This window comes from Elaeis guineensis, chromosome 13 (assembly GCF_000442705.2).
Source record: "Elaeis guineensis isolate ETL-2024a chromosome 13, EG11, whole genome shotgun sequence".
NCBI classification, from domain to species: domain Eukaryota; kingdom Viridiplantae; phylum Streptophyta; class Magnoliopsida; order Arecales; family Arecaceae; genus Elaeis; species Elaeis guineensis.
Window position 1 is genome coordinate 77,836,453 of NC_026005.2, and position 144,179 is coordinate 77,980,631.

Sequence of the window (144,179 nt, forward strand, 5' to 3'; positions counted from 1 at the left end):
CTGATCATCATGATGCAGTCACACAGTATGTCTGACCTCTGTGGATCATCCACACGAAGCTCCCGATCTGATCGACTCCTCACGAGTGCTAGCTTGTTGTAGAGCCCTTTCGAAGGCCGATGCCGATCGAACTCCTTTGATCGATGTCTATCGATTCTTTGGATACTCCAGATCGTCAGCAGACGTGCTTAAGAGGATGTTGAAGATCTTTCTAAAATTTGGTGGGCTCACGACACTCGTAGCTCACCTTCTCACTTCCCGAACTCCAGACTGAAACCCTAAAGAACTCACTGAAACCTTACGCACACTTTTTCTTTCTTTTCTTTCTTTTTCTCTCGAAAGGATATAGACCTTCACCTTGCACACAAGGATTTCTCACACCTAGATTTTCTCTCCAAAATTTTTCTTACACACGCCCCACTCTTCTCCTCCTTTTAAAACAATGTCAAACGTCTTATCCACATGAGAGGATAAAGATGAGTAATTGCACATTTGAATTCAAATCAAATTTTGAATTCAAATAGAAATCAATTTATCCCTATCCACTAAGGGTGTGAGAAGAGGAGGGCATGGCTTAATTTGTGGGTGAGTGATTTCATGAGAAATATTTTTTCGTGTAATAAATGGGGTGCTAAAAGAGGATAAGGTCAAGGCGCTAAGATTGGTTGCTCATTCAAATTCAAACTTTATTTTGAATTTGAATGGCCAACCAATCATTCTTATCCACTCATTTGGTACATTAAAGTAGGGTGTGAGGAGGGCTTTGCGTGAGAAAAAAATTATGAGAACTTCCTTCTTGTGAATTCAAATGGGCGCAGTGGAAGTGAGGTGGCGCAGGGAGAATGGGTCAAGATGGTTTCATTATTTAAACCTACCTAATTGAACCAAATAAGTTAGGCCCAATTAGACTAATTTAAATCCAACTTAATTAGGTTTAATTAGGCTCAATAAAATTTTAATCAAATCAGAAATTGATTAAGCCCAACCTCTGATCAAATCAGAGACCAAACTATCTCGACGATTAGGTCAACTCTTAACCTAATAGGGTCAAACCCAACTGAATCCAATTCAATTGGACTTGATCCAAAAATAATTACTCAATCAAATTAAATTAATTAGTGATCAAATCACTAATTAAACCTCTCATAAATATTGAGTCCAAATTCGATGGGTAATCGGACATCAGAATTCATCGATATGTAACCCTGATCGAAGAGTCCCAAATCAGTGGGACTCTTGACCCCGGTACCCAAAATGTATGAGACTCATGATCAGAGAATCTTGATTCTCGATCACAGAGTTTCAGACACGTAGGACTCATAGTCTACGAGCATTAGGACTCTTCATCAGCCATCAGATCAGATAGGAACCTCTAATGTGTGTGATCCCGCAGGTTCGAACCTAAGCCGGTAGCATAGGAACCAATTCCTGTACTAATCGAAGTGACCATCTAGCAATGGTACCCGACGATCGGATAGGTCGAATAGTCGTAATCGCAACACTCAGAACCTACGTGAATATGGTTACTGTATAATTCATCCTTTTGACCTCTGTGTTTAGGACGACTCAGGGTTAAACTGTCAACCCTGATTAGATCATTCGAATCGTGCTCAACTCAAACAGTCCTGTGACTCCTCACAAAGACTACCCTGGCTAAAGTTTTGCTAAATTGAAATACGACTGTACACAGCTCCTGAACTGGAGTGATCAATCCTATCTTGACACACGCACCGACAAGTCAAGTACTTGACTACACCCAGCAGCCTTCCGTCACTGAATTAGAAATTCAGGTAGTCCAGTACCTAAGTGCAGTGAGTTGCTTGCAAGTCACCGTGGCGGTCTCAGGTCGGAGGGACATTTATACCTATATTCTATCGGAGCAAATCTTGACAGCAGAAATAGCTCCGGAGTCGGTCACGTTCAGTGCAGATGTACCCTTACATCTCACCTGTATGCCATACCAGTGTCTCCACACTCATTGGTTAAGAGGACAACCAACCTATATGGCACACAATGACCTATGCTTGATAAACGTTGTCGTCCTTGGTAACAACGTATCATTTGATCGCGAACAGATTTAAGGACTAAACGACAAATCCTCCTTTGTCGAGTCTAAATAGTCCTAAGGACTTCACCATAACATAGGAGTTCATTAGAAGATGAAATATTTTATGATGAAAAATATCAAAATAATTTTTATTAATTTATAATTCATGTACATATACAAAAATGAGCACAACCATCAACAGACTGACGATTGACTTTGGGATACTATTCCCAACACCTAGTCGGTTCAAGATGCCTCATGTGGAGCCTTACGACGGCTCCACCGACCCAGTTGACCATCTGGAGAGCTACAAGGCTCTCATAACAATTCAAGAGGCAATCGATGCCCTCCTCTGCATCGGCTTCCCTGCCATGCTCCGTAAAGCTGCTAGGGCCTGGTACTCCAGCCTTCACTCGGGGAGTATCCACTCCTTCGGATAGCTCGAGCATTCTTTCGTGGCCCACTTCAGCACCAGTTGGAAACTGCCACAAACCTCAGACAGTCTTTTCTCCATCAAATAGGGAGAAAACGAGATGCTCCGATACTTTGTGGCCCGATTCAACGCGGTCACACTTGAGGTCCGGGACCTCAATGAAGACATGGCTATCTCAGCTATGAAGAGGGAGCTAAGGGGGTCCCGATTCACATATTTCTTGGACAAGACCCTCCCCCGGACGTATGCCGAATTGCTGGAGCACGCGTACAAATACATGCGTGCGGACGAAGGAGCTTCCGATCGGTGCCTGACTGAAGGCACGGGCTAGAAGGAGAAGTGGAAGAAAAATCAGACTGCTGCTGAACCCAGCAGGCCCCCGACCGATAGACGAGTCTCGCCCCGATGACGGAGCCCGAGATCATCTCGATGTCGGAGTCCGAGACCGACGCATTGCAGGTATGACTCCTACACCCCTCTCTCTGCTCCTCGTGTGCAGATTCTGATGGAGATCGAAGGAGCGGAATACCTGCGACGACCCCCGTCTCTGAAGGCAAAGGGCCTCGATCGGAGGAAATACTGTCGATTCCATCGAGGCCACGGTCACAACACCGAGCAATGCATCCAACTCAAGGATGAGATAGAGGCCCTCATACGATGAGGGTATCTCAAAAAGTATCGAAGGGACCCACCGGCTCGGCTCCTTCCCGACCGTCAACCCCAACCAACTGAAGAGGCAGCGAATAATCAGTCTACCGCTGGAGTCATCAACATGATCTCCAGACGACTGGTTCGAAGAACGACTGCCGAAGGGGAGTCGGCAAAGAGGCTGCGCCAGGACGATGTAATCGTCTTTACAGATGAGGATGCTCGGGAAATCCAAACTCTCCATGATGATGCTGTTGTTGTCTCACCGATAATAGCGAACTATGATGTAAAAAAGATTCTTGTTGATAATGAAAGCTCGACTAATATTTTATTTTACTCGGCCTTTTTTCGAATGCGACTGTCGACCGACCGACTCAGGAGAGTCTCTACGCCCCTAGTGGGTTTCGCCGGGGAGGCTGTCGCAGTGGAAGGAGAAATTACTCTTTCCGTGACAGCTGGGGCCGAACCGTGACAAAGCACCGTCCACATGACCTTCGCGGTTGTCCAAGTATCTTCGGCCTACAACGTCATACTTGGAAGATCCGGGCTAAACGCCTTCAGAGCGATAGTCTCGACATACCACTTGCTTGTCCGGTTCTCGACTAAAAACGGAGCTGAAAAAATGCACGGAGATCAACAACTCGCTCGGCAATGCTTCCAAATCTCTACTCAAAGCAATGAATCGAAGGACTCCCTGTCGGTCGATAAGCTGGACCCACAGGAAGAGGAGGAGCGGGGTGAACTGGCTGAGCAGCTGATTTCCATCCCGATGACAAAGAATCCTGAACAGGTCGCCTGGGTCGGATCGCAGTTGTCTGACCCGGAGCGACGGCAGCTGATAGAGCTGTTGAAAGCTAATGCCGATATATTCACTTGGTCGGCAGTGGATATATCTGGCATACCTCCAAAAATAATGACTCACCGACTCAACATCGCCCCTGGCGTGAAGCCAGTGAGACAGAAAAAATGGTCTTTCACCCCTAAAAGATAGAAGGCCATCGACGAGGAAGTGGACAAGCTACTTGAGGTGGGCTTCATCAGAGAAACCATATATCCCGACTGGCTCGCAAATATCGTCATGGTGAAGAAAGCCAATGAAAAGTGGAGGATCTATATCGACTACACCGACTTGAATTGGACCTGTCCAAAGGACAGCTTTCCACTGTCGAAGATCGACCAACTGGTGGATGCGACGTCCAGCCATCGACTGCTCAGCTTCATGGATGCCTTCGTCGGATATAATCAGATCTGGATGGCGCCCGAGGATGAAGAGCATACGGCCTTCGTGACTGTCAAGGGTCTTTACTGCTACAAAGTGATGCCCTTCGGTCTGAAGAATACCGGAGCCACCTACCAATGCCTCATCAATAAGGTCTTCAAAGCTCAAATCGGACGTAATATGGAGGTGTACGTGGATGATATGCTGGTGAAGAGCGCACGGTTTCAGATCATGTCCAAGATTTGGAAGAAACCTTTCGCACTCTTCGGCGACACCGGATGAAGCTAAATCTGACTAAGTGCACCTTCGGGGTAGCTTCGGGAAAGTTCCTCGAGTTCCTCATCTCTCAACGCGGAATCGAGGCCAACCCCGAGAAGATAAAGACGATCATCGACATGCGGCACCCGAACACCAAAAAAGAGGTGCAGCAGTTCAATGGAAAGATCATCGCGCTCAACCGATTCATCTCTCGGTCGGCTGAGAGGTGCCTCTCATTTTTTAAAACCCTAAGACAGACGAAAGACTTCTCTTGGCCGAATGAGTGCCGGCAAGCCTTCGAAGATTTGAAGAAATATCTGACTTCTCCACCCCTGCTTGTAAAGCCAGAGGTCGGAGAAATATTGTACCTTTATTTGGCTACCGCCCTAGAGGCGGTTAGTTCGGTACTCGTCCGGGAGAATGAGAACCGAACCCACCAGCCCATATACTATACCAGCAAAGTGCTCCACGAGGTCGAAACTCGATATTCAAGGGTGGAGAAGATGATATTTGCCTTGGTCATATCAGCGCAACGACTTCGTTCGTATTTCCAAGCACACGCCATCGTGGTCCTCATCGACCAGCCCCTGAGGGCAATCCTCCATCGTCCCGATACATTAGGACGACTGGCGAAATGGACGGTGAAGCTGAGCGAATTCGACATCCAGTATCAACCGTGATCTACTTTGAAAGCCCAAGTCTTGACCGACTTTATTGCGGAATGCCCGACAGCCGACCAAATGCCCAAGGGAGCGGGGCCGGGTTCCTGCTCACCAACTCAGAGGGAGTGGTTACCAAGTATGCCCTCCGATTCAACTTCAAAGATTCTAATAATCAAGCCGAGTATGAAGCGCTTCTCGCTGGCTTGAGAGTGGTGAAGGAGCTCGGGATCGATAGCCTCAGAGTCTTCTCCGACTCCCAACTGTTTGTGGGGCAAGTCAAAGGCGAATTCAAAATGCGGGACCCGACCATGGCGAAATATTTTCAAAAGGTGAGAGATCTCGTTGCACACCTCAAGTATTTCGAGATCTCCCACATTCTCAGGTCGGAGAATACTCGGGCCGACGCACTCTCCAGGCTTGCAACATCTGTCTATGGCACTTTGAGTCGGACACTCGTGGAGAGTCTCGAGCAACCGAGCATCGACAGGGCTGAGGAGGTGCTACAACTGACGACCGAGCCAAGCTGGATGGACCAGATCGTTCAGTATCTGACTGACGGTACCAGTCCCAAAAATCTCACGGAAGCCAAGCGACTTCGGTGGACGGCCTCCCAATATGTAATGATGGACGGGCGACTCTACAAAAGGTCATTCTCCCTTCCCTTGCTACGGTGCCTGGGACCGACGGATGCGGACTACGCGCTCAGGGAGGTGCATGAAGGGATCTGCAGGAGTCACCTGGGGGGCAAATCCTTGGCCTACAAGGTCTTACGGCAAGGTTACTACTGGCCCACCATGAAAAAAGATGCAGCTGACTTGGTTCGGAGGTGTGAGCCATGTCAGAAGTATGCCAACTTACAACATCGGCCCGTCAACCAACTGACTTCCATTGTCGCCCCATGGCCCTTCGCCCAATGGGGGATCGACATACTCGGCCCTTTCCCTCCGACGTCTGACCAAAGAAAGTTTATAGTTGTCGCTATCGGCTACTTCACCAAGTGGGTGGAGGCCGAACCTCTGACGCAAATCACCGAGCGTAAGATGAAGGACTTTATCTAGAAGTCTATCATCTATAGGTTCGGACTGCCGCACACCATCATCACCAACAATGGATGATAGTTCGATAACAATGATTTCAGGGAGTTCTGTGCGAGGTTTCATATCACGCATAAGCTGATCTCGGTCGGGCATCCACAGTCCAACGAAAAAGTCGAAGTGACCAATCGGACCATTCTACATGGGTTGAAGACTCGACTGAATGAAGCCAGAGGCCTCTAGGTCGAAGAGTTGCACTCGGTCCTGTGGGCATACCGAACGACACCTCGGGTCTCGATCGGGGAATCTTCTTTCAATTTGGCTTATGGGACGGAGGCAATGATCCTACTAGAGATCAGACTACCATCGACTAGAGTTGAGCAATACTGTGAATCGGGCTACTCTGAATGTTGGAGAGCTGACTTGGACCTCCTGTCCGAGCTCTGACGCGAGGCTCAACTCCGCATGGCTTCCTACCGACAAAGAGTGGCCCGATACTACAACACTAAAGTTAGACCAAAGTCTTTCAGACCCGGAGACCTGATTTTAAGGAAGGCGGAAGTCTCGAAGCCTCAGGATCAAGAAAAACTATCCTCAAACTGGGAAGGACCCTACAAGATAGCAGACACCTGCAGGCCGGGCGCCTACCGACTTGAAACCCTAGAAGGGGCGGCCATTCTTCGGATTTAGAATGCTGACAACCTGAAATTATATTATCAATGAATTCTGTATGCCCTTGCTCAGAATACAATTCAATTTCGAAACTCCAGAGTCTACAAAGTTCGGCTCTCCGTCGAGGGTCGGTCCTTGCAGGAGTACGACCCTCAACGTCCTGACTTGGGCCCAACATCTCGTTGGAAATCGACGACTCGATCGCCGAGTCTACGACTCGATCGTCGAATCTATGAATCTACATCGAATCTACGAATCTACATCGAATCTACGAATCTACGTCGAGTCTACGACTCGATCGTCAAATCTACAAATCTACGCTGAATCTACGAATCTATGCCGAGTCTACGACTCGATCGCCGAATCTACGAATCTACGCCGAATCGATGACTCGATCGTCGAATCTACGACTTGATTACCGAATCTACTTCTCGATCGTCGAATCTACGGCTCGATCGTCGACGACACATGACTCTTACGAGAATCGTTCTGTCTACACTAACGGAAGGCCAGTGTTGGTGATGAAACCTCTCTAAGTTGAAGCTGCGCTCCTTCCACGGTCGACTCTCGAGCAATGCGGTTGGCTAACTTACCGACTTAGCTTCGATTAAGAAAGGCAAAATGCCAAAGCGATCGCAGTCGTACTTGCGACATACCGACTTGATCACGACCGATCGAAGGATATTCGGCTTGCCACCGTTTATCATACACCACGATGTACCTGCCCGACCAAGGTCTGGGCAACGGATATTCAACTTGCGACATACCGACTTGGTCACGATCGGTTGAAGAATATTCGGCTTGCCACCATTTATCATATATCTCGACGTACACGCCCGACCAAGGGCCGGACAATGGATATTCGACTTACCATCGTTATCCTATCCGAATACGTTGGACACCACTCGACTATCAGACTCTATGGAATGATCGTGCCGACGAGCTATGTTCGGTGATTGGCTGACACTCGACCTAACGTACACGCCCGACCAAGGTCAGGGCGGCGGACACTCGACCTACAATCGATGCTGCTCTCGACCATAGGATCCTACGCTATCTGTATGATGGTCGGAATGTCGGCATGCGATCGGGGCTTGCACTGCCTTTGGCGGGGCACACGCTACTGACTACTTTGATCGGCTATGCTAGATCCTACCGAACATCCTAACGAGGTGTGTCAGAGCTACGACCTATACACTCGAGGATGGCTCGACAAATCAAACACTTTGGACCGCACATGGAAAAAAGTCTGAAAGATCTTTGATTTTGTTGAGTTGAAGTGACTTACAAAATTGGGCCGAAGTCCGGTTACAAAATTGGGATGAAGCCCGATTACAAATATCAAAGATAAAATAGAAACAAAAAAAATACAAAGATAATAGAGCAGGTACTCCGACTATTCATCGGAGTCGACTTCTTGCACTGGGGAGAGTTCGGGAGCAACTGGCATGCCCGCTCGGGTCGGAGAGGGATCGGGAGTTGGAGCTGCCTCACCTTCGGTAACTCATCCCGTCGGCAGTGGGTCGGCCTCCTCCTCTGCGGCTTGGTCTTCCGACCCTGGAGGGATAATGCTGCTCAGGTCGAGCTCCGGGTTCAGACTCTGAATCGCATCTCGGGCATCCTCGTACCCCACCCGATAGGAGGCGAAGCCACTCTCGAGGAGCTCCTCCCGGTACTCGTCCAAGCCACGGAAGTCCTCCATCGCCCGACTCAGTGCCTCCTTGGCCGACTCCGCCTCTGCCTTCACTATGTCGGCATCGGCTTGAGTGAAGGACAAGTTCTCCTCGACCTTAGCCAGGTTCTCCAGACTAAACCGAAGTTGCTCACGCTCGGCCTCAAGCTCCCTGACGCAGCCATCCCGCTCAGCCGCAGTCGGTGAACGGAGCGGGTCTTGCACCGAACCTGCTCATGGGCCGACTGAAGTTCGGCCTCCGAGGCGGCTAGGCCGTTGGTGAGTTGGGAGATCTCCTCCTCGATCCTAGCCACGCAGTCGACCGACAGCTTCAGCTGGTCGACCAATGTCGCCTTCTCAGCTTCGACGGTCTTGGCCCTATTCTTCTAGGCCGCCCGGATGTCGCCGGACCTCCGGTACCCGACCTCCAGCTCGGACATATTGTAGATCAGCTGCAAGTAGAAGGTTGGTCATCAACAAAATGAAATGATAAAAAATAGTAATGAAGAGGAAAGAAGAAGAAGAAGAGGAGCTCACCTGGATCATAGTCGGGTAAAAGAAAGAAAGCATGTTGGTCATCGGCCGACTCTTCAAGATCTCCCGGTCGGCCAGAAGAATGGTTGCCTGACACAATCTCCTGGCCAAATTGTGGTTGGCCAGGGCCGACGCTCCTTCGGAAAGCTGAACATCGGATGATGCGGTGCGGCCCGTCGACCTTATGTCATCGGCCGGCGCCATCGGAGCCTTCCCTCGATCGGTCGCCCAGGCTCGAAAATTGAAGAGAGATGGGAAGCTCGAGCTCGACTGAGTCCCTCCCGAGGGCACGACAGGAGCCACCGCAGGTCGTTCGGGCTCACGCGCTTCGGTCCGGACCTCTTCCATAGTCGGGGGAGCCGACACTCCTTCAGCTACCCCCTCTGCCGCCCCTTCCTCGGACGGTGCCTCGGGTGGCACCACCGGCGCCGACAGGGTGATGACTGGCTCAAAGCCTGACACACGTTCGGTGTCGGGCTGCGTTGCCGCCATCGCAATGTCGGTCGGGGATGATATCTGGGGCCTCTTGGGGGGCCGCGAAGGTCCGACCCCGGGCGCCGGTCTCTTCCTCACCGCATGCTACCGAATGTTAGTGTCTGTCAATCTCACTCTCGGCGGCATGCCTGCAATTACAACAAAGGATTAGCGCAAGTCCGAAGATGGATAAAAAAGATAAAAGATCGACCGACAGACTGAACTGTACCTAAACGGAGAACCGAACTCAGGCCGACATCGTACAGAGCTTGCTCGGTGACGAGCTCCCTTTGCTTTGGCATCGACACATCCTTCAGTCGGTGAAAGTCCTCTCGGTCTCCAGCCTCCACCCGACTATTTTCGTTCGACTGAGTCCGAGGGTCGCCCCAATGGGAAGGGAACCCCCAAGATAGAGAAGAAGAAGCAAAGAAAAATTGGTTCTTCCACCCGTGGATCGACGATGGAAGATCGGTGATGAACGAAAGACCCTTCCGGAGATTGAAGAACCACCACCCTCGGGCTTTCGGGTAGGGTTGGAGGATGAAGAACGTCCGAAAGAGAGAAATGTGAGGAAAGATCGGCAAAAGCTGACACAACAAAGCAAAACTGATTATCAACCGGACTGAGTTCGACGCCAGTTGCGCTGGGCAAAGTCCGTAGTAATCCAAGACGTTCCGGACGAACTCCGAAATTGAAAAACGAAGATCTGCCCGAAGGTCCTCGACATAAAAGGCCACTTGGCCCGGAGGTGGGTTGTTAACCCGACCCTCAGCCCTAGGGGCGAAGAGTTCAAACTACTCCGGGATACTGTATTGCTCCCTGAGCCATTCAACGTTTGCCCCCAAAAGTGAAGAAACCTTCGCCTCCGGGGTCGATCGAAAATCGTCGATCGGATTCCCCGACTGACTTCCTTGAGGAGAGGTTCTAGCCATGACGCTAGCCCCAAAAAGGAGAACAAAGAGAAAAATGGCAAAGGAGAAAGGACGCAAGGAGGCAAGAACGAAAAAAAACTTCGAGAAGGGCTCTCAAAGGAAGAGGACGGAGACAACTACCTAGAACTGGGGGATAACTCGATAGGGCCTCAGTGCTAGGAATAGATTTGCAGCAAAAAATGAAGTTTTGGATATAAGTGGCCGCATATATATAAGACCCTTCAACGGTCGAGATGTAAATACGTCGAACAAGGGTCTCCTGGATGTCGACACGTGGCAGCACCTGGGTCCTTCCTCGGTCCGATGGTTTGACGCACCTGCCCCCAGATCGAGCCACGTCGCCTCCATCCGCATGAACGGTTCCAGTCCAATAGCCCCCCGACACATGGCGGAAAGACCGCATCTCGAAATTCGCTAACCGACGGTGGTTCGTGTTCCCAAGGAGACGGCGGGTCACATTCCCAAGAAGACGGCGATTCGTGTTCCCAAAGAGACGGCGGTTCGTGTTCCCAAGGAGACGGTGGTTTGCATTCCCAATGGAATGTCTGACACTGGACTGTTCGTTGGTACGGTCGTCAGAGTCGGAGTGTGATGCGATGGAAAGCCACTCCTTTCGCTCGAAGCCGTCGCCTACGTGGAAACGCTGGCCAACACGACATCGACTCAGGAGTGGGGGGCAATTATTGGGATATACTGACTGACCCCTGTACGCCGACTCACCATCGGATCGGTCCGACCGACACCCGACTCTACCGATCGAACCGACGGACGACACCGACAGACGACTCCGACGATGGCTGCTGACAATATCCGACCGAGGTATACCGCCGAACAGATCTATACTGTTCCCGACCGACCGGGTGGTCGAACTCGTATCACCGACTCACTGTCGAGGTGGCAGCTGACGTCCGACTTTCACAAGGCACCAGATCAGCCGACGGTGTTCTCGGATCATCACCCGACGTCCCGACAGCCGAATACCGACATATAGTCGGCTAGTCCGCCCAAACGTCGTACAACCGCTATGGGTAGTTGTCCTGTCAAGGACATGTGGTATGGCCGCCCTGGGGCATTGTCCTGTCAAAGACGTGGATTAATCCCAGTGACTTGACAACCCATGACGATTTGACAGCCTCCGATGATTTGATAACTCCCCAGTTATCTGCACCATTAATGACGGGACCACACCGCATTCTACTATAAAACGGGGTAAGGCAACAGCTTTGGTAAGTTTTGAGCAAGCTTTCTCAACCTCTCTGAAGCGCTCTAAGCTCTTGAGCTCTCTCTCTCTCTCCCACTGAGCCCTTGATTTTCCACTGTTGTCTAGTCTCCTCTCTGACTTGACCGTCGGAGAGTCCCCACCGGAGGCATCTCCGATCAGTGAGGACTCTTCTTGCAGGTGCGCTACGCCGACGGTCGGATGACGGGGGGATTGGCCGCAACAATCTGCATCCTTATTTGGTCTATTGATTTCTCTTTTGAACTTTTTATAGAGTGGATGTGATATAGATCGAAATCTTGACCATTGAGATTTGCAGACATTGGAACATCCAGAAAGTCGGCATGCGGAGATCCTTAGTGTGTAGGAATGCCAAAAAAGCCGATCCACGGTCTTGATTTCATATTGTTGCAGATTCGGGCAAGATCCGTATATCCTTAATCTTTTTTTTTTTTGGTCCGTTGATTTCTCTTTTAACTTTTCATTGAGTCTGGTTGTGACAGATCGAAATCTAGACCATTGAGATTTGTAGAGCATTGGAACGTCAAGAAAGCCAGCCCGCGGCCTTGATTTTACCTTAAATTAAGTGGTTTACCAGTTGAAATTTAGTGGCGCATCAGGTGTTACATCTTGGGTGTGAAAAATGAAAGCGTCATGCTGATTGATTAGTCAAAAATCGCCATTGCTTGTTGTTGCCATGAATGGTGCAAGTTGGAATCCAGATTACCAGTACTCAAACCCCATTAAAGGTAAGATTGCAATTCCTCTAATTGTACCGATCAACTGCATCACGCGCACACAAACGAACAAGCAAGCTTTTGCAAGGCGACAATTTACAATCATGCTATATGGTTATGCAGACAGAGGGCAATCAAAATAATTACGATAGGAACTTTTCACCCAATTTTACTGATCACGTATCATCGGGTTTTCATTTGAAACCCTTGATGGCATTATTGTCAAACAGTGCTGCCGGAATTAGGATTCACATGGCATGATTAATGTTGTGGCAGCCCACTTTTAAATTACGTAGGAATATCAGAACTAGGGAGCAAAAATATTTTTTAACCGAGTATTCCCTCAACTGTTTGCTGAAGCAATTAAATTTTCTTTGCCTATATCTTTCCGATCACCGAGCAGAGCCTGGGTCAATCGATCCAGGCATTTGCATCCTCCATCAGCTCGCCGGGCCAATAATATTTGCGAATTCTTGATAGCCGATGGTGGCATATTTTTTCGGTCCATTGGTCTCTGGCAACTGCAAGCAGCTTGGCTTTTCTTTATTATCAGCCTCGATGACCTTACAGGACTCTTATAACAAGCACCATGGTTTGTATTCAGATCTGAAACCAGCAAAAAGAAAGCTGACTTAACTGACAGATTTCAATTCAATAAGGTTTTAAATAAGACCTTTTCTAACATTCCAGCATCCAATGAATCCAGAGTCGGTTAGTAGTAAAGAGCAAAATTTCTGTAATTATGGCAGTTACCTTGTCTGAGAGATGATTGATTGATAGTAATGGAAGCACTATTCACTCGTACTTTCTATACATGCAATTGAATGTCAGTGGCAATGCCTGTTGTTGGCAATGCTTTGTAACAGGTGATGTTGAGAATGAAAGTCTGCTGCAGTTTGTAATGCTCCTTGGCAGCTGGTGTCATTGTCAACAAATTACAAAATGGATAAGCAATGATTTAAGAAAAGCATTAGACCAACTTAAGGCTAGCAAGATAAAAATCAAGATCAACTTCACTAATCATGATCACTAATATCTATGCTAAATTTGAGGTGGGAAGCACAGAAAGTAGAGACAAAATATTTAGCATGTAATAAAGTAATAAATTCAAAAGATTATTTCACGCACATGCACACACAAGCATGCACACATGGAATGTTGGTTCAAGCATTATCGAACAATGTCTAGGTGTCATAGGGATGATGATACACAACACTGATCATTTATATTTCTTGACACACAAAGAGAAATGGTATTGATTATTCATGACAACTGGTTCACGTTCTGTTAGAATGCAAATTGTTATACAGAGTATGTGAGCTATGAACAGAGTTCAAATTGTTTCACAATTAAATATGGTTTTTGATGCTTCTGCAATGACCAACCATACCACACACATTATCATGGCTCAAGTTTGTCATGTAGATGTTGATGAAACTCGAGTCTGATTCCACTTTAGGCCTTCCCTCATTTCAGCATCTTCATTTCTGGATCAAGGAAAACTCAAGTGGAAAAGATTGAATGCAACTCTAGACAATATATCATATATGGGTTCCATTTTAAGAGCAGTTACAACTTATAATAAAGGGTTTACCTACACTAATTATAGGGTCCGTTTGGTTGTGAGTAATCTAGCATGGAAAATGAATCCTATACCAGATTACCATGTTTGGCATAAAAAAAAAAAAGAGAAAAATGGTAAAAAAGTTAGTGGTTTCCATGTTTATTTTTTGGAGAGAGAAGGTAAAAAAAATACCATAGAAGGGTTAGTATTTGGTAATTTTTTGAGTGATGGTATCCATACTTGACAAAAATATTTCCAATAAAGCTGCATATGTAATCATTGAATTTGTTCTGATATCTTTCTAAATTCATTCAATAAAGTATTTTTGCAAAAAAATTACAATAAGGATGGCATTATGCAAAGGGCTATGTGAATATAGTCATTATAAAAAAATATTTTACATTGAAGAGTATATTTGTAAATTTTGTCATATTCCTATATAGGATTACGTCTAACCAAACGTAGTAATCTTTTCAGAGTAAATTTTCTACCAACCAAATGTAGTAAAAATTATTTTCCTTCACAATCATTTTTCCAGACAAATGATTCCCATGAATCGTTAGATTACCTCGTAATTTGACACACCCCAACCAAATGGACCCAATTAGAGAAATCTAAAAATTCCTTACTCAAATTAGACTTTTCACAACTAAATAAGGTTTTTGATGCTTCTGCCATCACCAACCATACCATGCACCTTATCACAGCTCACATTTGTCATGTAGATCATGATGAAACTCAAATCTGAATCCACTTTAGGCCTTTCCTTCATTTTAACACCATCATTTCTGAGATCAAGGGAAACTCAGGTGAAAAAGATTGAATGCAACTCTAGACAGTATCATATGTGGATTCCATTCTAAGAGATAACTGAAAATTCCTTATTCAAATCAGACATTTTAGGTGATTAACTACTGCAAATGGGGTATATTGACGTGCATGATCACAATTCAAATCCATCCCAACCACGAACTGAAACTCGGCTTGTACTCATAATCTCTAATGTGAATAAAGAAAAAGAGAGATAAGTTCAGAACAAACATGGTTCTTTTATAGGAGACAGTCTTTTATGCTCCAGTTTTAACTATCAAGCTTTAAAATGACTGTTACAAAGCCTATGAATTTGAAATCATAACGTAACTCAATTGTACAATAATGACTCGCATCAATGCAATTGAGAGGAAAGATAAGAGAAATCAAGATTAAAAATGAAGATGCCTAGAATCCAACATGGTACAACTAGTTACCTGTATCAATCGCCAAACATTAAAACAATGAAGAATCTTTAATACAAACCACAGATTCATCTCAATGACATATACAAGAACCAGTGCCTCTATTAATTGACTCATTCATTTAGTTCATTCTTGAATTATACTCTAAGTTTTAGCGAGTCAACTGTTGAATGTCTGAATTTGACTGGAAGTTCTTAACTAGATCAAGAATATCGAACACAATGTCTGAGTCTCAGGACTTGCCATTTAAAAGCTTGCTGCTTCTTTGTTTTACATCAACTGATTTTGAGCTCCTTAACTGATGGACCTCAGGGTTCATCCTACATAATGGATGTAACCCCTTTGAGGTAATATGAGACAACAGACACCTTAAGAACTGGTTTTGTAAATGTTATAAACATCTGAATTGCCACGTCTAAAATGAGTGAAAATACATTTAACTGTATGCAAGAATAAGATTTTTCATACCAAGACTTGCAGACCATGTTCATGAGGTTTTATGCAAGTTCACTACAAATTTGACAAATTTTGAGCCTGATATCCTAGGATTCACTATGAGTTATTGAACAATTATATTGTTTCTTTACTGGGGAGGGAAAAAACATTCCTAAAGCTTGGCTTGTCTTCTAAGACATCCATTAGTGATTGAACTAAAGAATCTACACAAAACCTAAAAGACAATTAGAATGTATCTAATACAGAGAGAAGATAAGGCATTGTCATATGAGCTACCTTCCATATCCATGTTACTCCTTCATCTTCATAGATCAAAGATTTCAAATAACATTTTAACATTAACAGTTATCAAGTAACTATGTGAAAAGAAATATACTGAATGTAAATAGTGCATACTTCAACTGGGGATTGCACTGACACAGAATCATATAGCCATAACCAGCAAATTTTATCCCATTTGCAGGATTTTGAGGATTTCTTCACCATTCTTCCAGCATTGGGAAACATGATGGCTCATATGAACAAAACAATTAGAATCTAGGGATTTGGAGAAGCACCACAAGCCGCTACTCATGTTCCAGCTCCGTCCATAAATGAGTTGAACTGGAAACAATAAACAATTATGGCTGCAGTTCTGCAACAGATTTTGCATTACAGAGGCATATGAGAATTTTCCAGTAAAAGCTCCAAGTAAACTCGCACATGTCACACATAAACAATCTATTAACTCGAAAAAGTACTTCGCAATTTGCTAGAAATAGAACCTCAGATAGAATAAGTCAGCTACACATCCACGTAAACAAAATTCGATCCGGCATTTCCTGCACCAGAAAACAAAGCATAAGAGAAAATTAACTATATGCATAATAGAAGCTTAAATTGATGATTCAGTACCTGACTCCACTAAATATTATGGCAAGTAATCAATCTTTCAAGTACTTGAATACTTATACATATATGGAATGTCTATATACTTCCAATTGCATTTACTTCTTAAACAGAAACGGAATGACTTTAGCAGCCCAATTCCATGCAATGGGCAAGACTGGAGCAGATAAACTCTGTTCATACTCCATAGTTTGAATCTCATTCATGATGTACCCAACTTCTTAATATGCATGAATATGTTCAAACAATTTAACAGTGTCATGTTTGGTTCCTTTCACAGCAATGGGTTCTGCAGGACCCATGTTTCCTTTGAAGGCAACAGCTGGAAAAAGGCCTCGGATATGCATCTCTTCATATAGCTTTGAAATCTGATGCATGTCCATACATCTGATATAACGCCAGACCAACGTAGAATATGTCACATAATTAGGGTCCACACCACTCTCAACCATTTGATCAAGAATTTTAATGGCTGCTTCCGTATCCCCCTGACTGCAGAGACCATTGATCAATGTAGTATAGGTCACAACATTAGGACTGATGCCTTCCTCAACCATTTGTTGCTTAAGTTTGAATGCTTCAGTAATTTTACCAGCCTTGCAGTAACCATCGATCAATGTATTGAATGTAACAACATTAGGAGCTACACCTTTTGAGTGCAGCTTATAAAAAAGATTGACTGCTCTATCTAAATTCCCAGATTTACAGAGACCATTGATGAGAGAATTGTATGTAACAATATTTGGAATAAGACCCCTTTTCAGCATCTCATCCCTTAATACAAAAGCTTCATCTACATTACCTGAAGCTGAGAAGCCATGAATAAGAGTGCAATAAGTAAAATTATCAGGTACAAATCTCCTTTGAAGCAAATTTGAGAACAGTATCTTTGCATCCAAAATCCTTCCAGACTTGCAAAGCCCACATATGACAACATTGTACATGATGTTGTTAGGCTGAATATTTACTTTTGTAGTTTCATCAAGGAGATTTGCAATTATATGCATACTGGGATTGTTTGCACTGCGATCAGAAGACTTATTAAAAACTCCATAATCGGGAAGCATGCTGATATCTACCATTTCCTGCAACAACAAATTTGCCTCATCAATGTTACCCTGATGATAGAGACCACTGACAAGAGCAGTGCATATGAATATATTTGGAGTTAAGCCCTTCCCTGTCATTTCAAAATAAGCCATGAAAGCTTTATCCATGACTCCTTCTTTACACCAGCCAGCTATCAACGCTCCATAAGTCACAATATTTGGAGCCAGTCCCTTTTCTTGCATGCTAAGAAGAAGATCATCGACCAAGCCAGATGTCTTAGACTTGAAGAGTCCAGTAATGAGAGAATTAAACATCTCAATGGAAGGAGAGAATCCTAACTTTTCCATCTCATCCCTAACATTCAAAGCCTTCTGCATGTCACCAACTTTACAGTAACCATCAATCAGCGTCCTATAAGTCAAGCTATCAGGGAAGCAACCCCAATCTACCATCTTCCTAAGAATCTCCACTGCTTCTACCATTTTCCCCACCTTGCACAACCCATTGATCACTGTATTGTATGTGATTTGACTCTTTGCACACCCCCTAGGTAGGATATCTTTCCAAAGATTCAGGGCTCGTTCAATATCACCTGCTTTGAAAAAACCATCCAGCATGGTGCTGCAACTAATTTCATTAGGTGCCACACCCCTTTTCAGCATTAAGAACCACAACTTCAAGGCATCATCCATGGCACCGGCCTGAGAGAAACCCTTGAAAAGGGTATTATAGGTTAGAACCGTCACTTCAATACCTTTCTGAAGCATCATGTCACAAATTTCAAATGCCTTGCTCATAACACCCTCCTTGCAAAAGCCATCTAAGAGAGTATTGTAACTGTAAGCATCTGGTTTCAGATACCAATTCTCCATCTCATCCACTATTTTCTCTGCTTCACCAATTCTTCCCAGCTTGCAATATCCATTGATCAAGGCATTACAGATGACTAGGTTTGCTTTTATTCCCATACCAGACATCTCATCTCGAATCCTAATCGCATCATCCATTTTTCCCATTTGGCAGTAAGCATTTACCAGCACACCATAAGCAACTTCATCAGCAGCTAAACCGGCTACCTCTTGCATGTTGCTAAGAACTCTTTCCGCTTCCTGAACCTTGCCTTCCTTGCAGTATCCCTTGATCAACAGTGTGTAGGTGACAACATTCGGTGAAATACCTCTTTCAGACATCGACCTGAAAACTTCCAATGCCGCTTCCGTCTGTCCTAAACTGCAGTAGCCATTGATCAGCGAATGGTAAGTCACGAGATTCACCTCAAAGCCCTTCCTTTCCATTTCGACCACAAAATCCGAAGCTTTCTGGGTCTTCCCATCCTTGCAATAAGCATTAACCATGATAGACAGAGTGAAAACATCCGGCAGAATCCCTGCCCTGACCATCTGTTCGAATACATGAGCCGCTGTGCGATTCTCTCCGCATTTAACCAGACTACTCAGAAGACTGTTGCAAGACCTAGAACTAGGCTTGCATCCATGCTTGCCCATGTTATCAAAAACGAAAAGAGCCTCCTTTACGAACCCACCCTCCGCGTAGACCTTCAGGAGCATGTCGAAGACCGTCGTCGAGAAAGAGAACTCCTTATAAACCCTCACAAGCTCATCAAAAACAAAGGAAACGGATGATCTATCGCTGGAAACAGTCACCAGATCCTTCAAGTACCCTCTGGTCTCATCGAACATGCGCCCCCGGGACAAGATGTGAACAATCTTGCAATAAGATCGGGCATCGGGCCTGAAGAACTGCTCCTTCGACGCGATTCTGAAGAAACCCAGGCAGGCACTAGGATCCAGACGGAGCCTGACGAGGACGGCGTCGAGGATGTCGTCGGAGAACTCGAAGGAGAGCTTGGAGACTGCGTGGAAACGCTCTAGGGTCAGGATCCGGCAGAGCCGGTCGAGGAGCTCCGACCTGGAGATATCGGTGCGACTCCATTGGAGAAGGGCTCCGGAGGCGTGGATCGATCGGTGGCGGGGAAGGGATCGAAGGAGAGATGAAGGGGAGAAGGAGTACCTGCGCATCAGAGGATCATCAAGGGTTTCGAGGAGATTTGGTTCGAGGGTTCTTTGCTCGGTTTCGTCGGCGTGGATGGATGGATTTTTTTTTTTTTTTTTTCCCCGAGGGAACGGAGCCCGAACGCTACGCGCTCCAGAGACCGGCGAGGCAGAGGGAAGGAGTTATCGGGCTAATCCAGTGGCGCGGCCCAAGTTCATGGAATTTGGAGATGGGCTACGGAGTTGGGCGGAGCAAGCAATCCCAGATTTAATAGATGAAGTCCCTCTATCGTTTGAGGTTGCATGCGAAAGTCCTTTGGGAATGAGATTTTTGATGGATTTTAGCCAGGAAAAGGGTGGAAATAGGCTACTGGGAAGTCGTATATGGAGATTGAGCGTTCCATATTACCCAATAAAGCAGGTAGCTGATAATATACCATAATCCATAGGCACTCTAGTCTCTTGGAAAGAGGAGGATTTAAGGATTTCTGGTAGCTAACATATGCAATGTTCTCAATTAAGTTGCTCACAAGTTGTGCAATCCAGATTATCATCTATGTATGAATCGGAGATGTGCTAATCTGCTTGATTAGATCAACCAACTCTTAGGAGATGTTTGGTTAGGGGGATTTGGGTTCTGAAATCGGAATGGGAATATCTGACTTCCATTCCAACCGTTTGGTTGGGAGGAGTCCCATTTCGATTTTGATTCTAAGGTAGCATGGAAATGATCCAATGTATCTAAAACTCAATCTCTACTCTCCTTTAAGGATTAAAATTTTCATTTCGATTTCGATGATGAATCAAACATTTTAGAAGATTTGGTTATTTCGATTCCGATTTTGGTTGCAAACCAAATACCCCCTTGATTGAGTTACAATAGCATTGGCTCCCTGAAGAGCTAGAATGAAGTTCAAATCTCATGAGGTCACTTCAAAGATCTCAACCTTTGTGATGGAGAAGATTAGGCACATCACGCAAGAGTATTTTTTTATTCATCGCCTTTCAATCAAGAAAAATGTACCATCCAACCATATTGGGTTACATAGCATGATTAATAATGGAGCAAACATTTAATGCCGCTTATTTTTTTTCTCAATTTTTTTTGATAAAAGTGCCTTTTCTCTCTATAGAACAAAAAAAAAACAGTATTATTATTTCCTGATGCTTTATATGACTTCCTATGAATATATATATGATATCGTGAATAATATATATGAGTTTCTGTATCTTCATATGATATTCTGTTGGTTATTATAATTTTTTAATATCTTATATAACTTTCTATGAATATATATGACATCCTGAATAATATATATGACTTTCTGATATATTATATTCACAAGAAGTCATATAAGATATCAAGATATTATATATATTATTCATGATGTCATATGTATTCACAGAAAGTTATATATATTGTTTAAAATATCATATATATTCATAAGAAGTCATATATATTCACATGAAGTTATAATAACTAATAGGATATTATATAAAGATACATGAAGTTGTATATACTATTCAGGATATTATATATACTCAAAAAAAATATATAAGACATCAGAAAGTAATAATACTATTTTTTCTTTATTCTATGGAGAAAATAATTTTTCATTAGAAAAAATTTGATAAAAAAACTGAGCAATATTAAATATCTATCCCATTATTAATTGCATTATGTGGCCTAATATGATTGGGTGGTGTGCTTTTTCTCCACCAGGAGTGGTGGACAAAGAATTTCTCTATCACGCAATTTTTTGCATATTAGAATGGGGTGATTGAATGGCGCCCTCCATCTCCATCCCCTCCTTTGTGGTTGCTTTTACTCAAAGCCAGAGTTCAAAATATCAATTGGATTTGACCTTTGTTGATGTCAACCAACCAAGCGATGGTAGCTTGCCCACCGCATGGCCTTCTTCTCCCAACAAACGATGGTTGCAACTCAGCTTTTGAATGCACATTTCATGCATTTAAGCCCAGCAATGTGCATAACGCACGAGCGATTACCAGATGGTTAAGGTATATGTTATGAGGGTACTTTCGATGCCTCAGATTCATATACAAAATATAGATTTGTGAGTGTTCGAGTTATATTCATACTGAGATGAGGTATCCTTAGCTATATTCATGCTGAGATGAGGTATACTTGGCCATATTCATACCTAGCTGAGGTATTTCTATACTTAGCCACCTTCATGCCAAGCTGAGACTCCATTTGAGTTCTACCCATTACGTGATCTACTCTGACACTTCAATGACCTCTTGACTCATATGCCAACCACCCACACTATGCTGAAAAGGCCAAAAATAATAAATACCTCCATATGGGGAGCTTATGAAAGCTAAAATCCTACACTCAATATATCGCTAATAATGGCCTCCTCACTCCACGAGAGCAAATGAGGGCTATAATACCATAACGGCATATTCAATAGCCCAACAATCTTGAAACTGCATGTTCTCACGATTGTTCAATCATACTTTATAAATAACTAAAGCCTTGAGGATCCAAGTGAGTAATCCATCTCAGTAAATCACATGCTGCTTTTGCTGTTCACTGATTTTTGACTTAAGCATAGGAGGATCCTCATCGAAGCGAAAATCTCCAACTCATACTTTGTTTTGCAGGTCACTTTAGCATCTCTGTGTAAGGTCCAGTCGCCCACCTTTTGACCTCAATCAGAACCAACAGCAATAGATAGAGGAAGGGCTAATTTTTGCATCATGCCACCAAAGAAAATTACCTCCGGGAAATCAGAACGATCTCCCGCCTCTCGAACTGCCGCTGGTGCTGGAGAAGACCCAAAAAAAAGGGAGAAGAAGAAGAAGAAAAGAGAAAAGAAAGAAAAAAAGAAAAGAGAAGGTGGTCGGCCTGACGCGCGGGCAGCCTTTCCCGACTCCAAGGCGGGCACCGATAGCCCTGTGGCTCTCCTCCCATAACACTAGCCCCCCACGCCGTTACGTATGTATTCCGCAAGATCAGAGGACACTGGAGCCCTCCGAGTGCGTGTTCGTGGCACGCAAACTTCTATCGATGTCGGGGCCAGGATCAGAGACTCTGAAGCCTCCCACGTGCATCTCCGATGCTAGGCCTTTTGATCGGAGGCTCTAAAGTCACTACGCCTGCATCTCATCTCTGACATCATCGAGCTCGTCTAAGTCTGTGCTTCCAAACTCGCCACATCCCTGGCCCTCAAGACTCTCGATCCATCGAGGATGAGATTGGGGAGCACAGACCTTGCTGCATCCCTTCCAGAGGGTTTGGCAGCCATTGCGACTCACCCTCCCCTTCTCTCTCAGTGGCAAGGTCTCATTAACCGACCCTCTGGTCATCAGGGACACAACCAAGCCCTTAAGCCTGGATCGCAGAGGATTTCCTCCACATGGATCTAGACGTCTGGACTTGTCCCTGCCACCTAAATGGGATGTTCCCGGACTTCAGCTTGGAGTGCAAAAGGATGGGAGAGCTGACCAAGATTGGCAATGCTCGAGATGGAGACTCGAGTCAGAGGGTTGGCAACTTAGCTGGGGTTTAATAATGGGAAGCGAGAGGATCCCTTGAAGATTGAAGCCGATCCAAACTCAAGGACCACTTCAACCGAGCCCATACCAAGTCCATTCCAGTTTCATAACCAGCATCATCTAAGGTATGGCCTGGTGGAAATCGATGTCACGCATCGGGATAGCTGACCTCTTCATTCAAATCATTAAAGATCAGGCCCTCCATGCATTAGCACTTTCGTGTGAAAGCCCGGATCGGGTCATGTGCAATATGTCCCAAACTGATGCGGAATGGGTCCAAAAATCCTAAGTGGAGCCCAACCTTCCTTCCAAGCCAAGTCGATCCGAAGCCAAATCAAGGCCTAGCCGAGGTCATGCAGATCCGAGGTGAGATCATGTGAGGTCATGCAGATCCGAGGTGAGATCATACAGATTCGAGATGAAATCATACAGATCCGAGGTGAAATCATGCAGATCCAAGATGAGATCATACAGATCCAAGGTGAGATTATGCAGATCCAAAGAGAAGTCATATCTGAGCAGAAGAGAAAATCAAGGCCAACCAAAGCTCGGATCCAGACTGAACCAACCTCAGATTCAAACTGATCAGAGTTTAGAATAAGATCGATCAGAGCCCAAAATCAAGCTAATCCGAAGCAACAAATAAGCCTAAACTGAGACAAAGCTCTACTTCAAACTAAGACAGATAACAAAAGTTAAGCAAAACTCAAAAACTCCCAAACAGAGCTCACAACTCTTATGGTAAAATACTTTCAGACCCTATCTATTATTCTATATCGTTCTTTTTGAACAATAGGTCTTCAAGCACTTAAATTGAAGTGGAGATCAGATCAAGGTCACAAAGATGAGGTGAGACCTATGAGATGACTTCTAAAAAACTAGCCTCAAGGGTCAAAATCACCAGAAGACCAATTTGAGCAAACCAAGGTTGGGCCATCAAGTGAAAGGCCAATGATTGAGAGGAAGGATCGAAGTCGAAATAAAGCCCAATGAAGCCTAAAACAGGATTCATAACTTATGACCTCGGCGACTAAGGAGTGGGGGCTAACCAATGAGGACCCTCGGAGTCCGTTGATCTCTTCATCCGGGCCAAACCTCGGACCAAGTGGGGGCTAACCTACAGGACCCCTAGAACCTGTCAATCTTCATCTGGATCAAACCTCGGAATGAATGAAAAATAACCTAAAAGGACCTTTGGAGGGCTAATCAAAAAGATCCTCAGCCCACAATACGACGGCCTTTGATCCACCTATCATTGAAGACGAGCAGAGCAAAGATGCCACTCGCATGAAGACGAATAAAGTGAAAGATGTCGCTCAGAGTAAAGATTCCCCTGATACATCTTCGATAATGTTGAAGTACTCCATCCACCCAACCTAATGCTGACTCAGACTCGAGAGTACGGGGGCTAGTGTTGGAGGTTATTTCATATTAGCCGAAGACTTATGCATACATGCACATTAAGGTATCTTAGGCTTGGTCTGAGATCTGGTACAAGCTTGATCGCTGACCTCCTCTCAAAAATTCGATCTATATCAGCTGCCGACCCACTCGCAACCGATCAATCCTTAGGTAGTAATCCCAGCATTGGCCTCCACTACCAGCTTTGGCCATTAGCTCCCATAAGGCCTCTTTATAGCCCGTCACATCATCCACTCATGCTTTTGAGTACTGCTGCTCACCAGCTCCCTGTGTCAAAGACTACAGCTAAATCGAATGTGCATCCTCTTACCAGTGACCCCATCGTACAGACTCGAGCTTTACTAAGGAGGGCAAATAATTGTCTCAATCAGCACTCTCGAAGAATTAATTGCCTCAGATCGGCACTCTTAAATAATTGCCTTAAATCGGCACTCTTGAATAATTGCCTTCGATTAGCTTTAATTCGACGGCCTTCGATCAGCCTTGGCTCAAAACGGCCTTTGATCGGCTTAAGCCTTAATGGACTTTGATCGGCCTAAGCCTCAATGGCTTATGATCGGCTTAAACTCAAAAAGGCCTTAGATCGGCCCAAAATTCAAGCTTTTCTTCAGCTACTTTTATCGTCCGCATTAAGTGAGAAACAGATGCTTTAATGAGATGTATGGATAGATGTCCCTAGGTCTGAGGCATCATATCAACAGTACTCCCTTCGTCTGATCCACTTCTAGCTTAGACTCGGGAGTAGGGAGCTAGTGTTACAGAGATACTTTCGATGCTTCGAATTCATATCTGGAACGTAGATTTGAGAGTGGCTAAGTCATATTCATGTTGAGATGAAGTATCCTTAGCTATATTCATGCTGAGATGAGGTATACTTGACCATATTCATATCCAGCTGAGGTATTTCTATATTTAGCCATCTTCATGCTGAGATGAGGTATACTTGAGTTCTACCTATTATGTGATCCACTCTGATGCTTCAATGACCTCCTGACTCATATGCCAACCACTCGCACCATACAGAAAAGGCTAAAAACAATAAATACTCCCACGAGGAGAGCATATAAAAGCTAAAATTCTGTACTCAATAAATTGTCAGTAACGACCTCCTCACTCCATGGGAGCAAATGAGGACTATAACACCACAACGGCACGTCCAATAGTCCAACAATTTTAGAACTACACGTTCCTACGGTTGTTCAATCATTCTCTATAAATAATCAAAGCTCCGAAGATCTAGGTGGGTAATCTATCTCAGTGAATCACATGCTGCTTTTGCTGTTCACTGATTCCTGACTTGAGCATCGGAGAATCTAGATTTTATTTTGCAGGTTACTCCAGCATCTCTGTGCAAGGCCCTGTCGCCCACCTTCTGACCTTAATCAGAACCAGCAGCAGCAGTATACATCTGCTTTTTTTATTAAATAATGGGTGTTGACCCTCATCCTATATAAACAGCATCCAGGGGACCTCCAGGTATGTCCATACACTCATAGTGCTATTTTTGCTTTCTCAAATCGTTGTTGTTTTCCAAAATTTTTGCCTAACTTAGACATCGAAGGTTTTCTTGCCATACAAATTTCATCAACCTTCAATGTTGTTCCACTCTTGTTTATTATTTTCAACTTTTAGTATACCGCTTCATCAAAGCACGGACATAGCTAACCTTGCCATCTGCCGGTCCGTCCGACCTTTGGCTAGGATTTTGGCGGCAACAAGTTCCTCACCCTTGTCTTGAGGAACTTATAAATTATAGCTTGAAGAAGTTTCTTATTAGGAAGTGGTAGGTAATATCGTTCGTTTTACTCTTTATTTCTATTTTACGGCGAGGTGTACTGGTAGTGTAGTTGAACAATCGCAAGATTTGCAACATTCCCAAGGAAAAAAGACTTAGATATCCATAATGTGCAGAAATCTGAGTAATATGGGCTACATCCACAATAAAATTCAGATAGAACATAAACAACTATACGAGATTGGCATTTCATCAAACAAACATGCACATCGACTTCTGGACTCCACCTTAGTTTTCAGGCAAGGGACTCTTGATCTCCGTGTAACCCCCACATCCTTCTTCTTCGCGGCTTTCCCTTCTATGCATGTACTTGTAGTAGGTGAACTGTGTGACGATCTATGAAAGTATGTTAAGATCATATATAGAACCATGAAGTTTCCAGGAAATAAGATGAAGAAAGTAACAAAGGATACAAATAAGTCGAGAAGCACACAGACTATTGCATCTAACAACCAAGGGGCATTAGCCCTGATCCTTTCCCATTCGACACTCCTCACAAGTATGCTGCATCCAAATATTCTTGTTAATTATTTGGTGAGTACTCCGCCTCCCAGTTTATCCGATAGAAAGAGAGAGAGAGAGAGAGAACCTTCCGACATAAGTTGCATTAGCAATGAGTGCAAACATGAACATAAGTGGGTTTAAACCCTACAACACAACAAGGTTAGTATACAAAATGCAAAACAGTTTCCGGTTGTCTCACTCCATTTTAAACAACAGGCTGAAAACTGTAGTTACAGATCTTACCTCCACACTCCCTCGTTTAATCTGGAAGACAAAGAAGTATCCATCAAAAATGAGTTGTGAGATGATGATGGCGATGACAAGTGTACAAAATCTAAATCACAAATATGTACTTTCCTTTTTTGTAATAAATATTTACTATCCATTTTTCAGATGCAAGACTGTCCCATGAACGCATATTAAGCTATTAGATTCTGTTATATTCTAGTTAGAAATCACAAAACGGTTCAGATCATTTGTTTCAGAACCTTTTTTTTTTTTTTTTTCTTTTTTTGGTGAATCCTATCATCCATCCATATATTAAGGATATGCATTTTTCTCCCCTTTTTTTGTTTTTTACAATTACATTTTTTCCCTTCGTGACAAATAAAAGCATCTCAGTTTTTTCATAGAAGACACTTACATTTAGGTATATTTGTGGTAAGCGGCCTCCCATATATATGGCAGCCATAATCCATCCCAACAAAAGGCCATAAGAACTACCATCGAATGTCTTCATCCTCTCTTCCTATATTAAAGAGAAAAAGTGCAATATTGATCACTTCAACTTATTAACTATGATTCACAAGGTCATCGATTAATTTTTTTTAACGGTGGAAAATACCTGCAAAATTCTTCTTCCAGCTAAACTGAAGTGTTTTTCCATCATAGCCCTGCTTTGGAAAGGCAAACCAGTTGAACCAAGGATAACTGTTGCATACCCAACCTGTAAAATATTGCGGCCAAAATGTATATTAAATAAATTAAGTTAGTGTTCTACCAAAAAAAAAAAAGGTTAGTTACTAGTGATGCGTTGAAAGGCCAAGACTAAAGCCCTTGGTTGCACTGAACCGTTGCATTGATAATGACTTGTAGAATCAACTAGCTATATGGGACAAGACTTGTACAAAATAGTCATGATTACTACAGAAAACTAAGGTCTAATCTTGAACTGAAGTGATAAGATAAAATAGTATAGTTTTTTTCCCATACGTCGTCTCTTTAACACTCTCTTCATGGCACCCACATACTTTTGTGGGGGTAAATATGCAATTTGATATTATTTGCCCTGTCTCTCTCCTATCAGTGGGGACAAAAGTTAATTACACAACAAATATTTTCTTTCATTTTGTGAAGCAAAACGAAAGATTACTATTTTCTCATTGCTCTGGAGAGAACTAATTGTTAAAATGCTTAAAATAGGTGCATTTGTAACATAATATATTGTTTTTCAAAGTTGGACCATGACATATTAGTTTAGTTCGATTGATTTTATGACTTATGTCCTGGTGGTTAGATTCTTTTAGTTGCACTTGTGGTCAGTTCAGCAAATTTTATAATGTATATATTGTTCTTTTTGGTTGTTGTCCTGGAGAGAGAGAGAATATGGTAGGGGTTATTTTTTATTAAAAAGTGTGGGCGCCATACCTTGACGATGGGACACATGGAGTGTTAAACGAGGAAAAGAGAGAGCAGTGGAGACAAAGAAGTGATGGGGAAGGCGATAATTTTGACATTAACTCCTCTATATTTTCTCTCAAAATTTTCATTGTCTTTTTTTTTAATATAAAAAAAAAAATCATCCAAATTTAATATTAAGAGGAGAGAAAGATAGTACGGAGGGGAAAAACTCTCAGTAGAGAGAAAAAAAAAACCCCATCAAGCTAAGGACATCAAAATTTAAATTTAAAATTTATTTATTAAAAAAATATAATATCAAAATTTAAATTTAAAATTTAAATTTCAAAAAAATAGAAATTCATCTCGTTATTTACAGAAAAAAAAGATAATACTGACCGTCGAAGGAGATCATCGAAACAACATATTTCTGAATAGGAAGAAGACCGACGGCTTCTCAACTAATCAACGACGCTTCAAATATCGTTGTCTGTTCTGCTTTCGTCCTCGATGCCAGCAACTCAGAGAGGAAAATAATATGACAGTTGGAGAGGAAGCGAGCAGCAGGAAGGTCCGGATAGCTGGAGGGTCTGATGCTGGTGGCAAGAAGAAAGAGAGGAAGAGAGAGGAGAAAGAAAAGAATTTTCAGAAGAAGGTCCAACGAGCACCCCGAACTCGACGCTCCAAGAGAAGTGACAACACAGCCACCCAGCAACAACCAGAGAGAGAGGAAGATATTTCCTAGCCAAAGAGAGAGAGGGGAGAAGGGGGGCCTGCATCAGAAAGAAGAGAGAGATGGAGTAAGGGGAGAGATAGAGAGAGAAGGAGGACCGACCAAAGAGAGGGGTGGTGAGAAGGAAGGCTGGCCAAACGCCAGGATCGGGATGAGGAGAGTAGTCTGTCGAAGGAGGTGAGCAGTCTATTGCCAAGGAGGGACAACTCCATCCTCTCTTTCAGATAGAGGAGAGAGAGAAAGAAGAAAAGTCCAGACCAAAGAGAGAGAGGTGAGAAGGGGGTGTTGGGAGTAGGCCGAAAGTCAAGAAGGCCGGCCAGGAGGCCACCCAGCAACAACCAAAGAAAGAAAGAGGGGGATATTGCCTAGCCAAGGAGAGAGGGAGAGGGAGGGGACAAGAGGTATCCGGCATCAAGAAGAAGAGTGTTGGGTGGTGTCTGGTCAGGACACTACCTCTCAAGATCTTTTCAGTACCATGCGATGCAGCAGGAAGAAAGAAAAAATAAAACAAAAAGAAAACAATCAAAATACGTGGATCAGCCATAAAAGGGCTCGCCTCCACGGGGCATGCAAACTTTACTATGAAAAAAAAAAATTTACAAGAGGAGACCTCACCCTCAACCCTTGTACACCCAATTCTCTCTCACCTGAAGTTTTTCTCACAAAAGCTCTCTCTCTTGGAGACCCCCCTGAACCCCTGAAGAGCCTGACGATCGCTGTCCAGGAGCCTCCTGCTCCTTCTCTCACAGTGCTCTCGCCTCTCTCTCTCTTCTCGGATTCGTACGGCGTGAGAAAACCAACCCATGCCTTCACTGTTCGTCACAGGGTCTTTTATAGACCTTAATTACGACTTAGATCATGATTAGGACTCCTTAATCAATCCAAATCACATCCCATACCATCGGATAAAGATCGGGAGCCACCTGGGCCCTTCGATCGCGCTACGGTCCACGGAATAGTATCGTAGACCGCGAGAAACGCGTGGGAAACACCCACGTGGTCCACAGGCCCCGCCGTGGACCGCCCGATCCACGGTGGATCGGGGCAAAGGGGCCAGCAGGCCGCTGGGCCTGGGCTGGCCCGCGCGCACGGGCCTAGGCCGCGCCTGCGGGCGGGACTGCACGCGCCTGGGCCGCGCGCCAGGCTGGGCCAGGCGCCCGCTTGGGCCGCGGGCCTGGGTCGCGCGTCCCGTGTGGGCCTGGGTCGCGCGTCCCGCGCGCCGCCGCCTGCGGCCGCGCTGCTGCTGCCCACCGCCAGTAGCCGGTGGTCCTCCACCGCCTCGAATGTCGTGCCGACTTCAAAAGCTCGTATCTCCTCCATCCGAGCTCCGTTTCGGGTGATCTTAATCTCGTAGGACTCCATTTTTTGCTGCGAATCTCACTGTGGGCTCAATGTGGGCTGAATCTTGAGGCGTCAATCCTAACAATCTCTACCTCGACTCGATATTCGGTCTCCTCCAAACTCTGAGAGCTTCTGGATCTCCTCGCCCCCATGCCCTGGGGCAATCGCCTACTGATCATGGATGGGCAAACATGGGAGTCGAGCCAGGCTGCTCGATCCCATTTCCGTCGTATGCTGTGCTCCTCCTGACCTGAGACCTGCTCGGGGCATCGTCCTGCGGCAATAGGAATCTCACATTGCGACGTCGCCTCTCGTTCTCCCGAGTCTCCTGTCTCATGCCCGATCCGCCTTTTGGAGCTCCACCTCGCTCTGGGCTCCACCTAGCTCCCGAAGCTCCACCTCGCATTGGGCTCCCTGCCAGGTAATAATATCCTTTGCTCCCCTTCTTCCCCTCCAGCACAATCCTATCACCGCATAGCACCCTCAGGATTCCTCCACCAGCTACCGTCCTGTAGCCTTTCGAATGCAGTCTGCTAAGTGAGATAAGATTCTGCCTGAAATCGGGTATGTATTGGACCTCCCCCAATCTCCTCACTGCACCGTTATGTGTCCTCCAGCTGACCGTCCCAATGCCTCTGATTGCACAGCTCGATCCATCCGGCAGATATACAGTACCCTCACTATTCTCCAGGGAGTCAAGCTGCTCCTCTCTGCAACATACATGATAGGGGCATGCAGAATCTAATATCCACTGCTGGGAAGAAGTAGATACCTCGTCAGATATCTCCAGGACATCTCCATCTGAATCACTGCCGGCCGTCGCTACAGCAGCCACCGTCCAATTTTTCAGTTGAGGGCAATCTCTGGCTAGATGCCCCAACTCCTCACACCGGTAACACCTGGTTTTGCTCAAGTCCCTCTTGGACTTAGACCGCCCTCGTTGCGATCTCCTGTCGCTCTGTCTACCGCCTCTTGCTCCTCCAGAAGCCACCAAAGTTGAGCTACCGCCACCTGAGCTCGAAGCTGGGTTCTCCCTCCTGAGAACCTCGTTCTGGAGTATCACTGCGGTGACCTCGTCCATCTTGATAGTGCTCTTCCCCACTAGAAGAGCAGTCACCAAGGACTCGTACGAAGGGGGAAGCGACGCCAGCAAAACCAGCGCCCTGGTCTTCTTCTCAATATTCTCACCAATGCTGAGGAGGTCGGTGAGGATCTTCTGAAAGTGGCTCAGATGCTCCTGCACGCTCTGTCCCTCAGTCATCCGCAGTTGGTAAAACTGCCTCCAGAGGAAAAGAGTGTTGGTGAGAGACTTCGCCATGTACAACTCCTCGAGCTTCGATCACAGCACCGTCGGAGAAGTCTCGCTCAGCACATGGATCACCACCTCATCCGTCAGGTATATGCGGATGGTACTCACCACCTGCATCTGTAGTCATTTTCAATCCCGCACCTCCATGGTGGTCGGCTTCTCATCGCACAAGAGAGAATCAATCAACCCCTGTTGGATGAGCACGTCCTTCACCCTTGCCTGCCACAAGGAGAAATTGCTCTTACCATCGAACTTGTTGATCTCCATCTTGATTGTTCCTGTTTTCTCCATCTTCAGTCTTGCTCACCACCACTGCAATCTGCGTCCTTGTACCGCCTTGCTCTGATACCACTTGTTGGGTGGATGTCTGGCCAGGATACCACCTCCCAAGATCTTTTCAGTACCACGCGATGCAGCAGAAAGAAAGAAGAAACAAAATAAAAAGAAAACAATCAAAATACGTGGATCAGCCACAAAAGGGCTCGTCTCCACGGGGCATGCAAACTTCACTATGAAAAAGAAAATTTTACAAGATGAGACCTCACCCTCAACTCTTGTACACCCAATTCTCTCTCACCTAAAGTTTTCCTCACAAAAGCTCTCTCTCTCTTGGAGACCCCCCCTGAACCCCTGAAGAGCCTGACGACCGCTGTCCAGGAGCCTCCTGCTCCTTCTCTCACAGTGCTCTCGCCTCTCTCTCTCTTCTCAGATTCGTACGGTGCGAGAAAACCAACCCACGCCTTCACTGTTCATCACAGGGCCTTTTATAGACCTTAATCATGACTTAGATCATGATTAGGACTCCTTAATCAACCCAAATAACGTCCCAGACCGTCGGATCAAGATCGGGAGCCACCTGGGCCCTCCGATCGTGCTACGGTCCACGGAATAGTACCGTGGACCGTGAGAAACGCATGGAAAATGCCCACGCGGTCCACAAGCCCCGCCGTGGACCGCCCGGTCCACGGTGGACTGGGGCAAAGGGGCCAGCAGGCCGCTGGGCCTGGGCCGCGCCTGTGCGCGCCCGCCTGGGCGCGCGCCTGGGTCGCGCGTCCCGCGCGGGCCTGGGTCGTGCGTCCCGCGCGCCGTCGCCTGCGGCCGCGCCGCTGCCGCGCGCCGCCAGTTGCCGGCGGTCCTCCGCCGCCTCGAATGTCATGCCGACTTCAAAAGCTCGTATCTCCTCTATTCGAGCTCCGTTTCGGGTAATCTTGATCTCGTAGGATTTCGTTTTTCACCGTGAATCTCACTGTGGGCTCAATATGGGCTGAATCTTGAGGCATCAAATCCTAACAAAGAGGAAAGAGATAGAGGAGCAAGATAAGAGAAAGAGAGAGAAGGGGGACCATCCGTTAGAGAAATGGCGATAGGGGAGACTGACCAGACGCCAGTGAGCTAGAGGAGTAGTCCACCAGAGGAGGTGGGCCGGCCGTTGCCAAGGAGGGGCAACTCCTTCCTCCAAAGAGAGAGAAGAGATGGAGAGGCGCCATTCATCGAATTGGGGCTTGGCCGAAGGAGGTGAGAAGAGAAAAAAATCCTAGCCAGAGAGGAGGGAGAAGATCCTGACCAGAGAAGCGGGAGAGGGGCCCGATTAGAGGAAAAAGAACTCAGTTGAGGAAGGAGAGATCTTGAGGCCGAAGGAAGGGAGAAGAGAAACATGGGGAGGAAGGTTGGTCCGCCGTGGGTTCCGACGATTGGCCCATCACCGAGGAAGATTGATGACATCCTGCGGAACACCAATAGCAAAAGGAGCATGGGGGAGTCTCAAGAACAGTAGTCCTTGTTAGATTATTTCTAATAGGATCAAGTGTATGATTATTGGAATACCAAAATAATTAATCAAAAGTTAGAGGAATACCTGTTTGCACCATTATGGAATACACAAATATGTATTTTGTGCTTGGTCTTTCTCTCAAGAAACCTTGCTCTAATGACGGCTATCAATGGAGCAAGCATCTAAAAAATTAGGTTTTAAAGAAGGGACCTAGCCTATTTATAATGGTTTACTGGTGCTTCCCATTACGGGCTCTATAAAATTCAGTAGCCTACACTTACCGTCCAATCAAGCTTTAAACAAGAGATACACTGGGCTTTTAATTTTATGATCACAAACAGCCCATAATTTGATCTCATCGGATCATGTCACAACCCAATTTTATTAAATACAAATCATACAATTAATGAAAGTTCAAATTTTAATAAAATTTTTTAACATTCTTCCACTTGGGGGATATTAATTGTAGTTTTTTTTAAAATAATAATAAAACTAACTCTCGGGTAGACAATAAAATTTTGATGTGGTCATATTTTAAAAATAAAAGATCCTGAGATAAAACCTCAACAACAATCCAGCCAATATGGCCATCAGTAATGAATCATGATAATCATTATGCAATGCTACTGACACAAGACTAATTCATGGTTACAATTACTAACAACCATATCAACACAGATCACTAGTCTGATAGTGTGACAGGAATAGCACCTAATAAATGATCTCAAAATATGTGCTATATCTATGTCGGTCCTCATCATGATTTTTCTTTAATCTTATGTTTTAATAAAAGCTAGAGAAATCCCACGACTTCAAAAGAAGCCTATATGTCTCCAAACAAAGTGTCGAGATCTCATGATAGTAAAATAAGACATACCCATACGACTGTCATTTTCAAGATAAATATTTATTCTTGAGACACCATATTGTATTTTGTTTTATATGTATATATAAATCATACAAGAATAAAATCTATTAATTAATAAAGCAGTCAGTCACAAGTAAAATTTATTTATCAAGTCAATATATAAAAACATAAACTCAAAAAATATTAAACTCTCACTAACCCAATAAATCAAAAGACTATAAACTCAAAAAATATTAAACTATAACTAACCCAATAAATCAAAAGACTCTAAAATACCCATATTCTCAACATGTTTCATGAAAACTATGGGTCTTAGCCCTTTAGTTAGGGGATCAGCAAGCATTGACTCTGTACCAATGTACGTTACTAGAATATCTTTTTTTTTTACTAGGTCCCTGACTATAAGATATTTGATCTCCATGTGCTTGGACCTACTACTGATCTTGTTGTTCTTTGAATAACAGATAGCAGCACTATTATTGCAGTAGATCATCAGTGGCTTTGAGATGGAGTCGATTATAAGAAATCTAGAAATAAAATTCTTCAACCATATAGCTTGACAGGCTGCTCCATAGCATGCCACAAACTCAGTATACATAGTGTTGAGTTCCGGACATGCAGTGAAAATCAATTTTTTAAAATTTTAAAACAAACAAATCAATAGCTTTAACAGTTAAAACTATCGAATCGAAATTCAAATCTTAGAATCATCTTGCCGATGTCGATCAAAACAAAACAAGCATGCAAAGGGATAGAATTTTATACTTTCACTAAAAAGCAATATGGCATGATGGTGATCTCCATGAGACTCCAAAGTAAAAGTCCTCTAATGGTAATCCACATAAAAGTTGGTCAAAGTCCATCCTAACCAGTGTACTGTCGCAGCCTTGTCTTCTCAAGAACACTGCCAGCTTCGAACATAAAGTATGATCATACCAAAGTCCAGTCATCTTCGATTTTGTCACCAAAATTATATCAAGAAGACACTCTTCAGATGTATTATAACCTAGGATTTGATTTTGAGCTCTAACATATGAAAAAATCAAATTTTAGGGCACACTAGCAACACTTGCTAATTCTCTCACCACCCTTCTTATAACTTTTGCCTCTCAATTTTTTCTTATCTTTTTCTCAAATTTTTTTCAATTTTTTTTTTCTTTTACATGCCACTTATCTATGATTTTCATCCAAAATTTAGCACCTGGTCTATATGGGATGCCCCATATAAATAGGTGACCATGGGACGTGAGGAAGGACCCAAGGGGCACCAACCTTTGGCGCTCCACCTTCTCACATGATGAAATAAATCATCATATTTTATTTATGGTATAGAAGAGCCTTCACACAGAAGGACTCCTCCTCTTCTATGTCCCAAAAAAATTTTATGTAAAAGCAGTATGAAATAAATAGAGTTCTGGATGAGAGAACGAGATGATAAGATAAGAGCCTTCATTAAGAAGGACTCTTTATCTTCTCACATTAATTAAGAGGGGGCGGCAACATTATTTTGGTGTGAAATCTGGTGGGTGCAGAGAAGTCCTTCCATACTTGAAACTGTTTCAAGTTAGATAAGAACCCAATTAAATTGGACCCAATTCTATTAGGTCAAAAATAACTGGTCTAGTTTAGCTCAAACACTTTGAACTGAACCAATTTAAGAACTTGGGTTAATGCAATATGCTAGCATATCAAATTAATCTTTAAAATTTATATTAAATTTTAATTAAATCAGATCAAGATCAAATCTTAAAGTGTATGATCCATTGAATTTCAAATCTAGCCAGTAGTGGATCTAGACTCTCGACATAACTGTAATTTGATCAGATTAGATCAGCCAAAAAATCTCAATCAACTAGGACTCTTTCTAATTAATTCTCAAACTAAACTCTTTTAATTCTGATGAGTCCACAAGTCAAGATTGATATCTTGCAATGTATCATAACTATCTGAAAGATTTAAAATTTTGATAGAAAATTATCAAAATACTCTTCAGTGATAAGTTATCGTGTAATTCAATTCTTCAGTCAAACAATATTCCAGATGAGCTGTGGGTATGAAAATATGTCAAACCCAATTGCTTATCTATTTGTATCTCGATCAGAAGGTGATAATTTAGTTGATGATATATTAATTTTTTTTTAATAATCATTCTGCTTTGGCCAAAGATTTTCAGAATCATTGACCTATGAGATCACATAGGATATTCGCTCTCCTTATTAGAAGTGACTGATCCTTTATTGATCACTCACAATCTTCATACACACTTCACCACATTCAGAACACCCCATACAAGGATCAAAGAATCAAGTTAGGAAGTGAACCAAAATATAGATTCATGTACGTAAGATACCATGGCGATCTTAGGTCAAAGGATCACTTACACAACTCTTACTAGAGAATCATCAGCTGATATGTAAATAAGACTTCATCAGATGTTCTCTCGCAGGTCTATTCAGGGAACTCATTCTCTAATGAGCATCCATATCCTTATATTAGTGTTACCACACAAGTGGTTGTGAGATCAACTATCCTCATTTTTGAGCATACATAGGACATGTCAGTCTTACCGGTATCATTGATCTCTGACTCAATGAACTAACCATTGAGAATATTTTAGGTCATGGCTATCAAGATTTTAGGTCTCACTGACGTAATCTTATTATGGCCCAAAAATTATTGTCCAGACCTATGGGATTCATTATAATCTTAAAAACAATAAGACGCAGCATATAATGAATCAAAAATATCTATTTTATTAATAATATTAATGTCAATTATATGAGTCTAAAGATAAATTACAAAAAATATCCTCTCGCATTCCATATGCGATTGGCTTGTAGGATATTGTTCTTTCAATTTTTCACTTGTACTAAAGCCAATCGTCCTTATACTTGATGCCCATGCAATCAAGGTGGCGGTCAAACTGCTACACTGACAAGGTCTTAGTAAACAGATCCGCTATATTGTTCTTGGTATCAACTCACTTTACATTACATCTTTCGACTATCTCCCGAATGAGGTGGAATCATCTTAGAATGTACTTGAATTTATGATGAGATCTCGATTCTTTAGCTTAAGCAACTTTCTCAGTATTATCACAATAAAGAGGCACTGACTGTTCAATTTTTGGAATCACACCCAATTTTGAGATTAATTTTTTCATCCAGACGATCTCCTTAGCAGCCTCACTAGCAGCAATGTACTCAGCCTCAGTGATCAAGTCAGCAATAGTTTACTGTTTAGAACTCTTCCAACTTAAGGCACCATCATACAAGGTGAACACATATCCAGATATAAACTTGCTATCATCCAGATCAGATTGAAAACTAGAATCAATATAACATTCTAGTTTTACATCAGATCATATATTAGAAAAGCATCTCTAATCTTTTTCAAGTATTTGAGTATGTTTTTCACAGCTTTTCAATGATCCTCTTTGGGGTCAGCCTAAAATCTACTTACAATGTCCAAACATAAGCCACATCAGGCTTGATACATAATATAGTATACATGATTGATCCTATAGCAGAAGCATAAGAAATAAAACTCATTATATTTCTCTCTTCAGGTATTTTAGGAGACATCTTCTTAGAGTATTGTATGCTATGACTTATGGGCAAGTAACCTCTTTTATTTGCCTCCATGTTGAACCTCTTCAATACAAGATCTATGTACCGAGACTGGGACAAGTCTAGCATCCTTTTTGATCTATCCTATAGATCTTTATACCCAGTATATAGGATGCTTCATCCGAATCTTTCATGAAAAATTTTTGTGATAGCTATGTCTTGACTGATTGCAACATCGAGATATTATTCTCAATGAGTAGTATGTCATCCATATACAAAATCAAGAAGACAACAGCACTCCCACTAGTCTTCTTGTATATACAAAGTTCATCCATATTTTTAATAAAGCCAAACGATTTGACTGTCTCATCAAAATGGATGTTCCAGCTCCTCGATACTTGTTTTAATCCATAAATGGATCTATTCAATTTGCATATCTGATTTGCTCTCCCATTAGAGATAAATCTCTTTGACTGAGTCATATAGACTTCTTCCTTAAAGTTTTCATTGAGAAAGACAGTTTGACATCTATCTGCCAGATCTTATAGTCATGGTATGCAGTAATAGCAAGCATTATCCGAATAGACTTGAGCATGGCTACTGAAGAAAAGATTTCTTCATAATCAACATTTATTTTTGTCTGAAATTTTTTACCACCAGTCTGATCTTATAGGTCTCCATCTAGCTATCTGCTCCAATCTTTCTTTTGAAGACTCATTTACAGCCTATTGGGGTCACACCCTCAGGCGCATCAACCAAAGTCCAAACTTGATTGGTATACATGGAGTCTATTTTGAATTTTCTGGCATTGAGCCATTTATCAGAGTCACTACTCATGATAGCTTTCGAATAGGTCGGGAGATCATCATTTTCAATGATGTGGGATGTGTTGTTATTCTCAATGATAAATTCATTTCTGAGTAGTACATTACGCACTCTACTTGACCTTTGGAGAAGATGTATGTGTAGTGGCTGTGCCTTAACAATGGATACATCTGGTTGAGAATCATTTTGTGAGTCCTGGATAGATTGTAGGTTTTGAATTTCTTAAGTTAACAGACCTCCCACTGCCTCCTTCTTGGATAAACTTTTTTTTCAAGAAAATGCATACCTACCAACAAACACCTTTTGTGGAGTAGGGTGATAAAAGTACTATCCTATACTCTCCTTGGGATAACCCATAAACCTGTATTTTTCTGATCTAGCATCCAGCTTATATCCATTAACATTTTTTACATAAGCCGGATAACCCCAAATCTTAATATGATTAAGACTGGGTCTAGCTTTTTTCTTTCCATATCTTATATGCTATAGACAGATTTGGAGGTACTTTATTTAAAACATACGCTGCGGCCTCGAGAGCATATTTTCAAAAGAAGATCGAAAGATCCATGAAACATATCATGGACCACACCATATCTAATAAGATGCGATTCCTCATTTTTGCAATTTATTTAATTGTGGAGTGTAAGGAGGTATCTACTGAGAGAGTATTTCATTTTGTTTAAATAATCGAAGAACTCGTTAGTCAAGTATTCTCCTCCTCGATCAGATCGAAGAGCTTTAATACTTTTATCAGTTTGTTTCTCAACATTTTTTGATACTCTTTAAATTTGTCAAAGACTTCAGATTTATATTTCATTAAATACACATATCCAAACCTAGACATATCATCAGTAAATATGATGAAGTAAGAGTATCCACCTCTAACTTGAGTCGACATTGGACCACAAATATCAGTATGTATAAGTCCAAAATGTCACTCATCCTTTTCTCATGTCCAGTAAATAGAGTCTTGATCATTTTACCTATGAGATAAGATTCATAAGTTTCATATGATTCAAAATCAAAAGTATCAAAAATTTATCTTTATATAATTTGTTAATTCTTGACTTATTTATATGACCAAGTCGGCAATGTCAGAGGTATGTGACATTCACATCCTCACTCTTTCTTTTCTTCATATTATCAATATGAAGTACGTTATCATTAAGTGGTAGAAATAAAAGATCATTATCAATATAAATATTTTCGTAAAATTCATCAAAAAAATATATAGAACAACCATTGTTCTTTGCTTTTATTTCAAATCCTTGTTCTAATAATAATGGCACAGAAATAATATTTCTAACGATATTAGGAATATAATAACAGATCTTTAATTTCAAAATTTTGTCTGAAGATAACTTCAAAATTCTGTTCTCATGTTTCGGCCTGAATGGACTTCTACTAGTACCGAACAGCTCAAAGTCACCTTTATTCAGACTCTTTATTTTCTACAGATCTTACAATGATTTACAAAGGTGTGAGCCACAGGCGATATCCAATATCCAAAATCTGAAATTGAAGTACTTAATGATAAGTTAGTTTGTATCATATACAAACTTTTACAATATTTACCGATTTCACAGTTGAAGGTATTCCTCGTAATTTTTTTTTCAGTGTCCCTCCTTGCCACAGTGATAGTAAGTACCTTTGGCAGAGACCTTCTTCGTCTTCTTCTTGGAGATGCCAGCCTTAGAGTTCAGCTTTTTCTTAGAGCCCTTCTTGTCTTTTTTTTGTTGATCTTATCGACAAGAAGAACCAAACTTTTTCATTCTTGAAATGGCTCTATGTTATTTTCAACATATTCAGTAGCTTAGGCAGGCTAGTATTCAGTTTGTTCATATGATAGTTTATGACAAACTGAGAGGAGTCGGAAAGAGACTGCAGATCAAATCCTGGCTAAGTTCACTATTCATGACAAAATCTAATTATCCCAGATGAGTGATTAAATCAATCATCTTTAGGAATGTGTTTACACAAAGATGCCTTCAGTCATGCGATACAGAATAACTGCTTAAATATCTCATATCTAGCAGTTGATTTTATTTCTCATATAACTCCTTAAGATTAAGGAGTATAAAGGGAACATCCATTTCTCATGCTACCTCTGAAGCACGTTGCTCATCGAGACAAGCATGATGCATTTGATAGTCACACTTCATCTTTCTACTCTTATATGTGGCTCTTTCCTCCTCGAAAGCATCTTTTCCAATCAAATCGGGTACAGGTGTATCCAATATATAGGAGATTTTCTCCTGAGTGAGAATAATTCTCAAATTTCTCAATCGATCCATGTAGTTTGGTTCGATCAATTTATTTGTATCTAGTATGCCTTTGAGTGATAGCGAGGATGCCATATGTGCAGTTAATTTATAATAATAAGAAACAATATAGGCAGACAACTCATAATGACATTCACAACTAGATTAAATTTTTGGCTAATTATGTCTTTCACTATTTTAACGAATTTGATAGCTCTCAAATATAAAAATGAGAAACATCCTTATATTTTTTAGTGGGATTGAAATCCCTATTCCTCACAAATACCTTGTGGATAGCACAACAAGCATTCATGAGTTCAAAAGTAGGTAACTCTTTATCAATTGTATCTCATACAATTCTAATATTTTTCTCTCTTGTCTCTAGATCAGTTATAGTTTTATGAATAGCACAACAAACTATAGTATTCTAGTTAAGTTAACCCTTCAATCTCATATGGTCATACTTAAACAATGCTGTCATTATAGATAGCACAATAAATTAATACTATTCAAATATGCCATAAGCATCAATATGCACTTGGTCAATATCATATCAATTTCTATAGTAAGTCTTGTGGATAGCACAATAAGCTCATTAAGATCTTGACATACTCTATTGACCAAGTTTGAAGAAAAGCCCTTATAGTGTCTACATCACTAATCAATCTAAGTTTAAAATTCATTAAGACCAAATTGGTCAGGTCAGTACATGGGAAGTACTCCGTAGCTTTTCTTAGACACCAATAAAATTGGCCAGGCCAGCATACGGACCTAATTAGAAAATTATTTTCATATATTTTTTGACACCAATTGATCAAATAAATTTGATATTTAAATTGAAAGTGAATCCTGATATTACAACTTAATATAATTTTTAAGAAGATCTTTGAACTGATCTCGGCACATCCTAACTACAACTATATAAAATATGCTAAACATATTATGCAATTCGACATGCTTTTATAAGTCATAATAACAATCATATAATCATGCCAAAAATCACATAAGGGTGCATAAAATAACTTAATATATGTCAAGCATGTCAAATAAGAAAGCAAACCCTAATCAAATTAGGCATGCAAAACACTCTTATCCATAAATCGATTTAAGCATCCAGCAACCATGAAACAATAAATTTTATATTATCATAAATTTATAATTTTAATATTTAAAATTTAAATCCATGGTTATATAAAGTCAAAAATAATTTTTGATTTTAAAGATCGATGTTAAAAATTGATGTAATATTTTTGACAATATATGACAAGAATAATTCTATACTGCAACTTTGCACTTGTTTAATCGAATCTAACAAGGATGGCTCTGATATCACTATTGAATTTTGGACACACAGTAAAAATTAATTTTTTAAAATTTTAAAACAAACAAATCAATAGCTTTAACAGTTAAAACTATCGAGCCAAAATCAAACCTAGAATCATCTTGCTGATGTCGATCAAAACAAAACAAGCATGCAAAGGGATATAATTTTATACTTTCACCAAAAAATAATATGGCACGATGATGATCACATAAGACTCTAAAATAGAAACTCTCCAACGGTGATCCACACGACAGTTGGCCAAGATCCTTTCTAACCGATGTTCTGCCACAGCCTTATCTTCTCAAAAACACTACCAGCTTCGAACATAAAGTACGATCACATCAAAGTCCAGTCATCTTCGATGTTGCCACTAGAATCATGCTAAGAAGACACTCTTCAGATGTCTTACAATCTAGGATTTGATTTTAGGCTCCAACATATGAAAAAATCAAATCCTAGGACATACTAGCAACACTTGCTAATTCTCTCACCACCCTTCTTACAACTTTTGCCTCTTAATTTTTTTTTGTTTTTTTTTTAGATTATTTTTAATTTTTTTTCTCTTTTACACGCCACTTATCTTTGATTTTCATCCAAAATCCAGCACCTGGTCCATATAGGACGCCCCATATAAATAGGTGAACATGGGATGTGAGGAAGGACCAAGGGGTGCCAACCTTTGGCGCTCCACCTTCTCACATGATAAAATAAATCACCATATTTTTTATGGCATAGGAGAGCCTTCACACCGAAGGACTCCTCCTCTTCTGCACCTCATAAAAATCTCATATAAAAATAGCATGAAATAAATCGAGTTCTGGATGAGAGAACGAGGTGATAAGATAAGATAAGAGCCTTCATTAAGAAGAACTCTTCATCTTCTCATGTTAATTAAGAGAGGGCGGCAACATTATTTTGGCATGAAACCTGATGGGTGCAGAGGAGTCCTTCCACATTTGAAACTGTTCTAAGTTGGATAAGAATCCAATTAAATTAGACCCAATCCCATTAGGTCAAAGACAACCGGTCTAGTTTAGCTCAAACACTTTGAACTGAACCAATTTAGAAACTTGAGTTAATACAATGTGCTAGCATATCAAATTAATCTTTAAAATTTATATTAAATTTTAATTAAATTAGATCAAGATTAAATTTTAAAGTGTGTGATCTATTAGATTTCAAATCTAGCTAGCAGTTGATCCAGACTCTCGACGTAATCCTAATCCGATTAGATTAGGTCAATCGAAGAGTCTCAATTAATTAGAACTCTTTCTAATTAATTTTGAACTAAACTCTTTTAATTTTGATGAGTCCACAAGTCAAGATTGATGTCTAGCAACATATCATGACTATCCGAAAGATTTAAAATTTTGATAAAAAATTATTAAAATATCTTTCAGTGGCAAGTTATCGTGTAATTCAATCTTCAGTAAACAACATCTCAGATGAGCTGTGGACATGAAAACATATCAAACTCAATTACTTATCTATATGTATCTCAATCAAAAAGTGATGATTCAGTTGATGATATATTAGAAATCTTTTTCTAATAATCATCTGCTTTGGCCAAAGACTTTTAGAACCATCGATCTATGATATCACATAGGATATTCGCTCTTCTTATTAGGAGTGATTGATCTCTTATTGATCACTCACAACCTTCATGTAGACTTTACCATATCCAGAACACCCATACAAGGATTGGAGAATCAAGTTAGGAAGTGAACCAAATATGGATTCATGTACACAAGGTACTATGACGATCTCAGGTCAAAGACCACTTACACAACTTTCACTAGAGAATCATCAGCTGACATGTAAATAAATCTCCATCAGATATTCTCTCACAGGTATATTTAGTGAACTCATTCTCTAATGAGCACCATATCTTTGTATTAGTGTCACCACACAAGTGGTTGTGAGATCAACCATTCTCATTTTTGAGTATATATAAGACATGCCAGTCTTATGGTATCATTTATCTCTGACTCAATAAACCAACAACTGAGAATATTTTAGGTCATGACTATCAAGATTTTGGATCTCACTGGCATGATCTCATCACGTCCTAAAATCATTATCCAGACCTATAGGATTTATTATAATCTTAAAAATAATAAGATGCAGCATATAATGAATCAAAAATATCTATTTTATTAATAATATTAATGTCAATTATATAAGTTTGGAAGATAAATTATAGAAAATATCCTCTTGCATTCTGTATGCGATTGGCTTGTAGGACATTATTCTTTCATATAGTTGAAGATACTATCAATATCTGCTTGATATTTTTTCAAGATATAACTCCTCCAGCAAGTATAAATATATAGCATGAAGTGGATTTAAGATCATCTAAGCAGCCACCAAAATCTGAATCTAAGTAGTCAACTACTTCAAGATTATCCACCTTTTTATATACAAGCATAAAGTCTTTATCTTCTGTAGATATCTCATAACTATTTTAGCTGCAATTCAGTGATCATGTCCTAGGTTTGAGAGACACCGACTAAGTCATTCACAACAAAAGCAATGTTTGGTCTGGTGCATACTTGTGCATACATCAAGCTTCCAATGGCACTAGCATAAGGGACATTCTTTATAGATTTTTTTTCAACGTCATTCTTAGGACACTGCATATTGCATCCCTAGGCTTGCAGTTTAGCATGCTAAATCTCTTTAGCACACACTCAATATAAGTCTTCTAAGACAATCCAAGCAAGCCATGAGATTTATCATGATTAACCTCGATACCAAGAACAAAGATGCATTTTCAAGATCTTTCATATCAAAAGTCTTAGATAAAAAATTTTTGATCTCATGAAGCAGGCTCATATTGTTACTAGCGAGCAGTATGTTATCAATGTAGAATATAAGAAAAATAACTCTTCTCCTGCTGACTTTCATATATACACACTGGTCAAACATATTCTTTGTGAAGCCAAATGATATCACAACCTCATCAAATTTGAAATACGACTATCGAGAAGCTTGCTTGAGCTCATAAATAGACTTCTTTAGTTAGAGATGTCAAAATGGGCCAGAGCCCATCGACCAGCCCATTTGGCCCTAAAAATGGTCAGGCTGGATCGGGCTGAGAAATTCTAGCCCATTTATGAAAGCGGGCTTTTTGGTCGGCCCCTGTAGCCCATAGGCTGAATCGGATTAGGGTCATTCCTGCAAAAGCCAAAGATGGCGTGGAGGTCTCAACTCATGGGCCAACCCACTGGCTTGATCTTTTCTTTTTTTGGATTTTTCTCTCTTCTCTCCTCCTGTCTCCCCTCCCTCTTCTTCTGCTTCGGCCACAATACAACAGCAGCGATGCGAAGTCGGTCTTCTTCACGCCCGATCTCCTTCGCACACTCCTCTCCCTCCCCGATGGTCCTACCTCCTCCGTGCCTCCCCCAGCCAGTCTTGCCTCCTCCAGACGGCCACGACAAGAGGCAGAATTGGCATGGGGCCCACGACAGACAGTGCGGAGGATGACAGTGGGATAGGGCCGCAGGTGGCGCACCAGAGGAGGGTGGGTGTGGGTCGGCCATTGACAGAGAAAGATGGAGGATCGATCAGGGTGCGGGTGGGGGTGGGAGGAAGGGAACTACGTCGGCTAGCCTGTTGATAGGTCGGGAGTCACCATCGGAGTCCCCACCTCCCACTGTCGTTCGTTGACTAGAGAATGGGAAGGGGAGGCTTCGATGGAGAAGGTGCCAGAGGAGAGTAAGAGAGAGAGAGTGTGTGCAGCCAAACATTGGGATGGGACTTAGGGAAGAGAGAAATGAAGAAAATAAACAAAAAAAAGAAGTGGGCTGGTCCGGTCCTAACCCATAGCCCATGTGGACTAGGGCCAGGCTAGATTTTTACCGTCCATTTTAACAAGTAGGTTGAGCCCAGCTGGCCTCTATAATCACAATCTACATGGGCTAGGGTCGGACCAGGTCGATCTATTTTGACACTCTATCTTTAGTTTGCATACCATGTGCTCCTTTTCTTTTTTTTTTTTGAATCCATCAGGTTGCACGATATAGACTTCCTCATGAAAATCTCCATTCAAAAAGACTGTCTTCACATCCATTTGGTGAAGCTCCAGATCAAAATGAGCTATCAATACATCACTATTCTGAAAGAGTCTTTAGTAGAAACTGGTGAGAATGTCTCATTGTATTAATGCCCTCTCTCTGTGTAAAGCCCTTTGCAACCAATCTGGTCTTGAACCTATCAATCCTACTTTTAGATCTTTTTTAGTCTTGAATATCCATTTGCAGTCTATGGGTTTGTACCTCCAGGCAATTCTACCTGTTTCCCAAACAGAGTTATCTGTCATGGATTTTATTTTTTCTTTCATCACATCTAACCACATGTCATATTGAGGACTTGAGATAGCTTCATCATAATTTATGGGATCCACAATCTGGCCAATATCATAATCTGCTTTTCAAAGATAGATATAGTAATCATTGGGGATTGCCGATCTTCTCTTCCTTGTGGATCTCCTCATAGGAACCTCTGTAATAGGCTTATCTGTAATAGGAGCTTCTTTTATAGCAGCTTCAAAATTAGTAGGAATCTTATTAACAGCAGGCATATCTTGAGTCTCTATACTGTGCTAACTCATCCCTTCTATAGGTTCTACCATAATATTATCAAGTTCTGTAGGTAAGGAAATGAAATAGAGGTGCCTGGTTCATCCTCAATCATAGATGAAAAATAACTTTCATCATCTACATCGAGCTCCAAAAACTTTGCTATCATTGATTTAACTACTCTGGTGTCTTGAGTTGGGCAATAAAACTTGTACCTCTTGGAGTGCTCTAGGTATCCAATAAAATAACAGTGAATGATTTTGGGATCTAGCTTTCTCTCAGATGAATTGTAAATCCTTACTTCAGTAGGACACCCTCAAACTCAAAAATGGTTCAGATTAGGTTTTCTTCCTGTCTACAATTCCAAGGAGTCTTGGACACAGACTTAGTTGAAATTCTATTCAGAATATACAGTGTTGTCTTAATAGCTTCTCCCTATAAATACTCGATAGATTAGACCTGCTCATCATGCACCTCATCATATCCTTAAGGGTGCGATTGCGTCTCTCAGCCACGCCATTCTATTTAGAAGTCTCAGACATGGTATATTAGCCAACAATCTTACAGTCCTGCAAGAACTTGGCAAACGGACCCATCTACTGTCTAGCTTCGTCATGCTTGCCATAATACTCACCATCAGATCTAACTATCTTATGACTTTTTCTGTTTATTTCTTAACTTCAATTTTAAAAATTTTGAACTTCTCAAGCATACTGGATTTCTCTTTTATCAGAAAGACATACCATATCAGAGAAGTCATCAATAAATATGATAAAATATTTATTACCATATAAGGTGGTAGAGTAGGGCCCACTAATATCTGTGTATATGATTTCTAGAAGGCCTTGACTGCGGATTGTACCTTTCTTCTTAGTCTTGGTCAACTTTCCCTAATACAATTAACACATGTTCCCAAGTCCTGAAAATTAAGGAGAGGAAGAATTTCTTCCTTTATCAGTCTATCAACACCTTTTCCTGATATGTGACCTAACATTTGTGCCAAAGTACGAAAAACTTTTTTTTGATTTTGGATCTCTTTGACCCAATATGTTTCACATTAAAAGATGAGTCAAAATTATTGGGAGCCAAGCACATCCTGTATAATCCATCAAATAAAATACAACTACCAATAACTTGAGAATTAAAACTTAAATCAACTTTTTCATTACTGATAATAAAACGTATCCAATCTTATCAAGCAAAGAAATTGAAATCAAATTTCTCCTAAATGAGGATACATAGAGAGTGTTATCCAAAACTAATTCAAATCCTAAATCTAACTTCAACTTTACAGTTTCTACGCAACTGACTTTGACTTCCATATCGTTCTCCACCTTTAAGTTGGACTCCTTCTTACTTGGCTTCCTTCTCCTTATGAACCCCTTCAAGGTAGATGCCACATGAACGGTGGCACCACTGTCAAGCCATCAGAAATCTAGGAGAACGTTGACCAAATTTGATTCAAAACAGACATAGGCTAGTGAGTTATCTTGCTTCTTGTTTTTCTTTTCCAGCCAAGCTCTGAACTTAGTGCATTCAGCCTTCTTGGACTCCTTTTCTTGCAAAAATAGTACTTATTCTTCATGTCACTCTTTTGAGCTTCTCCACCTTATGTCTCACCATTACCTTGCTTCTTGAAGTCTTGCTTTTTCTTAGGAGCAAAAGATTTAAATTTTTTATTGTTTCATTTTTCTTTATAGCTAGGTTTAGACCGAGCAACAAGATGAGCACTCTCAGTCTTCTCCTTCTTTAGCTTTTCTTCTTCAGCCACATACTTGGTGATCAAATTATTAATGCTCCAAGACTGATTCTAAGTATCGTAGGCTGTTTTGATCTGATTGAAATCAGTTGGTTATGAGTTAAAGGCATGATGGATAATAAAGTTATATTGATAGGGATTTAAAAATTTCTAAGCTTAGCTTAATGTGGACCATTCTCAGAATATATTTTTTGATTCCTTTTGAGTTATCATATTTTGCATCTATTAATTCACTCATCAGATATCCAGTCTCTGTATTATCTGACACTTGATATCTCTCTTCAACAGTAGTGAAGAACTCCTTAGCACTGGTGGTCTCAAGCAAACCACCCATCAGATATTTTGCAATCGATCTCTTCATGACGAGCAGCCCAATCAGTTGGATTTCTCCCACTTAGCATAGAGCTCTTTTTCTTCGGCAGTGCTCTTGTCAGTGGGCTTAGGTGGCTCATCAATCCATGGAGCCAAATCAACGTCCACAATTTCAAGTGCAAACTCAATATCTTGCCTCCATCTCTTATAGTTAGAGCCAGTCAGGATCTCTATGGTGGCATTATTACTGTTTACATTGAGGGAGACTAAATACAAATGTAATATTTTAGAGGTACAGGCAATAAATAAATAAGCAAAAATAGTTTTAAATATGATAAGCTATTTCCTTTAAGAGCATCAGGTACATCATTATAAACTCTCCTTTGGGCAGAGAATATGACATGCTATTGAGCTCTAAAGTATGAGGTTAAAATTATAGAATACAAAACATTCGAAAATCTATCTCTTTTGGGTAGACAAACTTTCTAGGCCCAATATACCTCTTTACAAAATCAAGGATAATACATATCAATTGAAAAATCTATTACCTTTAGGTAAACAGTTTTCTGGGGACCAGTGTATTTCCACTATCAAACTCATATTATCTTCAATTTTAATACACAAATAACCCTTTTTGGATAGTAAATTGCACGTATTAATATGAAGAATGTCTCATGAAAAAGAAATAAAAAAATTTTGCGAGCTTTGGATTAATGCATCACTTTGATGAAATAAAAAACATAATGACGACGTTCACAGCAACTCATAAAATTTTCAATCGAGAACAAAATTATTATTAAAATATAATTTCATGAAATATTCATTAAAAACATCCCTGACAATCATGGTTCAATATTTGTTGCATTCAATTTTGTGGATAATGATTTTATCTAAAATTTAAACTCTAGATTACATAAAATATTACTATATCAGGGTTAAAGATATAATTTTATATTTTCATCCAAAAAAAATATAATATGCAATCATATTCAATCAATATTAAAATAATCTATCGTTTCTCTCTCACCGTTCCATCAGCCATGAGCTATAAATAAATAAATAAATAAATAAATTTACGGGTCCAACAACAAGTTTAGCCGTGATCACAAAAAAGAAATAAGTTAAGATAACTAAATAGCTTGCAAGTTCGTAGTAGTATGCTGTCTACTATGAACTAAAAGTAATATCAATTTGAGAATGAAAGAAAAAAACTATTATATGGTACAGTGCAAGAACCATGGCTGAATGGAAGAAGTTCTAAAGTCTATGAGGATCTCTTAAGGAACCTACAAACTTCCTCCTCAAGAGCAATGATCATAGAATTAACCTGAAGGAAGAGCAGTGCCAGTAAATGTAAGGCTTAAAAATATGTATTTGCTCAAAAGATGTATTGCAGCTAGTATAACATGTGTAGGCAGGATTATTCGAACAGTACAATCCTATACTAGTCCAGTGGTCCTTGTTAAAAGAAGGATGGATCTAGAGCTTTGCATTGATTATACTTAAACAGTTTAACAATCAAAGAAATATCCATTCCAGTAATTGAAGAGTTGTTGGATAAGTGGAGAGCTGCAGTTTTTCAAATTGATCTTAGATCTGGCTATGGCAAGTGAATGTTTGAAGGGATATCTATAAACAGCTTAAAACTCATGAAAATTATGAATCACTGTCATGCCTTTGGTTGACTAATGCCTGCAAATTCCAAGCTTATGATTCTATCTTTAACCTTCTTATGAAGTTTTTTAGTTTCTTTGATGATATTCTTATCTACAGTCTGACAATAACAGCATATTTTGATCTTAATGATACAGCATGAGGAATTCTCATGATTTCTTATAATTTTGAAGACCTGTTTATACATTAAATAACAAAATTACAATACAAATATTTTTGGATTCTAAATCATGCACGACCGCTCTGATATCATATGTTAGATTATTTTTAATAGGATCAAGTGCATGATTATTGAAACATCAAAATAATTAATAAAAAATTAGAGAAATACTTGTTTGTACCATCATGGAATACACAAATGTGTATTTTATGCTTGATCTTTCTCTCCAGAAATCTTGTTCTAATGAAGACTATCAATGGGACAAGCATCTAAAAAAATTAGATTTTAAAGAAGAAACCTAGTCTATTCATAATAGTTTACTGGTTCCTCCCATTATGAGTCCAATAAAACCTCGTAGCCCATACTTACCATCCAATCAGACTTTAAACAAGAGGTGCATTGGATTTTTAATTTTATGATCACAAACAGTCTATAATTTGATCTCATTAGACTATGTCACAATTGATTTTATTAAATATAAATTATATAATTAATAAAAATTTAAATTTTAATAAAATCTTTAGCGGTCCTTACCATCTCACGAGAACGGTCAATGGTTAGAGAAGTGAAAAGAGGAAATAGAAAATGGGGTAAGAGAAGGGGAAGAGTGAGAGAGCGAGAGACAATAGAGGATGGGGGTAAGAAAAGGGGAAGAGCGAGTGAGTGAGAGGGAGAGAAGGAGAGAGGAAGAGTGGGAGAGAAAGAGAAGATGGAAAAGAAAAAAAAAAAAAAATTGATGGCTGGCAAGCGACGATCAGCCGCAGAGGAAGGAGACATCGATGGAAGTTTCGATGTATGAAGAGAAAAAAAAATAATTTTTAGCAGAGCTTTTCTCCTAGAAAAGATCAGGGAGAGAAGTAAAAAAATTGTCCCCAAAATTTTCGCTATAGCTAAATTTTTTCCGTCAAAGTTGTCATTCTAATTTTTAAAAAAAAAAAAAAAAAAACCATTCTTAATAAAATATGTTTCTTTCGCTAAATACAAAAATATCATTATAAGCGATTATTCTATTCAGTTAGGTGGGGCCCGCGGGGGGTGTTGAAGTAATCCAGCGCTTTTAAGTCAAAATAACGGGCAGTACGATTTAGCAGGTGCTATAAAGACAAACATTCGTAAAGATAAAATACATTTTAGACCGGAGTACGACTCAAATAATTTTTACAAGTCGCTAAATTTAGAGGCGGAAATCAGACATCCATGTACCAAACAAGTTGTTGGTGGCCGCGTCACGTAGGGTACACAATCCTATGACGACACTTCCACTTACCAAACAAGTGCTTTAGAGTGCCCTCTGTTTTCAATCGGAATCAAAATTAAAAATATAAATAAAATTAAAATTAAAATAATTATATATTTTAATATATTTAATTTATAATTAAAATAAAAATTAAAATAATTTTAAATAATTTTTTAAAAAAATTAATTGAATAAAAAAATGATTTTTTTAAATGAATCTGATAAAATGAGATTTAAATATCGAAGAAATAGTCAAAACTAAACTTTGAAGGATTGATTGAGGCATTCTTTTCCTTTTTTTTTTTTTTAATGAGAATGCAAATAAAAGTTTCCTCAGCTAAATGGATATGGAGTGTGATCACTCATCCTTCTTTTCATTTGAGACTTATTTTCCCCCAACAAAATACGCTCTTAATTCTGACCACACGTGTCTAAGAATGTGATTAGGTCTAGCTAGGTGGCCGGGTTGAGTGCAACAATCTTCCAGATTTTGAGATTCATAGCGTTTTGAGAAGGTTATCATCAACTTGCTGAATCTTACTAGAGTGCAGATGAAAATGCACGTGCTAGCGTGATCTTTCTGTGCCTTGCTGCGTGCTTGCGCATGCACGCTCGTGTGCGCCCGAGTGTGTGTTTGTGGAGTCCATGTGGATCGCTCTGTTTGGACTCAATTAGTCGGTGTAAAAGACGATTATCCTACGTTGTTGTCTCAAACGTGGTGAATGGAACTTGAGCCTTATCCTTCCAACCAGGAAATAGGTGACCTTTTGGACCATGCCACTTTACCCCCTGGAAGCCTTATCCACCTGGGACCAATATTGCCCGTTATTTACAAAGACCCTAGAGCTAGCAGTAGGTTATTTGGACTCACCGAACGTGACACCATCCGCTTGGGTTTGGCAGCTGCCCGGTGTCTTTGATCCTGAGTTGGAGAGGCCTCGTCCTCAGAGGACGAGTCGTGCAGTGGTGAGCCAGATGGTCCACTCCTGGCCGTCCCCAGATAAGACGACCCATACGGTGGAGTCCCACTGCTGGCCAAAGACCTCGCTGACCTGCATTAATTCATTCATCACCACCAACTAACTGCACTACGGATTAAGACATGTATACGCTTTAACTATCTAAGAAATACATACAAAATAAACAAGAACAACAAACGCATTGGTACATGTTGCATGGCTACATACATGTAGTATAGGTCGATCCGAGGCGATGCCAAAACTGAGGCTGTGGTAGGTATGGGCCTGCTTGGATCGTCATCTAGCGTTGGATTCAAAGGCTTCCTCTCTTCCTCGACCTAAGAAAAAGATGAGTCATCTTTAACTCCCATCAGTTCTTAAAGAATTATAAATGCAAAAGTACGCTCGAGTGAGAGCCATTAATTAAGAAAGTGCAGCAGCAGCAAAGATTCGAAAAGATGGGTGATTGTATATAGATCGCAGGGAAATGCCTCCTTCTAGAAAAGGATTTGGAAAAAGACGGACATAAAGAGTTGGGATAAGATTTGTTGGTGATATTGGTTGGTATGGTGACGTTGATTAAAGCTAGTTCATGCCACAGATGATGTGCAAGGCCCACACGCTCGAAAAAGGATGCCGTACCTCGACTGTAGACTCAACATCTTTGCTCTTCCGCCATCTAAGCCAGTAGTCGTAGTACAAGGTCTGCAATAGCAAGACCACCGTGGTGGCAGTGTAGAGCTGCACCGCCGAATATATGTATGTTAGCTAGATATATATGCACATTAGAGTATAAATAAGAACACTAGTTTACTTACAAAAAAGAAAAAGGAAGGTAAAAGTAGCACAAATAGCATATAGATCATAAAAGTCATCTCCATCTGGGTTAGTCCTATAAATATAGCTTACATATACCTGTAGATCTGAGCATATATATAATAATAACAAAAGAAGAAGCAGAAGAGAAAGCTGACCAGCGCTGTATAAAATTGGGTAGGCAACTGCAACCACCAAACAACATGAACCCTTTCAGTAATCTTAGTATTGGTGTATAATAATGTCACAGTTCATGCCTAGTTCTGAGTTAATATGAAGATGCTTACCGTTACTGGCTCGAGAAGGCAGCCCACCAAATTAAAGATGTCACTGTATGCCCAAAAAATAATTTTTTTTTAAAAAAACAAAAAACCTTAATGTGGAAACAAAATTGGGAAAACATCTTAATGTTGCAACTTATCCGGACGACGACGAATTTGGCAAGAAATAATTTAAGAGGGCCAAGTAAAAGTGAGATGGACGAAAAGCATAGGAATGGAGACGGACCCGATGACCCAAGTGAGGATGAGTCCAAGGGAGACGCCATGGCCGGACTTGGTCTGGAAGTTGGTGATGATTTGTGGGATCTCCGCAATCCCCCAGCAGATGAGGCTAATCAGACCGAGGCCGAATGATACCTCGCCACTAAGACTGCACACACAGTCCTTAAAATACTTCTCAATCCAACCTACACAAGCCTTCTTCGCCTCGGCGCAGGAAGCCCATTCAGGAGACTTGGCCATCCTCTCTTTTCACTCCCGTCTCTCTCTCCTCCCTCTGCGAGATGGAACTCGGATTGGAGAAAGTTGGCGAAGGGCTTGCTACTGATGAGCAAATGGCAGGCCAGTAAAGGACAGGATTAAGTAGCACGATGCGTGAAGCATCCATTCAGAGTGACAGAATATGCCATGGGCTGGTGTTAATTTAAAAGGAAGGAAAATACCACACCACAGAGAGCAACCGCATATTCCAGTCCAAGCCTAGGACGAGGTTCCTACGATATGCTGCTCCTCAGGGATAGAGTTATTTCACCAACTTTGACGGTTTTTTTTTTTTTTTTTTTTTAATAATCATTGCTCAAGGGCCAAAATATTGACAACTGATAGCCCACTTGCTTGCAATGCTGTGTAGTTCATTCAATTACATCAGTCCGACGGAGGGCTTTTTTTTTTTTTTTTTTTTTTTTCTTTTTATTTCTTTTTGAGTCCGACAGAGTTGGTGAGGATAGAATGAGCTCATAGTGTGTGCCCGGACAGGTGTTCGACCTCAGCACAACGACAACCTCGAGTACCCATTAGCCTACCCTTGCTCCGGCCCCACATGTCATGTCGGTGAGAGAATTTAACTGTGGGTGAACACTGTGGTAAAAAGATCACCAGGTGTTTGTTTCCATGACCGAGCTGGCTGCTTGATTTGCCCTGCTCCCTTTCCCATTCTTTAAGCAAACTGGATCACGAGGGAGTGTGTGACCCTTTTGAAAACCACTCCAACGCACGATTTGTTTGATGGACCGCAAAGATAAAATTAACATTTGGGCCTTGCAAGCCCCACCTATCCATTCACATTAATTTGGCACCAAAAAATCAGATATATACTTGTTTTGGAGTAAGCGTGGCGGCTTTCTTGATGAAAATAAAAATCTGATGATATCGGTGTTGATAAGGCTTTACCCATAAAAAAATAAATAAATAAATAAAAATGATATTGGTGTTGATAAGGGGCGAAGCGGCAATATGCGGCAGGGAAAGACATAAATTTGCGTGCGTGATTTGGATGGCGTGAGCTTTCGACGTCGCCACGCGGCGGTGTCGTTGCGCTGCAAACACAGAGGAAAAGAAGAGTCTGGTCAGAACAACGTGGCACGATCCATGACCGTTGACGTGTTTTTCCTTCTTTATTTTTATTTTTATTTTTGTCGTCTGATGCTGTCTTCTTAGGCGAAGTGGCTTTTGGCGGGTAGCGTGTCACGAGGATAACCATGAGGATGAGCGGGCGATAGGGGAGCGCGTCGCTGAAATCGATCCTCACCGTCGCCGCAATATCTTAGAACGGGCGGTCGGGTAGGCAGGAATGAACTTGGATGGACAATTGGCAAACGTGATGATCTAGCCTCCGTTCGGGTGGTCAGGGAGCATGAACCTGGACGGCCTGTCGTCCAGTTTTGGAAATGTAGTCCCGGTGCAATGAATCTGAGACTGCCAGGCGGCTTAAAGGAAAACCATTTGTACATATGTTTTTTGATATTTAAATGATGGGACAGATCGGACCACAAGGGTCATTGTGGTGAGTATTTCCACCTCTCACACGACGCCCAGGGTTCGATCCTCAGAATATTTGTCGAGATTTCTATTACATGGATCATATCATTTTTTTTTTTTGATACAGAGATATTGGCTTCGTATAAAATACATATAAATATGTTATCGTAGCTAACAAAAATAAATTTTTGACCATAAATTTGTTCTTTAAAATTTTTTGATTATAAATTTTTTTCATGATATTAGAATCATCTATTTTTTATTGAACATTTGATACCATAAGAATCTTCTTGTATTTTAAGATCTTCATGGTATTACAGCCATCTATTTCTTAAAGATCTTTTTATATTTTCGTCATATGAAATTATATAATTATTCATATCCATCTAATCTGATGCCATAAGAATCTAGATATGATTTTTATTATAGTATCTATATTTGTCTAATTTAATGATGGTAGAATCAAGATACGACTTTCATCACATTTCATCTGATTTTTAATGTCATGCCGATTCATTAATTGATCCTGAAAATTTAAATCCATACGGAAAGAATCAATAATATATCTTACACTTTAGCAACTTAAATGTCTTAGGAACAGCTATGCCACTATCTTTTGTCCCACTTAATTTAAGGAACGACTGAAAATGTACCGTACCGACAAAAGCTAGCTGCCAATAGAAAAGGCATCCTTGAACCCACACGGTTTAAATACGACAGAAGAGGTGGAATTTTTTTTTTTTTTAAGTTCAAACGGACGGTCACAACAATAATAAGTAAAAGTAATTTAAAAAATTAAGACACATAAAATTTTATAAAATCAATTGATAGTCCTCATCCTATTTTCATAATTAATCATAAAAATACTTAGCAATAAAAATCGACATCCAATCTACAGCAGTATTCGCCTCCTACTAGACATATTGGACTCTAACTGCAACAGCTTAGTGAAGAGAGATCAAGACATCTCAGATAAGTGGATGACCCTCGAACTGCTTAGCATCTTCCTGAATCTAAGAAATGATAATAGCAGAGTCATCCTTCAGAAAAATTCTCTTCGCGTAAGTTGCTGCCTAGCAAAGGTGACATCTACCCAAGCGACATGAAGCTCTACAATCGAGACCGAAGGCTCAAAAAGGTGAGAGCCATCAGCCGTCAAAAGTCTCCCATCAGAACTGCAGATGATAAAGCCAGCTTTGTCCCTATCATCCCTGACACTTGCATCAAAATTAACTTTGACAAACCTCGGGGATAGGGACTTCTAAGAAATGGATAGAACCCTATTGGTCGCTACCGACGTAGCCAGAGAGCTCCAGAGATCGAAGATGTCAAGGGACGGAGTGACAGTATCCAACTGACAGTACTCTGGAGCTGAACAAACAGCTCTCTCCAATACCCGATGAGTAGAAATTATTTCACTGTCGAAGACAAGGTTGTTCTTTGACAATCAAATTTGATAAGTAATCTAAGCCATCCGCCCACCAACAGTAGTCGTCCTGTCAATTATACTCTGACGAATGAAGTCAAAAAAGGACACCAATCATGGATCAGTGCTCGTCTTCCACAGATAACCATCCGTCTGTCTCCAAATAACTCTCGCCCTAGGGCAATGCAGGACAGCATGCTCCGTAAACTTGTCCTCCACCCCACAGACCGGACACAAGGTCGGAACCTCCATGCCCCTCTCTCGGAGAAGTATCTGAGTGGGAAGCCAATTCCAAACAAATTTTCATAGAAAAATCTGCACCCTAAGATGAGCGGCAACTCTCCAAATTCAGACAGCCTTAATCCTCCTAAGAGGTATTGGTCTGTACAAATGGGAGAGATCCCTCAAGAGAACCTTTAGGCAGCAAGAGCGTCTCCAGACCCTTACATCCTGAGTGGGATGCACCGAAATCAGGATGGCGAGGATCCACTCTGCAAGTGGATCCTCAAAGAGCTGATTGATCTCTTGTGCTCTCCAGTTGAAGTCGTCGGTAGTGATGAGGTCAAACACCCTTATATGGTCCTCCACCTCTCTACTAACAACGGTCGGCTAGTGAGATAGAGGAATGCTCGAAAATCAGGCATCCTGGATCATCTCCATCGAGCACTATCTCCGATCAAACATCTGATCTGGTCTATCACATCAGACTTCCAAGTACAAATCTCTCTCCAAATGAAAGAGCAACCTTGGACAACCTAGATGGGAGTCCCATGGCTCTACCTACCGTAGCAAGCTCTCATCATCCTGCTTCACAAGCAGTCCGGTTGGATCAAGAATCTAGCCGTATGCCTGGCAATCAACACTTCCCTCCTCGTCAACAAGGAATGGATTCTTAGGCCACCATCCTGTATAGGATGACACACTACCTCTTAGGAGAGCAAATAGACTCGATGACAATCGCACCTAGATCTCAGCAGGAAGTTGCAAAACTGCTGCTCCATCCTTCTGATACAAGCAATCAGAACAATCGTATTAGCCAAGAGGTAAATCGAAACAGAGCTCAGCACCGATCTCACCAAAGTCATCCTGCCCATAAAGGAGAGCGCGTTGGCCAGCAGCCCTGAAGATGCTATTGTATCCGTTGCTCCAAGGGCCTGCACTTAGTCCGTCGTAGACGACGGACTGTGATCGAAACACTGAGGTAGGTTAGCGTCTCTAACTGCTCCCGAATCCCCAGGATCTTCCTGATCACCGATCTGACTTGGGGCTTCGTCTTCGGACTGAAAATGACTGCAAACTTTTGAATATTGACTAACTGCCCCGACGTCCGATAGTAGGACCTGACAATGGAGGCAAATTGCTCCACATTTCGGACCGAGGCACACTCGATGAGGAGATAGTGGAGAGATGGAATCTTGACTCTTGACTTGAAATGGCAAGCTTCTATCTCTTGGAGGTAGACTTACATAAATAAATCCGGTACTCACCGATTGGATTATCAACAGATGCTTTCCTCTGGAGAAGATGAGACTGCCTTAGAACAGCCTGCAAGGTTAATTGACAAATAGATTGTTTGGAAAAAGGGGAGGAAGGTCTGGAAGTCCACGTCTTTGCTTTTTCAATGAAGCCCTTTTGCAACCGAATTAGATATGTGTGTGTGTGTGTGTGTATAACAGCCTTTCTACACTTTTTTTGGGAGGACAACTAGATTTGTGTGGTACCTTTAATCTCCTGTCCCCAATCTCCTTGGAGCTTGCCTACTCAAGTCTGGATGCATCCTTAGGTTCTATAGAAATAGAAAAGCAGCATGGAAACTTAGATTTCAATCATCATTATCAAGGCTGGCACAGGAAGAACTCCAAAAGTTATCCGCTCTTCTGGCAGACTTTTATCTAAATTCAGATTCTGATCAAATATTATGGAATTTTACAATGAGGGTTTATTCTCAGTCACCTCATTCTGCAGGTTCCTGTCATAGAGGAATCAAGTGGAAGCTAAAGATGCCTGTGAAAGCTAAAGATCCCAACCAAAATCAAATGTTTTCTTTGGTGCTGTTTGACAAATAAAATCAATTCAAGGGACAATCTCCAATAGAAACTTGGTAGATACATTGGAGGGTGTGCATTTTGCAATGATTCCACAAAATATATCGACCACATCCTTCTGAAATGTTCATTTGCTATAGAAATCTGGAGGGGAATATGTCAAAGATTGGATATTGAGCCGCCACTTGTTGTGTTCTCCATTTCTTCCTCAAAAGGGATGGTGCGACTGGTTCCTAAGAAGATGCAATCAGCCTTCATATCTCATTACAGCAAGGAGCGAAACTCCAGATTTTCTGCTCTTCGACTTCAATATGTGTTGCACTAGCTATTAGACTGTTCAATGACTGGTCTTGTAGATTTCGCTTCTATTTGCGCTAAGATTAAATTGATAGACTCTCTCCTCTGTAAAAATTCAGACTCCAACAAGACGTCAATAAATTTGATCCCACTTTGTAGTGTGAATTTTGTTTTAGAAGCTTGGGATTAATGGTTCCCATGCAACGTTCAGCTAGCCATTGAAGTTCCAATCTTGCTGGTCTGCAACTCAGTTTTGCGACTAAACAAGATCTCTGTACATTCTCTGTTTTCTCCTTTATCATCTTAGCCATTGTAAAGAATTCCAATTCAATAAAATTTGGGCGGCTAAGCCTCCAATTCCATAAAGGGAAAAAATGTAAAGAATTCTGATTCAATAAAATTTGGGGGGCTAAGCCTCCAATTTCATAAAAAAAAAAAAAAAAAAAAAAACTCATCCAACCTTAAAGAACCACGACTTAGCATGTGCAACACAAAAGCGTAGTCGTAACATACACGTGGGGTAGAGCTGAACATGGGCTGAACTTGAACAGAAACAACATCAACTTTTAACTAAGCCTTGCGCAAGCCTGACTAAAATGAATATAATTTAGGGCAGAGGCCCAGCCCATGATCAGATCTATTCAAGAGTAATGATTTTAATAGTGCTAGCATGCTTCAACGGTTCCAAAATATATTATGCTATGCATGGAGTTCTCCCTGCATACATCTTTTTTAGAGAGAGAAAGAGGAGAGAATTAAAAAAATCTTGATTGTTGGGTAAAAGCATCACATTGTTGAACCCCATGCTTTTGCGAATAGTTTTCTTTTTGTTCTTTTAATGTGAGTACAATTTGCCACATGCACCACCTAAGCGTTGGCAGCACTGTTAGTTTTGAATTAATGATACATATGATACTCAGAATTCATTAATCCAACAGTATTTTTATAATAATTGGATATGATCCAATTTAGTTTTTGATAATCTTATCAAATTGAAGTTGATATTTTATATAAGATCTGATTTCTTATTGAATCAAAACTTGAATGTACCTATGTTCGAATCCAAAAACTCAATAACCAAAATACATATCACAAACTTTATATATGCTATATGTAAATATAGGATTATAAACAGAATTGGCTCATGACTTGTGTTAATTTCTTTTTTAATATTTGGATTTATTTTTTTCTTATATATGTTCTTCTTAAATCTTGCTTGATATTTCAATTCCAAAATCCTAACCGGCACTTCAGTATTTTCTATACTTTAATTAACTAAATATAAATAAGACTTTATCATTTACTTTTGGAACTTCATAGAATCAGATGCCAGAAAAACTTGAATATGAATTATCAACTGACTTTAGATTCAAATTTAGAGCTTACTTATTCAATGGATCCTAACTGTATCCAAATTCGATTTTTCTTATTGAATTTGGATGTAGATAGAGCATGAATTTCCCCGCCCCCCCCCCCCCACTCCCGCCGCCGATGTAGATAGAGCATGAATTTCCCCCCGCCCCCGTCCCCCCCCCCCCCCTCCCCAAAATCAAGCAATTACTCACGAACTGAAAATATTGATTGTTAAGACTTATTTAGTTGAGGCTAAATCCCGACAGAGTTTTAAAGTTTTTAAAAATAAAATTTTAAAGTAAAATTTTAAAATAAAATTTTATAAAAATTATTTATCGATTAGTAACTATATTTATAAAGTATTTTGAAAAAAAAAAATAGCTTTTCGATATTAATCAAAAAAATATTAAAAAAAATTAAAATATAATTTTTTTAAATAGACCTCCTCAATTTTCTGACAAAGTCAAAATAATTTCTGACATTTTTATCAAACATTATATATTATTTTAAAATATTTTTTAAAAATCAAAAATATTTTTTGAAACTCTCAAAATAAGCTAAGGAAGATCTAATACAACTAATAAGATTATAGGATTACAGACTGGATTAGATCTATATTTATAAATACTTAAATAAATTTTAAATAAATTGATTAAATTTAATAAATATTTATTTAAATAATTGGATCCAAAAGTTTATAGGATCCATGGTTGAATCCGTGCGACCAGCAAAATCAGATGAAAAAGGTCTATGTTCATAAGATTGAGAAACCACCTCAACCAAAACCCACCCCTCTACCTCTGCTGCCTTTCTTCGCTTGCCACTGTGGTCGTGGCGTCGGGAAGCCCATGCAAGAAAATCACCGGGGCAGATGGTCGTGAGAACGAGGGGAGGTCGAGCAGCGAAAGGAGCCAAGATGGGATTTTTCGTGCATCTTCGCGTCTGGCATTGGATTCTTTGATAGGAGATATAGGAATAATTGCGAAGAAAAAATCGTGGGTTGAACCCACGATTTCTTCGTTCCTTTTCCTTCTTAAGGACCCGCAGGCGCTGGTGGGCGGGCGGAGGGTTTTTTTTTTTTTTTAATATGAACAAAGGGCGGAGGACCTGTGGGCGCCGCGGCGGGTAGGATGCGCAGGAGACGACCCGGCGGCGCGCGCGGGGGGTGGGTGGGGCACCGAGTGCGGACAGGGGGCCGTGGGGGCTCGGAGGAGCGGTGGCCAGGCGCTGGAGCCGCGGGTGGGGGGCGGGGGCGGAGGACCTGCGGGCGCCGCAGCTGGTGGGAGGCGCGGGCGGAGGACCAAGGGCTGGCACTGGGGCGGGGGGGCCCACGTGCGGACAGGGGGCCTTGGGGGCGGGAGGAGCGGCGGCCGGACGGATTTTCTTTTTTTTTTTTGGCGAACGGAGGGCGGAGGACCCTGGGGCGCGCGGGGGCCCGGGGGGGGGGGGTGTGGTGTGTGACCCGTGCGGACGGGGGCCCGTGGGAGGGCGGAGAAGCCGCGGGAGGAGAACGGCGCCGGGGGGAGGCGCGGAGGAGAGGCAGCTCAGTGGAGGAGCCGCCGGGGGGGGGGGGAGGGGTTTGGACGCGGAGAAAGCCGCAGGAGGGAGAAGAAGGAACGAAAAAAAAAAATTATTATTTTTATGGGTGGGGGATTTGAAATCGTAAAACGTGGCTTGAGGCTTCAGGCTCTATTATTTTTTTTTTACAGGTGGAGGCTTGGAAATTGTGGTTTGAGGCTCTATTTTATTTTATTTTATTTTATTTTGTGGGTGGGGGTTTTAAAATTGTGGCCTGAAGCCACGATCTCAAAAAAAATGTCTTGAGGCCACGATTTTGTAGAAATCGAGGCTTTATTTTTTTTTTATTTTTTGGGTTGGAGGTTTGAAATCATGGTCTAAAGCCATGATTTTTTGTGCCTTCGGATCAACTTTTCAAGAAAACGTGGTTGAGACCACGGTTGTTTGATGCCACATTGACATTTGAGTTGGCCGTGAAACCGTGTGTGCGACCCATAATTTTACATGTATTACATAGAAACGGTAGATCGAAAAATAAGTCCACATTGAGAATATTTTTAAAATTAAATATTAAAAAATAATATTTTTAGAAAAAAAAAATTTTTTTGCTGTTAAAAAGGAAGAAAAAAACAAAACCCAACACGTTTCACACGGTAAGAAATTTGAAAAAAAAAAAAAACAGATTTTTTATTTTTATTTTTTTAAAAGAAAAAAATAAAAATAATAGCAAGCTAAAACTAAAGACATAATTATATTGGTTTGATTGATAGTATTTTGACTAGTCAAATATTTTTAAAAAATAATAGTCAGTAGAGATGTCGATGAGTTGAGCTTTTGTGAGCTACTCAAGTTCGAGTAGCTTGAATATTTTTCAAAACAAGCTCGATAATAAGATATTAGAATCAATAGCTTACAAAGTTATTCAAATTTATATATTTTTTTAATAATATTATTTTTATTTATAATATATATATATTATTAGTAGGCTAATACTTAAAATTCAAGTTTAGACTTAAGCTTGAGCATGACTTGGTTGATATTCGAATTGAGTCAAATTGGTCTCAAATTTAATCTTTTTTCATCGAGCCAAATTTGATCTTGGGATATTAAGATTTAATTGATCTTGTGTCAAATTTTGACTCTAAATTTTTTTAATCGAGTTGAGCTTAAGCTTTTAGCTACTCGATTTAGCTCAACTTGATTGCCCCTTAAAAGAGCCAGCACAAGCTACTTTCCTCCCTCCCTACTTTGTTCATAAAAGAAGGGACTACCATCCCAACAACAAAGTTCACAAGTGATGAGCACCCTATGGAAAGAGGAGGAAGAAATAGTGGTGGTCAAAATTCACGCCTATTTTACCACCATTACTATAATTCCCTTCTATTCCAACCCAACAATATCATTGTAGAAAATCTGTGTTTAAAATTACTCTTAATAGAAAATATAATGAACAGCTTGCATATGAAGAGAAATTATTGGTGAATCAGGTCTATTGTATCATTTTTGGACCAATTCAACCAATAATTGACATGTTGATAGGCAATAATGGAGCGAAAAAGAAATCACTAGTTGGTGCCGATGAAAGGAATCAATCACAATTCTATAGGTCCCTTCTTCATAATGAAGTAGTGGACATAGTTGCAGGTGTGGGAGCCGATGACGTTGGCACTGAGGAGGGTGCAAAGATGTCATTGCAAATGGAAATGGCGCAGAAAAATTATTTTTATATGATTGGGTTATTTCTTTTTCTTTTTTCATGGTTTTCCCACATGATTTAAGCCCCTTTAAGTTATTTTTCATATGATTCAAACCCTAATTATGTCCCTATTTCCTTTTTAGAAAAAAAATATTTTTTTTAGCCTCTTTTTATGATAATTGAGAGACACTTTCCCAGACATTGAAAAAATCCAAGCTTTTTTGGAGAAGCACTTACGAAGAAAGGTGGGAGGGCGAGAAGGTGGTAGTCATGGGTCCAAATGGAGTTGTCGTCAGGGTTGAGGATCTTGGTTAGGTGGTCAGCAAAGAGATTGTTGGCCAAGAGATCGAAGCTTCAGAGAGATAGGTGGAAGTGAAGCCATTGAAGGAGGAAGGAGAGAAAGAGAAAAAAGTGATTAGAGGTAGCACTTACAGAAGCATAAAAGAAACGAGCATGGAGGTCCAACAAAAGGATGGGGATGTAGCAGAACTCATAGCAAAGGTGGGCAATGATGGTGTCATGATGAGTGGGGTCGAGGCTATCGGAGAGGCCACGAAAAGTGCCACGTGGAGGACTTCAATGTTGGCGGGTAGGCTAAAGCCGAGCTAAAGGACTAGTAGGAGGGGGTGATGGGGTCAGGGTTCACATGTAAGGAGAGGTGGTGGGTGATGATGACTTGACACCCTGATAGAGAGTTGGCGGTTGTAGCATCTACAGTGGCATAATCGATGGAGGAGAGGATGCCAAGTCCGCCATGATGTATAGGAGGTGGACTGGGTGGTGGGGCGGTAACGGAAAGTCGGAGTTGGTAGTGGCAGGTCCAGAAGATTTGTGAAGGATCAAGAAAGGACCAGCAAAATCATGAAATCATAATTGGTTCATTCTTCGATCGATAATTTCTTTTTCACTCCATTAATGCTGTCAACATATTGATTATTGATCAAATTGATCCAAAAATAATGTAGTGGATCTGATTCAACCATATTTTTTCCTCATAGCAGCCTTTTCATTATATTTTCTATTTAGAGTATATTTAAAAATAGATTTTCATATAATATGTATTCGTAAAAATTATGCTATAAATAAGAAAAAAATTATATTTTTTTTAAATTATGAAACTAACGATTTCATCAGTAAAAAATCATTAATTTTAAATTTATTTTTTAAAATTGATGTCCAAAAAAAATATGACAACCTATGAAGCCCGTTCTATAATTTTTTTTAATCTCTGTCCATATGACTTTTGTCCGCTGGAGCATCTCGCCCCCGATTTGACCGAGGACCACATGTGCCATATTTCATGATGGGACCCGTGGCAACGTTGGGCCTCCTCTACACGACTCATGCTGTTTGGAAGGATGGCGTTGGCTAGCCAATCATTGCTGGGTACATTCGGTCCATGGTTTGATCGAGTTATGGAAAAGTCTATTGATGCTAAAATTGCTATGACGAGTCTCCAGAATTTGCTAGCCTTCGCAGAACAACGAGCATATAACTACTGGCATAACGTATAATTTTTTTTTTTTTTTTCAACTAATAAATATAATATTATAATAAATTACAATTAAATATAAAGTTTCCAAAATCTGATCTTTTTAGGTAAGAAGCAATGGATTTTCATTATGATTGAGGAAAATTTTTAGTATCCATTGAATTTAGAAATCTACATAAATTATGTTGGGATTTGATGTCTCAAGATTCGATCCATATTGAACCACAGCAGATCCATGACGATAAACGAAATCCAACAGCTCAAGATCAGCATAAATAGAATCCGAATGAAGAAGTAACGGTCGAAGGAAATCTGCACAAGATCGAGCGATGGAGGCCAGCGACGGATCGACGGAGCGAGCGAGCGCACGGCGGTGCGCAGGCCAGCCCGCAAGCATGCGGATGCATGCGATGCACAGCATAGGCCTAGGCTGGCACGCGCGTGGATGCGGCCCAGGCGGCGCATGCAGGCGCGGTCCGCATGGATCTCTTATGCAGTCCACACACGGTGCATGGATCGACGGTCCATGGGAGCCACGGTGGACCGAACGGGTGTTTTCCGCCCACTTCTCGCGGTCCATCATGGACCGACGATATTTCGGAGCCGTTTCTTGCAGTTCACGGTACTATTTCATAGATCGGACATGATCGGATGGCTGAGATCCGATCTGACGTGCGATCAGACGGTGCAGATGGCTTGCGAGCGTGATCTAGATTTGATGAAGCTTGATTGAGCACGATCGAGCGGTTGAGGAGATTTACGATGCTGATCGGATGGCTGTGAAGCATCTGGAGTCCGATCAGAAGTGGTTCTCCTATCAGGAAGGGTTTTAGGGCTTTAAAAGACCTTGTGGCGAACAGAGGCTTGGGTGGTTCGACAGAGATCCTATAAGCAGCGAACAGAGAAGAGTTCGACAGGCACCAGTAGATAGAACTTTGAGAGGTGCCGACAGAGAACAGAAGCAGAGGGCTTCAGGCAGACTATCAAGCAACAGACAGCGGTCACTTCAGGAGTTCAGAGGGTCTTTCTAGAGAGAGCTTTTGTGAGGGAGAACTTCTTGTGTGAGAGAGATTGGGTGTACGAGGTTGAGGGTATGATCTCCTCTTGTAATTTTTTTTTTATAGTAAAACTTGCATGCCCTATGGAGGGAGCTTTTTGGCCGATCCACGTATTTGATTATATTTTTATTTTATTTTTTCTTTCTTTTTGCTGCGACGTATGGTATCGAAAAGGTCTGTGGAGGTAGTATCTTGACCAGACATCCCTAACAAGTGGTATTAGAGCGAGCCGATATTAGGACACAAGTTGTGGTAGTGATGAGTAAGATTGAAGATGGAGAAACATGCTCAATTAAGATGAAAATCAATAAATTTGATGGAAAGAACAATTTCTCCTGGTGGCAAGAAAGGGTGAAGGGTGTGCTCATCCAGCAAGAATTGATCGATGCTCTCTTATGCATGAAAAAATCGGCTACCATGGAGGTGTAAGATTGGAGGCGGCTCCAGATACAGGTGATAAGTATGATCCGCTTGTACCTAATGGATGAGATGGTGATCCATATGCTTGACGAGACTTTCCGACGATGCTGTGGTCGAAACTCGAGGAGTTGTATATGGCAAAGTCTCTCATCAATACTCTCTTCTTTGAAGGCAGTTCTATTAGCTGCGGATGACTGAGGGATAGAACATATAGAGCATCTCAGTCACTTTCAGAAGATCCTCACCGACCTCCTCAGTATTGGCGAGAAAGTTGAGGAAAAGATCAGGACGCTGATCTTGCTAGCATCACTTCTCCCTTCGTATGAGTCCTTGATGACTGCTTTTCTAGTAGAGAAGAGCACCATCAAAATGGATGAGGTCACTATAGCGATTCTCCAGAACGAGATTCTCAAGCGGGAGAATCCAACTTCGAGCTCAGGCAGCAGCTTAGCTTTGACAGTTTCTGAAGGAGCAGGAGGCGGTAAACGAAACAACAGGAGATCATGACGAGGGCAGTCTAAGTTCAAGATGGAAGACTGAGGAAGACCAGATGCTACCAGTGTGATAGGTTGGGATATCTAGTCAGAGATTGCTCTTAACTCAGGGATCAGATGAAGGCTACTATAGTGACGGCCAGTAGCAAGTCAGAGGATGATGTCTTAGAGATATCTGACGAGGTATCTATTTTTTCCTAGCAATAAATTTTAGATTTTGCATGCACCTATCATGTATGTTACAGAAGGAGCAGTTTGACTCCCTGGAGAATAGTGAGGGATGTTTATCTATCGGATGGATCGAGCTGTACGATCAAAGACATCGGGATGGTCAGCTGGAGGACACATAATGGTGCAATGAGGAGATTAGGAGAGGTCCGATACATACCCGATTTCAGGCAGAATCTTATCTCACTGAGCAGACTGGATTCGAGAGGCTACAAGATGGTAGTTGGTAGAGAAATATCTGAATGTCATGCATGGTGATAAGGTTATTTTGGAGGAAAAGAAGAGGATGAGAGGACATTACTATCTGATGGGAAGTCCAGTGCGAGGTGGAGTTCAGATGGAGGTGGATCGGACACGAGACATGAGACTTGGGACGATAAGAGGTGATATCACAGGGTAGATTTCTATTACCGTAGAGGATACCCGAGTAGGTCTCAGGTCAGGAGGAGCATAACATACGATGGAGATGGGATCGAACGGTCTGGTCGACTCTCATATTTGTCCATCCATGATTAGCAGGTAATTGCCCCAGAGCATGGGACGAGGAGATTCAGAAACTCTCAAAGTTAGAAGAAGGCCGAATGTCGAGTCGAGATGGAGATTGATGAAATTTGATACCTCAAGATTCGGTCCATACTGAGTCCACAACAAGGTCTGCGATGGCAAATGGAGTCCAACGAGTCTAAAATCAGCCTAAACGGAGTCTGGATGAAAAAGTTACGGTTGAAAGAAGTCTGCACAGAGATCGGAGTGATGGAGGCCGATGGCGGGTCGATGGAGAGAGCTCACGGCCAGGACACGGATGCGTGGGCACAGCCCAGGCCCAGGCAGGCACATGTAGGCACAGCCTGCGTGGGTCTTTCATACGTCCACGTGCAATGCATGGATCGGTGGTCCATGGGAGCCGCGATGGATCAAACATGTGTTTCTGTCCGCTTCTTGTGGTCCACCATGGATCGACGGTATTTCGGAGCTATTTCTCGGAGTCCATGGTATATTTGTAGATCAGACATGATCGGATGGTTGAGATCCGATCTGACGTGCGATCGGATGGTGCAGATGGCTTACAGGCATGGTCTGGGTCTGATGGAGCTTGATCGAGCGGCTGAGGAGACTTGCGATGCTGATCGAACGATCGTGAAGCATCTGGAGTCCGATTAGAAATGGTTCTCCGATCCTGGAAGGATTTTAGGGCTTTAAAAGATTCTGTGACGAACAAAGGCTTGGGTGGTTCGGCAGAGATCCTGTAACCAACGAATAGAGAAGAGTTCGACAAGCACCTGTAGGTAGATCCTGGAGAGGCACTGACAGAGAGCAGAAGCAGAGGACTTCAGACAGACTATCAGGCAACGGACAGTGGTCGCTTCAGGGGTTTAGAGGGTCTTCTTAGAAAAAAACTTCTTGTGAGAAAGAGATTGGATGTACGAAGGTTGAAGGTATGATCTTCTCTTGTAATTTTTTTTTTATAGTGAAGCTTGCATGCCCCTGGAGACGAGTCTTTTGGCTGATCCATGTATTTGATTGTATTTCTATTTTATTTCTTCTTTGTTCTTGCTGCGACGCGTAGTATCGAAAAGATCTTGTGGATGTGGTGTTCTGACTAGATATCTCCAACAAGTTGAACCTTCGTGGCTAAACTCTCATCGTTACTACTAACATTATTAATATCTACTTTATATGATATACTAGGTACAATTTTTCTCCTTCTTTCTATTTTTAAAATGCAATGTAGAATTATCATAAATTATGATAAATAAAAAATTTTTATAGCGAATTTAAGGATTGATATGGACTACATTGAACCTATCAATCAAAGGTCAATATATGGCAAGCAATTTTACACATTTGAATTTTAGGCAATTACACAATTAAAAGAATAACATAAGGAGGTTATGACTCAAAAGATAGGGTAATCATGCCTCATCTCTTGATTTCCAGCTCTAATCGTAACCGATCCGCAACCTTTCATTATATAAATAGGATCAAGGGATATGTAAGGTAAGAGGAGCCAGCCACCAGAACTAAGTCAACTAGAATTGAGCCAACCAGGACCAGGCCAACAAAACTGCCCGATCAGCGGGCCAAACTCAGCTATCCAGGCTAACATGTCCCAAACATCATTCTACAAAGAGGAGCCTAGCCAAGAGGCATGAGAGAGACATGCAACTTTTATATTGGTTCTCTTCATCTTTTACTATTTTACCCTTTTTTTAGCTGACGGCGTTTTTTTCTGAAGCTCTCTGGAGCTGGGTGAAAGCAAGCTGGAACATATGTTCCAACTTTAAGTTATTGATAACTATTGAGATCAATGCTGATGAACAAGGCAAATTATAATGGGTGGAAGTTCTGAAAGTCTTGGATGCCTGTCTTTCACGCTGTTTCTTGGCAATTTCATGAATGCTGGATGACGAACGATGATCGTCTAATATTCGGTTTCTGATTCTAGCTGAGATCTTACTCATGAGTGTTCCCCATTTGTCTAAAATCCAAAGGTAAAATAAATTTTAATATGTCCCGAATTCCTAGGATAAATCAGTTTCCCAAGGCCGATGCAAGTTCTGAAGATCCAAATGGCAAAACCAGCTAAAATGTATATATGAACGAGTGATATTTGCTGTTCAAACTCCAAAGAATTTTTAGACACGGTATCACACTTCTAACCCAGCATTTAGGTTGGTCACGTGCACGGCCACACAATTTTTAGAACAGTATCATAGAGATCATGTAATACCTAAATAAATATAAACTCAAATATTTTAAATAATCAAATAAACACCAAACATATCACTAAGTCATTCCTCCAAATCAAATAGTAAACTTGTTCAAATATAATCATTCAAATATTCATTGATATCAAAAAATTTAAACTAGCTAAATTACTAAAACCTTCGGTACTTGACTTCTCTCATCCAACCCATCCGAATTAAGCATCTTATAGTTCTAAAAAAAAATAACAAGAGAATATGAGCTTCTTCAGCTGAGTAAGAATCACTATATATATATATATATATATATAATAGCTCAAATACTGGTATAAATATGCATTGAATACATAATAGATCATCATATACCATCAAGTGAGATTTTTATTCAACATTAATTTATATGATCTTAACATCTGATTCATCTTTCCACAACTTCATTTGATAACCTTCGTCCTTTTTGGCTTTGGACTAATCAAGACTATGTCTCAATCTCTATCTGATTAAATTTTCACTTATAAGCCCATTAAGGCTGTCCCAGATATGAGCTCTTGGCTGGCTGTCTCATGTATGAAAGCTCGAGGGAAAATTTCAGGTATAAGCTCCTGGCGGACTGTCCCAAGCATGAGCTCTGGTCGATTGATCCAAGTATAAGCCGTGAAGCTATCTCAGACATAAGCTCCTGGCAGGCTATACCATAATGAGGCTAGTCCAAACCATATATTCTTCATCCTTTTATTTCACATTAATTTTGTTATTTTCACCAAACAAATTTTAAATTTTCAATATGATCAGAGAAAGAATGTCATATCCATATAACTGCAATATCAATCACTAATACATATGCAAAATCAATAAATATGTAAATCATACCAAAAAATCATTCAAGAAACGATTATATCTCAACCATGGTAAATCCATCAATACAAGCAAATCCAAATGGTAAAATGGTATCTATTTATATTTAGTAATCATGTACAGAAATTCTTACATCAATCAATGATAAATTAGACTCACTGCCTTATGCTCTAAATGTCAAAACCCTACTCGATGCCCTCCTGTCCGATGGACTGTTCTCCTATATATATTAAATTAATATTATAAAATAAATCAAATTAATTTTTAAAATCTTCTATTGGGGTTTATCAGGATCGTCACTCTTGTCCCTAATATTTTTCCTTCTCAAATTTTTTAAACCATCTACAGAAAAAAAAAATTGATTAATTAATTATCTAATTTAATTTATTAATTATTTAAGAAGAGAGAGAAGAAGCTTTTTCTTCTCTTCTCCTCGTCCAAAATAAGGGACCCGTTCCCTTCTTCTCCTCTCCCCCACATGCAGTCGAGGAAGGCTGACACCGGCCACCCATGATGGTTCCCGATGGCGGCGAATGCACAGCCCCGACGATAGCCCCATGGCAGTTGTTACCGACGGTATGCGGGGAAAAACAAAACAAAATAGGGATGACCCTGTTTGGTTCAAATCCGACGGCTTGTAGTCGCTCGCCGGCAAAGAAAGGACAATCAGGAAAAGAAGGAAGGGAAGGGAAGGAGCTTACCTTGCTCCAACGGCCGAGAAGAACTCTGGCGACCCTTTCTTCCCATCCAAGAACTCGCGGAAACTCCTGGAAGACATTCTGGTGAGTTTCCAAAATCTTTGATGAAGATTTAAGAGAGGAGAAGGCTTTTTATTGGGGGTTTTCCTAACCTAATCGGGACTCCGCCCCACTCTCGCCGGAGATTAGAGGGAAAAAGACTCCGATTAGGAGTCTTCTTCCTTCCCTCTCCGTGCGCTGCACACGACCCAAACTTCTGGGCCGGGCCAAAATTCTCTAAGGGCTGGGCCCGTTACATATTGCATGCTCAAGATTTCAGTACTTGTCATTGAGCCATGACTCCATAAAAGTAACTCAATCATTTTAATCAAAATCCAATCCTAGATCTTATCTGATCCTAGAGCTGGTATTTCCTTATTCCTGAAAGTAACCAAACTGAGTAAACACTCTCAAGTGATAGCTCGCCAGAGGTACCTCTCAGGAAGCGTCTTGTAAATTGTCCTATGACCATAAGGAAGTCTTTCTAATGGTTCATGTAGCAAGAGGTAAATAATATGGACAAGATGTAATCAAGGCAAAATTACTCTCCGAGGCAGATCTATTTTGCTGATTAAGGACCTGGATGCCCCACAATCTGGACATGCTTATTAACTCAAATGAATGGCCCAACCTGAGAGCAATAGGCTTTGTTGAGAAGATTAATTGCGGAAGAGAAGTGTTGCACTTTCCTTGACTGAAATGAAATAACAAGACTTGGTAAAGCCACCAGAGCAAATAAGAACATGCCCATGGCATTGATGTTGATCAGCTTGAAACAGAAGGTTGGCTACATCACAACTCAAATTCAGGCCAGTTAAACAATATTGCCTTTATTTTTGATGAACTGACGTTTGAAAAAGAACGGGTTGTGACACTTTAGTTTGATAAGAATAGAGAATTAATTTCTGACTTCTAATCTGCTTTAGTTGGGTAGGAGCAACAAACCTGCTGATTAAAACCTAGAATGCAGTGTTACAAATACTTATTTTAATAAGAAAAAACGGTTACATTTAAGTCAAAATTTAGCTCTCCTGGCATCTTAGCTGAACATTACTTGGGACAATGTTAATGAGCTTCCACATATATAGGTTTGCTACCTGATGTTAATAAACCAACAGTCAGTGAAAGTTGATTTACCTGAAAGGCTTGCATATACATCACTACAAATTAATTAAATGGCCTACTTCTTTTGTCCCACCTTCCGCCTGTGCTCAAATTTCTACCAGTTTGGCAGAGGTTTTACAAGGGGAAAAAAAATCACAACTGTGGTCTAAGATGTTTTAAATTTTTGTCAGCTAGGGACATAATGTCAACAAAGTGACAGCTGGGATAGGTACTTCAGGGAAAATTGCTCGCCAACCTGAATCATAGCTTATTGAATAATATATTTCCCAAACATAGTTTAAGAAGACCGGCTTCAGGCTGAATGGCTAACTGCCCAGCTAACTTTTATTGGCACAGTCTCCTTTTAGAACTTAAATTGTACAAGTTGACCTAGTTTGGGTACTTACGAGAGGATCATGCTTTATTTCTATTTGCTTTTATTTTCCATTTGTTTAAGACCATTTCTCTTCTATGTTCATTCACATTCAGCATAATACAGTGTTCCCTTTTTACTGAAACGAAGTCTTAAGATTGAAAGTTAATAGGATATGGATTAAAGCAAAAGAATTAAAAAAAAAAAAAAAAAAGAAGAGCAATCGACCAGCATCATTTGATCCAGTAGCGCCAGTTTAGTGAAACCTTCTTCACCGAGCTTTCTCATCCAAGTTCTATTCTTAATAAAGCAATTCAATCTTTTATTAAAATTTCAAATAATAAATAAATATGTTTCTTCTTTTAACATGGTCTCCATCCTTGATAAGGATCAATCGAAGTTCTATTTTCCTTCAAAACAAAATGGAGGTAGCTTTCCGAAAGCCCATGAAGCAACAGTGCTTTCTCCTTAAAAAAGTGAAAAAGCAAAAAAAGGGGGGAAACACCATCGCTTCATCCCCATGACAATAATGCCATCACCAAAACATCACTAAAACATCACTAAGAGGTCTGTTGACCCAGTAAAAGGAAGATAAAGTGGACATAGTCAACAAACTGAAATCTGTCTACTTTTTTTTTTCCCAAGGAAAAGATGATATCTTTTTGTTGAAGGGACCAATTTTCTTTAATCAATGATTATGTTAAATTAAGAAGGGAAGACCAGACCTGTTAAGCAATTAATTGCCTTTCACTTTTATTGAATATTTAAGTCTCATACGCGCTTCCGAGTTCCTGCAGCTCTGCTTCTTTTGTAGATACCTCCCACAATCTCAACACCATAGTTCCCACATTTCAGTGCCCATACCTATCCTGATCATTCATTCATCCTGCATGAAAAGAGAAGATAAACATCACCATGCAACCGATCCAGCTGAGTTTCTTGGTCTTTCTTCTCCTATGCACCTCAAACCTCAGAGCCCAACAAGGCTACTCAGGCAACGAGGAGCTAGACTGTGACAACCAAGGCAGAACGGTTCCATCTCCTTCTTATCTCTACACCTGCAATGGCCAGAACCTGTCCTGCCGAGCATTTATGATCTTTAAGTCTCAAGCCAACTATAGTTCGGTATCTTCCATATCTCGTCTACTCTCCACAGACTCTCTGGAGCTTGCAAGGATCAACGATGTCTCGGTATCCGACTCATTCCCAACCAACAAGGAAGTGATCATCCCTGTGAATTGTTCTTGTCCAGGTCAGTACTACCAGGCCAACACATCTTACGTTATCGACGACGTTGATACATATTACTCATTAGCAACTGGAGTATACCAGGGACTAAGTTCTTGTAATGCCCTCGTGGGTGAGAATCCTTGTGATGCCAATGATTTGTTTGGTGGTCTAGATTTGCTAGTTCCTCTTCGATGTGCTTGCCCGTCAGGAAATCAGACTGCAGATGGTATAAAGTACCTATTAACGTACCCAGTCAGTGAAGGTGATAGTTTTTCAGAACTTAGCGATAGATTCAATGCTAGTTACGATGACACTGCTTCTGCAAATGGGTTCTCTAAACAAGGGGAGCCTACTATTTACCCGTCCACCACAATTCTGATCCCTTTACCACAAGAACCTGTGAGCTCCCAAACCATAATTCACCACCCGATCGAAATCTCCCCGTTCCAGCCTCTTCATCCATCAATCATCAACAACAACATCAAAAGATCGCATTCTAAGCTTCGCTTCGGCATTGGCATTGCGGTTGCTTCTCTTCTAGTCCTATGTGCTCTTGTTGCGGTTGCTCTCTGGTGCGATAAGAAGTAGATGAAGAGAGCTGTTGGAAAGAAGAAAGCTATTTTACCGAAAGATATTCTCAAAGCCATAACAGACGTGAATCATGAGCTGAAGGTGCTCTCATGCGAGGAACTCAATGCAGCAACGCAAGATTTCAGCTGTGAGTACAGAATAGGGGGGTCTGTTTATCGGGGAGTCGTCCGAGGGAATGGAGTGGCTGTCAAGGAGGTGATGAGAGATGTATCCGAGGAAGTTAATCTGTTGCAGAGACTCAACCATTTCAACATTATCAGGCTCTGGGGCATCGGCACAGGCAAAGAACACGCTATCTTGTTTATGAGTATATGGAAAACGGATCTTTGAAGGACTGGCTCATGGATAGGAGCCGCTCGGAGCTTTTGAGTTGGAATCAGAGGGTTCAGATCGCTCTGGATATAGCAAATGGGCTCGACTATCTTCACAACTCCGCAGAACCCCCTTATGTGCACACGGGTATCAAGAGCAGCAATGTTCTTCTCGATAGAAATTTGAGAGCCAAGATCGCAAACTTTTCCATGGCAAGATCCTTGGAAGGTGGTGGGTTTGCCATGGCAGGAACCGTGGAAGGGACACTGGGTTGCATGGCACCAGAGTATCTGGAAGGCGGATTAGTGACACATAAGATCGATGTATACGCCTTTGGGGTGGTGATGTTAGAGCTTATCACGGGAAAAGATGCGGTAATTAAGCATGAAGGAAGAGAGAAGCTACTATCCTCTATGATGATTTCCATTGTGGAAGGAAGGAATGCACAGGTCGAGCTCAGCAACTTTCTGGACTCTATAATGAGAGATGGTTGTCAGGTAGGTCTTGCATTGGCAATGGCAAAGCTAAGTGTGGCCTGTTTGAGACAAGATCCAGACAGCAGACCTAGCATGGGTGAAGTTGTGTCACTACTTCTGAGACTACAAATGGAATCAAAGAAATCCGGAGTGGCATGATTTCAGTAAAATTTAGTAGAAGGTTACTTGTAGTAAAGTGTTTCCCCTCTCTCTTTTGTTGACAGTGAAAAAAAAATGATGGAAACCTCACCTTTGTACTCAAGATTGTAAATGGAAAAAATATTGTGTGGCCGCTGTTAAAAAATGAAATCAAAACCTGTACTCTGTTAACTAAGGTGTTTAATTTGTACATGAGGCTTTGCTGTAAGCAGATCTGTTACCATTCCTTTCTTCTGTATATGTTCAGAAATTCAAGAAGTGTAGTTTCATTCCATTCTTCTGCACATGCGCACACGGCAATAAAGTTACACAATCACAAACCTTCACAGCTCTCGAAAATTCTGACAAACTTGTTAGCTTATTCCGGATCTTCGAAAATTCTGCGATCATCTTGAAGTTGCAGGGGTTGGACTAGAATGAGAACAATTGCAAGGCTTCTTCAGCAACCATGCATAATGGTAAAGGCACTCTTGTTAAGTAACATTCGTGAGTTTCTCTCTCTAGCAAGACTACGAGACGGCATCAGTTAGCATGAAGACAACTCCATGAGTGGTTTTAAGAAGTTTTTCTTTATCCAATCCAGACAGAGTTTCAAAGAAATTGTGTGATTGTAAAACTCCAAGTAGGTGGCATATCGATTTCCAGATGGTGGTAAAGAAATCACAATCAAAAAATAGATGATCCACCGATTCAGTAGGATGTTGGCATGACACACAACCTCCTAGATGCTTTCCAAGTTTCCTTTCAATGATATCTCTAGCGTTGAGCCTCCTTCTCCAACAAAGCCAAAGAAAGCACTTTAACTTCAGTGGTATTGGGAGACTCCAAAGTGATGAAGCAAACTAGCATTTCTCGCTCTTAGAGCCATGAAACTATAGTAAAATGCAGGAGAGTAGTTGCCATGAATTGATGCTAATGATTCTAAATAAAATATCTGAAGAATTATGAAAACCGAACAATTCCTCCAACTATCTTACGAGTCAATGTAAGAAAGCACCAACGGGAAAAAAAAAAACTACTAATGACTCCACCACAACATGACATCTTTGTTAGCCGTCTAATCAATAACGCAATAGCTTGTTTACAAGGTGAAAAAAGAGGAGCTAAAGAAAAATGATACGGTGAAAACAACCTGCAGGTAGCCATGCAAGACACTACACATTATCAAAAGGAATTTGACGAACTACCGATTCATCTACATTATTTCTCATCCACAGAATCAGCGAGCAAAAACTGAGTTTGTTATCTGAATGTTCTCCTCAGAACCGCGCAACCAGACCTTTTCAAATGAAGCAGTACATGATTGAGCTATGACCGAAAGGTTGAAAACAATCTCAGCCATTCTCGGCCTTTCAGAAGAATTCTCTGCAGTGCATGCTCTCGCCACCTCTGCCAGGCTGATAGCATGATCCATAGGATAAAATCCTTCCAAGTTTGGATCTATCCATTTCCTCATCCTATCCTTCCTCTTGTTTTCGTCTTCTAATACCATTCTTATATCCTTCCACAACATGCCTTTCTCACCACCTTCTCCGCTTCCCATGGCTCTCTTTCCGGAAATCAGCTCCAACAGGACCACTCCAAAAGCGAACACATCAATTGTGAGTGTCGTACCGACTGTTGCTGGTTTAGCCATGGAAAAGTTCGATATCTTGGCCTTAAAATGGGCATTCAGAAGTATGTTGCTGGTCCGAATGTCCCCGTGTACGATGCTCGGTCTTGTGTGCTCGTGCATGTACTGAAGGCCATTAGCCACATCCAGTGCTATGTTCAGCCTGTGTCTCCATGAGAGAAAACCAACAGAATTTGATGAGGAAGAATTGGAATGCAACCACCTCTCCAATGATCCATTCTCAGCGAATTCAAAGACCAAGAAGAAATCACCATCAGCGTCAGTAGAAATTCCCGCCAACCTGATTAGATTTGCATGACTTACAATTTGTAAGATCTTCAGCTCTTCTTTGACATCACCTTCCGCCTGCTTGACGGCGAACACCTGCCCATTTAGGGTGGCTCTGTAAACCGAACGGCCAATCCTGTACCCCACGTCCAGATTCATGGTAGCTTCCAGGATATCTCTAGTTTCGAACATGACCATCTTGTCTATAAACCGGGACACCCCGGCCAAGAGCTTATCACCTTTGGTCATGGGACTAGCAGGCTGATCATTGCTTGGTTTCTTGAACCGAAGAAAATCGGCAGTCTCCAGAATGACTGCTTCTTTGGGTTGGCACTTGCAGTAAGCAAAGACCAACAAAGAACACAAAACCAAGGCTAAAACAGCCCCTGCTGTGCTCAAGGCTATAATGACGGTTATCGATGGTTTGCGGTGTACAGAAGTGGTGGTGTCATAAAGTGGCGGGGGAAGATGTGGCATTTCTGAGACTGGAATAAGTATGGGGTGAGATCCCGCAGCACTGAAATTTCTATAGTTATTTTCAGTTACTATGGCGTCGGTCGAAGAGTTCATCATCTCACTCAATTTAGAGATTTCATCTCCTGCTTGCCATACATAGGTAATAAGGAAATTGGTGCCTTGATCCATCTGGGTATTTGTAGGACACTTACAGTACAATGGAATGACCGCCTCCTGGCCCGGTTTCAAATCGGTAGACTCCAGCGTCGGATTCAAGTCCTCGACGACGTGGTAATCTGTGAGGTTTTCGAAGTTGTAGACCGAAACCAAGTAGAAAGTGTCGCCTTCCTTGATCTGGTGCGTAGTGTTAGCGAAGGATCGGTTTCCAGTGCAACCGCACGATATCGGAACGAGCAAGAGTTGGTCCGGAAGAAAAGCGCCTTCTTCAGATGAGAGATTGTTGGCTTCTATTATGGATAAGCGACTGACTTCGAAGAGGTCAGAAATGTCTCCAGGCTTCAAGTATTCGGGTGACTGGGTTCGATACACGACGTAAGTTTTGCAGGGGCTGGACGATTTCGTGGAGCATGAGAAGAGTGTGGTGTTGGTATCGGTGGGTTGAGGAGAGACAAGGGAGGTGCGGAACAAGAGGAAGACGAAGGGGAGAGCTTGAAAGGGGAGAAGGGATGCTTCCATTTTGGTTGGGTCGCCTTTCTTTGTGAGGTCGAATTGAACTGGAGAGTAGCTCGCTCTTTAGTTAAATTTGGTGCAAAGGTTAGATAAGCTTTGTTAATGTGGCGCTTTCAAAGGCATTTTAAAATCTGAAGTCCTAAAAGCTCATTATTGTCCTGCCTATGGTTAATTATTCTCTTTTTTTCTTTCAATAGATTCCAATGGCTTGGCTTGGACTTAGCGCAGCATTTGCATGAATATCTATATTAAAGAAGAAAAATAATAAAAGTAGGATGCCTGTAAAGTTGTCTTCTTTCAATGTGTAGAAACTTTTGTGGTGTGCTCCTCATCTTTGGATTTGTCGTGCAATCTCTGAGTAAGCTACACACTAAGAGATACCCAAGGAAAAACTCTTTCAAGAGTTGGTGACGACATACATCGAGACGGGCGGTGCAACGGGGGAATAAAGAAGTCACTAGAAGCAATTTTATCAGTGTGGAGACTTGTATACTAAATAAACAACGGATCCATATGTGTTCAAGGCAATTGGGAAATATGCTAATCTATGTGCCGCATCACCTTCATAATTATATAACGCCTCATATTGTTATTTATGTTTTACTAACCGCTCAGTGTTTGATGTGTTGGCTTAGGTTGTTGGCGTACCAAGGAAACTGCAATATAGTCCACGTACAGGGAGAAGAAAACGGCAGTTGCTAAGCCATGGAAGCAAGTTTCTCCATTGATTTTGACATGCTTGGTAGAGATTAACTTGCCAACCCAACCACAAATGAAACATGCTAACCATGTTTGCCTCGTATAATGTTTTATGTAGCTAGGTCGTGGAGAACTGACTAGACTTGATTTAATTATCTTTATTTATAACTGACCTTCTGTATCTCTGGGTGTTTGGGGATAAAAATGGAAATATCAGTGCAACAAAGAAAGCAACCAACAACAAATATTACAACAAACAGAAAACAGATGACACGGTTGCAAAGGTGCAAACCACAAGATACAGTCCTCTTATGCACCCAAGTACAATCTTGTGTGCAAATGGCATTCATCAAACTGTTATCTTCTCCATCTTGACTAGTTCTTTGTGTACCATTTTGCATGCTAATCTTTTTCCCCGGATCCTGTACACTTGTACAAAGGCCTCCGTATTGCATGGACCAGGTGCAATTGGACCGTGCCAAATCCCACGGTGGATAACACGCCACGCTATCCACCATCCATATGATCCGGAATTTGCCCTGGTTCACTTGCACCTGGTGCATGCAATAATTTCTCCTCACAAAGAAAAGCAACCAATGTCTGAGTTGCCCGAAGTGAGGAACTTTGAATACTCTACCGCTAGCAGGAATATGATGCAAAAATAGCTGATATTTATACTGTTGCTTCCAGCTAGACAAGGTTGCTCGGTCCAGCCATGCGAACAGTTTTGCAGGCATAGGATATGAGCAGCAGGCATAGAGATGCTGCAAACTTGATAAACAAGTCTGTTGACTTCACTTTGTTTGGTTCCACTTGTCTTCATGGCTGACTAATGGCTTCAATCTGCCAAATTTTCCAGGTTTTGCCATAATCTATTCACATTAATATCCTGGATCAAGCTCAGGAACAATCATAAGCTAATAATATATCACAACAAAATTCATATAATGCCAAATATATCACAATCAAGCGTGAAACGTACGCAAGTGCAAGCTTCAAGGGCATCATGTCCATAACAAACAAGAAAGCTGTATCGGGTGTGGATTGATCATCCAGCTTATTCAATATGGATAAATATCCAATGTTCCAATAAAGGAGTTACTGATTAAGGGAGTGCAACTTACAGGTATGGAAACTGTAGTTTTCTATGCGGATGAATAAAGACTGTAATTTCTTTATACGCTTTAACCCTAGAATTTAAATACAAGGGCCGAATGAAAATCATGCAACAATCAAACATTGTTTGTGACTTTTTTCAGCATGGAAAGCTCCTTGTCAACCAGATGTGGTCAAGTGTAGGTTTAAGGCCATACCGAAGAACTGCCTGGTTCCCAGCTCTGAATCCATCTCCATATGCTGATGAAGTATCTGATTCAATCTGGTGCTTGAAGAAATCCCCAAGTTTCCTCTCAAACTGAGATCTAGAACCCTTCTTCGATGATGTGGATGCTGAGGAGGATGAGGACGTGGATGCAATGTTACTGCCTGACCCTGACATGATCTCTGAATCCAGCCACATATGTGCAAGAACCTGGCATATACCTTCTTCAACTTCTTGACTAAGAGTACGGTATCCTGCAACATGATCAGGGAAATAGTAGCTCAGATGATTATTATTTTGGAAACACATAGATGAGACACGTAATCACACAAAATGCACAGCCTAGCAATATAAAATGAAAGGATTCAGGCTGCAAGGACTTGCCATCTCTTCTTTTCAAAATGCCGAAATATGAGAGAAAAACTAAGAGCCCATTTGGTATTGCTCTTGATTCTGCTTTTGTTTACAAAAACCCAAGAAGAAAAATGGACCAGACTAAACAGCATGTATGATGAAACCCTTTTGCTTTTCCAATTATACATAATCTTTAGAGTTTAGAGCTTTAGAAAGCAAAGATTTATAGCTTTCAAAAAGGAGTGAAGACACAAGAAAGGAGCAGCTGAAGTTTTGCAGGAATGTTATATTCAAATTTGGCATGTCAAATCTAATTTCATCTTTTGATCTGTCTTGCAGTGAACTTGTCGATCAATATACATATGACTGTAGAAAAATTATGCTAATAAACTTATTTAAATGTTAATGATGATATTTAAATATATCATCAATCCATAACCTGACAATAGTTTTACAATGACACCTTGATCAGCTATACACAACCAAAATGATACAAGACCTTTCTATATGAAACCATATTTGGTATTAGGCTCTTAAGTGGTAACTCGAAAAGTTCATAACGTCCATGCTAGTACCCTCTAATAAATCCAGTCAGCCCACTTGATAGGTCTGATTCCTGGCCCAACTGATTGAACCATGGCCTGCTATCCATGGCCTGCTATACTAGAACCAGGCACACAACCTGGCCAAATTCAAGTGCAAAAGTACCATGAGAAAGCATCAAAATCTGTAATTCTTAGTGATGCTTCCGCAAGCCTAGTTTGGATTACATTATCACCAGAACTCCCAATAATCTCATAAAAGTGCATCGGCAAACAGTTAATTGGCGATTGGTCCCAGTAAAAAGTTTTCAAATACGAAATCTATTGAACAAGGAGACTCAAAACAACCAAACAAGTAGCGGTGATTTTGAAGCATGCACCTCAATTTAGGTGTCACTGGAGTCTAGCACTGCCAGAAGACTGCAATGAGCATAACACTTGATTTCCTGCCGGTCTTTAACATGTGATAAATCATCTTTAAGAAATAGGTGATCCAGATTACTAAGAAAATTAAGCTTGACATATGAGCTTAAAGAGTCAAAGTGAACTATCAGAAAGTGTTTGCAAGCCCATCGCTATACATCATTTGAGATCTAACCCCCTCATACTAGGATGCATAAATGAGAGTCATCTGTGATCCAATAAATGTGATGAACTAGTAGATCAAAAGGTTAGCATATATTACCTTCTTTCAGACCATATCCCCTCAATTTATTTCTACAGGGCTTTCATCTAAGCTGCACAACATGGATGACAGAAAGATTTGAGTGATTCCACAACTACAAGTTTACAAGCCACCAGGAAGAAGACAGAGAGATGATATGCCCTCTTGTTGTTCATAATTTCACTTTGATCTCAGAGTTAACCACTTAATTTGATTTTCCTTTGAATCACATCACAAGTATTCATGACCTTGCTGTGCGTGTTCAACAGAAGATGTCAACTCTAGGTGAAAGCAAGTTGGCAACCTGGCATCTCATCTATTATTTAAGACGGACAGTTTATTGAGGTTTTTGATGTGACTAACAAGCTGGCCAAGTTGGTCTGAATGTAAGCCGTAGTCTGAATGTAAGTCAGCCAAATGAACAATGCCCAGGCCATCATTTTCAGGTCCAGTAAGTAACGACCTGCTTCTTGTGCCAAGGAGATCTAATTTAACAAAACAAGCCAAACGGTTTTCCAGAAAATAAGGACTAGGAACCTGCTTAACTTAAAACAATGGTCCTACACAATAGACATCGAACTTTGTTCAGACTAGCTGATTCCTCCTATCATTATTGTGATGTATTATTCTGTTGGATTGGAAAACTTTTACCATCAACTAGTAGATCAATTAGAGGAAAAAAAGAAAGATAATAAAATTTTACCATCTCTTAACTGGGGAAGTACCTTTAAGCCGAAGCCACGCATGCATCATCTCATGGGCAAGGATTGACCCTGTCAATAGTCTGTATGCATAAGGATTTAAATAATAAGTACGATATCAAAACCTTTAAAATCATTTGTAATTTACAGTTGAAAAGAACCATAAAAATTGGAGTTATTGCAATTTCAGCCATCATTAATGCTTGAAAACTTGATCATTGACTATGGAACATATCTCTAGCGGTTGATTTTTGGAACTTATATACATGGTTTGCCATACCAGTTTCAGTACCCATACTGGTGCCATGCTAGTATGGTACGGTATGCCTGGATGGTATGGTCCGGCATGGTCAACCATGCTCATATAGCAAGTTGGTACTAAAATCATACCAAGATAATGACAGGAAAGACATGTAGTACTTAATGATACCTTGGGAGACCATACAGTATAAGAATGGCAGTTACTTCACATCGTCGAGTGAGTCTATATGGCTCTGTTACCATTTCCATAACTCTGTTTCCAGCTCCAAACTTCGGCCTCCTTAAAATCTGATGATGATTTTTTTTGAAAAAAAGTTGGTTCATTGTTTTAAGAAATGATAACAATTAAAAGAAAACTAGCATACATCCATTCAAGAAGCACAGTAGTCCACATTCTAAGCTAGGGAAATGGAAGATTTCTCACCGTGCTCACTGTCTGCTCTTCAGAAAGGCAGAGACCTCTGGTTTCTGGAAGGTGATGATGACCCTGCTTCCCATGGTAAACATACATCAGTAAATGATAAGAAACAAATTTACATTACTAGACAGAACTTCTAGAGTTTCAATTACTCACATTCTTTTCTCCTTCCATTGCCTCATTTAGAGCTTGTCTCTCAACAAGAAGCAAAGGTATCTGTTGTTCCACTTTCATGTTTAAACCTTCATAAAACTCCTGGATGTCAAGGTAAAGAGTTTGGCACTCGCTAGTGTCCATTATTGCAGAATCTAGACACTCGAGGCAGAGCTTCCGCCCATCATCTAAAGTCACATATTGTGTGTCTCTTGGCTGGGATTTTATTAAGAGGAAACAGAAAAGAGATTATAACCAGCACACAAAAAAACAATACATGATTAGATCATAGAAAACTTGACGCACTGTAAATATTGATGGGGACAATCTATATACAAGAAGGGTCAGGCACCATAGCATGTAACAATACTAACCAAGTAACTTCACTAAATGATCAACTTTGACACCTAGATAAAGTCATTCAAAATAATAGCTTAGACCAACCTCCATTCTTTCACAACTGCAGCATCTTGGAGTGCCATCCATCTCATGTGATGGGCAATATTTCTGTAGCCAGAAAGGATGTGCCCTATATTCAATAAGGCCATTCATATTTGTTGGAATCTGCAAACAAGGACATGATGACATTGAACTTCATCAGAAGGTTCACAAGATTTCAAGCATTTATTATAATCCTAAAATGCTTCAAGATCACCATTGATAATGTTTAAAAGCATGGGAAATGTTTCATACATGGGTAATAACCCTAGGTTTTGGAACCAAGTTGATAAGAATCATCTACACTAACAAGCACCAACACAATGCTGACTCTTGTTTTAGACTTCCAACAAATCACAACAGATCATGCATTGGTAAGGAGGCACTTTCAGCCAAGATTGTAGCAAACCTAGTTGTGATGTCCCCGAAATATCAGCAAAGATCTCAAAAGATCTTAAAAAGAGTTTGATGAGGTTAATTTGGTAAAATATCGGCAACAATAATATAAAAGAATAGTAAATGCAATGCCCATAGGGTTGCAACAATAAGATTCTGAAGGCCCAAATTGCCTTCAAAAAGCATCAGAAGGATAATAATCTTGCACAGTTGAGCAGGTGAAAGAATCAAGAAATGTGAAGATTACTTCACAGGCATGCCATTGAATTTTGCCAAATTCTGCTGATAGAAGGATCAGAAGGGGAAATAGCGCTCAAAATGCTATCCCATTTGCAATTTCACTGAAATTCCATCATGATATTTTTTATTTTTTAAAAAATTAACACTATTTATAAGCAAAAAGTGTCAGCTCTAGCTCAGAATTAGATTAACATTCCCCTTAAGAGCTTCAATAAGTCTCAACAATATAGTGTTTTAATATTTCTGACAATTAAACACCAGAACAAGCATCAAATTACACATCCGGCTAAGTAAAGGTTCAATAGAAAATAAGTTTAGCATTATAAATACTTACAAATTGCTTGCAAACATCACATTTTGGGTGATAATGCTCCTTGTAACAAGATTTGTGATATGGGTAATTCCCAGACATAGAGAACTGTACCAATAGACTAGTGAATTTCAGTCTCCTTCCATAAACTTCTCATGAAGAGGCCAAGCAGGTATTATTAATTTCCTTACCTCATAATCTGATATTGGCTGATTACAAGCATGGCAACGAAAACACTCTGGGTGCCAAACAGCTCCCATACAACTAAGAAAACGCCCATGACCAATCTCAGTATTGCAACCGGCACATATTCTACAGCAAAATATTGCAGAAAGACTTGTAAGAATTTTTTAAAAAAAAAAGGACAACAAGATAGAATGAATTCAGAAAATGAAGGTCTTCTATTTTTACTGGGTAAAAAGATTGGGTCAGAATGGCATGCCACTTTTTAATATGAAGCCAATACATGAGATGTGTTGCAGGATTGCCTTGGTGGTCAAAGGAATTTGATTTTACGAAAGAAATACTCCATATAATTTTACTTTCTATTTGATGGTAAGTATGGTAATGACGCAGTTGAGGTATTCATTCCTTGGTGTTAAGATTTGCTAACTACTTGACCAGTGCTCTATGGTTGAAGTCATAATAGAACCTTCATTTCTAATAATCAATTTACACGATGGCCTTCTTCGTACAGGAGTAACTGTTAGAATTTAGAAGAATTCACTAGTATTCTCTTGATTAGAAATATGAAAAATCATATCTAGAGTCAGGATGCATTGGTTTAGGTTGGATCATCATCATACTAGGCAACTGTTTCATGTTTTTGATATTAGTCTATATATACCAAAATTTGAGCGTAAAAAGAAAAATTCTTGTATATGCATCATTACAAAGTTCAACACACACACCAAATAATTTAGTAGATACTGAAATGAGAACTTTCATTAAACATAACCCATTTGTCTAGAATGCTGTGTTCTCCTCATTCCAAATTTCCAAGGTTTTCTTTGTGTGATCATTTTTCACCAGTTCGTATGCATTAAACAAAATTTAATTTTATAAACAATTGGCCCTCTACAACTTGCAAGGTTGCAGACATAGTTGTTGATTGGAGAATTAAAATTATTTGATGACAAAATGGTGATTTGACAGTGAGAAATCATGCTGTGGCTTATACAACTGTAGTACAGCATCTGAGAATTCTTAGTAGCATAGCAAAAATGCATTCCTCATCATCAATATGTTTGCTCATGGTAATTGTCACCTATCGGAAGAATCGATGATCGCATCAAAGATGCACCACTAGTACATCATTTGAGAATTATTGATCGGCAATTTACAAGGGAGTATCCCAGATCTACACTTAGGTATTGATGGGATTCTCAAAAATCATAGAACAGAATGTGATACAATGAGATAGAATGCAATATAAACAAAAGCAGAGAACAGGTTTACCACTCCTCACAATCAAAGCGAGCCCTTTAATTCAATTCTTCATTCTTTAATCAAAAATTAATCAAATATCCCCCAAGTAGGATTTGAACCAACAATCAGTCAATTAACAACCTACTCCACTGTCGAGCTACTAATGAACAATGGGAGGTTCAACCTCATAGAATTCAACTCCCATTCTCAACCCCGAAAATTCCTTTATAACTCTCGAAACTTCTTCGTAGTGGGTTTGTTCCATGCCTCATTTCATAGAGAACCTCGTAGTGGCTCTATTTCGTTATATTCCATATATATCCCGATTCCATTAATTTAATATCCCTTTGATGTCATTGCCATAAGAGATGTCGTCTATAGTCTATCTATTTTTATATATGGAAAGCTAAGAAATCATCATATAATATTCAAGAAATTGCAATAGAAAAAAGGAAAAAAGAGGTTCGTGATGATTTTGAAATTTTTCTACTGGAAATCTATTATCCTTATGCATGAAGATAATAAATTCGGTTGTTGTGATCAAATTCTATTATAGATTTCTGACCACATTCTCCATAAGGCCCCTACTCTATTCCTTCTCCAAGGTCACATTATGGAAAAAGGAAGCAAGGAGGAATTAGCAACACCTGATTTTATTATGAAATAGCTCATGATGTTCATATTGATATATTATGCACCTCTGCATCCAACATTGGGTAGACCTCATACAGTAACCATCCTAGTTCTATCGTATCTTTCATTACATTTCTTCTAGAACAATCACAAAAACTTTTTTATTAAGGATCTACTACTAGAAATTCAATTCGTAATCTCAACATTCAATGTGTATTCCTGAATAATCAAAATTTTCAATTATTCAACCATTTCATTTTACCAAGTTCAACGTTAGCTAGATTAGTCAATACCTATATATTTCGATGCACCAACAAGATGTTATTAATTCAAGTGATTTCAATTCCAATGTTACAATGTCATCCCACTTTAAATTAATGAACAAGGACTTATTTGGTGTGGACGTGTTCAATGCAATCAAATAGGTATAAAATGAAGAAGGATCAAATGAGCAAAATAAATGGAAATAGTCTCCATATCAAAACTCATAGATGGGTTTGGCACATCAAGGGTAGGTAACAGCCCAGCAGCTCAAGAACTCCATTTTTGAGATCATTCCCAATCCATCTCATATGTAAGTATATGTAGCTGATATCACAGCCTGGGCATCTTTCAAATCAATGGGCAACATTCTATTTATTTCAACTAATCATGCTCAAGAACAAAAGGTGACCAATGAAGGCACAACCATCACGACACTAAACACCATCATAATGCAATTTGGAGTACTGAAACCAAATCCAACAGCAATTCAAATGAGGGTCACGATAGGATCATCTTTTTCCTTAAATGAAAAATATTTTAGCAGGAGCACATGTAATTTAATTATTTAAAAAGTTAAATGAAGGAAGACTGCAACTATGTTCTCTAAAAGGAATTGTAGAAAGCAGGGATGTGGAAAGTGAAGTACTATCTTCTTGGCACTACATTGAGGGTTTCAGATTGCTGAGATTGGATTCTGACATAAGAAATGGTGTACTGCTATGTTCATTCATTATAAAATCTTTATTACAAGTACCATATTTTATATCTTATAGTTTAATTTGATTGAATAGACAGAATGCAGTCAACCACTACTTAGGCTTTAGATAGTCTTCACCTTCAATTACTTCCATTTCCAACTTATGTTGCACCTAGAAACCACCCTAATCAGCATGATATAGAGTATCTTATCAACAAGAGTAGTTAAGAAAAATAGTTCTAAATAGGCTCAACATTGTTACCAATTCCTGATGCCAAAAATGATGACAAAATAGGGTTTATATATGTGATAAAAATTAGCAAATGAAATTTAAGAAAAGATACCTGAACCCTGAAGAAAAGACAAAAGGCAGTGGATGATAATTATGGCCATTTTCACGAGGAGGAGATTCAACATTTAAACTTTCCTGTAAAGCTCTTGCAAGTTGTTCATCCTCCTCCAAGTGTGATTCATTTTCTGAAGTAGAGCAACAGGATTATAAGGCATATTAGAACGTAATAATTATTAAAAGGACAAATAAATGTCTGATTTTTTAAATATATTGAAAAAGGAATTAAATAAAATTTAAACAATCACTTGTTCATTTCATTGACCAATAAGTTCTCAGTTGAAAAAGAAGAAAAATAAAATACAAAAGATTGACATCAAAGCACAGAATACTACAACACCCAACTCCTTCAGTAATATCCTTTAAGGCATCAAATAACAAATTAACAGTGTAGGAACTGCAATAGATCCATGGCAAAAGAAATGCTAAATGATCTGAAATGGATTAGAATAATGAAGAACCATGGTCTCAATGTTGTCATGATGTCATCCACACTATGCAATCATTGATATGTTTTTTTTTTTTTGGTGCATGCGGGCGGTCACACCACTCTAGAGTGAGAGCAACCCAGAAAATCGAAGTACAAAAGATCCCACAGGGCCGACGGGTATGTTTTTTCTATATACTTTTATGTGCTCCTTGCAATTTTCAAAAGATTAATAACAGGGACACTTGGCACATGAAATGGAATAGCAATTTGGCGGCCACATGGCGATTGGTGGTTATGCACGAACTACTAGGAACACATGGCACAAGGAGATTATCTACAGATTTTAGTTTCTTAGTGCAAGTTACAAGTGGGCAATTGGCAAATGGGGAATGTGTAGGCGGGAATTAGTTACTTGGTGGTTCCTCTCTATAAAAGAGTGTGGACTCTCTTTGTGCCGGCCCTCATAGGTGCTCATGAGAATGTATCTCTACATTGGTCCTTTGTTATTTTTTATTTTTATTTTTTATAGTTCATCTTGAAGTTACTGATACTTTCTTTAAATTGCTGCTGATTTTTTTCTACAGATTAGTTTGACTCTGCTGATTTCTTTACTTCCTCGTTCAGATTAATTTAAAACTTCTTGTTTACTTTCTCACTGATTATTTAGATTTTTAAAGCAGAAATAGATTATTTAGATTAGCATAGCGTAGTAACAGTTGCATGGTAACTAGGAAGACCTTGGAAACAGGGCATTCAAAGAACCTGGCAGAAAATCAATCAAGTTAAACAGTGACTGTCTAACCAGCAAATCACCCAGCATCCAGTTAACAGACTCGTTTCTATTTAACTGGTGACTCAGTCTTTCAACTAGTGATGATCTATTCAAAGTTAATCACTGGTTAAATATCAGGAACCAGATAAATCAATGGCAGATTGGTTAAAGTCACTGGTTAAACATCAGCAACCAGTTAAATTATTGGCAGATTGATTAAAGGCCCTCCTCAGTTAACTATTCAAATGGTGATCCAATGAGCTATGCCTTCCATGATTGATTGATTAACCATTCTTTTAACTGGTCCAGAAAAATGGCTAATACTCAGCAACCATCCTCGTAGCCAAATTCAATGTAACAAGTCAGGAAAAGTGCAATGGTGCCTCGGTTGCTCTGCATCTAACCACAATTGTCAAAGATGTGGCTTATTGAAGAAGGCATTTCTGTTAGTCTCACATGGATATAGCACTTGACGAAGAAGAGACTCTGATAACATTATAAGGATGATAGACAGATAAGGAGTATTTTGATTAGAAAATGATATGACAAAAGTAATGGAAGCTTGCATCATGATTATGGTGAATATGAAAAATCTCTAAAAGCCAAGGGCCTCACTCGGGAAATTTCATTCATAACTGGGAACCATAAGCAAGCTCCATAATGGGAACGGTTTCCTCTTAAAGAATGACTTGGTGACTATCAAGAAGGATCCTACTATATAAATATTTGAATTGAACTATGTAGAAATTGTTTGGCACATGAATGTCAAGAGAACAATGAGAATTAAGTGACTTGTGAACTGGCTGATTTGGTAGGTTTGCCAAATGGGGTATATTACAATCATTGGGATAGAGCAACCAAATCATGGAGATGGAAGACCAAAATGACTGTTTTGATTCATTGTGGATCTTGAATGATGGTAGAATCAGATTGAAATACTTAGACATGAGGCTGGCTTCTATCTAGATAAATTTTCTAGTTTTTTTGTAGATTTTGGCATATGCCAGAACTCCACTGTTATGAAGTTATCAGAGGGGCAACAACCATAATCTGTCATGTTATAACACTTAACCTTCAGACTTACTGTCAAGGTACACTAACTCCAATGTGGTAGGGGGGAAGCCTAAAATTTCAGCAAGTTTCTTTATTATGCTCCTTAGAAGAAGAAAAATCATCATGCTGGTGACAACACCCTCTGAGGGTGATCCCTCAATCAATGTGCAGGAGGGTTCACTATATATCTCATGTAGTATTATTTACAAAAGATCTAGCAAAAATAATTATTTGTCAATAAAGAGTGCATTTTTGGTTAGATGAGGTAAACATCAGGAACTGGGTATCCAAGGGAGAGCAAGGTTTCAGTTACTGGCTATGCTGGCTGGCGCATACCATGACAGCCCAGTACTGGCACCTAGTACAATCAGCATTGGAACCTATTTAAAAAGGGGTGTCCCAATACACGAGGCTCTTGCCACTGTGGGGTCTAGTGAGGCTCAGATGTGTGTATACTCAACCCAGATGCAAAGACAGGCTGTTTCCAGTTTCCACACTTCAAAATCATGACACCAAAGTCCAAATGGACCAATTTTACCATTCTGCCAAGGCGTGCCTTCTATTGGAACCTCTTTTAACTCTTTATTTGATATCCTTTGATTTAACAAATTTTTAAGATACTCTTTTGTTTGGCACTGCACTGATACTTATGGTGATGGCACAGCTTGTACCATGGTAGCAGGTGAATAGCACACCCATGTGCACAGATTCTCAAAATGTTGCATGAGACCATCACAGCAAGAAAAGATATGTAAAAAGAACTAATACTCAGCAACTGCCTATGTCAACTGAATTGTGATGGATGTGTGGCCCTCGTCAACAATATGAACAAATTCCAGTAAAGTAGGAATAAATGCAAATGTCCTGACAGTGTCCAAATTTTTCGCCAAAACTCATTAGTCAAAATAGAAAATGCAACTATCTGCTGGAAGAACTTATGCTACTAAAAAAAGAACATCTAGTAATAAGGTAGATCGGGATTAGACATATAGAAGACGAGAAAACCACATATATGATCCCATCCTCAGATATCATATTAGAATGATGCACACAATAGACTACTGGAATTTAACAGTGTTTCATGGCATTAAAAATGCAGGTAGTTCATCCGTGATGTGGGATAAATATAAAAAGGGAAAGTAGCAGCGTGAAAATTAATGATATTAAGATCATCTAATACCATTGATATAATAGTTGTCATTAATATTATTGTTAAGCGAACCCATAACCTAACATACTGGATAACCAATCGAGAAGAAGTAGAAAAAACAGCAAAAACCTTGTAAAGAAAAAATCCCATGTAAAAGAAAGAAAGAAAGAAGGAAAGATTATGTTGCATCTACAAAATTGACTCAAATACTAAAAGGAACTCTTCTACTGTGGCAAGGATTTGCACACTTTTAGCTGGAACCATGCCTGCTTTCATCATCCAATGGGGGATACATTCATGATGTCATAGCAAAATAAGCTAACAGCTGGACCATGCAATAAACATAAACTTACCAATTGCCTTTGCCCTTTTTTGTTCTTCTTCTGATAAAGAAAGTGCAATAGCACGATCTATATCTTCATTTTCATACTCTGAGAGGGCATCCTGTAACAAGATACCAGTCAAACTAAATTGATAATGGATATGGTAAACATAGAAAACGCTAATACAATAGACTGGAAGGAGAAAACTATTAGAATAACACAGTTATTGGACAAAATAGAACAAATATTGTTGCAAAATATGAAAGCAAAATATCATTTGACTAAATATACACCATGGTCATGTTTCTAAAAAAAGGAAAACCATTCCCTAAGGAATCATATATTAACTTGAAATGCAAAAGATAAACACTATTTGGTTTATGTGAGAAAACTGCACAACATCAAAAGAGAGTGGATAAAAAAAAAAAAGATTAAGGTTTAGTAGGATCCATGACCCAACTGATTGAGTAGGATCCTTTTTTTATGTAAGAATCCTTGATCCTACCATCACAAGAGTGCAACCTGGATTTGTTCACACTTCCAAAAAATTGTGCGGAAATCTTTTTTGATGGTATAACTTGATAGATGTATGAAGAGAACAGTAAAAGATGGAAGGATAATGTATTTATTGTATGTGTTGGGAACACAAGAAAATCAGAAGGCATTTGAGAAATACAGAAGACTGATCACAGAGTAGTCATTACTCACAAGTAGATTTGCTTGGCAAACTGTAATCATAAGATCGATGAAAATAGCTGATACCAGATAGAGATGAAGAAAACATATCATTCATTGTTTGTTACTAGGTGGGGAAGAATGCTTATACATCCAACATTGTTGAATAAACAATGAAGCAACATATTTTGTTCAAGCTTGGCCGGATTAGGGTTATGAAGCTTCAAAAAACTTACACTGTTCTAATTTTCTCAGTCCTGATAGACATCAAAACGATGAAGCAAAAACTTACAGATGCTAATCTAATTGTAGATTTACAGTAAGGGCTGAAGGGTCAGGAAAAAAATTATAGTGAAGCAGCATGACTTGTTTACACCATGATCGTCCAATGCTTTTGATGAAAAATTGGAATGTTGATCACCATTAATGTGTTTGTAAGGTATAGAACAGATTGATTACAATCATTATCATGATCAGGATTGTCCTGGCATGACAAGGAAGCCTATAGCTAGATCAGAAGATTTACCAAGAATAAACACCATGATGCAAACAACCCAAAATACCATCATTCCTATGCAGGAAAAATTACAAAACAGAGAGCAATCTAGCCTAGAGCTAAACTGCTAAAGCCCATACAAAGAGGGCAAATTACTGCAGAGTAGGTGACAAGAATTTGTTCTTTTTGATAGCAACAGGTTTAAAGCATTCAGGGAGTGATGGAGAGCATGTCCTGAACAACATTCACTTACAATAGACATACAACTTTTATACCATCCAATACATTGGAAGCTCTTCCTTGTGTTTGAGGGTGGGAAAGCATCTTTTACAACTCGATGTCTAGAAACGTGAGAAAAGAACACCAGCTTCTGCCATAGGGGATAAGGAAAACGAGTTCCACTCACTGTAATGCTGATAAACTACATCGTATTCAGATCTGATGTCTCATGATGTATCAGTATATCCAAAAGTGTTAGAAAGGAGTTTCATCTGTTCCAATTACTGAAATAATAAAGCCCTCATTCTAGACATTATCATTCCCAGTTTAAACAGTTATATTTATCTTTCTCCTGGATTATTTTAAGTTTGTCTTTTCACTTTTATCTCCCACATCGCCATACAAGTTACGAGTGCTTGGATAGTTGGATGTAATCCAAAAATGTGTTTCATACAAAAACAGTGATGAACATCAAATTACCAAAGAATGCAACAAAGATAATACAAGCAAGTGCTATGAAGTGCAGTTACCAATGAACTAGATGGTTCATTCCAAAAACTATCATCCCCAGGTTTTCCATTATATTGTCCCTCTGAAACTTTATGGCTGGAACCTTTAAAAATTTTGTTCAGCCAACCCATAATATGTGAAGTTATCTGAACATGGCCACGGCTAATTTTGGCTGCAAAAACAATAAAAACTTCAATAAGCATGTAGAGCATGGTTGAAAGAAAAAACATGTAAGAATTTATTCAGAGGACATCACCATAGTATATTTACACTAATATAAAGTTCATAGTTTAGATAATGACCATTCTTTCCATAGGACACACCATATTGATAACTAGTTTTCTGCATAATGTAATAGCTAGAGCTTCATATTACAACAGAAAATAAAAAATGCTAGCTATCTTGATTCATTGTTTCGATAGGAAGCCTGAACTTTCATTTATTTTTTCTGTTTATTCCTGATCTTTCAATGTAACATGTATAGATGACTTAGGTTTTCGCTATATGCCATAGCAAGTATCCAAGTTCAGTATACTAAAGGTATGCCTTTGCGTAAAGCAGTCCCTAATCAAGTGACTCCAATACAATAAGTCTTGAGCAAAGAGAGTCAAATTGGACTAAATAACAAGAGCATTTCCATGAAAAATGTTCATGTCAAGCCAAATATGCATATGAAAAAAAATATATATATATATTGCAGAAAATGCCATAAATTCGACAGCAGAGATGCTGATCACTCTATGTTAAGGCAAAAGGACACTATGCAACCACTTACCCTAGTCAGAAGCTCAGTAGTTCAGGAAAGATGATGAAATGGAGGAAGAAGGTATATGATCAGGGGAGGGTAGAAAAAGCTTGCAAGATAAAGAATACATGAAGATGGTGTAATGTTACTGGATCAATAAATTCTCAGAACCCCTGGGGCAGAGAGACAATTTGTTGAGAAGAAATATCCTGCCAGCACAAACTGGCAGCAGTAAAAAAAATTCTACCTTCAATTTCATGCAATATGAATGGGGCATCTCATAATGCTAACCTAAGTATGACTTAATGGCATTGCTATTTCAATAAAGAAGAGGTATACGTTTCCCTCTGAATTCATACTTTGAATGCTGTAATTTGATTCTTACAAAGGTATCTTCAATTCAAATTGGTCTACCATATCATGCAATCACTTGCTCTAGTCTTTTTTCTAAGATTAAACGCTTAATATAGTCAAAATCTAAGGGGAAAAAATCAAGCCTTTTCCTTGGCATTTCTGCATTACCCAATCAATGTCTTCGCACTGCAAATTCAAGCCTTCTCGTTGTTGGCACAATGCATTTAGCAATGGCAATATATTTAGCAACCATACCATTATTGAAGGGTTGGCTAGCGGGAAAAAGTAAAGAGTAAATAATGGAGAAGAAGAGGGGAGTAAAACAAAAATGAATATCACGCAGCAGAATTTATAGGACCTGGCATACTGGCTCCAAATAAGCAGATACTATTTTAATTTTACGAACGCTGAATGCATAGCATATACTAAACCATCCAGTTATACATCAGTAGTTGTAAGGCAATGTACTTACATATCATCCCTATTCGTATTCAATTAATCATGTGCACCCCCAATATCGATAATAATCCAAGAACTTCAGTGCATGATATATAAATTGATACCCGAAACCATAATATAGAGAAGCATGGACGAAACACCTACAGAAATGACATGCAGGACAACAATCGATGGCTAGTAAATCTAATTGAAGACTAGATAGCAGGCAATCCTGAATTATGAACCCCGAAAAGAAGAGAAAGAACCATCCACCACCACACCGTCATCAACCATATAAATGGCGAACAATAATTAACCAATTAAGGAAATAAGAATCCACCAACTAACGCCATAAACCTTTTACCTTAATAGCAAATCCAAGAAAAATATGTCGGATCGAGGGAGACCGAGATCGAAAAAGCACCCAGATCGGCAATCGACCACCGTAAGAGAGGAGGAAAAGAACAATCCCGCGACAGGATTGGATCCCGCAATTTCCCCCCTCGTCCTTCAATCAGATCAACGGAGGAAACGAAACGACGACCGCAATCGCTTTGTTTGAATTACAATACAGGTCAGACGGAGGACGCCCTTACGCTTTTTTTTTTTTTTTTTTCCTTCTTCTTCTCGAGATGGACACCGGCTTCACGGCGACCACATGGGAGATTTGGTGGAGGAGGAGGGCATCAGACGCATGTGAGGGGTTGAATTGTTGTCACGCTACAAAGGATACGAGGACCGGACCGCCCCCCTCTCCAACCCCTCAACCCCTAAAAAGAAACCAAAACCTTGGTAAAAAGTGTGAAGAGAGAAGTGCACATATCGAAAAGGGGGAGTGGGGTACGAGAGAGTAGAATACAAGGTTCGATTCTATTTTGGCTTCTGCGGGCTTTCCTTCTCTTTTCGTGTACTTTCTTTTGATTGTTCTGGGGCTTTTGGTGGATATAGATAGGGGGAGAGTCATGGGGGAAAGAAAGAGGGGTGCTTTAAAATTGTAAAGTAAAAAACTACTGCCCGTTGAGTACAAGGACAACCTACCTCCAGGATTAAAAGACGAAAGGGGGTCGAAGAGGGAAAAGTGGAGCGTGGGAAAGGATCAAACGAGGAGATAGGGTTGGGTGAAGAGATTCCTGGCGTAGAACCCGCCCACCAACCGGAGAGAGAGAAGGCGAGGGTAAAAATCTTATATATATAGAGAGAGAGGTAGAGATGAATGTGTACACTGGCAGACCCTCTGCCGGTCGCATGCTCAGCTCTTGATCATTTTAAGTTCGCATAGAAATGTTTCTAAGATGTTTTTATAATTTCTTTAAAAAATTATTTTTAACTTAACTTTATTGTGTACCTATTCTTCTAAGGAAATCAAAATTTCATATCTTATATGATTTTTTTCATAAAATATAAAAATTATATTTAAAAAAATTGTTCTCTCTATTCTAAAACTTCACTTAAATAAGAGATTTTTTTTAACTTCCTGCCTATTATACCTTCCTCCACCACTTCCACGAACCAAACAAGCACTTCATACTAAAAGGCTACTAAAATAAATATTTATATATTAACTAAAAATTATATATTTTAAAAAATTATATAATTAATAAAATAATATTTGAAAAGATGGTATTTTTTTTTAAATAAAAAATATACCTTGTATCGCAGAGCAATGCCTTCGTTTTGATGCGAAGGTTGGGATCTTGAGCTGTCTTTCTAAGCTATTTATGCTCTCATAGTTTGTGCACTGGGTTCGTCCTGTGAGGTGTGCTTTTGAGGTCCCTCAGCGAGCATCCAGTCCATGGAGTTTGTGGCTATAGAATGTTACCAAAGAATAAAGGTTAGTAATTATGGTAGAATAATCCTTTGTTGCACTCAATGGTTGTAATTAGCTACTATCGAACAATGATGGAAGTCTGGATGTATACCAACAAGTCTGATCTATGTTTTCGAAGACTATACACATAATGTTAAGAGAGGGTGTCAATGAATAACAATGTAACTCATTTAATTATAAACTAAGTTTAATTATCAGATTAATAAAATAATCAAATTTAGATCTAAAATTTTTATCTATTCAATAAATTAATTGGATCTAAACTGATTAATTTTGGACTGATACAAAACGATCCTAACTCCTATCTAGGATAATTAATTGGATCCGATTGCCATCCTAATTTTAAGGGTAGGACATGGTTAAGATTAGGGCATGCATGCTAGGTATATAATTCTTTATGGTAAGACAGGACGGTTACATAGCTAAAGACTTGTATGCATAATAATTTATCGACTTGTACGTATATATAGTATTTATTGATTTGTACAACATAAGGTCAATTGCCATAACGCAAGGGCAGTTACATTCAAGAGCGGCAGCTAGATTAACCTACCTTAAAGTGATTAATGTGCAGCGTGCATCGGAGTTGCCTCTGATGGGAAACATTTGTCCGACGCAATTTGAGCCCACCCAGATGTTAACCAACCTTTAAGTGATTAACCCAGCCCAAGTTTCTTCCTCCATTAAAAACTTAGACTCTATTTAGCCAAAGCATTTATTCGTTGCTTGACACGTTGGTCACTGGTGCAGCCTTTCCGTACCATATCCAACTGAACGTGGAACGCAATATACGAGACTGGTATTAACTCCAAGCTCGTGCATCAAGAGTCAAAACAGAACAACCAGTACGTTGGTCAAAATTGAAAATTTAAACTATATTTGTCCATATTTTCTTTCTCTGAGCTGTACATTCTGGTGGCGATCAGCAGCTGGAGAAACTAGAAAATATTTGCGAGACTCGTGAAACAGTTTGTTGATTAAGAGGATCTTTATATAATATAATAATTAAAAATATTTTTTATTGATAAAAATTATATAATTTAAAAATAATAAAGGATCATATTAATTAGAAGAATCTTGATAATAATTTAAATTTTTTTTAACCGACGAGATCATAAAGGCTAACAATCATGAGGAATCAAACTGATGGTGAGATTTTTTCGTACAACACAATAAATCAAAAAAATTATAATATAAAAATATATTATTTTTATAAATTATTTTTTAAATAAAAAATAAATTATGTATGTTGCACCACCACTCCCTCTCCCCCCACCACCCCCCCCCCCCCAATACGAACCACATCATCGATCCACGGACGCATCCAGCTCGTCTCTTTTTTTCTTTTTTTTTTCTTTTTTTTTTTTTTTGTTTGGGAGGGGGGGTGGGGTGGTGGTAACAAGCTGTTCAAAATAGATTAAGAGCCAAAGGCAGGTCTTCCCTGACGGCTGTATAGGAGCGCGTGCTCGAGTTTTGATACTTGGGAATAAGAGCGCTTTGAATCTGACGTACGACTCTTAACCGGTGAATTTGGTGAATGGAATCTTGGGCCCAGCCCAAATGAACCAGCGAAAGCCGATATTTGAGCTGGCCTAAACTGAAAAGTTTTTTTTTTTTTTTGGGTTAAAAAAAAAAATTATGAGCCAAACGGGCGCGATCGATGAGTAGAGAAGCTGAAGTCGCCTTCTGACGAGGCGTTGGTGGCATGCAGAGTTGTTGCTCGAAGGCCTTCCCACGCTGCAGACAGAAACTGAATTAGTGGAGAGGGGAAGGGCTCCTGTAACAATTATGTATGTATGTCCCCTCGATGATCTATAATAACGTAGCATGCACTGGCAGGAGATTCAAGAACAGAGCTGCCGAAATTAAATTTAACCACAGTTCACCTCAGTTTTTGCCCTTGTTTTTTTTTTTTTTTTTTTTTTTTTTGGGGTGCGAAAGAGTTGAGCTTGACTGCTTTGTCTCTCTTTCAAGCTTACACCTGGATTTTGCTTTGCACTTTCAGCCCAGCCCGAGAATTGCTGTTGGGCCTCTGCGAGAATGGCACTGTAAGCGGTCTTGGTCGGGTTCGTGAGTGATAGCCTCTCCTCCGCAAATGCAATGGCAAGTTCTCATAATGCAGTGATTGTAAGTTCTCATAATGCAGCCAATGGTTGGAGAAGACTGGCATCAAATGAGAAGTCAACCTACTTGCATAGTACACCAAAAGTTATCTGCATTGCGTTGATGAATCAAACCACCAATTTATCATTCTTTCATTGCTTCATGGTGATACATTTGGAGTTTATGTGGAGAAAACCGAAGCTCATTCAGGATGGAGAAATCCGAAGTATATTCTGGCCAAGGCACGCAGTGGCCTCGGACCGAGGTACGCAGCGATCTGAGGTTTTTAGCTCGGTTCATAGGTTTTGGGTCGGCAACCTTGAACTTCGGCTCAGTGATTGGTCAACAGGCTTTATAGGATGGCTCAGGCGGGCGAGCGGGGGCACGGCCTACGCAATCTTTCGATGCAATTCATGCGCGAGATGTGAATCGGACAGTGTTTTCCTGGCATTTCTCGTGGTTTATAGAGGATTGTGTGAACCATTACGCGATTGGATGGCTTTTATTACTTTCAATTAAGATCCAACGGCTGTAGGGCGATCAAACTTATTTTGAGACTATTTCAGATGACTTTTTGCTCATCTGATGGAGATCCGACGGCAAGCAAAAATTTTTGAATCTTGATCGAAAATAAACTCCATTTTGGACTTGTTTTTAGGGCTTTAAAAGAACCTGTGGCAACATAGACCAGGGTATTCAAGGGATCAAAGGGCAATAGGATGCACAGAGTGGCGTAAGGCTCTTTCGAAAGAAAAAAGTGTGCTTTTTTTCTTGCAAAAAAGAGTATCTTGTATCTCCTATCAATTTTGTATATCTTGTGCCATGAAATTTAATAGAAGAATAGTAGAGAAGGTTTTGCTCGTGGATGTAGGCCAATTGATAGGCCAAACCACATTATATCTTGTGTGCTTTTTTTTTCTCTTGTTTTATTGCTTGATTATCTCTCTTTATTTTTATATTCTATATTTGTTCAAGTTTTCTTTCCTCTATAAAACAATCCATATTTTCATTTTGTTTGTGTGCCGTGTGGGTTGAGGTATGCTCGGTTATTTCTCGATCGGTCCTTTCAGTTTGATATCAGAGACAGAGATTCTTTTTTAGTTGGTTTGATTTGAAATAATGACGGACAAGGTGACGATAATGAAATATGAGATATCGAGTTTAATGGATCAAACTTTGTACTTTGGAAGATAAAGATGCAAACGGTATTAATCAAGGATGGTTGTGAAGTTGCTTTGCAAGAAAAAGAACATTAACCTCAAGCGATGACAGATAGACAATATAGGAGAAAGATAAGCTAGCAATGGCAAATCTTTATTTGGCATTGGATAATTTGAAATTATTTAATATTGAGACAGAGACTACTGCAAAAAAGATTTGAAAAAAGTTGAAGAACCTTTATGAAGGAAAGTCTTTGGTGAATAAAATTTATTTGAGATGACAATTATATAATCTGAAGATGAACGATGGGGCATCAGTTCAAGAGCACTTGGGTATATTCAATTCCATTGTGAGCAAGCTTACGACTCTAGATGTGAGAATTGAAGATGAAGAGAAGGCTAGCATTCTACTTTGTTCTATACCGAAATCTTGAGATAATTTCATTATGAACTTGAGTCATGTTAAAATCCTCAAGATGGAGTCAGTTGTTGCATCATCACTAACAGAAGAGATGAGGCAAAAATCTAGTCAATGAAGCTCTTCAGGAGAGGCCATGGTGGTACAAGGAAGGCCTTTCGAAAGAAAACATGGTGATCAAGGAAAGACGAGATCTAAATCCAAGAGCAAGAAGAAGGTGAAATGCTGAATTATAAAAAATTAGGATATGTAAAGAAAGATTGTCGAGCCAGAGGAGTTGATACAAAATTTGAATTGAAAAACCTTCAAGGTAATGTAGCAGAAAGTGAAGCTGGTTCGGCTACTTCGGAAGATGGGGATGCATTGACAGTATTAGAGAGATCGAGCTTACACACTATTGGATTTTGGATTCGGGGGCATCTTTCCATATGACTCATTTTAGAGAGTGGTTTCATATGTACAAACCATGGGATGGTGGAGTTATCTATTTGGATAACAATACAATATGTCCTGTGTTGGAGTGGGAGATGTTCGGATCAAGATGTTTGATGGTATAGTTCGGATGGTTTCTAATATTCGGCATGTTCCTGTACTTCACAAGAGTCTATTATTACTTGAAAAGTTTTATAAGCAAGACTTAAAGTTTGTCGGAGAAAAGATTAATTGAAGGTGTGCCAAAGGTGTTTGGTGGTAATAAAAGGAGTACAAATATATGGTCTTTATAAATTGGTGGACGAGACTCAGGTGGGAGAGACAGCGTCGATGATTTGACATCGTCGTTTGGTGCATATGAGCAAGCACGAGCTACAATTATTATCAAATAAGGAGCTTCTTTCGAGGTACAAGTCAACGTCACTAGAATTTTATGAAAATTGCATATATGGTAAACAAAGAAGACTTTCTTTCTCTTTATCGCAACAGTGGAGTAAAGAATTTCTTGAGCTAATCCACTCAAATACATGGGAGTTGCCCTGTAGGTCATTGGGTGGGTATTCCTACTTCGTCTCTTCATTGATGACTATTCTCGGAAGGCTTGGTTATATATATTAAAGCAAAAATTTGATATTTTTTAGACCTTCAAGAAATTCAAGGCTCAGTAGAAAATGAAAAAGATTTGAAAATTAAATGTCTATATTCAGATAATGAAGGAGAATATTGCTCCAAAGAATTTGAGGAGTCTTATGACAGCATGAAATTCGATGATACCTCATAGTTTTAGGATACCACAGCAAAATGGTGTGGCCGAGAGATTAAATAGAATACTCATGGAGAAGGCCGAAGTATGTTGAGTTCTATGAAACTTGACAAAAGATTTTGGAAGAGCTGTGAGTATGGTTTGTTACTTGATCAATCGAGCACCGACAAAATTACTTGGATTAGAAATTTAGGAAGAACTTTGAAGTAGCAAGCCCATAAATTATTTTATCTTCGTATCTTTGGATGTGACACATATATTAAATCTCAAAAGAGAAGAGGAAAAATTGAATAAGAACTCTCAGAGATGCATCTTTCTTGGCTTTGCTAAAGGAGTAAAGGGGTATCGGTTGTGGGATCCTACTACCTACAAAATCATTGTTAGTCGAGATATCATTTTCAATGAAGAATCTTTTCAAGCACCAAGAAAAGTAAGATGATGAAGTCATTACTCCTATTGAGTTCTTTGATACACGCGATGAGGTGCAAGTAGAGCAAGCACAAGTAAATGATGAGGTAGTTGATGATGAACTGGGCATGGAGTCTCTGCAATCACCTAAGGATGCTATCTTATCGAAAGAACCCCAACAGAGTTCGAGCGACTAGGAGGGTCATTAGACCTTCCATTAGATATGATGACTATGTCACTTCTTTCATTCTTTCTACTAACTATGTTTGTGTTTATATTGCTTTGACGGAGGAGACGAGCCAACTTCATATATGGAGGCTTGTGAGTTCACTAATGCTGGAAAGTGGCATTGTGCTATGGAGAAGGAGATGGAGTCACTTCAGAAGAATAAGACTTGGGAGCTTGTAGTTCTATCAAAGAGGAAGAGTCCGATCAGATGTCCGTGGGTCTATAAGGTGAAGAAGGATACAGATGAAAATGTGAAGAGACTCAAAATGCGTTGGTGGTGAAGGATTATGCTCAGAAATCAAAAATTGATTTTGATGAGATCTTCTCATTGATGGCTCGTCTAACTACTATCAGGTTGTTTTGGTAATCACGGCAGTCATAGATTTGGAGCTTGAGTAAATGGATGTAAAGACGGTATTCTTGCATGGTGACCTGGAACAAACACAACCTAAAGATTTTGTCAAAAAAGATAAAGAGTTGGTTTGTCGGCTAAATAAATCATTGTACGGTCTCAAACAGGCATCGAGATATTGGTGCAAGTGATTTGATTTTTTTATTATGAGTTTGGAATTTGGTCTATTGAAGGTGTATCATTGTGCATATTTCTACGATTATGATGACGAGAGCTTTTGTATCTTGCTGTTGTATGTTGATGATATGATGATCACGAAGAATAGCAGGAGTCGGATATCAGATCTGAAAACTCAGTTGGCTGAAAAGTTCGAGATAAAGGATTAGAAACCGTGAACCAAATACTCGAGATAAAGGTGCAACGGGAGAGAAAGGATAGGAAGGTTTGACTTTCACAAAAGAGATATGTGGAGAAAGTTCTGTGGTACTTCAATATACAAAATGCAAAGTCGATATCTACCCCATTTTTTATTCAATTAAAACTATCGACCGAGCAATCACCCAACACAGAAGCAGAAAAGGTTGACATGGTCTGGGTACCATATTCATTAGCAGTAAGAAGCCTTATGTTTGTCATGGTATGCACAAGATCAGACATTACACAAGAAGTGAAAGTTGTGAGCCGATATATAGCGAATTCAGGTAGCGATCATTAGAAAGCAGTAAAGTGGATCCTCTGATATCTAAGGGGGATGACTGATTATTCACTCTGTTATGATTCAGTGGGTTTAGAGTGCATTAGGTATGTGGATTCTGATTTTGTAAGAGATCAGGACAAGAGAAGATTTACCACATGCTATGTGTTCTCCATGGGCGGCGGTGCTATAAGTTGAGAATCTAAGCTTCAGTCAGTAGTGACATTATTAATGATGGAGGCAGAATATATTGTGGTGGCACATGCATGTAAAGAACCTATCTGGCTCAAGAGGCTTCTTGAAGACTTCAAGGTGAAGTAAGATATGATGAGAATAAATTATGATAGTCAAAGTGCATTGCACTTGATGAAAAATCTGGTATTTCATTCTCGGATGAAGCATATTGGCATTTACTATCACTTTGTGCGAGATATGGTGGATGATGGTTTAATCTCACTATTGAAAATTCATACCGATACAAACCCAGCAGATATGTTGACGAAGCCGGTGACTTGAGAGAAGTTCAATTAGAGCAAAGCTTTTCTTGATCTTGAAGCTATGTGAGGAGTGGGAGGTTGGTAAGGCCTCCAGAGATGATATTCTTTAGAGTTCGGCACATATTTTTCAGTGGAAGAATTGATAGGTTTGAAGCTCATGTGGAGAAAATCAAAGCTCATTCGGGATGGAGAAATCGGAAGTATTTTTTGGCCAAGGTACGCAGCGGTCTCGGGCCGAGGTATGCAACGGTCTAAGGTTTTTAGCTTGGCTCATAGGTTTTGGGTCGGCAATCTTAAACTTCAGCTCGATGATTGGATCAGCAGGCTCTGTAGGATGGCCCAGGCGGGCAAGCACAGGCACGGCCCACGCAATCTTTCCATGCAGTTCATGCGTGAGTTGTGGATCAGGCAGTGTTTCCTCTAGCATTTCTCATGGTTTACAGGAGATTGTATGGACCATTGCGTGATCGGACAGTTTCTATTATTTTTAGTGAAGATCAAATGGCTGTAGGGGGATCAGACCTGTTTTGGGATCATTTCAGGTGATTTTTTGCTCGTTTGATGGAGATCTGACGGCAGGCAGAAGTCTTTGAGTCTTGATCAAAGATAAACTCCATTTTGGACTTATTTTTAGGGCTTTAAAACAATCTGTGGCAATATAGACCAGGGTATCCAAGGTATCAAGGGGCAATAGGATGCACAGAGTGGCGTGAAGCTCTTTCGAGAGAAAAAGGTGTGCTTTTTTCCTTGTGAAAGAGAGTATCTTGTATCTCCTATCAATTTTATACTTCTTGTACTATGAAATTTAATAGAAGAATAATCGAGGAGGTCTTGCCCATGGACATAGGCCAATTGATAGGTCGAACCACGTTATATCTTATATGCTTTTCTTTTTTCTCTTGTTTTATTACTTGATTATCTCCCTTTATTTTTGTGTTCTACATTTGTTCAAGTTTTTTTTTCTCCACAAAATGATCCGTGTTTCCATTGTGTTTGTGTACTGTGTGGGTTGAGATGTGCTCGATTATCCCTCGGCCAGTTGTTTCACACGGTGCTTGATTATGGATATTATTCTAGTTTGATGTCCAAATTCTTTCACTCACATTCAGAGGGGTGGTACTTTTAGCCAACTCACTAGATATCTGACCCAATTTGATCCTATTAGGGCAAGTTTTATCCAACCCAATTAAACCCCAGGGTAGGAATGGGCTATAGATATAACATCCAACGTGAATTTCAGATCGAGGGCAGCTAATGATATGCCTCACCTTGATATAAACTTAATCTAAATTTCTTCTTCCCTCCAAAGTTATAATTATTTTAAAATATTTATATAATCAATTCTTTACCTACCTAATTGAAGGCGAATATAGATATAGAATTTATCAATTACAAGATAGATATGGATATTGACCAACTCAATTTATATCCAATTCATTATCATTCCTAACTCAGCAATATCAAAAGCATCCTTGCTGGCTGATCTTACTCTTGGGTCTAAGGAAGTGCCACATCAGGTGTCACCAGTAGGGGTTTGTCTACAAAAGAAAGGTCTACGTTATTTGAACTAAACAACCATGATGGTTCAACTCCCACATGTATTCTGTCATTGCGTTGTTTGTTTGGAAATTTATAAATTCACACTTATTTATTAAGGTGTCTTACCGTTTATCATAATAAGAGGTAGGGCCCATGTCCACGCTTATGGATCAAGCAGATCTCAGCGGCCCGGTCAATTCAAATATTTTGAACTTGATAATATTAACATCAACATGGACCACATTGGGAAGATACCCTGTAAAAATTTTCGAATGGATTCTCTCGTAATCTTTCAGGGCTAAAAGAAAGGATAATCTTCCAGCGAAAAATTTGCGCACTCCTTGGATTGCCGAAATTCTTCTGTTACCAAATTTGAAGTGCAATTATTCTGGGCTAGTTTTTTGAAATTGTGTTTCCTTTAGAGTTGGTGATGGATCATGGGTTCGATTTTGGAAAGATGCTTGATGTGGGGCCGATCCCACTAGCTACTCTGTTCAAAGATCTCTATTTTCAGGTTTTGAAACATAACTACTCTGTTGCTTCTTAATGGTCTCGTCAGTTCCTTAATTGGAAGATTAAAACTAGAGGCCCCTTATCTTAGACTAAATCTAGGCAGCTTGCATTGCTTCAAACTAGCTTGCGTAATATTCATCCAACAAAAATTGCTAATATTCCTATCTAGAAGCTTATATCCAATGGATTATTCTCTGTGAATTCTTTCTACCATTTCATCAACAATGATTAAAATGCCCTTGCTATAAAATAATTTGGAAAGCTGTTGTTCCTAAAACGGTCAAAGTGTTTTTATAGTTGGATTTTAGAAATAAAATACATACTACAGAGGTTATAGCTAAGAAAGAGTGGATTGTCAACTCGAGCTATTGTCTTTGTGAGAGGAGTTCTGAAACTATTGACCACTTATTCATCTCTTATCCATTTACTCAGGGCATCTGGATGGCTTTTAAAATACAACTAAAGATCAATGGTTGGCCTAGGAGCTTATATAGGCTATGGACTATCTGGAAGAAGGCAAAGTTTGATGTTTCAATGAGACTAGCAGCTGATCAACTTATGGCAGCAACTTGTTGGCAAATCTGATGAGGGCGGAACTCGAGAATTTTTTTTTTTTTTTGAAGAGAAGCAACTTCATCTATGCAGTGGTTTAGAGAACTTACAATCCTTCAAGAATTGGGATCTAATCCATTGCTGTCCCAAGCAACGTGATTCAGAAATAAGTATGTTTTGATTTTTGATAAGAAGAAGAATGGGATGGGACATCCCTTTTTTTTTTTTTTCTTACCTCCTTTGTTGAAGAGAATAAATGCCATCTCCTTTGTTTTTACTTGTGCAGTATCTCAGTAAGGACAGGACCATTGATGTGTTTGTTTTCAATATGATTCAGCCAACTTGTGGAAAAGTAGGCTTTGACGATCGGTCACTTAGTGGAAAAGCAGGCGTCTCATATTAAACGACATTGAAGAGCAAATGTTAAAGTTTCACCTCTTGCCGCTTGGGCAAGAATAGAGATTGCCCACCAGCACATCTTCTCTCTCAAGGCTCCCTTCCCAGTTGGATAGGATAAAGCATCATCTTAAGCGTGGCCTGGATCTGATACTAAATTCACCAGGATATTTCTTGTAAGAAATTAACTAAGGTACCTGGCCCAATTTTATATTAGTTTCGGGTCTTATCTAATTTACCAGTTGTGCTGGCTCTAGATGGAGAGATTTTCTCCTCCTCCTTGTGGGAGGGGTGGTTGTTGCACTGGATTAGTTTATTGGTTGTCCAATTTTGGGTTTACCTAATTTACCAATTGTTGTGCTCTAGTTGAGAGATTTTCTTCTTCTTCTCCTTGATAGGATGGCTGGGCGCAGGGACAAGTCTTATGTAGATTTTTGGCACAAGATATTGGAAAATGCTATGTTTGCATCATAGGCATTTTGCAGAAGCCGAGACTTAAAACTCAAGAAATCATTAGGTGGATTAGGTCTGCAGTGGACCTAAAGTGAAATGATCCAATATGAATTCATTTCATCATAGGATAAAATTATTGGATGGATTCATTTATCCAAGATCCATTATGAATTTGGTCCATCTAATAATTTTTTTAAATTAAAATTGAATTGGCCAAAATTTTAGCTATCTGAAGTAACGTAGGCTAGGCCATGTTTCGATGGAAAAAAAAAAAAAAATGTATGAAACAAAAAAAAAAAAAAAGAAAAGAAAAAAGAAACTCTTTTCTTTGGAGTTTTGATTCAATATCACGAAAATAAGCTAAACTGATTACAACGTTGGACAAAAGGACCTTATGTATAGAGTAAAAGTCCTAACCTAATAGCGAAAGAAATCTAAAACAAAATAGGAAAAAAATTAACATAAGGATTAAAACTCTCAATTTAACTAGAATTCTTCCAAACTCTTGTTGATCTGTCAAATAATAGAATCCAATCTCCAAATCAGATGTAATGGTGATGCAGTCAGACATATAGAGCATGAAAAAAACTTGCCGAATTGGGGTCATAATAGCGATTCTGACATCGAATGAGAGAGTTACGCCGATTCTAGTACGGTAGTATCAAAATTGACGGGATCAAATGCAATCAATCTGATTTTTTAACATTTTCAATCTGATTCTTCGAATCAACATATTTTTCTGCTAAGATATTTGCATCATGAAGCCTAGAAGATACGGCCTGATTTAATCTCATAAGTGGCCCATTTATTTCTCATCAATACAAGATTGCCCGGCCCTTGAACTGGCTTGGCTGAGTTGCCCTGGCCCTGAATTGGCCGCTTCTCACCCAGTCCAAGAGCTAGAAAGCTTGGTATATTTCACAATCTTCACTCTTCAGATGTTCGAACACCTATCAAAGATGAAAGAAGACAAGCAAGCCCCTATGGCCAAACCAAGAAGGCACGGGCAGTACCAGAATCTATGCCCGAAGAAAGAGACAAGCTGCATTGCCTCGAAACCATCAAAGATTCCATGATAAAACCAAAACAAATGGTTGGTTACATTTTTTTTCAGAGGCTGCCAGTTCATTGGCCCCTGCTGACAATATTGCCTCTCTGATACAGTTTTATGTGTGAGCATCGACTCGATATCCAGTAATTTTTATCCAGATTAAAAAAAAAAAAAACGATAAAGAATATATTTTGTCGGTCCAAACTAAAATCTTAATGGTGATCTTGATGTGAACAGGTGATTTTGAATAACATACTTACAAGTTTTATTTAGATGTAAAGTTTAATTTATAAAATAAAATTTCTGTTTTATGCCCCCTTTCCGTGGACATCGTTATGTGATGAGGTGCTTTTTTTTTTTTTTTTTTTTTGGTGAACTAGAGCCAGAGGCTATATATTTAGACAAGAAGGAAAAGATGCAAAACCTGGAACTCCCAGAAAAAGTTGTATGTTACAAGCAGTAGACAGAGACTTGATCCAAACACACACATCAAAAGAGAAAACAGAAGACATATAGTTACAGATGGAACCATGGAGAAAACAACAGGCACATAATGACAGGTAATCCCAAGATAGAGTAAAACAGAAGGAGAACCACGGGGATTAGAGGACTCAGCTCCAGCCAGCCATGTACGCAGCAGTGTAGAGGCACAAGAGGCGCACCATATTAATATGCTTAAGAGCAGCCCCCTGCAACACAGCGGCAGCAACGACTGAGAGGCATGAATTGCTCCGACTGCAGATGATCCCAAGTCCAGGCACCAATAATTATATCATAAGTAAAACCATATGGCACACATATGAAGTAGACCTCCTCATCAGGCAGCACCAGCAAACAGAAAAAGAAGACCAAAAAACACCATAATTCCTATTGTTGGAAATATAAGATATAAATCAAGAAAGATTTTCCCAGAAGCAGGTCGAAAAGCATAAAGAAATTGAATATAGTAATAATATTGCAATTGAACTCAGTGCCGATGCAGCAAACCAAAGGATGAACAGCCTCCCAACATTTCAGCATGCTGTAACAGCACAAGAACTGATCTGGGGGCAAACAATTAAGATTTTCAGACAATCTTACTAGAACAACCACATTAAAACGCATCATCAACATCATCGTTCATAGGAGGTCCCCCAAGAGTCTGCTTGGAGGATATGAAGAACATCCATAGCAAATGGACCATCAGGTCCAATGTCAAAGTCTGACAAGATAGCTGAATTCGCAAGAAAATCAGCAGCTTTGTTTCCTTGTCGAAAAGTGTGAGTAACACGAAAAGATTGAAAGAATTGCTTCCAAACATATAAATAATAAGCAAGGGTTCTGCTAGAGTAGATCCAACAGAGTTAGAAAGCCATCGAATAATCGTAAGGGCTCCTCCCACCCATATTTCCTTCACCTGTAACTTGTAAAGAGCCACAGCCACCCCTTGATAATCTCTGATCACATAGGCAGCTCCTGCCCCATTAGAAGAAAGAGAGGTGCCAAAGTTTAGTTTCAGAACACCCATGGGAGGAGGGAGCCAATGAACCAAGTTGGTGTTGGGTTTTGGTGCCTCCAATTCAACCCACGGCAACCTAAGATGGAGAAGCCCAGCAAATCAAGCACGCATACGCAGGCGGCAAGCCTGCAGGCCTACAGGCCCGGCCTGCGGGCACCCAAGCCCACTGCACCCGTGGCCTGTAGGCGCACAGGGGCCTATAGCGTGCGCGACTCAGGCGCGGGACGCACGAACCACCATGCGGTCCAAGGTATGCCCATGCATGAGAAACGCTGTGCACGCGCGGTCCATCGGGCGCCCGTGGAAGGAGTCGCGGTCCATGCGCGAGGCATGGACTGTCATGGTCTAGGGACATTTTTATGCGGTCCATACATTGTTTTGCGTGATCGGATGACCACAGTAGCTTGCGGGCACGATCGGATGGCCACAGATATGTGCAGAGTTGATCAGACATTTCAGGAGTCCTAATAGGAGTCGATATAGGTCTTTAAAAGGGCCTGATGTCCTGCGAAAACCGTGGAGTGGCTTGGCGTGAGTAGAGAGCTAACAGCGACAGAGAGGGTCTTCCTTGGGGTTCTTTAAGAGCTTTATAGGGAGAGAGTTGAGTGCTTCTTATTGAGAGAGAGAAGTTGATGTATGAGGATTGAGAGGATATGATCTCCTCTTGTATTTATTTTTTCTTTCATAGTGAAACTTGCATGCCCCATAGAGGAAAGTTTTAAGCTGATCTATGTATTTGATTGTATTCTTTTTATTTCTTTTCTTCCTTTCTGTTATGGTGTCGACATCGTTATCTCGATTAGCGATCTTGTGTGGGAGATCCATATTTCACACTCGTGAGGGATCCTTCCCAACAAGTGATATTAGAGCACGTTGTTGTCCAGATTATGGTGTTGATCGAGGTTGAAGAAGATGGAGAAGACATGCTCAATCAAGTGGAGATCAATCAGTCTGATGGAAAGAGTAATTTCTCCCTATGGCAAGCGAGGGTGAAGGATATGCTCATCTAGCAAGGATTGATTGATGCTCTCTTATGCGAGGAGAAGCCGACTACCATAGAGAAAAAAGATTGGAGGTGGCTCAAAATACAGACGGTGAGTATGATCTGCTTATACTTGGCAGATAATGTGGTGATCCATGTGCTTAATGAGACTTCTGCGATGACGATGTGGATGAAGCTCGAAGAGATATATATGGCGAAGTCACTCACCATTGCTCTCTTCCTCTGAAAGTAATTTTATCAGTTACGAATGAGTAAGAGATAGAGCATACAAGAGCATCTCAGTAATTTTCAGAAGATCCTCACTAATCTCCTCAGTGCTGGTGAGAAGTTGAGAAGAAGACCAGAGCATTGGTCTTGCTTTCGTGTTTTTTTTTTCATTTGAGTCTTTGGTGACTTTTCTTCTTGTGGAAAAGAGTACCATCAAAATGGATGAGGTCACTTATACACTTCTCCAAAACAAGATTTTCAGATGAGAGAATCGAGCCTTGAGTTCAGACAGTGATTCGACTTAATTTGGTGGTGACTAGAGATGGTGGTAGCAGAGGATAAGTGATAAAGGATTGTATGGTGGGTGGTCCAGATCCAAGTCAAAAAATTTGAGCAAGATCAGATGCTATCAGTGTACTATGAATTGGGGCATCAAGTCAGAGATTGCTCATAGCTTAAAGATCGAATGAAGGCTACTACAGTGGTGGTCCATAGTAACGATATTGATGAGACTAATAATTTTATATGGTCTCTGATGAGATATCTACTTCTTCTCTTTAGTGAATTTTAGATTCGGCTTGATCGCATCATGTTTGTTGTAGAGAGAGCTATTTGATTCTCTAAAGAATAGTAAGGACATTATTCATTTATCGGATGGATCGAGTTGTATGATCAAAGGCATTGTGATAGTCAGCTTGTAGACATATGATGGAGTAGTGAGAAAATTGGGTGAGGTCGATACATACCCAGTTTCAAGAGTAATTTGATTTCATTAAGCAGATTGGATTCAAGCAGCTACAGATGAGGAGCTGATACCGAAATCCTGAAGGTTATGCGTGGCAAAAGAACTATCTTAAAGAAAAAAAAAGTGTGGAGGACACTATCTCTTGATAGGGAGCTCAGCGGATGGTGGAGCTCCAGGTGCAGGTGGATTGAATATGAGATGGAAGACTCGGAAGGATGACAGATGACATCACAGAGTGAAGGCTTTATTGTCGTAGGAGGCTACTCTGAGTAGGTCTCAGGTCAGACACATCAAGCACATGATGGAAATGAGATCGAACGGTCTGATTCGACTTTTATGTCTGTCCATCTATGAGCAACCGGACATTTGCCGCAAGTCATGGGGGTGAGATCATTCACAAGCTCTCAAATCCATATGGAGGCCGAATATTGAGATGAGGTAGAGATTTGTTGAGTTTGACGCCTCGAATTCAACCTTAATCGTTAATAGAAGCTTAAGACTCAAGATAGATGGAGAAATTACAATATCGAGCTCAATTGGGTTCGAAGTGAAGGTGAATTGACCAATTTGGAGGGAACCGATGAAGAACCAGTAGTAAACCAGTTGAACCAATGGAAAATCGGTTGAAAACCAACTGAATTGACCTTGAATTGGGCTGAATCGGGTTGAACCGAGCTGAACTAGCCCGAAGGTGTTGAACCGGCCACTGGACTGGTTATGATGCCCTGAATCGGCCACTGGACCAATATTTATGGAGGCCGAATATCGAGTCGAAGTGGAGATTTGTTGAGTTTGATGCTTTGAATTCGACCTTGATTGGTTAATAGAAGCCCAAGATTGAAGGATTGGTAGAGAAATCACAAGATTGAGCTCAATTGGATTCAAATTGATGTTGAACCGATCAATTTGAAGGTGAACCGATAAAGAACCAGCAGTAAATCAACTGAACTAGTCGAGAATCGACTAAAAACCAACTAACCCGATCCTAAATTGGACTGAATCGGGCTGAATCCGTCCAAATTGTTGTTGAATCGACCGCTGGACCAACATTTGTGGCGGGAGGCTTCTAGACCGTTCGATCGATGCGATTGGATGGTTGGTGATTGGGGCGCTCTAGGGCTATTGTGGAGATGCAGATCCAGTGTGCGGCTAGCGAAAAAAATGCAGCAATCAACGATATTGTGCATCAGAATGTCGATCAGATAACTGAGAATTGTTCTGGTTCAAATGAGCATAACTTGATAGTTTTTATCCATTTTAGATTTCCTAGGCTCTATAAAAAAATTTACGATGAGCTCTACAACTTGGTGGTGGAGTTTACAGTGGCTTGAGTGTCTCTTTGAGGATTTTGAAAATTTTTATGAAAGATATGTGGTTCTTATTGAGAGATTGGTGTATGAGAGTTGAGAGTTTGTGATCTCCTTTGTATTTGTGGATTTTATTTATAGTAATATTTGCATGCATCGTGGAGGCAAACCTTGAGCCAATCCACATTATTTGGTTGTATTTTATACTTCTTTCTTCATCATTTTCTTGTGGTATCGGCATCATCATCAGCATTATGTTCTTGGATGGAGATCCGTATTTCATACTCGTGACAGCTTCTCCAACATCTTAGAGTGTACTGTTCTAACTCCGGTAAAGAATCAGGTTGAAAATTCAAACCCAAATCCTGAGCACAGACCATCCAACAGTTTTTAGTGTAAGAAAATTCAACTAGGACATGATTAACATCCTCTATATAGCAGGACACAGATCGCAAAACTGCTGAGCATTGGGAAGGATATTTCTTCGACATAATAAATGCTTGTAAGGGAGCTGCCTCTAGACCAGCTTCCACCAAAAAAACTTTACACGCATTGGCACTTGAAGAAGCCATATGTTTTTAAATAAAAAGTTATTTTGAGTCCCAACTCCCTCATCTCCCAGCTGTAGTATGCCCTTTAACCTTACTTCCTTACGTCTAGTACTACCCCAGCAGAGTTGATCAGGCCAATGATGATAAGGCAAGGGATGGCACTTATACGGCGGACCATAGTACAGACAACATTCATATTAATAAAGGTAAGGGAATAGATATAATCCACGGATCATCCAATAAACTAATACAACTACCATCACCAGTAGCCCACTGAAAACTAAACTTTATCTGCATGAGCGGAGATTTTAGCCCAAATTGTGGAATAACGAGTGGGCTTCTTGTGATGAGATGTTTACTAATCAAACATGCTTGAGTGTTGTGGGCCACACCAATAGCATTACGAAGGTCTCGCAAGCATGGGGGCTTCCTCCAGTTTTTGTGGTTGCTGTACCGACACATCACCAGACAGCATTCCGGGGACCTAAGACGAGATAGCAAATCTGAATGCGGCCGGACACGTGCTTGAAATAAGAATTTTTGTCATTTTTTAATCTTATAGGCAGACACGTGTTTGTAATGTTTGAAACTGTAAGTCCTGTAATGAGATTTTGCTACGGTGCTCCGGATAACTTTTTAATCCTCTTAATATGAACTATTTAGATTTTAGTTCGATGAAGTACCATTTGAACGGTGCGGTAGATAAATCAAAAGTCAAAATTATTTCGTATCACTATTAAATTATTATTTTTTAAAAAAAATTTCGTTTCTTCATGGATCATTGGGGGTTGGGGGTTGGTGTCTGCAGGCCGTGATGCGGGAGTGCGGAGGAGTCGTGCGAGCCAAGGATGGGATGGCAGCGAAATGGTGAAGTTGCAGACCATGAAGGAGCGGGCGCAGAAGCCCTCGGCGTCAGGAAGGGGGGTGGCAGGAGGCGTGTATGGTGGGGAAACCACAAGCATGTAGGACGGGGTGGGGAGACCACGGGCAGAAGATCTGCGAGCGCCCAGGGGGAGGAAGGCGGCATAGAAGCCTCGGGCGCTGGAGAGGAGGTGCGGGGTTGGGGGGGGGGGGGGGGGGGGGTTGGGGGGAAGACTGGTGGTTTGGGTGGGGCGGCATAGAGGCCGCGGGCACCGGAGGGGGGGCTAAGGTGGGAATTGCCGGGGGATGTAGAAGCAACCAACGTCGGGGGTGGGGTGGATCATGCGGGGAGGGACGGATGCAGAAGCCACCGACGCTCGAGGGGAAGGTGTGGTGGGGAAACCATAGGGCACCCCGTGTTTTTGGGGGGGGTGGGGGTTGGACCAAGGGGGTAGGGGATGAGGGCGGAGGGCAGCAGGCGTCGGAGAGGTGGGAGGGCGAGGAGCCTCGGGGTGGGGGGTGCGGGGTGGCACCAAGGCACGAGCAGAGGAGGAAGAACAAAGAAAAAAATATTATTTTTTAAAAAATAATAAGATATTTAAAAATAATAATTTATAATATTTTAAATATTTTTTATAATAAAATATTATAAAAAATACATAGCAAATTTTTTTGTAATTTTATAAATACTCCTATTGGAATGTCCAAAGGAGATGGAGTGAAAGAGTTCTGAATAAGCTTCTTGTAACATTGGTAATGGATGATTGTCATTCTGATAATTTAGTTGAGGGAGCTTCATTCGGATTTCAATTCTAAGACAGAATGAGAATGATCTAATTTTTTTAAAATTTAATTTTATTTTTTTATAAAAATTAAATTTTTATTCTAATTTTGATTCTAATCACAAATTAAATGCTTTGGAGATTATGATCATCCTGATTTTCATTCCAATCTATTCAAACTCGAATCGTAAAATAAAGGATCCTTCTATTCTATTATATATATTTTTTAAAATTCTAAACTAAAATTTATGAAAAAATCTTATATTTTATAATCTTTAATTTTTTATAATAAAACTAAACCATGACATAATTTTATATTTTGCCGTCGTCATCATCATCAAAGAAACATTTACACTATCATATACGGTGATTCCTTACCAAAAAAAAAAAAATGACCATTGACGAATACAAGTGGAAAAATGTGGGGTCAATTGACCCCACAAAAAAAATCACACACACACATAAAATTGACCCCACACAAAAAAAAAAAAACCCCACATATAAAAAAATTGACCCTACAGAAAAAAAAATGCTCGCTCGCCCACACGCGCATGCGCATGCATGCATGCACACACACATACACACACATATATATATATATAATAATAAAAAATACATATTGACTTGTGAAAAAAGTTAAAATTATCTCACTAATTTTATGAATTGACTTCATAACTCATATAAAATTTTAAAAAATAAATGATAAAAAAGACTACATCAAAAGAGTAATTATGACCTATATTCTCTCTCTTTAGTGACTCACATATCATATCTCTTTCTTTCTCTCTCCACACACACCACTTTGACCTCTTTTCCTCTCTCTCCTTCTTTCTCTTTCTTTATTAATTACTTCTTTATTTATCTTTTACTACCCATTCGAACTCTATTTATCTATCTCTTATATTTAAACTTCACATCAATTTATTTTTTTATACCCTAAAAAAATCACATCGGAAGATAAAAAGAGTAATTATTACTTACATTCTCTCTCTTTAATGGTTCATATATCCCACATCTTTTTTCCTCTCTTATATCACTTTGACCTCTCTCCCCCTCCCTCATTTTTTTTAATTTATTATTTCTCTATTTATCTTTTAATGTCTCACCCTAATCCCTTGATCTCCATCCGTCTATCTTTTAAAATCTCACATTAATTTATTTTTTATATCCTAATCAATTCAAATGCAATAAAAATTATATATTATTCTGATCTCTCTTCTTAACTTGAATTACGTAGGTCTTTGTGGACTTTTTTTATAATATTTTTTTAGTTTTTTCTGTCTTCCCATTCTTTTTTTCATTCATATCAAATATATATGATTAAAATAATTTTTGATTATCATTATAATTTTAATATTTAATAATATCTAAAATTTTACTACAGTGCTCTTTTATAATATTTTATTATAAAAAATATTTAAAATATTATATATTATTATTTTTTATATATTTTATTATTTTAAATATATATATTTTTTCTTCTTCATAATATTTTCATTTTTTTTGTTATATTAATTTTATAAAATAAAATTTTTGAATCTGCCCAATGATTGAAATATAGAGATGCGATAGTGGATCGGGGACGTCATATCTCATGCAACGATCTTGTATATCGCACTTCTTCCCAACCATGTTGAGAAGGCTGGGACATATGGATTATGGAGGCGCTGGATGGGACACGGCATCACCCAATCTATCGTGCGCCACATGCAGCGACAGCATTATGTGGCGAGAACGTCGATTCCAAGTCCAAATGTTTCTCTTTGCCTTTGGATAAAGATAAAGACTGGAATCATTGCAGTCAGAGAGGGGTATGTTAGCATCACAAAATCAATCGTTTCCTTTCTCTTTTCCTGGTCAAAAGACTCAGACCAGTCTATTGCACTCGGGAGACCGATGAGCCAGTTTTGGTTCTCTCCCTCACATGGTTTGCGATCATACGCCATCGAGTGTGACGCCCATTTTCATGTCCAATGCTAGCATCTATGAACAATAAGACAAAGAAGTCCCGGAGATACTGGAACCTGGAAAGCAACATAGAAAGGGAATGAGAGAAGATTTACAAAGAGAGATGTCTGCCTGTTTTTATAAAAGAACGTGTGAGGACATAAGAACAGTGGGATCAGGAGGAGGTTAAAGAAAAGGGTGAGGGAAAGAGGGGAGGTGAAGGGAAAGAGGAGGGTGATGAAGATGATGAGCTCTGGGCGTATCACAGGAAGGTGCTTGGAAGCCCAGGTCCCAACAACGTGGCCTTTGTGAGGCTGAGCAAGTGGACGGAGTCTGATGTGGAGTTCTTGAAACGGATAGCAGAGGAGAGCTCTGGTTCCTCCACAAGTCACACTTGGCATGAGAGCTACACATGCAAGCAGGGGTCTCTGAGGAGCTGCACCTTCTCCAAGAAGGCGACAGTGGCAGAGAGGACAAAGAAGTGGCTCAAGAAGAAGAAAAGCAACGAGAGGAGGAAGAGGACTAGGTCTGTAGGCGGTTTTTCTTGTGTTGGTTCTGGTACTGTAGTTGATTACTTGCTTTTTTGTGTGGTGAAAATAGATGTTATAGAATGCTAAGAGTCGTCGACAAAACACGGTATTTAGTGGGATCATAGTACTAAATTTGGGATCTTAAGAATGCTGTTGGGCTTATATCAAAAAAAGAATGGCATTGGGCGTAGGACTTGATTGTTCATCAGGTCTGGATACACGCATCTTTTTGCAACCAACAGCATCTTTTCAGCTTCCATGAGTACTTTGTAGCATTAAGGAATAGATATATCATGCTTTTCATGACTGTTGCTGCAGATTTCCGGTTTGGACCGAATTGGTTGGAGTGAGGTGGCAATAAGTAGAAAGATGGTTGTTGAATCTGCAAAACAAGTTTCTGACTGAGGTTAGCTCCGGTAAAAATCCTCATTACTCAAATCAGGAATTGATAGAACAGATGAAAGGAGAGCATGAGAGGAGAAATATTGCGTATCTTGGAGGTTCCTTAATTATCTCTATTTATAAGCCGAGGTGGAAGCTATATAAGGGAAGAGTTAAAGGCTATCTTGATTCTTTCGGATGTGTCATTCCAAGATTTCCAACTTGATTTTTCGGGATTAGACAATTATTATTGCCTTGTCCGGGCCTTGGCTAGTTGCTTCAACGATTGCACAATTTGAAGGGAGTGCGTGGGAGTCTCCCATCATCCCTTCCTGATGTGACAATTAAAGGAGGAGTCAGAGGAAGTATGGGTCGCGGCTTGCCATATGTACTATTAGAAATAGAAATCACCATAACAAAATAGGTTATTAGTGATGAAAAATTTTCATCGCTAATAACAGATTTTCGTCGCTAATAGATATTAGTGAGAAAAATTTCGTCGCTAATTTTTCATCGTCAATAATCCCGTCGTTGATAATATTTTACGACGAAAAAAAATTTCATTGCTAATAAAAATATTTGCGATGAATATTTTTTATCATTAAAAATAAAAAATAAAAAAATTTAATCACAAAAAAAATATTTACGACGAATTATACCATCGCTAATAAATAAAAAATTAATAGCGACGAAACTATTTTCATCATTATTAATTCTAAAGTTTTAGTGACTAAAAATTTATGTCGCAAAAAATATTTTTTGCAACGAAAAAGTTTCATTGCTATTAATTTAATAAATTTTTTTTAAAAATAAAATTGAATAATATTAGGGATGAAAAATTATATCGTAAATAAGTCAATTTGCGATGATATTTATGTTGCTAATAATTATTTACGATGAAAATTTTTTGTCACTGTTAATTATATATTTATTAAAAAAATAAATTATGTTAGTAAAATATTTTTGATGATGAATCTTTCATCGTGAATAATTCCGTCACTAATAATTTAGTCAGATTTTTTTAAAAAAAATTATAAATATATATTTTTAATTTATATATATAATAGTTTTTATAAATTAAAAAAAATAAATTAAAAAATTTACATAATAAACTAATAAATAAATTTTATTATTTTATTATATTAAATTAAAATTATAAGAATTTGATTAAAAAAATAATACATCAATAAGTCATCAAATATCGGCATCTAGAGAATGAGGTGGGGATGAGGAGCGCTCGATGAAGCTCGGACCGGCCTGCTGCTGCCTCATCAACTGTATCATCTGCTCTATCTGTGCCATCCGCTCCATCATCTAGATCTGGAGCTGCTGATACTCGTCGACGCATGTAGCGAACTCCTGAGCTCGGTGCTCAACTTGCTGTCGTCTATGACAGCCTGCTGTCGATCCTCGACAGTCTGTCTCTGCACCTCTATCAGTCGATCTTGCACGCAGAATGGATGTCAGCCCTAGATGAGCATGAGGATGAGGGAGCAGTGATCCCATACCCTATAACTCTAATATAATAGGATCTCGTATCGAGCATCTGATCACAGATCTCATCATCTGTGGGTACGGTCGAGCCCTCAAGGGTAGGCTGAAATCTCATGTCTGTCATACGATCCTAAAATTAAAATTAAAAATATTTTAATTTTTTAATAAAAATCAGACTGTGAATGAAAAAATAATTGAAAAAACTTACAAAGAGCTCCTAGCTCCCCGTCATCCACTCTCCCGACTGTCGCTGGTAGGTCTGCTGATAGATATCGATCCTACCAGGAAGCTCGTCACTCTCAGCATCTCTCTGTAATTTGAGAATTAGTTAAAAAAAATTTAAATAACTAGAGAATTATATGTAATTAAAAATTAAAAATTACCTACCATGTGCTCCATGTGATGAGCGAACGATCTCGAACCCCCACAATATGGCATGGTCTGTCTCATTCGATTCATCGCATTCTTGCACATCATCTCTGTAAAATTATCAGTCAAATTAGTAGATAATAAATATAATTTAAGAACAAATGATTCAGTCATTAAACTTTAAAAAAAAAAGTTTAGATGTGTAACCTGATATATCGGATCCTCGTATGGTCTGCATATGGCAGTCCAATCGTCCATGGTGATGCTGTCATAGGACTGCTACCGTGCACCTCCTCCCAATGATCTTGCACCACCCGGTATCAATGCTGATGCATGTGATGGCGATAATCTTTGAAATGCAAGGATAGATGAGTGTCGATGGCTCACCTCACACGATCCTCCTCAAAATCAATCATGTCGAATACACCCTACCAATAACAAATATTAGAAGAATATATGCAAATTAAATATTCAGAATATAATTTATTTTATCTGTAAGTGGGTGTAAAAAATTTCTCTCTGAGTTGATAGAATGTGATACCAATGGAAGAGCATCACGAGGGTATAACTGCGGCATATGATGCCCAGCTCAATCTGTCATAGCTCATACCATCCCCTAATGGGTCTGGTATAGCCGACTGGTATCTCGATCCAGAGATGCTGTCTCGGTGCTCCATTTCCAATGCTCTAGAGCGAGGTTCTTCGATGAACCTCACCCTCGCCTCATATCGATGAAGACTGGCCTGAAACAATAATAAATAAATCATTAGTATGATTTAAATAAAAAAAATTAAATTTTATTATATAAAAATATAATAATACTACTGAGATCCACCTCACTAGGACCTACCTCACTGAGATTCTCTGACAGTAGAGCCAGTACGGCAATGGAGATTGGTGAAGGCACCTCAACCTCCGAGATAGACTGTGAACACGAACATCGTCGTCTGTCTCCTAGTGCCATATCTGCAATAATTAGATATAAATAAATATAATGTTGAATAATAATAATAGAAATCACATAATATTTTAATAAATATAATTATATTGCATACCATTATTGCAAGATAAGATTGAAGGAAGAATATAGATCTACTCATCAATATTCATATCTTTCTCGATGTGTAATCCTCCTCTGGATCACAGTAATCGATATATGTGTCATCTTCTATCTCATCATCATTTATGAACTAATCGTCGCCTCTGACTTATCAAGATTAAATATAAAATCAGCTTCAACTTTGTTGGACAGCAGATCAGCCCTATTCAAAGGTGTCGTTACAAGTTCTTCATCAACCAAAAGCTCGGCTAATGTTTGTTCTTCTTGCTGAAAAGCTTTCTTTTCATGTAAATTCGAATTTTCATCCATCTCTAATCGGTTGGTAGTCATATACGTCTCTAGGTTTATTTTTTGTACAACATATCAATTACCTCGATACTTTAGATCTCTCAAATATATTATTTGTTTTCTTGAGTTGCTAATATATACGGCTCATTTTGTTACATGTATGTTTGTGCAAAATTTACACTGATAAATTTGAATCGATATGAATATCAATCTTTTTATTACTAATATCCCACCATTCATACTGAAATAAAAATACAGAATTACTAGATCCATACTTCAGTTCTATGATATCTACCAGTACACCGTAATAATCAATCTCTTCTTCTCCTTCATATCCTGTTGTAGCAATCCCACTATTCTGGATCCGTCGTTGCATCTCAAGCTCTCTTGTGTGAAATCTTATTTCTCTAATGATACAGGATGTGTAGTGATTAACCCTTCGATCGAGATCACATGCTAAATCATGCAACTCATCGATCGTACCTACTTCTTTATTGAAATACTTATGTTTCATCTACATCATAAGATAAAAATTATATTAGTTTAAATAATATTATTTATAAATAAATAAATAATGTATCACTAATGTAACTTACAAGATCACCAATTATTTTGTAAATTTTCTCCTATGTCGATCATGGCATCCATATTATTCTCTCTATATAGTATACTCTTGTGCTCATTGTAAGAAGTTAGATTTTTAATTTTATATCGACATAAATTTTTTTTTAAATATTAAACATTATGGTAAGATGGTACTTACTTAATAAAATTTCAATTTTTCATAATTATTTAGAATGTAAAAGTGTGCCTTGGATAGCTCGTTCACATCCATAAATTCATATCTCCTTGCACCAATAGATCGAACCGTTTGTTGAAATATAGACAATGTCAGTTCATTATCACCCCATTCACGGTCTGTGTTACGATTAGTAGATTGAATCTTATTTTGATATGTCAAGATACATCGAGCAGAATGTGACATACTCGGTAGCTATATATGCTTCCGCTATAGACCCTTCAGACCTTGCTTTATTGCGTACATACTTTTTTAAGATGTACAAAAATCTATAAATAAAAATAAATTTAATTTTTAAAAATATATTTACATCTTATAATTGATATAACAAAGTACGTATAATTTTTTTACCTTTCAATAGGATACATCTATCGATAATGTATCGGTCCGATCAAAAGAGCTTCCTTTGAAAGATGAACAATCAGATGCACCATAACATCAAAAAATGATGGTAAAATATTTTTCTAACTTACAAAGAATGAGTACGATATCCTTCTCTGATCTCTCAAGTAAGTTAATCTTCAATTTTCGACAACACAGTTCTCAGAAAAATACTCCCAGCTCAATCAATGCAGTTTGAACATCACCACCCAAATAGCCACGCATGACCACAGAAAGCAAATGTTGCATCATTACATGAGAGTCATGATTTTCATACCAGAGATATTATCATCATTATTTCCAACACACCGCGATACGTTTGAAGCGTATGCATCAGAAAACTTTACGTTTTGAGCCATCCACAGAAATTCTTCTTTTCTTCACCAAACAGCGAATAACATGTAGGTGGCATAAAAAATCTCTCATCTCGACGAACTAAATACAACTCCAATCGAATTTTTATTTTCTGCAAATCAAGATGAGCTTTTGTACTATCTTTTATTTTTTCTGAGACGTTCAATACAGTACCAATGATATTATCATAAATATTCTTTTCAATATGCATTATATCTAGATTATGATAAAGTAATAGCTGCTTCCAATATGGTAGTTTGAAAAAGATGCTTCGTTTCATCTAATTCAGCTCAGCTTCAGTACGCTTCCGCTTGCGAGTACCCGATATTTTTTTAAATTGGACATTTTCAATGACTTCAAGTTGTTCTAAAATTTTTACTCCACTTAACTCCTTAAGTGGCGGACGCCAGTCGGACTTACCATCAAAATATTGGTTATAACAGATCCTCCAAGAATAATTAGCAGGAAGAAACTGTCGATGATCCATGGAACATATTTTCTGTCCGTGTTTTCAATGTAAGGAGGATGCATCCCTATTGCATATTGGATATGCAAGATATCCTTTGGTGCTCCATCCAGATAAGTTTTTATATACAGAAAAATTATTTATAATCTATAGAATCGAAGCATGCAACTTAAAATTACTTCGACTCACAGAATCATATGTCTGTACCTCATTTTTTCATAGCTCCTTCAGATCATCGATTAAAGATCGTAGATATATATCAATTTCATTACTTGATGCTTTCAGATCTGAAATCAATAGTGATATAAAAATAAATGATTCTTTTATGCACTTCCAAGGTGACACATTATATACAACTAGCATCACAGGTTACATGCTGTAAGAGGTACTCAGATTGTCAAAGAAATTAAATCCATCTGTCTCTAGACTAAGCCTGATATTATGCAGGTCACTCGCAAAGTACGGATACTTTGCATCGAAGTCTTTCCACACTAAAGAGTCGGTCGGTGGCTAAGTATATTCTCCTCCAAAATCTGCTGTTCATAATGCTATCTCATTTCTTCAGCTGTCTTTGTGGACATATATAACTTTTGAAGTCTTGGAATCAATGAAAAATATCTCAAAATCTTTTGAGGTATCTTCTTTGCTTTCCTATTATCGATTTTGTATCTAGGTTCACCACATTTCGAACATTCAGTTGCTTGTTTGTTATCCTTATAAAATAATATACAATCATTTTTGCAAGCATGTATAGGAATATAGTCAAGTCTATTTTTCGCATGTATATTTTTGCTTCAGAATATGATTTTGAAAGTCTCTCTCCATCGGAAAGAGCTGCTTTAATCAATGTTAAAATTTGATCAAATGACTTCTGACTCCATCGGTTCACGATTTTAATATAAAGTAATTTTATCAAAAACTCTAACTTAAACAACTTTGTACAATTTAGATAGAGTGGCTCTCGTGCATCTTTTACAAGCTTTGCAAACTGTTCAGAAGTCCCTTCTACCTCAAGTCAGATATTATGTTCATGATCAAAATTGCTTTCAGATGCAGTAGTACTCATGCATACATTTGAACAAGCACATTGATGTAAATCATCTAACAATTTTTCTATACCACTATGTTCGACAGATCCACCAGCATCACTATCATCTTTAGTATCGTCATCATCGTGCATCACTTTATTCGGATCACCCTCTCCATGCCATATCTAACAAGTATACTTCTTATCCATACCATATTGTAGCAGATGCTCCTCAACAAGTGTTATGTGACGATATACCAAATTGACATATCTCTTACATTGATACTTTATCCGACTAGCACTATCAGCCTTATGCCGTGCAAACTTAATAAAATCTCGAACTCCTTTTTCGATATTCAGGACAAAAAAAATACCTCTAGCATTCATCCAATTTTTGTTGATATCCATCTAACAACAAACACAAAATTATTAACAACCAAAAAAAAGTTTAGTGGTATTCTGGATCCCGATCCAAATTACGGACTGAATCACGTTCTGAATTCCAATCAAAATTCTGATCCGATTTACGGACTTTGTATGAAATAACACATATTAAAAAATACAGACTGAACAGTAATACAGAAAATGTATTACATCAATTTAATGAAATAAAAATGCATGATCCTATCCATTTCAAATCATTACTAATAAGTGTGGTCCTATCCCTTTCAAAAAAGTAATAATCTCATTATTGTTATTAGTAGATATTTTATCTCATTTTTATAAAAATTTTGACAGTATCTCTCCATGGTTCTCCAAGTATACGATGTGGATATGGTGCCTACGCACCCTATCCACTATATACCCAGAGAACAATGGATAGATAACTACTGAATACTACATAATAAAATGAAATATCAACTATCAACAATAATAATATTATTACTTTTCTAAAAAGTCCAAATACGGAACATCCAAGATTCGATCTCGATGAAGATCGACTTTTAAATGAAAATCTACGGCTCAATGCAATTTAACTATCATCTTTGAACATGCATTCGAAGATCGATTTTTAATTTATTAAAAAAAAATAACTTAATATTAAATTTTTTCATCAAAAATTTTAATAGAATTTTCTCTAAAATAGAAATACTTTTTATATTTATAATTTCAGTAGCATACAAAATAACACATCAAACAATTAAATTATAACAAGTAACAGCAATGTACATTGTGTTAGTGAAAAAAATAATTAATTAAATAATTAAATAATTTCAGCAGTAACACTAAAAAATAATACGTAATAAATATAATTAATCAAATAATATGCGTCCCCCTCCACGCCGGTTCGACTCGGCCCAGCCCGCCCTGTCCCCATCCCCGTCGGCCTCGGCCCGATCCGGACCCATCCCTGCAGGCCCCGGCCCGACCCGAAATCGACTCGGCCCGGACCCGACCCGGCCCGACCTGCCCTAGCCAACCCACCAGCCCCGTCGGACCGGCCCGACCCACTCCCGGACCCTCCCTGAAGGCCTCGGCCCGATCCGAAACCGACCCGGCCCAGACTCGACCCGCCCTAGCCCGGCCCGGCCTGGCCCCAACCCTGTCCCTGCCAGTCCACCTCGGCCTCATCTCCGCCAGCCCGACCCTATCCGCATCGGCCCAACCTGATCCACCCGTCCACCTCGGCCCGACCTGGCTCGACCCGACCCACCCGTCCCCATCCTTGTGCCCACCGGCCTCGGCCCACTCATCCCGATCCCTATGCCTGTTGGCCCCGGCCCCGTCCACACCGACCCGACCAGCCCGACCTGGCCCACCCATCCACGCCGGTCCGATCGAGCCCCGGCACCATCCATGCCGGCCTGGTGGCCGACAAAAGAACAAAAAAAAAACAAAGATGGATTACCGACAGTGGACGCAGGTGCCGCCGACCCGGCCCCATCCCCGCCGGTCCGACCCATCCCCGCCGGCGTCTCCCCCATCCCTGACGGCCCATTGGTGGCCCAAGAACCCCTCTAAAAAAAAAACAAAGAAAGCTTACCTTATCTACGGACGCGACTATGACGATGACGGTGACGGCGGCGAACTCGACGATCGGGAGAGGGGGTAGAGCAGAGAGGGGGATGCGGGGGGGAGCGCGTGAAAGTACAATGGGGGCGGGGGGCATCGGGGAAGAAAATGGGTTTCAGATGGGACTTGACGGGATGCGATGTATTAGCGATGAAAATTTTTATCGCTAACAAAAATTTTCATCACTAATAATTTAAATAAAAAAATAATTTACAATAATTTTTTTTTCATCGCTAATAATGTTATTGATGACGTAACTATTTTTCGTTACTAATAGTTCTCGCCAAAAAAAAAAAAAATTGCTGAAAAGATTAGTCTCCCCCCAAAATATTATTTGCGATGAAATCATAGGTATCATCGCTAATAAATTTTTAACGATGAAAACTTTCTGTCGCTAATAGTTTCCATCAAAATATTTTTCGATAAAAAAATTTTTCAACAAAAATGTTATTTACGATGATAAATTTTCATCGTTAATTACATTATTAGCGACGGAAAGTCTTTTTCATCGCTAATAATTATTGAAAAAAATTCTCATTTTTAAAAAAAATTATGTTAAATTTTTTTGTTTTAAAAATATTATGGTAATTTCAAAAGATTCTAATCTCGACAGATACAAAGATATTTAAAAGTTTCGAAGAATAATATTAAAGCATACAGCTTGAGATCCTCAAGTTTTATGTTATAGATAAGATAGAGATGGATAGAATAAAGCAATTATAAATGTAAAACTCTTTTTCCAGCATCCAGTCTTGCTGTTCAAGAACGTCGGCAGTAGAAGATAATTTTCAGACATTGTTGTCCTTCTGGGTAATGATGCTATCGTCTTCCATAACATAGCTCCACCTTAATCGGCCATGCCTACTATTAACTAAAACCTTATCAGGGATAGTGTTATTTAGCTTGGCTGCTTGTTCTGTTGTTTATACTTAATGTTGGTATTTTTCTAGGCTTCGGAATCATGAATTAGACAAGGAACCAGATCATCAATTTGGAATTTTTCAGGTTAAATTTTGATTAGATCCCTAGTATTTTAAATTGTATATAATCGGATGCATATGGGTTGGATGATCCCATCTAGGCCTTGAAGCGACCAGCATGTGCTTGTGGCTTGCAACTTTGAATCCAATTAAGCATTTGTTTAGATAGTTGGGTCTAAAATTCTATAAGATGCATGAGCCAACCACCAAATATACAGAATTATAAGCTGAGCTTGACCTATTTTACCAATGTCTAAGACTGATTTTTGAGTTCTATGATATTTTAGATCCAACCATTCAAATAGATCTTAAATTGAAATCAATTAAGTCTTTCTTAAAAAATAAAAAAATTTTAATATTTTTTTAATTTTATTTTTTTATATTACTACATATTCATCTTAATATATTACATACTTTTTTTGTGCACATATTATTTTTTCAAAACTATCTAATATTTATTTTTATAAATATAAAAAAATTTACTATAATATATCTAAACATCCTTCAATAGAATTTTTTTTAAATTTTTTAAATTTTAAAATATTAGTGATGAAATTTTTCGTCGTTAAAAAAGCCATTAGCGATGGAAATTTTTTATTCCGTCGCTAATAGTCTAGTTTTTAAAATTTTAAATTTTTTTATTTTTCAAATATTGACGATGAAGGTATACGTCATAAATAAGCAACGATTTTGCAACGGTTATTCGATTTAGTATCGCAAATAGTGGATTATTTATGATGAAAAATTTTTATCGTAAATTATCTTTTATTTTTAAATTTTAAAATAATTTATTAGCGACAGAAAAATCTTCTTCTGTTGCAAATGTGCTTAATGATTTACGATGAAAATTTTTTACATCCTTAATACTGTCATTTTTGAAAATTAATTTTTTTTATTTTTCACATATTAGTGATGAAAAATATTCGTCATACATAAACAGTGATTTTTCAATGAAAAATAAAATTTTTATCATAAATAGTTGATTATTTATGACATAAAATTTTTGTCACAAATATTTTATAATTTTATAACTTTTTATTTTTTTAATTATTTACGATGAAGATAGTTTATCATAAATAATCAATTATTGACGATGTAATATTTTTATTAGTCGCAAATAGCTTACCTTTTGAATTTTTAAATTTTTTTATTTTTCACCTATTAGCGACAAAAATTTTCATCGTAAATGATCAATATTTGATGATGAAAAAATTATTTTCCATCATAAATATTTATGTTATCTACGACATATTTCAATTCATCACAAATAATCTTTAATTTTTAAATTTTTAATTTTTTTAAAATATTATGAAAAGTTTGATCGTTAATAAGGCTTATTTATGATAAAAATATTATTTTTATCATAAATAATTAAATTATTTATGATGAAAAGTTATATCATAAATAATCTATAATATTTAATATTTTAAATTTGTTATTTCTCTTCAAATATTAGTGACGAAAATTTTTAGTCATAATAAAGGTTATTTGCGACGGAAAAATATTTTTTGTTGTAAAAATTTAAATTATTTACGATAAAAATATTTTCATCACTAATATTTAGATATTTAAAATTTAAATAATATTTTATTATTTACGATGAAAAAAATCATCAAAAATAAACGTTTACTTATGACGAAACTCTATTTTTTGTCGCTTATATTCTTTATTGGCAACAAAATAATGAAATCATCGTAAATATATTTTTTTTATCGATGGAAATTATATTGCGTCGCCAATAGTTTTATTTGCGATGGAAAGATTTCATCATAAAAAATATCATCATAAAAAAATCATTTTTTTGTAGTAAATTGGCAGCAGATATATGGGTCAAGAGCCGACATAAGGACCGACGTTCAAAATCTGGATCGATGCCTGATGTTTGGAGGCTGTTTGAAGACGAGAGTTGATGGCTAACATGTGGTTCAGCGACTAATATACATTTCGGCTATAGATCCTTGGTCGGTCGGGATCAATGTTTGCCGGTATCTTCGATTCGGAAGCTAGAGGCTTTCCACCTATAATAATGACCATTTGAGTAGCAAGGCCTCTTAAAGCTATCTCTCTCTCTCTTCCTGTCTAGGATTAATAAAATAGGTAAGCTTGACACATTGCCAAAATGCTTTCTAAAAGAGGGTTGTAGGCACTACTGCGGTGGCAGCCAACCACGTGACTTAGGTCGGAGTCTCCTGGTGGACATTAAGGCTCGATTAAATGTCAGTTTTAAGATAATTTACAATGATCTGCTGTTGGTGGTTTGGATATGGGGTCTGAAAGTGGTATCTGATTTTGACTATCAAAAAAAAAAAATCAACAAATAGTGATCACGCAATGTTTATGAAAAGTTTTAGAAATTCAAGTTACCAACTTAGGCCACTTCGATGGAGTGAACCTGAAGTGCCTAAGGGCAGGCTGAAGTCTTTCCAAGGCCCAATAGAGAATCAGAGATGCCCTCTTAATTAATGCATCACACTAGTGTCCGTGCATCAGGGAACTCGGGAATGGTTCAAGCATCTACTTAGGTGTGGATGTAGGTTGGGATGTACTTGTGAGCACCCGTGAGTTGCCATTGGCCTGAGACAAGTTGGATTGAGTGCCCAGCGCTAGCAGACAATACAACTAATCAGTTGCTAATTTGCAGGTAAGCCTTTAGTGCTTCCACCAAGGACTTGGTCTCAAATAAGTACATTCGTGCTCTAAATTCTAAACTGATGATGTCAAACAAAGAAAAAGAAGAAAAAAGAAGGAACAAAAAAAGGTTGGCTGTAGGCATGACCTCATATGGTTTTTTTAGCATGTTACACCAATATTTTATGGATGTTAAGCATAACGCCTTCCCTTATTCCTATTTACAAATAGATCCAGATAAACTTAATTTGCGAAAGCATGTTGTCTCATCAATTCACAATGGATCTTGATGAAGTTAACTAGGAATGCTAAAAGATGATTATATTCTTTGTTACTCTCAGGTAGGGTCCATCATGAATACTGAAAAAGATTTACACAATCGTAGCCTCTTTGCCCCAATTTAGTAAGGGTTTTCTATCCTGACTCTTCCTCTCTACCTCTAGCCATGGAATTCCTTTGGAGCTAGATATCAAAGGGCTCATCGTGAAGAGGTTCAAGAGGGAACAAGAGGTAGGGGTTAGAGAGAGAGCAAGATGTTGACAGTACTATCATGGGCCTAGGTCTTTTTGGAGGGGGGATCCCGACTTTGTAGAGCATGCCTTCAATGAGGAGCTCACCAATATGGTCGAGTGCTCGATGTAATTCAAGACATCTGGCATTGGGGTCAGCTGGCATGCTCAAACACCTCTAGCACCTCTCACTACAAAAAAAGAGGTAATTAACGACATTTTCGTGCCGACGCTTTTGAAAGCGTCGGCAGGTTGCGCTGACCTGCCGACGCTTTTAAAAAGCGTCGTTCTTTAACGACGCTTAAAAGCGTCGTAAACTATGTGCGTGTCAACGCCGACGCTTTTAGCAAAAGCGTCGTTAAAAAAATAAAATACCGACGCATTTTAACGACGCTAAAAAGCGTCGTTAGGTTCGTTTAATACCACCCTCCTCCCGTGCCCTAATCTATCTACCGCGCCGCCCCTTTCCTGCATCTTCTCCTCCGCGCGCCGACCCGTGCTCCGGTCTTCCTCGCCGCCGTCCTCGAGTTCCTCTCCACCGCCGTCCTCCGAGGTTGGTCCTTCTCCTTCCTTTTTCTCTTCGCAATGCATTTTTTTAGGTTCGTTTAATAACGTCAAAAGCCGTCAATGAAATGGACTCCTCCGGCGCGACACTGCGCTGCGAAAATGGCCGCACTCATCCACAAATCTCCCCTCCGCTTTGAAACCCTCCCTCTGCCCCCTAAACCCATCTCTCGCCTCCCAAATCCGGCTCCAATCTCTTCGATTTTGGGTCGGAGAACCCTCCTGGGCGTTCGGTTCCCGTGCTATTCCTTGCAATCTTTGCCCGATTCTACTTCTAGTGGTGGCTTTTTTCCGGTTAGGGGTCGTCTTGGGTTTGGATTGGGGCCGAAAGGTTGGGATTTTGTTCGGCTTCGAGCGGTTTCGGATGGTGGCTTTGGTTCCGGCAGTGATGATGGTGGTTATGGGGGCGGGGAGATGGGGGCGCCGGTGACGGATGTGGTGGTGAGAGCGGTGGGAAGAGAGCGGTGACGGATGTATTTTCAATCTTTGCAAGAGTCAAGTCCCTCTGTGGTTCAGATTCAATGGCAGTAGGATAGATCGATAATTTTGCATCTTGAATAACCATAACGTGTGCAACTTCAGGAAAAGGAAGAAATAGTGTAGAGATTAAGGAGAAACCAGCAAGGTTTTTGTTTAATAATTCTGTTAGTTAGGCAAAATTCAGAAACATATGCAATGTATACATGCCAGGTGTATTATCTTAAAAACTAATGCAAATCTAGGTGACATTTGTTCAACAGTTTAAAAAAAAAAAAAAAAAAGTCATGAATTGATGAACCAACTACAATGGTACTGTTCTCCCAAAAATCAAATACTAGTATGTTGGTGAACATTGTAGTAGAAGCCTGATTTTTAACATGAAAAGGATGCATAAAACCAAAAATAAGATGGGTGCATGCGTATATATATGTGAAAAACAAATTGAAGATAGGATGCGACTAACAGTTCATTTGTTCTAGTATCTTCAAAGTGACATAATAATTTGTGACCAATATCTATAAATTCATAGGAAAATCTTTTCCCAGAAAAAAAAGTTTGCACCTTAAGCTAACAGGTAAATTTATCATGTAGATTTAAAATAGACTTTAAGTTATTATTAGGTCCATGGAACTTTTCCTTAGTAAGATGAGTCCATGGAACTTTAGACTTGATCCAATGACCATAGTATCTTAAATTATTAAACGGGTGGACCTCATAAAAAGAATATTAGATATTTATTTTTAAAATGTTTCTTTTGAATGAAAAATTTATCTTGTTTATTGAAATGGATTGTACAATACAAGCATTATATAAATGATATATACATATCATGATAATGCATATTGCAATATTTTTAACATTTTTATACAATTGAACTTAGAGTTCTCTAGATATTTTAGGTTCTTTCAGATTCTTTCAGATGTTGATTACTCAATTGCCTACTTGCATGTTGATGCAAATCTGATAATAAATCAAGGTCATCATTTAGATTCTCAGTGTCATCATCTCTACTCAAAGTAGAAGTCACGATATGTTGAGCAAACTTGTACTAGCATAGTCATTGAAAAGCCTGGTGAACTTTATGAACTCCAATATATTTTGTTGCTTGACTACCAAATGCTTGCTTGAAAGAAAATTCTACAGAAGTTATCTTGAATTTAGGATCTAAAAATAATTGTAATTACTAGATACAATTATGAAGCCTTACAATATTTGTTAAATTTTCTTTGCATTTCCATCACCATAAGACTAATTGAATGATTTTCATTTGATGCTTCAATTTGTAAAGGTTCCTTACTTTCCATATGTCATGAAAGTATGAGGTTGGACAATTGAATCCATGGTCCACTTTTATGATTCTCTTTTGAAGTTTCCAATTTTTATCAATGAAATGAACCATAAGCGATAAATATCCCATTGTTTGATTGAAGTCCACATAAATGTTTCCTGGTTCCCACCGTATCATGGCTTGCTTTCTAAAACGCAAGCAGCATGTTGGTAGAAGGCCGTTCTGCCAGAAGCTGGCTTATTATCTGTCAAAGAAAAGCTTGTTGGAGACTGTGTTGTCTCTCATCCTTGCAACCTTTTTTTTCAAAAAAAGAGAAAAAAAAAGGTGTTTCTGGTCCCCTCAATTTGTTCCATGGCTAGTCCATTGAAGGATTAGGCCTGGATTTGGATAATTAAAATGTATTTTGGTTCCGGATCAAATAAATTTGTTCACCTGAAAAAAACACACTGCTTTAGAAAAATCGATTATGTTATAGAAATATTAATACCATCCGATAGTTTGTATGTCCTTATTTGACATTGATTTATGGTTGAAAGTGGCTTTGTTTGATTTGTATGGTCTAATGTTCACATACTACTGATCAGTCCAATCAAATGACACTTGTTTTTTTTTTCCTTGTGGCTCTTAGCCTAATGCTAGCGAGATATCAAGCTTTTCATTTATCAGATTAGACTTCATTTTGTTGTGATTGAAAAGTTAAATATCTTTTCTGTTATATGGAGATTATGAGCACATGGTGCATAGTTTTCTATATCATTGTGAAATATTCAAGTTGGTTGATAATCTCTCATTAAATTGTAGTATTAGTTGCAACTTTTTATCACAGAAATGGCTAGATTTTCAAATGCATGCTAAGTAGATTTTTATGGGTGTTTTTGTGATGGTTGTGAATTTAATGCCAGGCAATGTTAATTATGAATTAATTTTAAAAAAAAATTGCATTGCATAGAAACATAGACCCATCTTTTGATTAATGTACATATTCTATTATATCCGTACATTTATTTATTTTTGTACGGATAAAAGAATTATGTACATTGATCAATTGATTGTCCAGTATGGACAGTTTGGAAAATGTGAGTAATTCTATAGGTCATTACCATAATCAAATGGTATGCTGAGAGGTTCGGAAAAAATTTCGGATGGTATTTTCTTTTTGTTCTTCCTATACGGAAGAACTAAGGGGAAATGCTGCCGAAATTTTTTTCGGCTCTTGTTGCATATCATTTGATTTTTGTAATTGACCTATAGAATTAATACATTTTCTGAATGGGATAGGACCTTCTTTACCTATTAGTTGATGATAGCAAGCATTTACTATGTAAACTTTATCTAGCTGTTATTTTTTTGGATTTTATGAAATGACTGATATTTTTTACTCATTGCATTAATATAGATTGTATAATTTTTTTTTATTTTTAGATAAATTGTAAGTTCGGTCAGTTTTATCCTACAATGGACAAAAGTTGGATAAATAAACCAAGGAATAGTAAAGAATATTTAGATGGAGTTCATGACTTCATTAAATTTGGTATGGAGAAAAGTAGTTTGAATGGAAAGATTTTATGTCCATGTCGGAAATGTGTAAATAGTTCTTCTTTAGATCCACAAAATGTTGAAGAACATTTGGTATGGAATGGTTTTTTAAGAGGTTATACCGACTGGATTTTTCATGGAGAATCTATGTTGCCATCATCATGTAACCAACCCCTGACTCATTGCGAATCCACTAGCCTAGAAGACAATTCTGCAAGAGATGATGATATAAGGGATTTGATCACAGATGCTTTTGGATTTGATGTTCAAAATTTAGGAGAATCCAGTAGTATACAAGAAACAGTTGGGATGTTTGATGGATGTACGCATACGGAACGTATGCATGTTGAGGAGCCCATACATACATCTAATGATGAGACAGCTCGTTATCACACCTTAATGAAAGATGCAGACGAAGAATTATATCCGGGTTGTACAAAATTTTCTAAGATTTCTTTTCTTATACATTTATTTCATATAAAATATTTGAATGGATGGTCTGGAAAGAGTTTTACCATGCTGCTCAAGTTATTAAAGGATGCATTTCCAGAAAGCACTCGTTTACCACCATCGTATTATGAAGCCAAGAAAGTAGTAAAGGAATTGGATCTTGGATACGAAAAGATTCATAGTTGTCCGAAAGATTGTATGTTATATCGGGGTGAAAATGCTAATCAAGAGTCATGCAATGTATGTGGATCTTCAAGATGGATAACACAAAAAGAAGATCGAGATGATGTACTGAATGAATTGGATGCAACGCGGAGTAAAAAGAAACCGGCCAAGGTATTGCGTTACTTTCCTCTTATACCTAGATTGAAAAGGATTTATGCATCATCAAAAACAGCTTCATCAATGAGATGGCATCATGAAGGACGTACAAAGGATGGAATGTTGAGACATCCTGCAGATAGTCTTCAATGGAAAGCATTTGATGATAGGCATCCTGATTTTGCCTCTGATGTTCGCAGTGTTAGGTTTGGCTTAGCTTCTGATGGCTTCAATCCATTTCGGACCCTGAGTTCTACCTACAGCACTTGGCCAGTCGTTTTGATACCTTACAATTTGCCACTGTGGATGTGCATGAAACAATCATCACTTATCTTGTCAATGGTTATTCCAGGAGATAAGGGTCCAGGCAATGATATTGATATTTTTCTACAGCCTTTGATAGAGGAATTGAAACAGTTGTGGGAGGGTGTTGATGCATTTGATGCTTCCAACGGCCAAACATTTAAACTACGGGCAGCTTTGTTATGGACTATTAATGATTTTCCAGCATATGCCAATTTATCTGGCTGGAGTACAAAGGGACGGGTCGCATGTCCTTGTTGTGGAGATTCAACACATTCAATTTGGTTAAAACATGGAGGTAAATTTTGTTACATGGGACATCGTCGATGGTTGGAAGCAAATCATCCGTTTCGATTTCAGAAAGATTTGTTTGATGGTACTATAGAATTGGGATGTGCCCCTATTCCACCTTCTGGAACTGATGTTCATAGACAAATGGATGGCATGAATTACAGCTATGGTAAGCACTCAAAGTCCTCTAAAAAAAGAGGAAGGGATGATGTTGAAAGCTCAGTGCACGAAGGGTTACCAGAGGAAGTCAGTATCAGTACTATAGATGCAGAGTTGTTTCAAGATCCAGACAATTATTTCGAGGATGAAAATGAGGAAGACACACAGATAGCATCTACACAACAGCCAAGTAAACATTTATGGAAAAAACGAAGTATCTTTTTTGACTTACCTTATTGGAAACATAATCTTATTCGGCACAATCTTGATGTCATGCATATAGAGAAGAATGTTTGCGATAATTTACTTGGAACATTTTTAAACCTTGATGGAAAGAGCAAAGATAACATGAAGGCACGTCTTGATTTAAAAGAAATGGGTATCCGACAGGAACTTCATCCTAAAATGCTTGCTAATGATAGAATTTATGTGCCTCCTGCATGTTACACAATGTCTGCTCGAGAAAAGGATAATTTTTTGGGAGTTTTGAAAAGTATCAAAGTATCCTATTATGGTGCACTTAAAGATATCTATGAGTTGGATTATTATGGAAAATTTAAAGTAGTACTGTTTAGATGTGATTGGATAGACATAAACTCACCAAGGGGTTTGAAACAAGATGCAAATGGATTTACACTTGTAAATTTTTCAAGGTTGATACACACTGGTGTGTTATTGAAGGATGACCCATTCATTTTTTCATCTCAAGCTCGTCAAGTATTTTATGTACAAGACGCAAAAGATAAAGATTGGTTTACTGTCATCAAAACAAAACCTAGAGACTTATATGATATGGGAAACCAAGTGGAGGATGATGACGATGACACTTATACACAATGTATGCCCTACAATTTTGTGCCAGCTGATGATTTAAATGCTACGACGACGTTGGTTAGAACAGAATTCGAAGAAAACACTACTGCTTGATTGTTACTGGTAATAATTATTTATGATGTATATATTTTGCATTAATTATTGTGTTATTTTACTCCATATATTAACTGATTCTACCTTTTATTTATATAAATGCTAGGTGACATCATGCGTCGCAGGGGACGATATGCTGGTGTGCAGTTCCAGTTTTCACAGACAGAGGCCGGTACGTCTTCTTCAGCACAGCAGCCTGAGGCCAGTTCAGCTGCACAGCATTCTGAGCCCTGTCCTTCATCATCAGCACAGCACGATCCTCCTGTTCATCAGCCAGATGATGAGATACACGTGCAGGGTATATATTGTCTTTCATGTAATTTTTTTTTATTTCATTTTATGTATATTTATGATATAGTTACTTTTATGTATTTTTTGCAGACGGATCTGGGAGAGTACGCCCCAGACGCGGACCCACAGTAGTACGAGATGTGTGGCAGATGCGTGAGGGCGAGAGGATTGTTGTGGAGTGCAATCAGCTAGGTCAGCCAATTAAGAAAGCTGCCTGCTTATTGACTTCATTTTTGGGGACTGTTGCTCGGAGGCCTCAGCTATGTCCGTTGGGCTATGCAAAATGGAATGACATGCTTCCAACGTACAAAGTTGAGCTCCTCCGAGTTATAGAGGTAATGAATTAATGTTCATACTGTATATTAATTGTTAATCATTTATATAATTTATTTCATTTAACTTTTTTTTTTATAGAGCAAGTTTGTTCTCCCTCCATCCACTCATGATTTTGTAATGAAGTCTCTCAACCGCAAATGGAAAGAATATAAAGCACAATTGAAGAAGGACTATATGAGACAGGGTATGACAGAGGAGGAGGTTGCTAGGAATTGTCCTCCTGATGTACCCCCTCATCAGTGGATGGAGTTGGTTCATTACTGGTTCTCCGAGAGGGCACAGGTATATTATCTGTTTATTATCTTTTTTTCTTAAATATTTTATAAAAATATTGATTTTTATTATATATTGTATATATAACAAGTTCTTTACTTTATTTTACAGACTTATTCTGCTATTGGTAGAGCTGCACGAGCAGCTCAGTCTGTTCCTCATACATCGGGGTCGAAGAGTTATGCACGACTCCGACAGGAGTTTGTATGTTCCTTAAACTTTCATAATTAACTTTTAATTTTTATGTTCAAATATTTATATAACTAATATCATTATGTATCGTGGACCATGTCTGTATCATGATACTCATATATTTTTTTAAATTATCATAACTGTTTGCTTAAAATTGAAATTATTTGTGTAGGAGGATGAGCATGGGAGGGAACCCAGACAAGTGGAGTTTTACCGGATGACTCATACTCATCAGGATGGTACTTTTGTTCGAGATGAGTCGAGAGATTTATATGTACGGCATTGTTAATATTATATTTTTTGCAATGATTTAAATTTAATTTTGTTAGCTATTAATGTATAACTCTTGTTTTCAAAAAAAATACAGGAGAGGGCTACATCTCTCATTGCGGAGCGTGACGACGAGTCCGCAGCATCTACGCAGCAGAGCCGTATCGAGGCCGAGGTATTCACAGAGTTGATGGGACCAGAGCGCTACGACCGAGTGAGGGGTTATGGAGTAGGAGTCACCCCCACTCAGTTATCTGAGGTTAGTAGATATACGCAGCATGCTGCAACAGATGCTCAGGATTCACGCGTTCGCAGACTCGAGGCGGAGATACAGGAGATTAGACAGAGTCGTGCCGCTGAGATGGAGGAGATGCGACAGAGCCGTGCCGAGATGCAGGCCATGAGGGGACAGATTGATCGCCTTACATCTTTATTAGAGATGTATGGTTCATCTCAGGTAAACACATAATATTAAATATATATTTTTGTATTAATTTAATGATTTATATATTTTATTTATAGATATGCAAATCATGCTTTTGATATATTTTTTGTAGGCTCCTGGCATATCAGGCACCCATCGAGATAGCGGCACGTCACGTGGAGACAACGACGACCATCCGCCTGCAGATTGATGTTATTTTATTTTTGTTGTATTTTTATATTTATTTATATTACTCTTGATTGTAATGGACGATTAGTACTTTATTTTTATTTATATAAAATATTGTCTTTTGGTTTGATTAAATTTTCTATTTCAGCTTGCTTTTGATGTGAATGATGGTGATTGTACAGGTGTGAATGTGAATGTGGTGATTGTACATGTTTATTGTATTGTACAGGTGATGTGAATGATGGTGATTGTACAGGTGTGAATGTGAATGTGGTGATTGTACATGTTTATTGTATTGTACATGTGTGATATGATTTCGTACAGGAATGTATTGTATTATTTTTTTTTAAATAATATTTGTATTTTTTTTTTCCTCTTAAAACCTTTAACGACGCTTATAAGCATCGTTAAATTTGTCTTTTGCGACGCTTTAAAGCGTCGTAAATATTTACATTAACGACGCTTATAAGCGTCGTTAAATTTGTCTTTTGCGACGCTTTAAAGCGTCATTAATGTAAATATTTACGACGCTTTAAAGCGTCGTTAAAATTTAACGACGCTTTTACAAAGCGTCGGCGATATTCGTCCCCACTCTTGCATAGTCGACGCTTTGCCGACGCTTTTCGAAGCGTCGTAAAGCCGAATAGCGACGCTTTAAAGCGTCGTTAATGACCATTAATAGCGTCGTTAATGGCCATTTTTCCTGTAGTGTCTACTATATTACCATCATATATATACGTTATTACATCCTTAAGATGGGAACATTCCTAGTACGAAAAGAGAGCATATCATCCCTATCTTGATGATAACCTCCACCCCTCCCTCCTGTAGTCACTGTTTTGATGATTGGTCTTTAGAAGTTTGGTTGTTGGTGCCTAAAGCTGGCACCCGCACTAGGGTTAGGGGAGAGGTGTTCTACTCCCATCGAGGAGAGAAGGAGAATAGGTGACTCTAGGTTAGTCATCAAATATATAAAAATCCTCTCCAATATATATGGTAACAACTTCATTGAGGTCAATTAATGGAATTATAATCCAATGTTATTGGCATGATATTGATAGATTTTATATGAGTTGATTTATACATAGAGATAAGAAGAGGTGTCATATATAATGTTGATAAAAGCTGGGTGTGGTATGCAAATAAAAAAAAAAAAAAAAATCTTGTTCTTATATCGTATCAGGTTGGGTCACTGGATGAGGCCTAATCAACAAGTTCTGCCATTAACGTCAATATGCATGCTTGCCCATAGAACACACCTCCATGGTCAGCAATATTTCGACCTATAGAGAGTTGAAATGTTATACAATCGATGGTCTGTTTTCCCATATCGTACTGAATGATGACTTACAGACCGATTGGGTGATGCTCCACCTACCAGTCAATGTTTGGGTCAAGGCCGAGTTGATAGTTTCAGCTGTTTCCCGGAGATGCAATTCTTCCTTGAGTATTTATCTTATTCAATTAAGTTGTTGATACTTTCTGTCAGTTTTTAGTTGGCACTCTTTTTGATGTTTTCAACAAGAGAGCACCTTTCTCGCCTGTTGCATTGTATTGTTTTGTTTCTGTTTCTTCTCTGTAATATCACTTTATTTCATAGTTATCCTATAAATTTGGTGGCTGCTTTCTCAACCTCCTTTTCCATCAAAAAAGAGGATTAGGTGTAATATACATAGGCCACATGAACCCATGTCAACATACTTTACAGTTAAGTGATGTCTTTCAGTAGCGGACCCTTCTCTTTCTCTAGGTATATCCATGAAGTCTCCACGTCATCTTCGTGGTGGGCTGAAGCCCAGTAGAACTCAAGCCTCAGTGGATGTAAATTGTTTTAATAGGCCAAGGGAATCCTAATAGAAAGTGTTATGAGAAATTCTTTGTGCACTATTGGTGGTGCAGAACTGCGTGCACCGCTCGGGTGATTGGCTCATGCATGGAGCAAGAAGAACAATTTTTTTTTTTTCATGTGCCATACCTCGATCCCGTGCGTGAGCCAATCACCATAGGCAGTGCACACGTTCCGCACCCCGCAGTGCACAAAGAATTTCTCAAGTGTTATACATCTCTTCTTGGATCAATACTTGTACGAAAAAGTCTCAAATCATTTTAAAGCCTTTGTATTCAAATGGAGAGGTGCAAATAAATAACTTGATGATCATGGCCCACTTGTGCGATAAAAGAAAAATCATGGGACTCCTTGGTTTATCAGAGGACACAAGAGACTGGATTTGATATAAATCTGATCCTTTAATTATTTATCCATTTTCTTTACTTTCTTTTCATATTTCTATAAATAATCTTCGTGATATTTCTGTACTCAAGAAATCCCCCCAGTTTGAATTTGAAAATATCAATGATAAGACTAAATATAGTTGATTCTTTTAGCTTCTGTAAAGAAAGAAGCTCTGAGAAACTTCTCCTCCCATCAACTCGAGTTCCTCAAGCACCAACCCCTCTGAGAAGCTCTTCCTCTAGCAGTCGACCGATGTCAGTTGCCCTCGTGCCCCCCTCTCTCTCCTTTCTCTCACTCCCCCCTCTCCCTCCATCCCGCTCTCTCTTTTCCTATCTTCCCTCTCTCTACTTTTTCTACCTCTTTTTCTCTCTCTCTTTTTCAATTATTAGCCAACCGATTCTAGTTGGGAAACGCATTTCACCACCCCCCATCCCTCTTTCTTACTTTCTCACTCGCTCGCCCTCTCTCTTTCCAAGCTCCTCTCTCTCACTTCTCTCTACTTCTAGCTGATACTCTCCTATTTTCTCTCCTCAATATCAGTATTTTTTAGTGTTAGACTTCCAATTTAGTTGTCATCAGCTTGATCCATCACCGGGCTCCCTTCCCAAGTTGGGCTCCCTTCCCAAGTTGGACTCCTTTCCTCTTCTCTTCTCTCCAAGTGCTATGATCAAGTTGTCATCAGCATTCACCTCTTCCCTCTCCAAAGATGGCCGGTCGAGCCCCTCTTACCCCTCTCTCGTTCTCGTTCTCGTTCCTCTTCTTTCCTTCCTCCCCCTTCAGCACTGAAGTAGAGAGGAGACCCTCTTTCTTCCTCCTTTGGCTTCCCTTTTCCTGATGGTCATCAGACCTCTCTTCCTGCTTCATTTTTGAGTCCCTCTTCCTTCCTCCTCTCTCATCCCATTTTTGAAGTCGAATGGTTGCCAAGCCTCTTCTCCTCCATTTTTTTTGATGCCATAAACATCCAGGCAAAATTGTTGCTGGCTGATTCTATCATGGACAAGTCGTGGCCTGCCATCTGTCAGATGCCTCCTTCTCTACCTTGTCTCTCCTCTCTCTCTCCTTTTCTGGTGTCG

General features: G+C 39.5%; 7 protein-coding genes and 1 pseudogene across 9 annotated transcripts; 4 read left to right on the top strand and 4 right to left on the bottom strand.

The window, feature by feature from the left end:
• Nucleotides 1-12,684: 12,684 nt before the first annotated feature.
• Nucleotides 12,685-19,933, bottom strand: LOC105055833 (uncharacterized). Of its 3 annotated transcripts, none has more exons than XM_010937829.4 (5): nt 16,691-19,933; nt 16,561-16,617; nt 16,193-16,399; nt 13,295-13,456; nt 12,685-13,147 (listed from the first exon to the last, which is right to left on the bottom strand). In XM_010937829.4, exon 1 carries the CDS (start codon nt 19,771-19,773, stop codon nt 16,906-16,908), a length of 2,868 nt encoding a protein of 955 aa, XP_010936131.2. In that variant the 5' UTR covers nt 19,774-19,933; the 3' UTR covers nt 12,685-13,147; nt 13,295-13,456; nt 16,193-16,399; nt 16,561-16,617; nt 16,691-16,905. The 3 variants fall into 3 exon arrangements, with proteins under 3 accessions (XP_010936131.2, XP_010936130.2, XP_073103570.1); XM_010937828.4 differs by having other exon boundaries at nt 16,193-16,430; XM_073247469.1 differs by having other exon boundaries at nt 16,193-16,430; nt 16,537-16,617.
• Nucleotides 19,934-26,565: 6,632 nt separating this feature from the next.
• Nucleotides 26,566-55,025, bottom strand: LOC105055832 (vacuolar lysine transporter YPQ1). Its single transcript, XM_010937825.3, has 12 exons — nt 54,614-55,025; nt 54,394-54,436; nt 54,265-54,291; nt 53,933-54,031; nt 53,519-53,628; nt 53,203-53,383; nt 27,837-27,938; nt 27,636-27,740; nt 27,236-27,256; nt 27,078-27,136; nt 26,902-26,992; nt 26,566-26,824 (listed from the first exon to the last, which is right to left on the bottom strand). The coding sequence occupies exons 1-12, from the start codon at nt 54,847-54,849 to the stop codon at nt 26,717-26,719; spliced, it is 1,182 nt and encodes a 393-aa protein (XP_010936127.2). The 5' UTR covers nt 54,850-55,025; the 3' UTR covers nt 26,566-26,716.
• A 20,055-nt stretch (nt 55,026-75,080) lies between these two features.
• Nucleotides 75,081-75,983, top strand: LOC140853187 (lysM domain receptor-like kinase 4). The gene has a single exon (XM_073247269.1). It carries the CDS (start codon nt 75,081-75,083, stop codon nt 75,981-75,983), a length of 903 nt encoding a protein of 300 aa, XP_073103370.1.
• Nucleotides 75,984-76,933, top strand: LOC105055863 (protein LYK5-like). Its single transcript, XM_073247270.1, has 2 exons — nt 75,984-76,181; nt 76,247-76,933. Exons 1-2 carry the CDS (start codon nt 75,984-75,986, stop codon nt 76,931-76,933), a joined length of 885 nt encoding a protein of 294 aa, XP_073103371.1.
• A 1,035-nt stretch (nt 76,934-77,968) lies between these two features.
• LOC105055862 (serine/threonine receptor-like kinase NFP) lies at nt 77,969-79,985 on the bottom strand. Its single transcript, XM_010937870.2, has one exon. It carries the CDS (start codon nt 79,983-79,985, stop codon nt 78,153-78,155), a length of 1,833 nt encoding a protein of 610 aa, XP_010936172.1. The 3' UTR covers nt 77,969-78,152.
• A 1,724-nt stretch (nt 79,986-81,709) lies between these two features.
• Nucleotides 81,710-97,770, bottom strand: LOC105055831 (protein DA1-related 1). Its single transcript, XM_073247600.1, has 12 exons — nt 97,377-97,770; nt 95,496-95,647; nt 93,606-93,696; nt 89,843-89,975; nt 86,668-86,788; nt 86,501-86,584; nt 85,537-85,656; nt 85,096-85,308; nt 84,946-85,008; nt 84,691-84,809; nt 84,285-84,343; nt 81,710-82,253 (listed from the first exon to the last, which is right to left on the bottom strand). The coding sequence occupies exons 2-12, from the start codon at nt 95,604-95,606 to the stop codon at nt 81,934-81,936; spliced, it is 1,434 nt and encodes a 477-aa protein (XP_073103701.1). The 5' UTR covers nt 95,607-95,647; nt 97,377-97,770; the 3' UTR covers nt 81,710-81,933.
• Nucleotides 88,390-89,048, top strand: LOC140853291 (putative protein TIC 214 N-terminal part; annotated as a pseudogene).
• Nucleotides 97,771-138,758: 40,988 nt separating the features above from the next.
• LOC140853369 (uncharacterized) lies at nt 138,759-141,008 on the top strand. Its single transcript, XM_073247911.1, has 6 exons — nt 138,759-139,524; nt 139,604-139,807; nt 139,910-140,002; nt 140,163-140,264; nt 140,358-140,717; nt 140,818-141,008. The coding sequence occupies exons 1-6, from the start codon at nt 139,339-139,341 to the stop codon at nt 140,893-140,895; spliced, it is 1,023 nt and encodes a 340-aa protein (XP_073104012.1). The 5' UTR covers nt 138,759-139,338; the 3' UTR covers nt 140,896-141,008.
• The last annotated feature ends 3,171 nt before the right edge of the window (nt 141,009-144,179 follow it).

Excerpts from the sequence above, each read along its gene's own strand:
- LOC105055833 (XM_010937829.4), bottom strand. The coding sequence starts at position 19,773 with ATGCGCAGGTACTCCTTCTCCCCTTCATCTCTCCTTCGATCCCTTCCC.
- LOC105055832 (XM_010937825.3), bottom strand. The coding sequence starts at position 54,849 with ATGGCCAAGTCTCCTGAATGGGCTTCCTGCGCCGAGGCGAAGAAGGCT. Across the intron at positions 27,137-27,235 it reads TTAAACGAGGGAGTGTGGAG|GGTTTAAACCCACTTATGTT; the intron begins GTAAGATCTGTA and ends GTTGTGTTGTAG. Across the intron at positions 26,825-26,901 it reads GTGTGCTTCTCGACTTATTT|ATCGTCACACAGTTCACCTA; the intron begins GTATCCTTTGTT and ends ATACTTTCATAG.
- LOC140853187 (XM_073247269.1), top strand. The coding sequence starts at position 75,081 with ATGCAACCGATCCAGCTGAGTTTCTTGGTCTTTCTTCTCCTATGCACC.
- LOC105055863 (XM_073247270.1), top strand. The coding sequence starts at position 75,984 with ATGAAGAGAGCTGTTGGAAAGAAGAAAGCTATTTTACCGAAAGATATT. Across the intron at positions 76,182-76,246 it reads ATGGAGTGGCTGTCAAGGAG|GCTCTGGGGCATCGGCACAG; the intron begins GTGATGAGAGAT and ends CAACATTATCAG.
- LOC105055862 (XM_010937870.2), bottom strand. The coding sequence starts at position 79,985 with ATGGAAGCATCCCTTCTCCCCTTTCAAGCTCTCCCCTTCGTCTTCCTC.
- LOC105055831 (XM_073247600.1), bottom strand. The coding sequence starts at position 95,606 with ATGGGTTGGCTGAACAAAATTTTTAAAGGTTCCAGCCATAAAGTTTCA. Across the intron at positions 84,344-84,690 it reads ATACTGTATGGTCTCCCAAG|ACTATTGACAGGGTCAATCC; the intron begins GTATCATTAAGT and ends TTATGCATACAG. Across the intron at positions 82,254-84,284 it reads TGCGTGGCTTCGGCTTAAAG|GATACCGTACTCTTAGTCAA; the intron begins GTACTTCCCCAG and ends ATCATGTTGCAG.
- LOC140853369 (XM_073247911.1), top strand. The coding sequence starts at position 139,339 with ATGCGTGAGGGCGAGAGGATTGTTGTGGAGTGCAATCAGCTAGGTCAG. Across the intron at positions 140,003-140,162 it reads CACGACTCCGACAGGAGTTT|GAGGATGAGCATGGGAGGGA; the intron begins GTATGTTCCTTA and ends TTATTTGTGTAG. Across the intron at positions 140,265-140,357 it reads ATGAGTCGAGAGATTTATAT|GAGAGGGCTACATCTCTCAT; the intron begins GTACGGCATTGT and ends AAAAAAATACAG.